Source organism: Sorex araneus, chromosome 2 (assembly GCF_027595985.1).
Source record: "Sorex araneus isolate mSorAra2 chromosome 2, mSorAra2.pri, whole genome shotgun sequence".
NCBI classification, from domain to species: Eukaryota; Metazoa; Chordata; class Mammalia; order Eulipotyphla; family Soricidae; genus Sorex; species Sorex araneus.
The window spans coordinates 359122580-359266758 of record NC_073303.1 but is presented as its reverse complement, the minus strand read 5'-3'; the positions used below and the strand labels follow the sequence as shown (position 1 = coordinate 359266758).

The 144179-nt window shown below is 43.9% G+C and overlaps 2 protein-coding genes and 1 pseudogene across 5 annotated transcripts; all 3 read right to left on the bottom strand.

Annotated features, from left to right (window-relative positions):
- Positions 1–7263: 7263 nt before the first annotated feature.
- LOC101558000 (60S ribosomal protein L32-like) lies at positions 7264–14137 on the bottom strand (annotated as a pseudogene).
- Positions 14138–23906: 9769 nt separating this feature from the next.
- Positions 23907–43744, bottom strand: ELAC1 (elaC ribonuclease Z 1). Of its 3 annotated transcripts, XM_055126074.1 has the most exons (5): positions 43596–43744; positions 42000–42164; positions 34536–35003; positions 27431–32899; positions 23907–25876 (listed from the first exon to the last, which is right to left on the bottom strand). In XM_055126074.1, the coding sequence occupies exons 2-4, from the start codon at positions 42154–42156 to the stop codon at positions 32433–32435; spliced, it is 1092 nt and encodes a 363-aa protein (XP_054982049.1). In that variant the 5' UTR covers positions 42157–42164; positions 43596–43744; the 3' UTR covers positions 23907–25876; positions 27431–32432. The 3 variants fall into 3 exon arrangements, with proteins under 3 accessions (XP_054982049.1, XP_054982050.1, XP_004616194.2); XM_055126075.1 differs by lacking the exon at positions 23907–25876 and having other exon boundaries at positions 27763–32899; positions 34569–35003; XM_004616137.2 differs by lacking the exons at positions 23907–25876; positions 43596–43744 and adding an exon at positions 42521–42660 and having other exon boundaries at positions 27763–32899.
- An 11493-nt stretch (positions 43745–55237) lies between these two features.
- Positions 55238–117356, bottom strand: ME2 (malic enzyme 2). 2 transcript variants are annotated; one of them, XM_055125816.1, is made up of 17 exons: positions 117220–117356; positions 112824–112986; positions 104025–104144; positions 92639–92772; positions 88512–88661; positions 86385–86460; positions 84835–84996; positions 84391–84494; positions 81555–81664; positions 81359–81456; positions 80939–81052; positions 77354–77468; positions 75150–75292; positions 70128–70230; positions 64435–64505; positions 62841–62939; positions 55238–60126 (listed from the first exon to the last, which is right to left on the bottom strand). In XM_055125816.1, the coding sequence occupies exons 3-17, from the start codon at positions 104130–104132 to the stop codon at positions 59959–59961; spliced, it is 1755 nt and encodes a 584-aa protein (XP_054981791.1). In that variant the 5' UTR covers positions 104133–104144; positions 112824–112986; positions 117220–117356; the 3' UTR covers positions 55238–59958. The 2 variants fall into 2 exon arrangements, with proteins under 2 accessions (XP_054981791.1, XP_054981792.1); XM_055125817.1 differs by lacking the exon at positions 112824–112986 and having other exon boundaries at positions 117220–117354.
- Between the last annotated feature and the right edge of the window lie 26823 nt (positions 117357–144179).

Genomic DNA, 144179 nt, shown 5'->3' with positions numbered 1-144179 from the left:
CTGTTTGCCTTCCTCTCAGCCTGGGTTCCCGGGTCCTACCTGTGCCATACCTCTGCTCTTTACGCACAAGGTGCCAGGGCTCAGGAGCCCCTCTGCTGCCCGGGTGCCCTTCCCTAGTGCACAGATAAAGGGCAACGCCGGGCAACCCAGGGGCCTCGCCTGAACTTGCCCGAGGCGCTGCTGATTAGTTAGAATGCCAGTCCCGACTCCCGTCCTCACCACAGCCCACAAAGCCTCCAGGAAAGGGTTCTTTGTTGGCGGGTTTGGCCTGAGGGCTCAGGAATGTGGGCTCCTGCCTCCCTCTCCTCCAGCCTGCCCTCGCTGGAGCAAGTCAGAACTGATGCTCTCTGGGTTTTTTGTTTGTTTGTTTTGTTTTGTTTTGTTGCTTTTTGGGTCACATCCAGCAATGCTCAGGGGTTACTCCTGGCTTTGCACTCAGGAATTACTCCTGGCGGTGCTTGGAGAACCATATGGGATGCCGAGGATCGAACCCGGGTTGGCCGCGTACAAGTCAAACGCCCTACCCGCTGCGCTATCGCTCCGGCCCCAGAACTGATGCTCTCTGGGGAGAGGTTCCCTGGCCCATCCCTCGGCCTCCCAGCTCCCCTCAGCTGTTGTTATCCAACCCCCCCCCCCCCAACACACACACACCAAGCCACCAGCCACCTGCTGGCCCTCGTGCATTGTCCATGGGAAACAGAAGCACAGAGACGGAGATTGGGGGCTGGCTTTGGAGGCAAGGCGGCAAGGGTTCAAAGCCAGTTCTATCCCGTGTATGCCCCTACAAGTTACCAGTTCCTTCTCAGTAGTGACTTACTTCACTCACGGAAGTAGGTTTCCTCAGACTTGTTTAAAGCCCTTTTTATTCACTCCTGAGGGTTACATGAGATAATTAATAATTTCACCCAACAAAAATGCACTGAATATCTGCTGTTTGCCCAGCACTGCTCCAAATGGGGCCATAGACCTATCTCATTTGATTGCACCGAACATGTGTTGTGTTTTTATTTTTTTACAAATCAGCTGTGCGTGGTAGCCCTGCGTTGGGCAAGGCTGTTTGCATCTGTTGCTAAAAACACGCGCTCACCTCAGGTCCTGGGGCCTGACCGAGGCAACTGCCTCCATGTTGCAAACTATATTGGATCTGTTACCACCTGTGATCATGATCATTGGTATTACAAGGTGGTGCTTGTTGGGAGTACCACGAACCATGTACATAGAAGACAGGAAACTTTAATAACCGGCTACTCCCCACCCCTCCTCCAGCCTCCATTCCCTAAGACACAAGCACCTTGATAAAAGGCCAGTTAGTAACTGTAATAGCCTCTAAAAGTTCGAGTGCAGGGCGAGAGACAGCAAGGGGGTCACGGCACTAATCTTGGATGCAGCCAACTTTGGTCTGAGGCACCTGAGATATTACAGGCAGTAAAACATTAGCCTTGTACACAACTGACCTGAGTTCAATTCCTGGCACAACATAGGATCCAATGAACACCACCAGGAGTGATCCCTGAGCACTGAGCCAAGAGTTAAATCCTGATCACCTCCGGGTGTGGTCTAATTTTTTTTTTTTAAATACTGTTGCTTGAAGTTTTTGGTTTTTTTTTAGATTTTTCTTTTTTAAAGAAAAAGTTCCAGTGCAAGGAGGAGTCACACTTTTCTCACTTTGAATCAGAAGTTAGAGATTATCAAGTTTAATGGTAAAGCATGTGTCGAAAGTTGAAACAGGCCTAAAAGCAAAGCAGGAAATGATGGAAGGAAATGAAAAGTGTGACTTCAGAGAGCCCACAGACCCTAAGAACATTAAAGGGTCTGAACTGCTGTGGGGGACGGTTCAACTAGTCTGGCTTAGACAATTTGTAAGCCCAAGCCTAATCCAGAACGAGGCCCTAACGCTGCTCAATGCTGTGATGGCTGAGAGGGAGCAGGAAGTCAAAGAAACATTTGAAGCTAACGGGTTGGTTCTTGAAGCAAAAGGAAAGAAGCATCACCAGAAGGTGCAGGGGGACGCCAGTCCTCACGGGATGCTGCAGCAAGCTCTCCCAAAGACGGAGCTAAGATCCAGAGGTTTTCCCACAGAGATAAAGAGCTTGATGCTGAAAGAAGATGTCATCGAGGCTTTCACGGCTCATGAGAGAAACCAGAGCCCGACTGCAAACCCTCAAAGGACAGGCTGGTACCCCGAAGGTAAAGCGAATGTCTTTATACAATGCAGAATGGGAAATAGGCATTGAGAATGACGCTCCCTCCACTCCGCATGGGATTTATGAACCAAACAACAAAACCCGGTGAGAGCATGGGTATCTACTCCTTAAAATATAGTTTGCTAAACTGTTTACAATAGCCAGAATCTGGAAAAAACCCGAATGCCCCAAAACGGATGACTGGTTGAGGAAACTTTGGTACATCTATACAATGGAATACTATGCAGCTGTTAGAAAAAAGGAAGTCAAGAATTTTGTAGTTAAGTGGATGGGCATGAAAAGTTTCATGCTGAGTGAAATGAGTCAGAAAGAGAGAGACAGACATAGAAAGACTGCACTCATCTATGGTATATAGAATATCAGAGTGGGAGACTAATACCCAAGAACTGTAGAAATAAGTACCAGGAGGTTGACCCCATGGCTTCGAGGCTGGCCTCACGTTCCGGGGAAAGGGCAACTCAGAGAAGCGATCACCAACTACATTGTAGTCGAAGGCCATGTGGGGGAAGGGAGTTGCGGGCTGAATGAGGGCTAGAGACTGAGCACAGCGGCCACTCAACACCTTTATTGCAAACCACAACAGCTAATTAGAGAGAGAGAACAGAAGGGAATGCCCTGCCACAGTGGCAGGGTGGGTTGGGGGGGAGATGGGATTGGGGAGGGTGGGAGGGACACTGGGTTTACGGGTGGTGGAGAATGGGCACTGGTGAAGGGATGGGTTCCCGAACTTTGTATGAGGGAAGTATAAGCACAAAAGTGTATAAATCTGTAACTGTACCCTCACGGTGATTCTCTAATTAAAAATAAATAAATTATTTTTAAAAAAAAGTAAAAAAAAATATAGTTTGCTAAATATTTTCAATTTTCAAGCTCATTTTAAAAATTCCCTTCAAAATATTGCTGCTTGCTGATAATGCACCAGGCTAGCCAAGAGCTTTGACAGAGATTCCCAGGGAATTATTGTTGATTATGCCCCAAACCACAATACCCAGTTTGTAGAAACTAGAGACAGAGCTCAAAGGAATAAGTGAATGCTTTGCATGCAGGAAGCTTGGGTTCAACCTTCAGCAACACATAGTTCCCTGGGCACTTCTAGGAATGACCCAAGTACAGAGCCAAAAGCATCCCCCAGTACCACTGGACATAGTCAAAAATTTAAAAATAACTTTTAATTAAAAAAATCTGGGGTTGGAGTGATAGTAGAGCAGGTAGGGCATTTGCCTTGCACACAGCCGGCCCAGGTTTGATCCCCGGCACCCCCTATGGTCGCCTGAGCACTGTCAGGAGTAATCTCCTTAGTGTGCAGCCAAGAGTGACCCTTGAGCACCACTGGGTGTGACCCTGAAACAAAGCAAACAAAAAGATCCATACCCAAGAATTCAGGAGTCTTTTTGACCATCAAGTCAATACCTATGAAACACGTGTTGGGGCCAGAGCAGTGTTACAGTGGGAAGGATGCTTGCCTTGCACGTGGTCAACTTGGGTTTCATCCCTGCCGCATATATGATCAACCTGCCAGCAGTGAATGAGCCCTGAGCACAGAGTCAGGAGTAAGCCCTGAGTCAACAGGGTGGTGTAAACTCCCCATCAAAAACACAAACACACACACACACACACACACACACACACACACACACCTCACCCTATATATTTTGTCGGGCTAGCGTTGCCGTAGATCGTGAATCCTCTGATGGATCAGTGCAAAATCAATTGAAAGCCTTCTGGAGTGGAATCACTGTTCTCAAAGCCCCTAAGAATATTTTTGATTTGGGGCCTAGGCTGCTGCTCTGCCTTGCAGGCACAAAGCAAAGCCTTGCACTTGATCCCTTGCAACAGTCCCCATCTCTGAGTGTTATTTGGACAGCTCTGCTGTCACACACACGCATGCGCACACACACACACACAAATAGTGTGTTGTCTCTGTCACCCACAACCCTCTGTGACTGAGCACTGCAATCAAATGCGCAACCTCTAGCAAGCAAGTATGAGAGTACCACAACCACGAGCGTGCAGCCCCTGGTCACCACAACAACAAAGGCAGGGGAAGCGGGGAAGAGAGCATCTGAGACGTATGGCAGAGGTTAAAAAGAAAGTGATGGGCTGGAGTAATAGCACAGTGGGTAGGGCGTTTGCCTTGTACGTGGCCGACCCGGATTTGATCCCCAGCATCCCATATGGTCCCCTGAGCACTGCCAGGAGTAATTCCTGAGTACAGAGCCAGGAGTAACCCCTGTGCATCACTGCGTGTGACTCCAAAAAAAAAAAAGTGATGTCAGCAGGAGTTGGAAGAAGAGCATTCCAGGCCTTGTGGAGGGTTTTGAGGGGGTTTAGACATCACTGGAGAAAGGAACGGCAGCTGTGGGAGAAACAGCCAGAGGATTGGAGTTAGAAATGGAATTGCTTCTCAGGAATGACCAAAGCCAGCGAGATGGAATCTCCTCTCGGCTGCGAACCTGCTGAAGTGACAGAGGACTTAGAATGTGAAGAAAAGACTTGGGGAGGCAGCAGCGGGATTTGACCGGATTGATTTTAAATTGGAAAGAGTCTCTGCTGGGGAAAACGCTACTGAACCATCACTGCAGGTTACTGAGAAGTCTTTCATGAAAGAGAAAAATCAACAGATGCAGAAACCTCACTTGCTGTCTGGGGGTAAGAGACTGGTCAGCTCCCCATACCTTCAGGGTCCCCGACTCTGGTCATTCAATGGTTCTGGTGCTGAGACAAGAGCCTCCGCCAGCAAAAGCACTTGTTGAAGGCTCAGTGGGTAATCAGCATTTTCTCTTTGGGGAAGGGGTCCCCCAGGGTCCCTGGGCCACGTGAGTGGTGGTCACGTCCTGAAGTGCTAGGAATCACCAGGACTGTTTGGGGAACCTCTGCACACCAGGTATGTGCTCCAGCCCTTGGAGTCGTTGCTCGGGTCCCACAACACATTGTAAACATAACTTTCCTAAGTATTGTTCACACTCATGCCCACATTCCCATGACCCACCTCATTGCACCATTGGCTCTACCTCTGACGTTTGCTGCGCAGTGGCAAATGATGAGCAGATGAGCAGATCTCGTACCTTCAAAGCATCTACGTTCTTGCGGGTGATACAGACATACACAGAGAGCCAAAGGTACCATATACTAGTAGCTCATGATGACTGGTGTTTTCCCAAAGAGCATAGAGTAATCGGTTACTACTCGGGTGGGCAACAGTGATTAGGAAAGGCTGCCGAGCTGGGGCTTGAATGATGTCAAAGAGGGAGCTAAGTTAGGAACCTGGGAGGAGTTGCTCTAAAGATCTGGAAACAGAAAGGAGCTTGAGTGTTCCCATAGCAACAGTGCAGCTGGGGCAGGGCCAGAGGGAAGGCTGGGGCAGGAGGAAAGATCAGAGACGTGTGGAAAAGACTGAGCGCTTCCAAGTTGGAGGCACTTCATAAACGAAAGTGATTCTTAAGGGTGTGTGCCTTGTAGTGCATTCATGCATTGAACAAATGTTTACCGAGTGTCTGCCAGGTGCCAGGCATGCGCCCTGAGACAAGGCTGTGGCGATGAGCAAGGCAGGCGTGGGCCTGTCTGTGCGGCTTCCTTGTGGGAAGAGGAAGGTGTACAGGGAGCAGAGACAGCTGAAGCCAGTCCCGGGAGCAACTGCGGGAACTGCACATGGACCCAGGGCATCTCACAGAAGCCAGGCCATTGTACGAGACCCCCTCGGAAAGTGGCCAGTGAACCATTATTTGAAAATCAAAAGTTAGGAAAAGATAGAAGTGAAAAGAGTAAAATGATGGGACTGGAGTAATAGCACAGCAGGTAGGGCGTTTGCCTTGCACATGGCTGACGCAGGTTTGATTCCCAGCATCTCATATGGTCCCCTGAGCACCACCAGGAGTAATTCCTGAGCACAGAGCCAGGAGTAACCCCTGTGCATCACCAGGTGTGACCCCAAAAAAAAGAGTAAAGTGAAAATCATCTGCCACACAGGCAGGGCAGGGGGTGGGACAGGAGGTATACTGGGGTTCTTGGTGGTGGAACATGTGCACTGGTGAAGGGATGGGTGTTTAATCATTGTATGACTAAGTCTTAAACCTGAAAGCTTTGTGACTGTTCTCACGGTGATTCAATTTAAAAAAAAAAGATAGAAGTGAAATAAGAACCCCAAAACCTTTCATCTAGGAGCTGGAGAGATAGTACAAGGGGTAGGGCGCTTGCCGACATGCAGCTGACCGGTGTTCAAGCCCCAGCATCCCACATGGCCCTCCGAGCACCACTAGACTAATTTCTGAGTTTAGAATCAAGAGTAACCCTTGAGCATCACTGGATGTGGCCCCAAAACAACACCAAGAAGAGAGAGACAGAGAGAAAAAAAAACTAGCAATGTTTGTTTGGGGGGCTCATACCTGTCAGTGCTCAGGGATTAACCCCAGTTCAGTGATTGGGGCGTGGGGTCACACTTGGGGGGGTGCAAAGCCTGTGCTCCATCCTACTGAGCATCTCCTCAGCTCAGACTAGGAATTTTAATATTCACAAAACTGACCCTCACGGAGAGAACATCATGACAAAGAGAACTTCATATATTCAGCGTAGGTCAAGAAACCATGAAAATTAGGGGCACTGATAAATAAAACTTAAAATATGTAAAACAACAACTGCCAGAAAAATCAGCAACTCTAACAAGAGGCTTTACTGTATCACCTTCGAGGTCAGCTTGGGTAGATGATGGACCTTGGATAGATGAAATACCGATTTCATCTGCCTAAGAGCCAGAATCCGCCTAAGAAACAGACATCTCGAGGCCGGAGCAATAGTAGAGCGGGTAGGGCGTTTTGTCTCGTAAGCCGCCAACCCGGGTTCAATGCCTGGCATCCCATATGGTCCCCCAGGAGTAATTCCTGAGTACAGAACCAGGAGTAACCGCTGAGCATAGCTGGGTGTGACCCTCCCTCCCCCGCCCAAACGTAAAAAAGAAATGGACATCTCTCTTAAGTTAGATGAAACAAAAGTTGTTAGTTGGTTGTTTTTTTTTTCACTTTGACACAATTCATGGACAGAAGGTAAAGTGCCCGATGCCTGCGGATTAGCCGTCTTCACTGCACAGCCGGGCATTGGGATTGGTGACTGTGACGGCCAGCCGGGCTCCTCTTTCCACAGCTGCTTTGCGATTCTTGGCGGAGACACTGTGAGCCATCTCGGCACAGTCAAGTTTGTTGCACCTCGGCAGTACCTCGATCTCCTTCACGTGGTGGACCGGAACTTCCGGAAGCTGCTGGGCAACATACGCTTGGTCTTCTCGTTGCCCCCGTAACTGATGTTGGGCATCAGAATCTGGTCCTTGACTCTCGGCGCACCTGCTCTCAGTGCCTCTGCGCTTCTGCCAGTTCTGCTTAATGGTGACAGTCAGACTAGTGGCTGAGGAACTTCTTGGTCCTCTTTTTTGGCAACCGTGGGCTTCAGAAGAGGTCTGAGGGTGGCTCTGGTGCCTTCTGGCAAGAGATGGCAGCCCCCTCCATGGGAAGCACCAAGGAAGAGAAGGGAAAACTAAAATATGTTTTGTCTACATTTTGCTTTTGCTTTTAGGGTCACACCTGGCAGTGCTCAGGGCTACTCCCAGCTTTGCGCTCTTGCGAGCACGCCGGCCTCTTTGTTATGTCTCCCAGCCGCTAAAACAGTTTTGGTTTTTGTTTTGTTTTGTTTTTTTCCAAATGATGATAAGCCATGTTTGAATTCTTCAATTAGTAAACTCTATCTGGGAACTTTCTGAACGTAAATACATACTTTTTGAGAGTGTACTGAGGGGCTGGAGAGATAGTACAGGGGTTAAGGCATCTGCCATACAGAACTGACCCCTGAGCCAAACCAGGATTACCCCTCAGCAGGTCCTGCTCCCCCCAAAGGCAGTGCTAAGTATAAAGCTCTCAGGCAGAGCTGCTAAGTGAGGAAGATCAGAAAATCAGGCAGTTATTAGTCAGGCACCTCAGTAAATTCCAAAGGGTCAGCATCATACAGCTGTGGACTCTGACCACAAGGCAATAAACCGAGAAACCAATAACAAAAGGGCAGATTGAAATTCCTTAAAGTCTGGGAATGTTGAAAATATTTCTAAATACTAAAAGAAATTATATGGGGAATTAAAACACAATGAAAGTATCATATGTCAAGATGTATACAAAATACTATTCATAGGGGGATTGATCATGTTCTATCATGTATTTAAAAACAGAAAAATTGGACCTGAATGAGCTCAAATCAAAACCCCAAAGGGAAAAACAGAAAACAGTAGAGATAAAAGGTAAGAGGAAATCAACGAGAGGAGATGGTGGGGAGAAGGAAGAAAAGCAGAAATGTGTGACTAACAAATGGTAGCACTGTAGTACCGTTGTTCTGTTGTTCATCGATTTGCTCGAGCGGGCACCAGTAACGTCTCCATTGTGAGATTTGTTGTAATTGTTTTTGGCATATCAAATATGCCATGGGTAGCTTGCTAGGCTCTGCCTTGCAGGCGAGATACTCTCGGTGGCTTGCTGGGCTCTCCAAGAGGGATGGAGGAATCGAACTCGGGCCTTGTGCATGGCAAACGCCCTATCCACTGTGCTATTGCTCCAGTCCATGAGGAACAAAATCAAAATAAAAGATGTTCAAATAACTGTTATCATTGACTAACCCCCCAGTAAGACAAATCAAGAAAAGGTAGGAAGGGCCTGGAGAGATAGTACAGCAGGTAAGGTGCTTGCCTTGCACACAGCCAACCTGGGTTCAATTCCCGGCACCCCACATGGTCCCAGAGCTTAGCCAGAAGTGATCCCTGAGCGCCGAGCCAGGAGTAAACCCTGAGCACAGCTGAGCATGTCCCAAAAATAGGCAGAAGATAACAATAAGGAATGGAAAAGTAGGGAGATAAACCAATAGTGCGGAAGATGAGAAGGAAGGGATAATGTACAGACAAAACAGGACTTTCTTTCTCTTTACGGCCATGCCCCACTCAGTGGTCGGGAGTAGCTCTAGAAGTGCTGGCGGTTGGTGGGTGGGAGCTTAGGACCGAACCCAGGACTCAGCAAGCAAACCCTGCACTCCGGTTTCCTGAGTTCTCCCCCCATCCCCAATAAAGGTGTTTAAAAAGACAGGCAGGGTGGAGAGATCGTGCCACGCTGGTGTGAGTACGCAGCAACTCTTCGAGGAAAAAACAATAATATTGGGCTTTGATTTCCATTTCCCTCATTGTAAGATTGTAAGTTGTATGGATGTGTGTGTGTGTGTGTGTGTGTGAGCCATCTGTGTGCTTTTTTTGTTTTGGAGGAGTGTCTATTCATGCCTTGAGCCCATATTTTTGTTAAATTGCTGGTTTCTGTTTATTGTTGTTGTTGAGTTGTGGGAAGCCAGCATATGCTTAAACTGTGTCCAGTATTTTTAAAAATTTAACTGCATTTATCATTGTTTAGGTATTTACAATGTATTATGTATTTTACAAAGATTATGGTACTGAGGGTCTTAGAGACAGTATAGGAGTCCAGGCATATGTCTTGCACGTAGCCGACCCAGGTTTGATCCCTGGTACCGCCGCATATGGTCCCCTGGGCATCACCAGGAGTGACCCCTGCACGATGCTAGGTGTGGCCCCAAAAAACAAAGCAAAAAACAAAATTTATGGTGTTGATATGCAAACTTACTACCTCTTCCCCAACAAAAGTGCCCACGACCCTCCACCACCATCTTCACATCTCTTCTAGCTTGGTCTCCCTTCCCTTTCTCCCCTCCTCGCTGTTTGGTTTTGTATTCCAGTGTCAAGGATTGTCATTGTTCAGTCAAGTCTATCTTCTTAGTTTGACTCTCTATATTCTACAGATCGAAGATTTCATATAAACACAAAAATGAAAATAACCCATGATCCTGCACTCCACAGCATTTATCCAAGACATGAAAATACTCACTCAAACAGATATTTGCACTCCTGTGTTCACTGTGTTCATAGCAGCATCAGTCACAACAGCTAAAACAAGGACTCACCTCAATGCCTACGATGGAGACAGACGAGATTAGGAAGCTGGGATGTATCCACTCAAGGGAACACTGCCTTGCCCTTTAAAAAAGATGAAGTCAGGTCCTTGGGGACAAAATGGGGAAATGAATAAAAGGATTGTGAACTAGTGAAAGCTAATACATTTAAAATCTAAATAAAAAGGATACATAGTTGGAAAAAAAACTAATGACGGAAGGAGAAACAACGATTTATTATTATTTTTTATAGTGCCAGGGAGCAAACCCAGGTCATTAGGAGAAACAGGAATTTTAAATAGAATGACTGCCATTGTAATTTCTGAAATGAGAGCGGCCCCCAGTACATCGGATAAATACAAATATACACGTTTGTTTGTATTGAAAAATGATGGGCGGGCCTGAAGAGAGAAGAGAGCTCAGAGAGGAACCTTGCACGCATGCTCGGGCTTCCCTTGCGGGCACGAAGCATCAGACCTTTGCATTGACTCTGTGGTCTGTTAGCCAAGACTTGTCAGTAGGCCCCTTCCCCTAGCCCCTCCCCCACCTCCTTAGCATCTCTTGGGAAGGAGCTGGGGGGTGGGGGTGGGAGAAGGCCTTTAGGACAGAGTGGGAAGGTTATTTACATTGTGGTGGGAATTGTGTGTGTGGGGGGAGGGGTACTGAATAGCATGGCAACTGCTGGAAATCATGACACCTCAAATAAAAAGAAAAAATATGTAAACATAATTTAAAAATAAATTTTACAGTGGGAGGGTAGGACGGAGAGATAGTGTAAGGGTTAAGGTGTTTGCCTGGCATGCAACTGAACCAAGTTTAATCCATGGCAGCCTGCGTGGCCCTCCGAGTCATTCCAAGAATGATCCATCAGCAAAGAGCCAGGGGTGAGCCCTGAGCACCACTGGGTATGACCCTCCCCCAAAAGTAAATTAGTTTAAAAAATAATAAACAAATAAATAAATAAATAAATAAATAAATAATGAATGAATAAATAAATAAATAAAAGGAGGGCCAGGTATGTGACTCAGTGATAGCATAAGGTTTATACTCCCAAACCCCTGGCTGTGACCCCAGGAAAACAACAGAACGATGGGAAACTAAGTCATAAAAACGGGGAGATAGCACAGAGGTTAAAGCACACACTTAACATGCGGCTGATGCAGATTTGATACTGGCACCACTTGGTCCCTAAGCATTGCCAGGGGCTACCCTGGAAGCCCCAAAATACTATTTATGAGGGTGACCCGGTAATCTCCAGAACTGAACAACCCCAAATTCTCGGGTTCTCACATTGAACCTCTGCCTGGTGGACAGAGAAGCACTGAGACAACTCCCCAGGTTCTCTGATGACCAGGAGGGCGTCCTACACTCCCTCATTACCGGATAATACACTAAAGTTTTATTAATAAACTATATTACAAATAAATTGACTTAATTAATTAAAGATGTTTGGGAGGGTTGTTGTTTTGGTGCCATATCCAGCAGTGCTCAGGGCTCACTCCTGGCTCTGCATTCAGGGATCACTCCTCGTAGTCTTGGGGGTCATCTGGGGTGCCTGGGATCAAACCTGGATCTGCCAAGCAAGAGCCCTACCTGCTATTCTTTCTCTCCAGTCCCTGAAAGAAAAATGTAAGAGCTGTTTATATGAAGGGAAGATACAAAAATAAAGAAGCTAGAATTCTTTAAGTGTAGCTTGTTCCGTGAGTTTTATGTAGAGCAAGGTAAATATTTAATATCATTATGAAACAAAAATCAAACTTAAAAGGCAACACATAAAAACAGAAACTAAAAAACCTAACTCTGTGTCATGCTGGCAGCACACAGAGAGGGTCTATTTCAAGTGACTTTAAAACCAACCACCGAACTCTTTGTCATAAAAGGGTTTTCCTAGGGGAAAAAAAAGCAACACCCATACATACAAAAACCTCAAAAATGGATTCTGAAAGCCACTTTGTCTTTATTATGATTATTTCAAGACTGGTGGTATTTACTGCAGGATTAAGCAAACGATGCTGGTATTATTAAGTTCTCGGTGATAGCCAATTATATAGGTATTACTGACAATTAGTCTCTTGGAAAGGCTGAATGAAGTCCAGTGAATGAGGTTATGTGGTCTTCATTCGAATTCGAAGTCTGTAGCAGTCAGATTTCCAAATCGATCCCCTCATGAGTCATGATTGCCTCGTGAGTGTGATCTAGAAGGTGGGCAGAACTATGAGTAGGAGGAGAGGGTATAGGTGACATGTCGGGCCACGGAGCTGGGGGGCTTTGCAGATACAACTAAACTGCCTCATTGGTTGGTTTTGCAATAATCCAACCTGACAGGCCATTTTTTTCCCGACAGGCCTTTAAGAGAAGTTCTGGGAGTCAAAGACTCCAGGTGGTGGGTCCTTCAATGTGATTTATTTTCATTTCAAAACAACGGAGTGATCTGCGCCCACAACTGCTGTTCAAGATTCAAGTGAAAGCCAGCAGAGGGAAGGCCAGGAGAGAAGCCAAGGGAAAGAGACCGACTTGCGTTGTCATTTTCATGGCAAACCTGAGAATTAGTACATTGTTTGGTCTAACTCAAATTCAGGAAGGTTGCCAGAAAGAAGAGCAACATAGAAATGCCAAATAACATCTCTCTACATCTTCGAAACCTAGTAACTGCCATTTGTAACCGTCATTAAAGCATAAAATAGATAGATATTAATGATCAAAGATAGTACAGAATCTGGATAAAAGTGTAAAAAACCAATGAAAGGGCATGAAAAAAATGTACGAAAAGATGAGAACATTGTTTATGTTCACTGAAAGAAGAGTTTGATATTGATGAAAATAGCGATTTAACATTTGTCTATAAGTTAAATGTAAATACATCAAAATCCAAGATAAAGGGAGATTGACTTGAAACTATACATGAAAGTATGCAGAGCTGCCAACAGTCAAGGGAATTCTCAAAAAAGAGTAAAGGCGGGAATGAGTGCTCTAGGTAATGGCTGTGCTGTAGCCAGACAGGTGGGGCGAATAGAGCAGTGAATCCCGGGTGCAGAATTCATGTTTCACCGGCCTGGGGAACTGAGAGAGAAAGGCGTCGCCCTGCAACAGAGGAACTACTATTTTATAAAGGACCAGAGAACTGTTTCCCTCTAAGGAGAAAAACAAAACAAAGCAATCTTCCAAGTTCCAGGCAGACTAAAATCCTAAATTTGCAAAGCAAAATTATAAAGCACAGAAGAAAATGAAGAATATTTTTAACACTTTGGAGTGGGCAATACACCTTTTAAAAAGACCTCTAGCCTCTGGGGGCTGGAGTAATAGTCCAGCGGGTAGGGCGTTTGCCTTGCACATGGCTGACCCGGGTTCAATCCCCGGCATTCCATATGGTCCCCCAAGCACCGCCAAGAGTGATTCCTGAGCACAGAGCCAGGAGTGAGCATCACTGGGTGTGACCCCAAAAAAGCAAAAAATAAATAATTAAAAATAAAATTAAAAGACCCCGATTGGAGGTCTTGGTGATGGCTCAGTGGTAAAAAAGTGCCTACACTGCAGATTACATCACACCACAATGTGATCTCGGGTGCCTCCATATGCACTGAGTGTGGTCCCAGCAACCCTGGCACTGGAGGACTCCTAGCACCCCCACAGTGTGGCCTCTGGCACCCAGCCAGGTGTGTGTCGGCACCACAGTGAAAGATGTGCAGGTACCAAAGTCAGGAGGATGAGCTCTACTGAGCACCGAGGCCAAGAGTGTGAGCACCACAACCAAATTTGTGCTCCCTGGTCATTACAACAGCGGGAAGGAAGAGGAGGCGAACCTCAGAGACACAAAAGAACAGATTTGAATAAAAAATGAAACATTTCTGCCCTTACCAAGGCACCAAAAACATTTGACAGGCAGTCACATGTGAAAAATTACCTGTCATCTCCAAAATCAACACGAAACAAAGGTTTCTGCTATCCCAAGCCTCCTTCGGCATGACTTAAAGGAAAAGGTAGGAAATGTAACAAAAAGCAAAATGAGCATAAGGTAGAGTGAGGCAATTTGCAGAAGAAGAAACCTGAATGCCTAATAAGTCTGCAAAGAGATGTTTAACCTCATTAGTAAGCAGTGAAATGTAAATTAAAACTAAATGCCATTTTGCACCTCTCAGACTGAAAAAAAGAGAAAAAAGAAATCTAGCAGTTCCACTTCTGAGCTTAGCTCAAAAGAAGCATGAAGTTGTGAGAATCAAGTATGTTTTAATCAAGAAGCAAACATTAGTTCTCTGGTCCATCTGGGGGGGGGGAGCAAATTTGGGGTGACCCTCAGAATGCTTCCGAAAGAGCTCGAGAAAATAAATACTGTTCCACAGGCTGAACGGTTGCCCAGGGCAACCTGGTGTCTATCCTTTCCAGATGGACAATTAAGGAACAGGTTTGCACCCCTTGAGACCATTTCAGTTTGCTAATCAGCATTTTTTGCTTATGTGATCTCATTTCAGCTCATGGAGAATTCTGTGAGGAAAGTGCCTCCGCACATTTTCTAGATAAGAGATGTTCAGAAAATTAAAATCCAGGGGCTGGAGAGATAGTACAGTGGGGAGGGCGTTTGCCTTGCAAGTGACCAACCCAGGTTCGATCCCCAGCATCCCATATGGTCTTCTGAGCATGGCCAGGAATAATTCCTAAGTGCAGAGCTAGGAGTAACCCCTAAGCACAGCCAGGTTGGCCCAAAAGCCAAAATAAATAAATAAAAATATATTTTTTTAAATCCAAAGAAGGGGGCTGGAGCAATAGCACAGCAAGTAGGGCGTTTGCCTTGCATGCAGATGACCCAGGTTTGATTCCCAGTATCCCATATGGTCCCCTGAGCACCACCTGGAGTAATTCCTGAATGCACAAGCCAGGAGTAACCTGGCATACAACGCCGGGTGTGACCCAAAAGGCAAAAAAATAAAAATAAAAATCCAAAGAAGTCTCCAGCTCCAACCCAGGATCACCAGCTCGTATTTGACCAGGAGGCTGGCTGGCATAGTCTCCTGTTATGCCACTGTAGTTACTAGTCTAGGCTGCGAGTAGCAAAATGTCAGTAGAAGTAACTAAGGGGGAAGGAAAAGTGGGAGAGTGCCAGGAGCATCTCTCATTGCTTTTGCTTCCCTCTTGGCATTAACCTCACCCACCTTCTCTCCTGTCATGACTTCCCTCCTGGGTCTCACTTAGCAGAAACCATCAGGGAGGAACAAGCTAGCACTCTGCTGCTCCGGGATATCTGCATTCGAAGGGTCTCAAAAATAATAATAAAATAATCAGCAAAAGGGGTTGGAGCAATAGCACAGTGGGTAGGGCATTTGCCTTGCACACAGCCAACCCAGGTTCGATTCCCAGCATCCCATATGGTCCCCTGAGCACCGCCAGGAGTAATTCCTGAGTGCAGAGCCAGGAGTAACCCCTGTGCATCGCCGGGTGTGGCCCAAAAAGAAAAAAAAAATTAGCAAAAGATGATGAAGCAAAATAGCTCAGAGGGAATAAATGTCCACAGAAGTTACACAAAAAGCCAAAATCAGATGAAAAGAGGCTCAAGAATAACAGTCATCAGTGAAGTTCACATAAAAACCCAAATAAAGTCCCTCTTTGTGCCTTCTAGAACTGCTGGGGATTAAAAAACTGCCTATCTGGAGTATTGACTAGAATGTGCAACCTCTAGAGTTTGAGGGGCTACAAAATGGCACAGACACCTGAGAAGCAATTTGGTTGTGCCTCAAAAAAATTCAAGGACACGACCTTCCTACTGTCAGGTATTTATCCCTTTCAAAATAAAAGCGTTTCCAAAGTGAGTTGTATAAAAATGGTCATGGTCGTTTTATTTAAAATAGCCCAGTGGGGGCTGGAGCGATAGCACAGTGGGTAGGGCATTTGCCTTGCACGCGGCCGACCCAGTTCAATTCCCAGCATCCCATATGGCCCCCTGAGCACTGCCAGGGGTAATTCTTGAGTGCAGAGCCAGGAGTAACCCCTGTGCATTGCCGGGTGTGACCCAAAAAGCAAAAATAACAAAAACAAAAACAAAAACAAACAATAAAATAGCCCCGTGGGCTGAAGAGATAGCACAGCTGGTAGGTTGCTTGCCTTGCATGCAGCTGACCCAGGTTTGATTCCCAACACCCCATATGGTTTCCCCAAACCCAGCCAGGAGTAATCCCTGTGACAGAGCCAGAAATAAGCCCCGAGCATGTCCAAGTGTGGCCCCCCAAACAAACAAAAACCCAGAAAAATAAACAGCTCCAAGCAAGAAATAGCCAAATACCCATCCATTGATGAGTATTCCTATAGATTACAATAGAGTCATTCTGCAGTCTGTGATGCAACGATAAAATGAATAGGACTGTTCATACATGCAGAAACATAGTACCCTTGAATTTAGGCCTCTATAAATTGCTTAAGTGATGAATTCCGCTTGTACATGACACCTGTAGTTTGGAGTTGTTTATATTTCAGTTCTGATGTTAACTTATCATTCCTCAAGATGTTTTTGAAATTTGCCTGGTAATTTTAATTATGTGGTACAGAAGGCTTAACCATAGCCTATCTATACATCTCTGGCCTAATCCCTGGAACCTGGGATTGTTCTATGGAAAAGATGTGATTTACAGATATGATTAAAGATTTTGGGAGGAGGGGCAGGGGGAGAGACCAGCCCACATTTGCCAGGTGGGCCTGGTGTAATCATCAGGGGTGTGAATTGAATTTTTCTTCTAGGAAAGCTACTGAGAGCATCTCTCCCACACGGCAGAGTCTGGCAAGCTATCCATGGTGTATTCGATATGCCAAAAATAGTAACAAGTCTCACAATGGAGACGTTACTGGTGCCCGCTCGAACAAATCGATGAACAATGGGAGGACAGTGCCATGCACAGTGCCATGATTTAGGAGCCTGTATTCAGGAATGGCTTGGGCATTTGTGATGGAAGCAAAGGGAAACTATGGCACCCCGGATAGGCGCTAACCATACGACTCTCCAGCCCTCTCCCTTGTGATTCTGAATCCACAGGGTAAGCAGAAAATCTGGTTTTTGGGTTTTTTTTTTGTTTTTTTTTTTTTTTTTTTTTTGCTTTTTGGGTCACACCTGGCGATGCACAGGGGTTACTCCTGGCTCTGCACTCAGGAATTACCCGTGGCCGTGCTCAGGGGACCATATGGGATGCTGGGATTTGAACCCGGGTCGGCCGCGTGCAAGGCAAACGCCCTACCCACTGTCTCCAGCCCCAGAAAATCTGTTTTTTAACCAGAGTTCAGGTCATTTTTTTTTTTATCAGGTACACTTGAGAACTGCTGCTGTGGTGGGTGGCAGGAGCCCGGCCAAATCCCCCATCATGACTTTGCTGGTGACAGGTTCCATCTGCTTTAGCTCTCCCTGTGGACACTGGCCAGCGCGGCACTCACTGGCCCTCGAGCTTGACATGTGTCTGCGAGTGGTCAGGTGGATCCCACTGGTCAGTCACATTCCTCTGCAGGTTTATACATGAATCTCTGCTCTTGCCTTGTGGCCACTACCCAGCCTTGCTGGCCGTCACCCACCCCAGCTCCATGCATGACACCCATTTGCTGCAGAAGAGGAGAGCAAACGCACGGGAAGAGAGTTGCAAGTGGAATGGAAAGATAAGGAGAGAAATCTCGGATGGGGGCTGGAGCGATAGCACAGCAGGTAGGGCATTTGTCTTGCACGCAGCCGACCCGGGTTCGATTCCCAGCATCCCATATGGTCCCCTGAGCACCGCCAGGAGTAATTCCTAAGTGCAGAGCCAGGAGTAACCCCTGTGCATCGCCGGGTGTGACCCAAAAAGCCAAAAAAAAAATCTCAGATGGCCTCTGAGTTCTGAATTCAATTGTATCTGCTGCTACTATCATCTTTGTTCTTCGGATGTACGTGAAATCAAACTATTCTGTTGTTGCTGAACCTAATTCAAATGACTTTCAGTCCCTTGAAATATAAAGATTGGGGCTAGAGAGAGAACTCAAAGGACTAATGTGCAAGCTTTACAACCAAGACAGTGGGTGAGCTCTTCAGCACCCGGTGGTTCTCTGAAAACCTCCAGGAGAGACCCCCAAGCACTGTGCCACGTGTAGTCTGAACACCCTTCCCCTCACCCCCCTCCAAAAAAGATACATAGCGACCCTCAACTATCACACCAAGGGGCTGTGTGGAATACATCATTCTCTTTTCTCACCTCTGTGTAAACATCAAATGCCTCATACTTGCGGGTGCGAGTTTGTACTAGTTTAGCCCTAATGTATACACTAGTTACACAGAGGTTTGATCATTCTATCTCACCACCATGCTACAGTGGGAACACTTGTGTCTCAGCCATGCAGAGCCTGTCCTCATCTGCTTTGTTATCAAGCTACTTCTCTTTCTACTTTTAATCCTACTCATGCTGATGACAAGAAATTCTGCCAAGGGGTGTGTGTGTGTGTATGTGTGTGTGTGTATGTGTGTGTGTGTGTGTGTGTGTGTGCGTGCACTCGCGTGTTGGGGTGTGTGTTTGTGCGTGTGTATGTGTGGACTGTGTATGTTGGAGAGTTGGGAGGCCATGGTGGTGGGGATGGTGGCTTGCTTTCTGTGTTAACAAACTACGCTGTTTCCACTGAAACAAAGCTATTGAAACACTCCTAGTTGCTTGCCGAAAAGTCCTGTTCGGGAAACAGCTCTATAGCAGATACCATAGGCACCCTTTGGCTGGATGGAAATAGCAAAGAAGTTTAGTGTTGACGGGAGGATTCCACTCCACCACCTACCCCCATTATTGAAGCATTTCATTGATACTGTTTCTGCTCTTTTTTTCCCTATAGCATCTAGCCCTTTCTGCAACAGTTAAACACTGCTCTCCACAACATCTGGTATAAGTTCTTGCTGTCTTGGGGTCGAGTCTATTTAATCTTCATAGTGGGACTGGCCGAAGGAGGAGACCAGATATGACCGAAGGCTTACACCAAGAAGACCACTGCTGGCAGGCACGCCAGGTCCTCACTAGAGTCAAAGGCCAAAATTTGGTGGAAGGAAACAGATATTCCTAACTTTTCCCTCTGTCAGCAGGGTGGAAAGGGCATTGGCCAGCAATCTGTGTACTTGAGTATATGGCACTACCATCTGTTGCTTTTCAGCATATTTAAGCAAATAAGGTTATGCCTTTTGGTTCAGATTTTTTTGAACTATGAAATGGGTTCATGGTACCTTCTGTCATTTGAGCGACTATAATCATTAAACAAAGAACATACATAAACAAGATTTATTACTATGTTACACAAAATGAAGGTATATTTATGATGTCCTATTTAAACCAGTGACTGTGGGATTGTGTCTATTTTAACTACCAAGGTTCAAAAAGTGAATTGCTCATAAATCAGTGTATCTGACATCCATGCAGTATGAGGTAGGAATTACGCAGGCTCATATATAGAGCAGGATAAAACTTGGAGCATCAGGTAGGATGTTACTATATGCAAATGGTTGATGATTCAAAGTACAGACTCACACAGCAATGTGAGTTAGGTGCTACAAATTTTAGCAAAAATATGCCTGAAAATGGTGTTCAGCAGATGCTTCTAAACTCTGGGTTACAGTTTTGAAACAAAACAAAAAAATTCTAAGAATTTGGACTAGAGAGCTCTGAGACCTTCCCCACCCCCACAACTGTCTTTCTTTAGTACTACATTTAGAGCAGATGGAGAAGCCAGTGAGCCCGGCAATGCCTGCATCTGCTAATGAATCAATACTGCTGAGCCAAGCAAGGAGCAAGATTGGCTCCTCCAGCAGCCTCTGCATATTAGCTGAGCTACAAAGAAAGCAGGAGCTCCTGCGCCTGTGGAGCTTATGATGGCCACCATTTAGAAATACTAGTGTTTGCCAGGATTTCCAGGGCACGTGCTGATGAGTTGGACACGTTTCTAAATGGTTACTACTTCCCAGTGGCACTGTAAGATATTAATACCTAGTGCACAGGGAGGGGTGCTGAGTCACCCGGGCACTGGCTACCCAAGGTGACAATGCTGAGACTCTGAAGCTCAGGCTCTTAGCTCTCTTAGAAGATTCAGGAAGGATGGAATCAAAAGCCCTGGGACTTCATTTCCTACTTAACATAGAGATATCGGTATTACTTTTGAGTAGTGCACACCTGTCCCTCGAATGCTCTAAAATTCTGTGTTCCGAGTATTGCACACAGTAAGGTGCTGATGACGTTTTTGGGGGGCATGTGCGGTCCTACTATGGACATCTAGCTTCTCAGAACCTTGGATTTTCAGAAGAACTTGAAGGTGATCAAGCTCACAAGAGATGTCAGAGCGGTGACTTCTGGTGAGACTGTTCTCACTGCATGTTCCTAAAGTAAGTCAAAATCTCTTCCCTCCTGATCTCTCCCTGGAGGCAAGGAGAGCATCCATGCCATCCTTGCATTCTCTGCAAAGACCAGCCCAGCATGTCCAAGGCTTAATTGCAAATGATGAGCCCAACTTGCATTGCTGAAGCAGAAAGACATTGTTGGAAGGATGATAGAGAAGCCTTGGATTGAAGGAAGAGAATGGGAAAGAGGAAGAGTTACCAGAAGCGGAAGTATCAGGAGACTTGATCCACAGCTCGGACCCCACAGCTTTCACTTGATGTCCTCCCTGCCCCCGGCCCTGAATTGCAGCCTTCTCGCGGAACAAAGTGACACAGCAGCCAGTGGGGATCCTTTCTCCTCCAAAAGCCCCAGTGAGAGAAATCTCAGGAAGTCTCGGATTGGCAGAGGTAAGGTCACGAGCTCATCTCTGCTCAATCCCTCTGGAGCTCAGACACTGGCCAAGCCTGGAAAGGGCGCTTCTTCCTCATCAGCAGATGCTCATGTGCGGACTGAGGGAGAGAAGGATCCGGATGCCAGGAACCCACAAACAACAGCCGCCACACACCCGGTGGGCCCTGAGAAATCATGGTGGAGGACATGAGTTCTGGGTGTGGAGAGGATTAGTTCTTGGAAGCATTGATTCTGTTTCACAGAAAAGAGATAGAACTTACCTTCCATTTTACATTCCCTTCCCATTCCTTTCATATCATTTATTTATTCAATCATCATCATTGACAAATGAATCCAGATCCAGCTCTAGGTGCTGGCACTTAATTATCAGAAATAAAATGAAGTCCCTCTCTTCCAGAATTTTCTTTTCTGAGAGACAGTCAGCAAATGAATGTCTCCTCTGTCCACTGGTGACAGGCACCTAGAGATAAGTAAAGTCAGGGGTAGAGGCCAGGAAGAGTGAGGTAGTGGGCCGCGGGTTTTACAAGGTCAAGTCGGGTTGCTCTGAGATGACAACTGAGCAGAAACCTGCTGGGAAAGAGCGAGTGAACTGAGGGGAAAGTCTCTGGTCCAGAAAGAGAGACTGGAGATGTCCTGGTGGGGAGCGCCGTGTAGGAGGAAGTGGCGAGAGACACAGTGGGAGAGGTGAGGAAATGAGGCTGTGGAGAGAGGTTTCCTGAGAGGCCGGGCCCTTCTTCCTGAGGACAACTGTGGGAGCCGGGGCAGCTAAGAGGGGTGGAGGAGCCAGGCGTCCATCAGGAATAAATATCTGAAGAAAGGCAGCTGAGTTAAGAATGTTGTAATTTATTTTCTCATCCTAAATTAACATTTAATTCTGAGCCGCCTTCATCATAATTAATATAATTATAATCTATAATTAATTTTATAGCATATAAGTTATACTATGGGCTGGAGCGATAGAACAACTGTAGGGCATTTGCCTTGCAAGCGGCCGACCCGGGTTTGATTCCACCGCCCCCTCATAGAGCCCGGCAAGCTACCGAGAGTATCTCGCCTGCAAGGTAGAGCCTGGCAAGCTCCCCGTGGCGTATTCAATATGCCAAAAACAGTAACAACAAGTCTCAAAATGGAGATGTTACTGGTGCCCGCTCAAGCAAATCGATGAGCAACGGGATGACAGTGATATAAAGTTTCAGGCATCTGAGATGCAATTTTTTAAAGATGTACAATAATGTGTATATTTTGCATGCATTTTGTTTTTATTTTGGGGCCGTACTGCATCTTTTATCAAAGTATTACCATATATATGTATATATATACATATACCCCATATATATGTATGTGTGTATATACATATATATACATATACATGTACATTGGACTGGAGCGATAGCATAACAGATAGGGTGTTTGCCTTGCAAACAGCCGACCCAGGTTCAATTCATCCATCCCTCTCAGAGAGCCTGGCAAGCTACCAAGAGCATCTCGCCCACACAGCAGAGCCTGGCAAGCTACCAAGAGCATCTCGCCCACACAGCAGAGCCTGGCAAGCTACCTGTGGCATATTCGATATGCCAAAAACAACGGAGACATTACTGCACCCCACTCAAGCAAATCAATGAACAATGGGACAACAGTGCTACAATGCTACAGTGCAGTGGTCATGATATATATATGACTATATATATATATTTGTGTGTATATATATGCATATATACATACATATATACACATATATGTGTATGTATATACATATATATACATATATATATATATCTGGCAGAAGAACCCAGGTGTGCAGGACCCGAGGCTGAGATCTCCAAGCCTGCTCGGATCGGGACTGGGCCTCCCCACCCAGATCCCCCATTTTCCAGTAACTAGGCAGTCAAACCCACAAACTGCCCCCGGCACCGTGTAACCCCATCAACAGCCAAGATCCAGAGACTATAAAGCAAAGCTCCCAGAAGTGCCCGGCAGCATTTGTGGCTGTGCAACCTCTTGCAGTCTAGTTCTTTCTCTCGGAGAACTTGGCAAGCTACTGAGAGTATCCTGCCTGCACGGCAGAACCTGGCAAGCTCCTGTGCTGTATTTAATATGCCAAAAACAGTAACAATGATGGGTCTCATTCCCCTGGCCCTGAAAGAGCCTGCAATGCAGCACCATTGGGAAGGGCGAGTAAAAAGAGGCTGCTAAAATCTCAGGGCTAGGACGAATGGAGACGTTATTGGGCCTGCTTGAGCAAATCGATGAACAACAGGATGACAGTGATACAGTGATACTGGGCGGTGCTCAGGGCTTACTCCCAGCTCTGCACTTAGAGGTTACTCCTGGCTCTGCATTCAAGTATTACTCCTGGCAGTGCTTGGGGGACCACCATGCCAGGGATCGAACCTTGGTCACTGCATCCAAGGCAAGCAACTTACCTGCTGTACTATCTCTTCAGCCCCAATACCACACATATTGTTAACACTTCAATGTACGTTTCAAAAACAGTTAAGGGTAAATTTATATTATGTACTTTCTGTTTTTGGCAGGAAGGTCAAACCCAGTAGTGTTCAGGGCTTACTCCTGGCTCTGTGTTATCCCTATACTATCACTCCAGTCCCAGTTGCAGGGATTTATTTAGTTTTGGGGGCATTATAAGGGATGCATATTCAATGGTGCTCAAGGTCTACTTTTGGCTCTGTGCTCAGGGTTCACTACTGACAGGGGTTCTAGGGACCATATGTGATGCCAAGGATTGGGCCTGGGTCAGCAGTATGCAAGGCAAGTGCCTTACTCCTGTACTATCTTTCTGGCCCCTTGACTCAATTTATGTGAAATGTTTAGAATATGTTAAGTGTAGAAACAAAAGTAGGTAAGTGTTTAGAAAGTAAATTAGTGGTAGAAAATAGCTCAGAATCAAAGAGCTGAGGAGAAAAGTGAAGTGGCTGACAAAGAATTATGAGACTTGATAGCAATGATCATTATACAACTTTGCAAATATATGAAAATGACAATTTTATGGAGTCTGAATGATATCACGATTATTTTAATATCTATCACTGAACAGATTAGAGGCTCCCTGATCTGAATTTCTGAAGATCCTCCTCCAATTCTGTTCAAAGCAAGTACAAATTTGAAACAACCTAATTTGTTACAAATGAATCCCCCAAATCCTGTCTCTGGTGCTAGTTTTTCCATCTTGAAACATCTTGAGTGGGGCCAGCAAGACATATTGTTGGCACTAGTTCTCAAGATCAGTTTAAAGAAGTATTTTGTTTGTTAGTATGTAACCTTAAGGTCCCTGCAGGTCTCTGGGGCTACAGAAGCTACTGTGTCTGCTAGTAGGAGCCTGTCCAGCACTTGTGTTTCACCATCTGTGGCTGGAGGAAGATCTGTTCCATAGCAAGGCCCTCTGTCAGAGCATGGGGGTCAGCGTGTGGTCTGCGGGCTTTCCTATAAGGTCCAAGCCCGGGTAACTGACAAAGCTAGGGTCTCACCGTGACCGGCCTGGATCCCTAGAAGCCACAACAAAGTAGGGAACAATCTAGATACCCTGACCTGGGTTTCACTCGGCGACACTGAGTTAAGCGTTGCTGAGCTCTTCCCTGAGGCTGCCTGTGCAGTCCTGGCAGTTTCTGGGCGATTTAGATTGTTGGGAAACTTGATCCCTCGCCTTTCCCTTTACTTTTTCATGGGTGAATTTAATCTTTGTACCTGCCATGTCTGCTGGGTGTATAATTAGCAAGCTGACATCTGAGCAACATTGTTTATCTCTCTGCCAGGTTTATTTAGGAGTGGAAATACTTTTTTTTTTTTTAACTTTAGTTAACCTTAGGCGCTCTACTTCCTTATGAGTTTGGATATGTCAGCTTCTGATGATCAGAATAAGCCGACATGGACATCAACACCCATGTCCAGGCAGCTACCGGCTCTCCATTCCACGGGCGGTATAAAGGTCGAGACTGCCTTGGCTTTCTGGAAATCAACCTTGGAGACAGGCTGCCAAGGCCGCTCAAGACTACATGTCCTGCGAGTGGCAATCACTTTTCATTCCTGTTCCTTTTTCCCACCAGATCAGCTGAGTCATGGAAATCAGAACTTGTTCTCATTTTGCCATGTGCTAGGCTGGCGAGATTCCCAAATCCGGTGTCAACCTTTCCGAGAAAGTTGGGGGGAAATTTTCAAGCAAAGAAGCTCCCACCAAATTACCAGCTGACATCAGTTGTTCTTAAGTCGCCCATCTCCTACCTGCGTGGGGTTCTGGGCTTCCCAGCTCATTCTTGACAACCTTTGTTAAGACTTCCTAGCCCGGCAAAACACCCTCATTTCTCAGTCACTCCCTTTCCCCAGCCCAGTGCCAACTCCGTGCCTCCTAAGGATTTGCCTCGTTAAGCTCACAGGCAGCCAGGCGCTTCCTGCCCAGTTCAGAGTTCAAGGGTGGGGATTTTATTTGCCTGTAATACTAACCAGGAAAACTCCCTAGAAGAACAGAGTACTGAATCTTAATAGAACAGGCTTGCGAGGAAAACTGACTCCATTCCCGCTATTTATTGAGTGCCTTATAGGTTGCAGGCACCTAGCGAGGAACTAGGGCATAAAGAAACACAAAAGCAGACACAGTTCTGACAATGTGCTAGCCAGGGAGAGAGATGCATCAGCAAAGGTCACACGAGCCACGGGAGAAGGTCAAGGAAGGTGATCAGGAAGGTGGGCACGGGCTGTGAGGAAGAGGCTCCCGGGGCTGCTGAAGGTCCAGGCAAGGTTCCTGAGAGGGAGGAGAACGCACGGTCCAGGCAGAGGAAGCGGTTCAGGTGCGGCAGTAGAGACCTCCCACCCCGGACTCCAGAAGGTCCAGCAAGCCGGGCTGCAGGGATGTGTGGCACCGTGGGGTAACAGTAGTTTGGAAAGATGGGCCGGGCAAGGGCCTTCACAAGTGTCAGGTAGGGGCCTATTTAAGGCTTTGATGGACTGTTTGGGGGAAAACAAAAATCACAGAACGAATCAGAGAGCCTTCAAAGCGGAGACTGCTCCACATCTGCTGCCTCTCTGGCGCCATCTCCCAGGCTCCCCTGGCGTGAGGGGGCCTCGGGAGGGAGCTCCCCACACGCCCAAGAGGGAGGCCCCCCACCCACGCAGCTTCCCCTCTTATAAAGGAAGAGGAGTGTCCTGGGGCAAGCCGGGAGCTGAAGAGGGTAGAGGGGAAAGGAGAGGGAGGAGTGCCTCCTGTGACGGGAGCTCCAGCTGGCACAAAGAAGTCAATGTTGGGTCACTTTGGGGGAGGGGGGGAGCCTGAGAGGAAGCAACCACAAGCTCCCCGGGGCAGTGGAGTAAAGGCCAGCATTTGGGGTATTCAGAGCAGCGGCTTATCCACCTGTTTTATTTTATTTTATTTTATTTTATTTTATTTTGCTTTTTGGGTCATACCCAGAGATGCTCAGGGGTTACTCCTGGCTCTGCACTCAGGAATTACTCCTGGCGGTGCTTGGGGGACCATATGGGATGCCGGGGATCAAACCTGGGTCGGCCGCATGCAAGGCAAACGCCCTACCCACTGTGCTATCGCTCCGGCCCCTATTTTATTTTATTTTTTAAAAAATAACTCAATACCTCTATTGCAAACTACAATACCCAAAAGAAGAGAGAACAAAAGGGAATGCCCTGCGGCAGAGGCGGGGTGGGGTGGTGGGGATGGTGGGAGGGATACTGGGAACATTGGTGGAGGAGAATGGGCACCGGTGGAGGGGTGGGTAAACAATCACTGGATCACTGTATGGCTGAAATGCAAACATGAAAGTTCCTAAGTTTATAACTGTACCTCGCGGTGATTCACTAATAACAAATTTAAAAATAAAAAAATAAAAAATAAACTTTATTTATTTTTTGTTTTTTGGGGGGCATACCCAGCGGTGCTCAAGGGTCACTCCTGGCTCTGCTCTCAGGAATCACTCCTGGCAGTGCTCTAGGGATCATATAGGATGCCGAGACTCGAACCCAGGTCCACTGCGTGCAAGGCAAACACCCTCCCCGCTATACTATCGCTCCAGTCCCCCATCAGTGTTTTGGATGACTTTTGTCATCTAAAAGACTAAGTGCATACATACGCATATTATTAAAAATAACCAAATAGTCCTAATGGGGAATAAAGAATAATGTCCTGCCTCTTCCCTCTTGTGTTCCTCGCTTCCTGCTGGCGCACTGCAAACTAGCCATCTGGGATCGGCTAACCCCTGCCCCCCTCCCCCTTTAAATCACAACATGCTGAAAGTACTCTTTATCTTTCCATTTTAAAACACTACTTCCTACTGTGAAAGGAAATAATTTCTTGATTTTTACCTCCCATCCTACCCCACCCCATTAAACTCTATTCTTATCCTGCCAAGAGCGAACATTAAAAGCATTCCCAGCCCTTCTGTTTTTATTCTTTCCATCTGAGAAAAAAAAAAATACTCTGACTCATTCAGTACCTGAAAAATCCATCAATCAACAAGGACAGAACCGGCACATTTCACTATAAATTCATACCTTGGGAAGACAAAAGTGCCTTCATTATACATCTTGTCATGGACAGGGTTGAGCAGTAGGTATTTTTATCCTTTTAAAAGCAAAAGTTTCCAAGTTTTTAAGTTAGCAGAATTGAATCATGAGTGCTCACTGAAAGAAAAAAATTATTTGTGCTAGGAGGCAAAAATTATATGTAAATGTTTTGGAAGGGAAGTATTAAAGAGGTCACTCACTGATGATACTCAGTTATCACTTATCTGTGCGATTTATGGTACAAAACAGGTTTTCCTATGTTGCCGTGAAAAGCATAACCTTGAAAACAGTGGGCAATTCCCAATTGGAGTAAAAAAATAAACTCTTTTTTTTTTTTAATCAGAGGTTTTGACCTTCACAGAAATCAAGCCTAAGAAAATACTCAGAGAAAAACTTACATCCAATAATATTTATAACAGTATCATTTCAAATAATGGAAAACAATGTCAATGCCCTACAAAAATAGAAAAAGTTACATTTGCATTACCTTTCTAGGGTGAGACAATATAAAAGCATTAAATTCATGCTTTTAATGAATATTTAATACCATGGGAAAATAATCAATGTTAAATGAGGAAAAACAGTTGAGAACCTACAGGTAAAAATATGGATGCATGTAACAAAAACATTCTATTTTTAAATCATGTCAAATAGTTATACACACCCCAATTATCTTAAGCACTGTAACACTGTCACACTGTCTTCCCATTGTTCATCAATTTGCTCCAGCCGGGCACCAGTAACATCTCCATTGTGAGACTTGTTACTGTTTTTTGGCATATCAAATACACCACAGGTAGCTTGCCAGGCTCTGCCATGGGGGCGGGATACTCTTAGTTGCTTGTGGGGCTCTCCAAGAGGGATGGAGGAATTGATTGAACCCAGTCGGCTACATGCAAGGCAAACTCCCCACCCGCTGTGCTACTGCTTCAGTCCACATCAAGTTTTTTTTTTCCCCATTGCAGTTTACTGCATTCATATTTGAGAACCATCTAGGGTGGGAAACCTGTTAATGATGAAGGTTCTTGGCTTCTGCACCGTCCTGCTGAATTAGGTTTTGTAAGGATATTTTACCTGTGCATACCTATCCAATTATGTGCTATCTTGAGTAATTCTGAATCTTATCTAAGACTGAAGACCACTGGACCAGAAATAGTAGCTCTCTGAGTGATAAATTCTGAGTAATCATCTTTTCTTGATTCTTAAAAAATTATCTACAAGTAGGCACTGCTTTTATGACTAAACATTGAAAGTATTAGGATGGGTATTAGAAGACAGCTGATTTAGGGTCTATTGGGCAAATCTACTTGCTTATATTTTTATTTTTTTAATTTTTATTGAATCACCATGTGGAAAGTTACAAAGTTCTCAGGTTTATGTCTCAGTTATACAATATTCAAACACCCATCCCTTCACCAGTGTATTGGGCAAATCTAAATATCTTTTAAGAACTACAAAGAGCTATTTTTATCTAAAATAAGGAGGTATTTTTGTCTATGTACACTTGACACTGGGAAGTATAGGGCAAAGAAAAACACAATATATTTTAAATACAGATGTGGAAATATATATTCATAAATAAATATTATATAAATATGTTTTTGGACCACACCCAGTGATGCTCAAGGATTATTCCTGGCTCTGCACTCAGGAATTATTCCTGGTGGTGCTTAGGAAACTATATGGGATGCTGGGGACTAAATCCAGGTCCGCTGCAAGCAAGGCAAATACCCTCCTTGCTGTACTATTTTGCTCCAGCCCAAGCCCACCCCACTGAAAACACAATCAATCAATCAATCAATCACAACATCCCGTTAATCACCGATTTCTCGGGCGGGCTCAGTAACATCTCATTTTGTCCTTTCCCTGAGATCTCAGAAGTCTATCTCAACTCGGCCCTCCTAAGGATGTTACACTGGGGGCTCTCCAGGGTCAGGGGAATGAGATCCAGCTTGTTACTGGATTTAGCATATGAATACACCATGGGAAGCTTGCAAGGCTGTCCCATGTGGGCAGGAAACTCTCAGAGGATTGGCAGTTTCTCCTAGAGGGAGAAGTAGGCCAAAGATATTGTGCCGAAAACACACATACTTTTGAAAAGAATGCAGAAACAGTATTTTTCAGTGTTCCAAAGATGTTTCACGGTTAAAGAGAATTCAGTAATAAATTTTGGGGACAGTAATATCTAATCCTCCATGGGTCACACAAAAAAAGCAGATTATGGGTTCTGGGAAATCCAGAATAAGCTTCCTTCTTCTAGTTCTATTAAGAACACTATCTAGGTCAGAAAGCCCAAGAATGTGGCCGTAGACTGATAAAGTACACTTGATCCAACCTTTCAATCCACTCTGACATTCCCATCATATCTGAAGGCTTAGTCTACCTATATTAATAGAGTCTGATGCTAAGGACACAGCTTAAATGAGCTACCAAAGAATGTGCCAGAATAGGGAAATTGAGCACCTGCTACAAGATTAGAACATTTGAAGGAACTGTTTACTTTTATTTCTCCCTCTCTGCCACTGAAACTATGAGCCCAGCCTGGAATTTTGTCTTATATTCATTTATACACTTTTAACTGGCACTCAGTTGGTGCTTGAGAATGGGGCAGGAATAACTAGGGGTTTTTTTTTTGGCCATCTATACTAATAAATTGGGTTTTACATGAGTCCTAAACTAAGTTTTCCAGATTGGACTCACATCAAAACCTCACTTCATTTAGCATCTGAATTTCTGAGACTTGTGTGTGAGAGGTACGCAGATCCAAGACACGGCCTCACAGGGCCATGCAAGGCTCGAAAGCTGAGCTGTATCCCTGGCCCACTTAGCATTTCTGAGCTCTGAGTAGGCATTTCTAAGAATGTAGAGGTGATAACATGAATTTCCTACCCTCAAGAGCACCATGTAGTACAGGATCTAACACTAACCATGACCTCTTGCACAGTTTGGGCACAGAGTAGGTGATTAATAAATTCTTGTTTAAACTGAATTCAGAAACCAAGATATACTTTACGACTGGCTAAACTTTGGGACTGCGGGGAATGAGAGCATCAAGTAGCGCAAAATCAGATGACAGTGGAGACTGGTTCAGAAAGATCTTGAGAAACTAGACCCATCCTGACTGCTGCTACTCGAAAGCCTTCGAGCCACCCAGAAGTCAACAATTTTAGCAGATAAGCCTGGAACCCAAAGGACTTTAACACTATACTCATGTCAGTATTTCTAAACATGCATCCTTTTAAGCTCTCTAAGTTCTTAAGCTGTTGGCAGATACCAAATGGAAAAACAGAACTCAGAATGGGGTTCAGTGGAGTCGTACCTGGAGTCCTCTATGGCTCTCAATGTTGGCCTTTAAGCAAACATAAATCCTTCAGTGTGCTGGGGCTGGAGCGATAGCATAGCGGGTAGGGCGTTTGCCTTGCACGTGGCTGACCCAAGTTCGAATCCCAGCATCCCATATGGTCCCCTGAGCACCGCCAGGAGTAATTCCTGAGTGTAGAACCAGGAGTAACCCCTGTGCATCGCCAGGTGTGACCCAAAAAGCAAAAAAAAAAAAAAAATCCTTCAGTGTGCTGTCATATTTCACCAGACAATGATCCTAAGAGGTGTATTTTCTTGTTTTTTATCATCTTAGAGAAGAGAGGAAGAAGCTCAAAGTCAGCAAATTGCTCAGCTGGTACCACAGAGATACTGCCTTCTGGTGGAGAACGGGGTTCTGAGGGCAGGTCAACCCAGGGCCCAGGTGCCCAAATGGTAACTCCATTACTTTTAATATGATGATGGACAGAAGCATGATCCCAAAGAAGTACCACACCAAGAGCTTCCCAAACGGACCTGCCTAGGAAACCCTTTTGATTGAACTGATATTTGGGATGTTTTTCAGGAACGCATTTTGAGAAATGCTTTGTGGCAAATGAGTCAGATGTTAGATAGACAGGAGGTGGAAGATAATCCAGAAGGAAACATATTCTATGAAGAACACTTAATCAAAATTTTCCCAGAGAATTATTAATAAACATATACATTATACCTCAGTTTAGCTGACATTTGTTTCTAATAAGTTCCAGCTCATTTCTGTCAAATAATATTTGCTACGACATTCCGACTATTCACTACTATTCACTTAGTTAGTAATTCAACAATATGTCACTAATTTTGATAAGCGTATTCATATTGGGAGTGTAAGTCTTAATTTATGTTAATTTATGTGCATGTTAATAGGCCCGAAATTTACATTTTGGGGTGAAACAATTCTCCATTGCATAGGGCTGACCCAAACTTTGCAGGACATAGTATCCCTGGCCCCTGCTAAGTTCAGTAGTAAACCAGTAGTACTCCCCACCCTCCACTATAGTGACAAGGAAACAGCCCTACTATTACAAATCTTACTTCAAGAGAGCTGTGTTAATCCCAGCCAAGAATCACAGATCCAGAGCAAATGTGAAATCTCAATAAAATATCACTTGAAAGACAAATCCCTATTCAACTCTGTACTCAGTATTCTAGCAAAAAGATCCAAAATGGAACAAGCCAGCTTCAACCCTATATGCCTGATGTCCCATTATGTTTCTTTCTATTCTGGTCTGTACTAATTTAAACAGATTCAGCGCAAACCGCCAAGTCGCCCTTCTCAGCCGGGAGGACTGAGCGCTGTGGGCTTTGCCCAGCAGTACTGCCGCACGGAAGCAAAGGCCAAGACGGCACCAGGTACTGGCTTCAATCTGAGGCAGCGGCCAAAAGGACACGCACACCCGAGGCGCTTCATCAGATCTGCGTCTGACGAAGCATGCTGTGTTTTTCTTTTTAAAATAATTTATTATAAAAAAATCCTGCTCCCTCGCACTGCGGAGTCGGTTCCACAATTGCAGCACCATCACGGTTCTGAGGACTCAGATCATTTTAGACCAAAAACAACAGGTACTACAACAACAACAACAACAACACGTTGAACTGTGGGGTCAAAAACAGTCACAGATGTGACAGTTCGGTCTCACTTCTTGATGGGAATGCCAATCACCATGAAATCTTCCGCGAGAGTCACTTCCTGGAGATCCAACACGGATTCGGCTTGCTTTTTCAGTTCTGCAGTCCCATCTGTTTCTCCCTCCCGGGCCAAGGCGACGGGCTTGTACCGCTGACTGAAGTGAGTCAGAACCAGCCTTTTTGCTTGGCAGAGCTTTGCAAACGCAGCTGCCATCTGCGGGGTGCTGTGGCCATGCTCCTTGGCTTTGTCCATCTGGGAGTCGTCCAGGGTCGCCTCATGGATCAGCAGGTCTGCTTCGAAGCACAGCCTCACTCCGCCGTCACCCACAACCCCGGAACAGTCACCCAGAATGCAGATCTTCCTTCCGACGACTGGCTTCTTTAAGACATCCTGGGGGGAAATCGTAACTCCATTTTCCAGGACAACAGAAATTCCATTTTTCAGCTTCCCATAGGCAGGACCGGGCGGGACACCTAGTGACAGAGGCAGAAGACATTGCGTCAAGGCCGTGGGATTGATGGCTTTATAAAGAGAGTGCGTTTTATAGCACAGCAAATGAAAAAGGCATACAATTCTTGTCAAAATCGCTATGGATAATTTTACTACTTTTGGAAAACCGAAATATTTATACAGCTTTAAAAGTCCAGTACCAAGTATTGATATTAGCATTTCTACCACTTTCAACATTTCCTGAAAATACGGGTCAGATAACATCTAAGCTCTCACTCTCACGGAGACCTTAATACAGCCAAGGCTAACATCAGAGGGCTTTATTTAATAAGTGCAGCTTTCGGGAAAATTAGAGCCCACTTAAATTAGCAATGTGGAGACAAGGTACCCATAAATTGACTAACTTAAAAATTGTTCACGGGGACTGCTTCAGTCACAGGATCAGGGAAAATCTCAGGTAATCATAGATAGTCAATCTTCACAGACAGGAGCAGTCCCAGGTTTACCAAACTGGAATTAAACCTGGTCCAAGTCTAGAGTAATATCTGATCACCGTTCTGGAAAATACTACAGATACAGGGTGATCACTAATTCCAACAAAAATCAGACTTGAAGTTTTCAACGAAAATATTGGCATGGGGGTGTAGTGTAGCAGTATAGTTTGATCTCTGACACACACACCCCAAACCCCCATCAGTGTGTGTGTGTGTGTGTGTGTGCACAAAACAGCATTTTTTTCTTTTTCTTTTTTTTGGGTCACACCCGGTGATGCTCAGGGATTACTCCTGGCTTTGCACTCAGGAATTACTCCTGGCGGTGCTCAGGGGACCATATGGGATGCTGGGAATCGAACCCGGGTCGGCCGCGTACAAGGCAAACACCCTACCCGCTGTGCGATCGCTCCAGCCCCCTAAAACAGCATTTTCACAATTTTAGAAAACAAAGTATCGTTGGCCTGAGTCAGTATTCCTAGCTATCAGCACCTTGTTTCAGTTGCAGAAGAGACTGTGAAAATAAAGACAGAAACACGCAAACCATCATCCCGCTTCTCACAGGCACTGCCACAGCCATGCCCAGACCGACGATGGTGCTGGCGGGCCATGGGCCTGTACTCCCAGAGCTGTGCCAAGATCCCCCGGGCATGATGCCCTGCACAGTGGCGGGGGCGGCCTTGGACAGGCCCGGTGGGCGGGCAGCACGGGTGAGAAGGCGTGTTCTGAACACCGACGTAATGCACGTAGGCCAGGCGGACAGAGAAGGACTATCTTGGAAGGAGTCATAACTGCAATGTTAAAAACTGTGGCAAAAAGAATGCAGGCCGATACCAATAAACCCAGGTTTCTAACGACAGACAGATGGGTTAAGCGGGGGGAGGGGAAGCCTACGACTTCTCAAGGGATCGCCACCCTGGTCACCCACGACAGGTCAGCGGACCAAGAATGTGCACACAGGAAGCTAAAGAGAGGCCAGAAAACCAAACCCAAACTTTGCATTGAAACGGCCTCTTTGGGGCCCCCAGTACTTCTCTGATGCAAATTTGGGCAAAGGACATAAAGTGAGAAAGCATCTGGTTTCTGGCCGGCAAGACCACGACAAAGAACACCACAGCACCTCTTACAACTGCCCCGAGTGGGCCTGCTGGGAAGGCGAAACACTCACCGAGGTCCCTCAGCTTCTGTGCATTGAGTTTACCTGCGCGTTTCTTCTCCACGACTGAAAACCCAAAGGAGGGGATTCGGTGAAAGAGGCGGAATGCCTTTACCACGAACTGCTCGTCGTCCACCAGAAGGTAGGCGTTTTCCTCCTCATCTAAGAGGATCGTTCTCCCTTGCCCCTCTGTGGGGGGACTGTCTGCCCCCGACTCCGGAGCCCAGTGCTTCAGTTCTTCCGCGGGGCACTGGTCAGCTGTGGGCACCAGCTCATGGACCACGTACGGGAAGACCAGCTCCGTGTGCGAGAGCGCCATGGTCTTCCGGATGAAGTCGCGGAGCCCTGCGGGGCCGTAGATCTCGATGGGCTGCTTGGCGCCGGCAGAGCCGCTCTGCAGGCTGATGGTGCACAGGAGGCCCGGCAGGCCGAAGAAGTGGTCGCCGTGAAGGTGTGTGATGAAGATCTTGGTGATTCTCCCTTCGGGTTAAGGCAGAGAAATAAAAACCCGCAAGTGACACTTGAAATATACAGAGCAACTTGCATAAAGTAAAAAAAAAATAATAATAAAAATAATGAGCAGTAAAGGGGCTGGAACAAGAGTACGGCAGGGAGGGCGCTGTTCCGTACCCGGCCAACCCGGGTTTGGTCCCTGGCATCCCATATGGTCCCCGAGCCCCACCAGTGGTGTTTCCTGAGTGCAGAGCAGGAGGAAGCCCTGAGCACAGCCAGGCGTGGGCCAACACCCTGGCCCCGCTACCCAAAAAAAAGCCGTAAGGTAAAATTTGGAAGTTTTACTTATCACCAAAAACTTCTTTACATCTCCCCCAATTCCAGAAGAGACACTTTTTTTTTAATGCCACATGCTTCCCCTCCCTCCTATAAAACATGTTCCAAGCATACAGTATTGCACTCCTAAGAGATTTCCTCACTCCTAAAGTGTCAAAAGCATCTAGCCGTTACACTGCCCCCTACTGCTCCCACTGAGAACAGCACATACAGGCTTCCACAAAAGTAACGCTGCCCTGGCCCCTCTGGGCTGACGCGTCTGAATCAGAAACTGCCTGAATGTTAAGGACTCTCTATAGGGAAGAGATTAACTAACCAAACAGAACTGACCTCTCTCCACAGGGTTAAACGAAGAGAAGAGCGGGGTGAGGGAAGAAGCAAGGCAGGTGCCGCTGGCCCTCTGCTCTGGGGGCCCTGCCCTTGGCCCTTCTTGCCGCTGGCACGACTCAGCAAGCCTTTCATGCATTGCTGGGTGAGGCTGTTCCTGGACTCAGCTAAGGGTAAACTGAAGCTACAGCCGGTATGTGAAAAGATGTCACACGGCATTGTCCCCAGGTGCACCACAGAGCATTTAACAACCATAGTTAACATGTCTTAGTCTAACAGCGGCTGCCCGCCGAGCTCATGACTAACCTATTTCAAACGCTTGACAGAAGAGCAGGAAGAGCCTACTAGTGTCAGAAAGGAACAGTCCTGCCTTAGTAGGATGTGACTGATCCCAAATATCAAAGCAAAAGTGTCCCTCGGGTGAGTCCCGTCGGAATTCCTACACTGAGTAGGTCTTGTGACAGACCACAGCAGATTGGACAAAGGCTATTTTTCAACTGTGATAGCTCCCCGGAGGCTCTCTGGAAATGCCTTCAATATGTACTTCATTTTTATTTTCCCTCTTCTCGGTCTTTATTTTTGCTGTTTCTTCCCTCCTCCTGCCCCTCCCACTTCCCTCTCTCTCTGCTGTCCAGAGCGCACAGGCCCTCCCCGAGACCTCGTCAGATAGAGAACAACAAGGTTATGGAGGTACTGATCTCGCATCACCTCAAAACTGTCCCGCCAGACTCTCGGGGCCCTCTTCCTATCTACTGCAAAACAAAGTCAAGACCAAATACCAAGACAATCTGTGAACTCAAAGCAAGGGAGATAAAGTAAGTAAGTAAAAAAATGCTTCCCACAGTTATCACAGTTTCAGGAAAAACAAGCCTTTCGTTTTTAAGAAATTTGATGTAGTGGGAGAAGAAATGGTAACCACAAAGATCAAAGGGAGGAGGAGGCAGCAAACGGAGAAAAGATGCACGCGGGCCTGGCCACCTGAGAACAAGAAGCCTCGCCAGGAACCTGTCGTGCAGGGAGGAGGGAAAACCAAGCACCTTTGAAACCAAAGATTCTCACCCCAGAGCCACAGGGCCCTTGTGGGATCCCAGGACATTATTTCAAGGGAGCCATAGGTGAAAATCATATAAATGATTTTTATGTGGTTTTATGAGCCTGGGGGGGGGGGAAGGGGAAGGTAGGGTGAGGGGCCACATGAAGAAAACAAAGTTGGAAAAAGGCTGAGAAACACGGCTCTACGCGAGGCTGCAGCTGCACTTACGGTCAGAGGAAAGGTTTGCAATATATTGTGCATAAATAATGTTGGGATAAAACGAGCATTTACACCACGCATAGTGGCTCCATTTACACTGTCCACATGTGCGTGCATGTGCACAGACAAACATACCTACACAACTATTCTATATCCAAAGATGGGAAAGTTAAATATGAAGGATATTTAGACTTTCTTACACTCTTTTCTCCTGTTACAATGTTTCCAAGAAGCATGTATGATTTTTTATATTTTGGTTGTTTTAGCTTCTGAGTCCTACCCAGTGATGCTCAGGGATCACTCCTGGCTCTGCACTCAAGACTCACTCCTGGCAGTGCTTGGGGGACCCCAGGGGGTGCCGGGGATTGAGCCTGGGTTGGGCCCGGGCCAGGCAAGCGGCTTACCCACTACACTATCTCTCCAGCCCCTAAGCATGTGTGATTTTTATTTTTTATTTATTTATTTATTTTTGAAATTACAGTTTTTATTCGAGGTTTTGAAGAAGGAGGGATAGAAAGTGGAAGAGAAGTGGAGAGAAACATGCTCAAGAGAGAACCCGGGCTTCTCCAAGGGCAGAGAGAGCCCCTACACACATCCCAGCATTAGACACGAAAGCATGAAAGTACACATCTCAAGAGGGGAGATTCGGGCAACACATGTGCTTGGCCACATGGGCACAAGTAGCACACGGGCTCGGGCAGCATATGCCATGTGTGATTTTTAAAATCGTTTGTTTCCTTTCTGGTTTTCCGGCCACACTGAGGGGTGCCTAGTGGCTCAGTTCTCCAGTAATACCGGGGATCAGGCCTGGTACTCCCACATCACAGCATGTGCTTTAAGCTATCTCCCTGGCTCAATTTTCATCATCACTGAACAAACATCCTCGTATTTGAAAATGTTTTAGGGGGAAAGGCTAAGCGTAGCTGCGCAAAGCCCTGAACCGCATGCCGCCCATGCCTGTCCCCACCCCGCCCCACTGCCAAATCACTGCATGGAAAGCCATCGTGGCCCCAAACCCTGAAGGGCCTAAGCACTTCGGGGAGTGGCCTCTATTTTTTTTTTTTTTTTTGCTTTTTGGGTCACACCCAGCGATGCTCAGGGGTTACCCCTGGCTTTGCACTCAGGAATTACTCCTGGCAGTGCTTGGGGGACCATATGGGATGCCAGGGATCGAACCCGGGTCGGCCACGTGCAAGGCAAACGCCCTACCCGCTGTGCTATCGCTCCGGCCCCCATTTTTTTTTTTTTTAAGGCAGGCTTAAGCTCACTCTTTAAAGTCATGGACAAACTGCTACGGCAAACTTACACCAGGAGATCAGATGCTGACCTTGAGAGCCCATGGGAACTTCAAAGAAGATAACAGAGACTTCAAAGTCTGATAAGAGAAAGCATTTCCCTGGGAAAGTCACAGAACACTGTGACCCAGAAGGGAATCGGTACAGGTGAACCCCAGCCGGCCCCCGAGCGAGCAGCCGCTGAGCACGCTGCTGCTTCCCATCGGAGCCTCACGGCCCTCTGGAGGGTCCGTCTCACCCTCCTTTACGAGGCCAGGGCTTCCTCTGCTTGTTACACACTCAACAAGTGGTTTCCTTAGGTTTTCTCTTATTTCCGTATTTATTCCCAGGTGTAGCTTTATCATCTACTTAAATACACCTCGCTTTATCTGCAACAGGCCTGAGGCATGTGCCCTGCTTGTGTTGAGGCCCTGGTTCCGTCACCGGCACCAGATGTCCCCACTCGCCTCCTGCCGGCTTCGGGCCCTGGGCAGTCAGGCCTGTGGATGGGTGAGCCCGCGCCAGGGCCGAGGGGTCTGGGCCCTACAGAAAGTAGGACACAAAGCAGTTATAAAAGGAGAACCTCTGGGGGCTGGAAAGATAGCACAGCGGGTAGGGCGTTTGCCTTGCACGCGGCTGACCCGGGTTCGATTCCCAGCATCCCATATGGTCCCCTGAGCACCGCCAGGAGTAATTCCTGAGTGCAGAGCCAGGAGTGGCCCCTGTGCATTGCCAGGTGTGACCCAAAAAAGCCAAAAAAAAAAAGGAGAACCTCTGGTAGAGAAACGGGCGTGGCAGGAAGACTCTGGGTGAGAGCCAGGCTCAGCTCCTCCCGGGCTCCGCTCCCCTCACCCCTTGTGGGGACCTGTGACTTGCTTCGGGCCGGGGCGCTGATGCGCAGGGGTGAGGGAGCCTGTGTCGCCGTAAGGCTCCCTCCTGCCAGCAGCCTGGTGCTGCCGCCACCCGCAGCAGAAGAAACTGTCGGCCTCTCAGAGGATCCGCCACATCCAGCGCGAGCTCCGGAGTCAACTCTTCCCCAAGCTGGTCCTCGGCGGAGACATCGGGAACAGGGACTGCAGCCGACTGACAAGGGCCAAGCAGAGAAGCCCCAGCCAGGCCCGGGCTCCCCGACCCCGAGGAACCAAGAGACACCCGGGTTAGAAAGGGTCACTCTGATGCCGTTCTTGTTCCCTACACACTTGCATTAGAGTATTTTGTCCCCAAGCACAAGCACACACGACAAAAGGATCCAGTGTTAAGAATCGGCATGAGCTCCAAAGACGGAACTATCCTCACACCTTGTCTCTGGGACAGAATCCAGGGCACATTTTTTTTTTTTTTTTTTGCTTTTTGGGTCACAACTGGCAATGCACAGGGCTTACTCCTGGCTCTGCACTCAGGAATCACCCCTAGCGGTGCTCAGAGGACCATATGGGATGCTGGGAATCGAACCCGGGTCAGCCGCGTGCAAGGCAAACACCCTACCCGCTGTACTATTGCTCCAGCCCCCCAGGGCACTTTTTTTTTTCTTTTTGGGTCACACCCAGCGATGCTCAGGGGTTACTCCTGGCTTTGCACTCAGGAATTACTCCTGGCAGTGCTTGGGGAACCATATGGGATGCCTGGGATTGAACCCGGGTCGGCCGCATGCAAGGCAAACGCCCTACCCGCTGTACTATTGCTCCAGCCCCCCAGGGCACATTTCTAATAAAAGGGGCTGCCGCTGGAGCCCCGGCTCCCTGAAGCGCTCAGCAGCGGAACTGTCTCCCCAGGCTGCAGCCTCTGCAGTTCTCGGGGAAGGAAACCCCAGCGGGCCCTGGCGAAGTACAGCCAAAGACCTGCCCTGCTCCTGCAGGTCAAGGCAGAGCCAAGTTAAAGCTGAACCGTGTAACCTCCAAACCACGAGTCCCCGGGGGGACACACGCTCCACCGTCCAAGGGCTCTTTGCCGACATCACCATCTCTGACTGGAATGTAACACGGGAGTCTTCACTGCTTCACACCCTGGCGTTCATGTCTCGCCACCTGCTGCTGATTCACTAAGTCTCTCTTGTCCTGACCCCTGTTCCTGGTCCCTGCTTCCACACCCTCACCACCCCCGCACGCTAAGGTCTGTGTTAGAACACGTCTGTGTTAGAACAGCTCTCTCTGATGCCGTTCCTGTTCCCTAGATATTTGCCATTAGAATATTCCGTTCGGAAATAAAAACAGACAAAAAAGTCATGCCCCTGCTTTAAAGTTCTTATGGTTTCTTTTTGCTAGTAGGATTTCTTAAAAAAAAAAAAAGTCCAAGTACCCACAGAGACTTTTCTATCTGCCACTTTTACATTTCAGCATTCTTATCTCCCAGCTGAGAGTTTACTGTTTCTCAAACATGTTGTCGTTCTCCTGGAAATATCATTACTCTGATGTCTGTACCTTATACATCTACTCCATTCTCTCCCAAAGAACGTCAAGTCACCCCTTGGGCCCTAACACAACTGTTCCCACACCTGGGATGCTCTCTCTGGACACACAACTCCAGTCAGCCTCCCTCCCCTGCATGCTCCAGAAGCACTTCAAAAACACCTCCATTATTCCACTTAATATACTACAACTGCTAACAAATCACTTTCTTCTACTAGACAAGAGATCTTTGAACACAAAATTATCTTTCCTTTCATCATCGAATGCCATGCCCTGTGCTGAGTCAAAGGAATAATAACCTCACAGACATTTTTCAAGAAGTAAGGAGTGAAAGGTACTGGGTGAGGTGCTGACAGTCTTAGTCATGAATTAACTGAGCAAGTATTTACCAGGTATATACCAGGTACATAAGTGATCAGTGCTTACTCTTTAAGTAAGGCGCACACAGAAAGAACTCTTTTAAAGCACATCATTTTAGAAAATGATGATAAAATCAGTAACAGGACAGAGCAGAAGGCCTGGATGGAGAAGGGTACCCCAGAGGCTCAGGGAAAGCCTCTGAGGAAACAGCATCTGAGCTAAGATTTAACCAATGAGGAGACTGATTATCACATATAATTCTCACAGTATTCCTGCTAAGTGGCATTTCTTTCTTTGTCTTTTTTTTTCTCCCCCCCTCCCCCTTTTTTGGCCTCAACCAGCTGTGCTCAGGGTTTACTCCTGGCTCCACCCTCAGGGATCAGGTGGGGGACCATATGGGATGCTGGGGATGGAACCTGGGTCGGTCGTATGTAAGACAAGTGCCCTCCTGCTGTACTAGCTCTCTGGCCCCAAACATGGCATTTCTATCCGCATCTTTGAGGTGAGAAGGCAAAACTTCCATTTAAAGATCTGTGAAGGTGCCAAGCCTGTGACACAGGTGGGACTGGGAGACAGGTCTGGCTGAACCTAGGTCAGATTCCCAGTTTCCGGGCCTCTTCTTGGGTCAGCTCTCTGCCTAGAACACCCTTCTCCCCAGCCCAAGAGGTCAGAGGTCAGCATCTTTGGGAGGCTAACTCTGTGTACCTCAAACAGGAAAGAGCTGGGTTCCTCTGAACATCACCTGCTCATGGAACCCAGATGTGCCTCTTAGTAGAATTGAGGGTGCAGACTGCTCCCTTGCCTGGCAGTCTTCCTCTAACATGCCTGGCGTCTTCCCTCCATACACCGCCCAAGCCCATACAAATCCTTGCTCTGAACAGAGCATGAATGAAGTCAAGTGGGTGTGACCAGACACCCAATAACTCCAAGATAACTGCCCACCTTGCCGTGGTGCTAGCACGGAAGTGGGATCAACTCTCAGGGCTGGTTTTACTCAAAGGCCTAAGGAGAACAAAGGAAAAAAAGGCAGAAGGAACCGTCTGAATCAGATCGCTGAAGGCACGCTCACCTGCTTTCAGCTGGCTTTTCATAAGCTGTGTCTGAGTGCCCTCTCCGCAGTCAAAAAGCCAGCACTCGCCCTCACACCGGAGGACCAGCGCTGAGGCACCCCGGGTGGGGGATGGGTACGCTGCACCAGTGCCCAGAAAGGTCACGTCCATCGCCATTGTCCACCCTGCAATGAAAGATCACCAGCGATTACACATGACTGCCCGTATCACCGAGCACAGGTTCTTATGAGATGTACTGGTATATTCTTGGTCATTCTGAATAGTCTAGATTCCTACCCGCTACTAGCTTTCCCCAGAAATCTAAAGTAAGATATTAATAACTCCTGATCTGAGGTACAGGTCAAATCACTGCAGCACATCTCTGCATGCAGGAGGCCTGGGTTCAATCCCTGACCCCGCACAGATCCCCAAACACTGCCAGGAGTCACTCCAAGCACTGAGATGGGAGTACCCCTAAACTGCCAACTGAGCTTCAAAACCAAAAATGAAACAGTGATAGTACATCGAGTCTAGCACTTGCCTTGCACAGGACCAAGGTTTGATCCTTGGCATCCCAGGTGTTCCCCGGGGCCCCGCCAGGAGTGATTCCTGAACGCAGAGCCAGGAGTAAGCCCTGATCATTTTCTTGGGCAGATGTTTCCCCCTAACCACTGCCCCCCCCCAAAAAAAAATCACTGTCTTATAAACAGAAACAAGTATCTAATGGCTAAAACTACACTTTGAAAATGCAGTGTGTGGGGAGGGGAGGAACAGAAGGTCACAGCTGAGGCTGGAGGAATAGCACAGCAGGTAGGGCGTTTGCCTTGCAGGAGATGGACCCAGGTTCCATCCTCGGCATCCCGGCATCCTGTACGGTCCCGGGAGCACTGGCAGGAGTAAGGCCCTGAGTCGTGCGCTCGGTATACGATCCTACGTTACCTTTGAAACTTGGCATAATTATAAATTCTGAGACACGTCCCCTGTCATCAAAACCCTCTCATGAGCTGGCCCACTAGGTGACCAGCCACTGCTCTGCTCTACCCGGGCGCGCGCTGCGGGACGGGCCCCCTTGGAGGCATTGGGGAGCTGGAAGTGACTCGCGCTGTGGTTCGCTTTCTGGGACGGGACCCGGGACAAAGCACGCGGTGCACAACACAGGCCGCGGGCGCAGCACCGTCACTGGGCACGGGGGGAGCTGGGGTGCAGACCACCAGTCAAGGGGAGGGAGCCCGGGGTCTCCGCAGGTGCAAGATTCCTGCAAGCTCTTTGCAGCTGCGCCCGGACGCCGATCGCCAAAAGCGGGGGTTGGGGTGGGGGGCGTGCCCGTCCACCTTCCTACCCCCGCGGGGGAAGCCCACTGTCCCAGGCGACGCCGGGGGATGCCCGGGGAGGGGCGCCCCGGGCTGGCCCTGCCCCTCTCCATTCCAGCACGGTCCAGCGCTCCGGCCGGCCGTGAGCCCAGGCTCGCGTCCAAGTCGGTGTCCGTCCCCCTCGGGCCGGCCGGCCTCACCGTCCCCTCGCCCCCCCGCAGCCGGGGGGGGGGGTGGCTTCCCGCGCGTGCGCCCCACGGGGCACACCCCGGCCCGCCCCCCGCCGGCGGGCCCGGCCCCACTCACCCACTCCCGAGGCCCGCGGCACGCGCCGGGGCAGGAGCAGGCTGCAGCCAGGCCCCGCCGCCCGCACCGCGGCGACCCGGGCGGGCGGAAGTGCGCCGTCGGCTGGGGCCGCGCGCGGCCGCTCTAGGACGAGCCGGAGGTCCCCACTCAGTGGTAGTGCCCGCCGGCCCGCTGCAAGGCTCTGGGAGGACGGGCTTCACCCGGAGACCCTTTTCCATCTTTCCGTCTGCTTTTCGCGATGGAGAGTCGTTGCTTAAAAAAATAAAAATAATAGGCATAATCAGAAGGCTTGGAGCATGGGATGGAAGGCCCAGGCAGGCTGCAGAACCAGGCATGGAATGAAGCAACCCTTTTGCATTCCAGCTTAAAAAAAAAAGTGTGTCAGGCTCCTTAGCCACGTGCCCTGATTGTTTCTTTAACATACTGGAGGTGGTCAAAGCACCAGCTGCTTCATTACATTTTGCAGCCTCCCTGCCACCACCAACTGCCCGGAGACCCTCATGAGACCCAGAATCCTGGAGGATTCTGGGCCAGTCCAGCTGGTGGTTCCAGAGAGAGGCCCAGGAAGCATCTTGAGATAGATGCTCGGAGAACCAGATGGATCCAACCAGAGTCCTGTGCCTTAAGCCCTGTAGCATCTGTCCAGCCACTGTGGTCCCAGGAGGGTAAGATCAAGAACCCTTTCAACTCCACTCTATCCCAACCATTCAATGTTCTGCCTTTTGCCCTTTTCAAAGCCTTTATTTATTCAGGCATCCGTTGAATCAGTGGCTATTGTTGTTGTTTTGGGTTCATACCCACAGTCCTCAGGACTCACCATGTTGCTGGGGATCTTCCCTGAAGGTTGGGGGGGGTGGTGGGGGGGGTGGATCATGTGTGTGGTGCTGGAGCCAAAACAAGGGCCACCTGCGTGCAAAGCATGTACTCCTGTCCTTTAGGCCATCTCCCTGACTCAGTGGCTAGTATTGTTCTTTTTTTTTTTTTAAATGAATCACGGTGAGAACATTTACAAAGCTTTGAGGATTAAGTCTCAGTCATACAATGATCAAACACCCATCCCTTCACCAGTGCACATGTTCCACCACCAAGAACCCCAGTAGGCCACCCTCCCACTCCCCACCCTGCCTGTGTGGCAGGTGATTTTCACTTTACTCTCTCTTTACTTTGATTACATTCTATTTTTGACAGAAAATCCACTATTATTATTTGGGATTTCCCTCTCCCCCCAACAATCAGACTTGCTGAAAAGGCATCATTAAATCATTTGTTTTCTATTGCTGATAGTGAAGAGCATATGATGTTGCATGGCCGAGACAGTAGCTGCGCAGTTTTGGAATTCTGGTATTTTAGTAATTAAGTCCAGAGGTATTTCTGCCAGCAGCTGCTGCGTTCCAAGATTGGTTTGTGTGCCTCTGGGATCATGGTTGTTCCAGGAGCTCAAGAAGTGTTTGTGGGCAGCCGCTCGGGGTCTCATTTGGGCGAGGATCGGGCCGGTTCTGCCCCCACCCATTGCGAGATTTCCCACGCACCCCCCCACTGCAAGCTCCTACCTCTCTGTCCAATTGGCTGTGAAAGGTGGCAGTCGCCATGCTGCCGCAAAGGGGAAAAGGCCGAGGGACAAAAAACCTTCCCTTCCCCGGGCTGCACAGGGCCGTAGCTTAGTTCACAGCCCAGGAGTAGATCTACTAGCAGCCGCTGTGTTCCGAGATTGGTTTGTGTGCCTTTGGGATCATGGCCGATCAGGGGAGGAAGAGCCGTTCCTGAGCAGTTTTTTTGTATATCAGGAAAGGGTGCACGGTTTGGAGAAATAGTCCAGGTCCCACATACGGAGCCTTGTTAGTAGAAGCTCAGTGTTGCTGGGATTTCATCTGGAGCAGGCGGGGAGGCTGCACCTTCTCCATCTGGGGCACCTCGGTGTTGTTGGCCCAGTTTGGGGTCTAGAGCATTCTCTGGCTTGCGGTGCCCACCCGCCAGGATTCTTCTCTCTAGTATTGTTCTTTACGCTGAAGCAATTTTTAAAACATTACATGGTTGATGTCTATAAGAAGCTTATCGACACCCAGAATGGGAAACGATGTGTCTGGAAACAATCACCAAACACTGTGAGAGAACAAGTGAGAAGGCAAAATGAGTGCTGAAAATATGGAAAAGGGAGATCCCTAGCACAGAGACTAAGAAAAGTCTAGTTGACATTATCATAAATCCAGCTGCCTCAATAAAAATGAAAAAAATTAAGAAGGGGATTGGACTAATGTTGAAATAGAAAAAAAAATTCAGCTGAGTTTGGTCAAAGTCTAATTTATTTAAAGGCGTTTGAGCTTTATTATCCTTTCCTCACTTAGAAGTGCCCAAGAAGCGACCTGGCTGTCTTGGCCACCCTTGGCTAGGAGCCCCTCAGAAACAGGCCCATTCCACAGACTCCTTCTTGTCCACTGTCCACGTGTCCTACAGTTCCCTTCCCAGGGGGTCTTCATACCATTAGGGAAGAGTGTCTGGAACTTTTTGCTTTTCTAAAATTTTTCTTCATGGTGCGAAATTTCTTTGGTTTCATTTTTGTTTTTTGGGTCATAACCGACTGGGCTGGATTGATAACACTGCCGGTAGGGTGTTTGCCTTGCATGTGGCCAACCCGGGTTCGATTCCTCTGCCCCTCTCGGAAAGTCCGGCAAGCTACCGAGAGTATCCTGCCCATAGGGAAGAGCCTGGCAAGCTACCCGTGCCGTATTCGATATGCCAAAAACAGTAACAACAAGTCTCACAATGGAGATGTTACTGGTGCCCGCTCGAGCAATTCGATGAGCAACAGGATGACAGGGTCACATCCAGCTGAGCTCAGGGCTTTCTCCTGGCTCTGCACTCAAGCAGGGATCACGCGTGTGCAAGGCAGGAGCCCTGACTGCTGTACTATCTCTCTGGCCCCTGGAGCCTTTATTTATTCTTAATAGCACTAACATATTTTATTTATCCTTCAATTGACCTATAATAACTTAAAACACACAATTCCAGTACTACTACTAGCAGACTACTAAATACAGTACTTTTATCTTATGCAATTTCTTTTTGTGTTTAGAATATCGTCAGCGATATGATGACAGATGTTCAGCAATCAGCTCTCTGGAAAAAAATGCATTCATGAATATTTATAAAAGATATCTTATGCATTTTACTGATATAAAATATGTGTAGCACAGCAATATGTAAAATGATGAAATACACAGTACCTTTGGTTGTGAATTCCACATAGCTAGTTGATTCTTACAGACCACTTTGACTTTTATGGAATTCTATCTATAGTCATCTCAGCTGCAACTGGCTACCAAACAAATGCATTTGTTGGCATTCAACCTGAATGTTGGTTAGCATTCTAATTAATTGTATTTGTCTGACAACATTTTGTAGAGTCTTTATGGGTTGGTAGTCTTTTCCTATTCTTTTCTTTTTTTATTTGTTTTTGGACTACACCCAGTGATGCTTAGTAGTTACTCCTGTCTCTGCACTCATGAATCTCTCCTGGCGGTATTCAGGGGACCCTCTGGGATGTCGGAGATTGAACTTGGGTCTGCTACGTGCAAGGCAAATACATACCTGTTGTATTATTACTCTAGGATTACTCTATTTGGCAATCTTTTTCTTCTCAAGTGTTATATGCTTTATAATATCAGGGATAAATTTTTTAACTATGACAAAAATTGCAATTATTTTTCCAACTCTCATTTGTTTTTTTCTCACTGAGTCAAAATACAGATTGAATCTTGCTTTTGCCCTTTGAATCTCACAACCTTGGCCAGGTTATTTACTTTTCTGAATCTCTGTTTTTCCATCTGTGAAATGAAGATATTAATTGCTCTTCTTGACTGAAACTTTTGTTGTAAGGACTAAATGGTGTTTGTTGAAAATGCTTTGTAAAGTGTTATTCAAATGTAGCACTTCAAAGTGATACCTAGCACATCTAATAATATAATTCATACAAGAGAAAACTGCTTTTTATTTTCTTTCTGGTTTTCTGCTTAGAGATAACCTACATGTAGTATACTAGTGGTGGAATGCAGTATAATTGACAGATGAATTTAGCTAGTACCCTCTATACAGGTGTAACTGACCTGGAATTAGGGGGGAAGGATGATACTCCTGGTTACCAATAAGTAAAAGGCAATGGACAAACTTCAGAAGCAACAATGTGCTAATATGGCCCACTGAAGGTCTTTCTTCTCCTTATATAACTCCTCATGTTATATTCAGAATTAATTTTATTATTTGGTTATGCAAAATTAAGTACAGCTTAAACCTGTATGGAAGGATTCTTGAGCTGGGTAAGCAAGTGATTTTGATACTATACAAAATAAATGAGAGATACCACTGCAGCCCTCAGTTTGCTTAAAGTCAACTAGAATGGACTAATGCATGCACAACTGTAAATGGTCGACATCTCCACTGGACGCCAGACAGAATTAGTGTTCAGACATAGACATCAACGTGGGCTCATGTAAGCAAATTGAAAGGAGATTGGAGAGCCAGAATTGACAGGAATCAGGAACTACTGGCTGAGGCAAGAGCCACAGTCGAAGCTGCATCTTTGCATTTGTTAGGGTACTGCCATTGACACCCCACCCCCAGATGCTTGCCCTGTTTCTTGGCTGCCATGCAGTAGGGAGCAGGAAGATCTTCCTCACTTGCACACATTTTGTCTGTAGCACTCTGTAGAGGAGATTTACTCCGCAGTGTAAAGGTCAGGCGCAGTGTCATTGAGGAGGGCTAAGATCCACCTCTGACTTAATTGACTTAACTGCATAACTGTTTTATTTTTGTTTGGGAGCCACACTGAGCAGTGCTCAAGGCTTACTCCTGGCTCTGAGCTGAGGGATCACTCTCGGTGGTGCTGGGGGATGGTAAGGGGGTGCTGAGGATTGTACCGAGACCGGCTGGTACAAGGCTGGCACCTTACCCAGTGTTCTATGTCTCCAGCCACTGCGCAACTTTGGTTTCCTTCATCCAAACCTGCTTCTCCCTCAAGTCACTTGACATTGTTTTCTTTTGAAATAGCAGCTATTGGGTTGAGCTCAACATGGTTTCTTTATCCCCCTTCAGAGGGATAAAGAAACCATTCTTTTCAATTTGTGGCGACCATTTTCTAAGTCAAATTTGGAGATGATCTCTTCCAATGGTTGAAATTTGCTATTAAATGTTTTGATCCTTATTTGTCAGTTCATTTAGGCTTCAGTTTCAGGTTTAAACTTCACCTTTAGTTTTTTTGTGAAATGTAGCTACCTTTCTGCTGTCATCATTTTGATTCTTTAAAAAAAAAAAATCCGGTTTAGTTGATTAGCCTATTGAATGTCAAAATCACTGACCTTGTGTGTGTGTGTGTGTGTGTGTGTGTGTGTGTGTGTGATTCTAATGACTTTTTAGTGTGATGAATGTTAGAAAAGGCTCCATCCTTAGCTGAAATATTTTCAGTATACATATATTGGTTAAAACAATTCAGAGATCCTTTTCCGACCGCAGAGAACCATGCTAGAGAATTCAGTGCAACCGTAGTCTTTCCCCGTGGGTGGCAGCTGAGAATGGAGTCCTTATCAGTGAAGCAATTTTTAGTTTCATGGGGCCAACTAGTGGTTATTAACTCTGGCCTCTGGAATGCTGCTCACCTTGAGGGGACCTTTCCTGTATCAGCTGTGGTCAGCGCCTGGACTGGACGGAGAGCAGCTTGTCACCCAGTGCTGCTACAGCAGAGCGGGCTGTTTCATGTCTGTGAGTGCATGCCTGCCAATCATGTCTGCAGACAGCAGAATTTTTGTCTGAGACCTTTTTTCTTTAAAGCTGGGTAAAGTTTTAGTGTTACCCCTAAATTCCACTAATGCATTTTGGATACTTTTGACTCCAATAGGTCTACTTAAGGGGGCACACGTCCAGTTTGACTTAGGTTAATTCACAAGAAGGTCGGGTGCTGGGGCACTAACCTAGAAAGAAATGGTTATCAGAAAATCGTGTTACTTTACTTAAAATCGTGTTACTTTACTAAAAACTTTAATAGTTTCAATGTTTCTAACCTACAAATCTACATCCTGAATCACCTGCTCCTTTAATTTGTATCTTTCCAGAGTCAGGCACTGAGGCAGGGTTAAACATGCCTGTGATTTTCTTCAGTGATTTACAATACTGGTAATTAGATAGTTGCATGCATGCATTGTTGCAAAGCCCACCAGAGTGCCTGCGTCCCTCCCCCCTGCCCCAGGGGCCCCTTCCATACTCGCTTCACCATCCCCACCAGGTGAGCTTGTTCCAAGGACCAAGTTCTACCCTTTGGCCATTTTGTTGCTGCCTTACTATGCTTTCCTTCCTTCCTTCCTTCCTTCCTTCCTTCCTTCCTTCCTTCCTTCCTTCCTTCCTTCCTTCCTTCCTTCCTTCCTTCCTTCCTTCCTTCCTTCCTTCCTTCCTTCCTTCCTTCCTTCCTTCCTTCCTTCCTTCCTTCCTTCCTTCCTTCCTTCCTTCCTCTTTCTCTCTCTCTTACTCTCTCTATTTCTTTCTCTCTCTCTTTCTCTCTCTCTTTCTCTCTCTTTCTTTCTTTCTTTCTTTCTTTCTTTCTTTCTTTCTTTCTTTCTTTCTTTCTTTCTTTCTTTCTTTCTTTCTTCCTTCCTTCCTTCCTTCCTTCCTTCCTTCCTTCCTTTCTTCCTTCCTCTTTTTCTCCCTTTCCTTCTTTTGTTCTTTCTTTCCTTCCTTCATTTATTTTTAATATCGCACATCAGAGAAATCATTCTTCCTTTGTCCTCTTTTTCTGACGCATTTCAGTCAGCATGAGACACTATTTCCATCTATGTAGTGACAGAGTGCATAATTTCATCTTTTTCTAATGAATTAAGTGGTATTCCAGCATATATACACCTTTCCTTTTTTTTTTCTTCTGACAAAACTTAATGGTGTTCAGAGCTTACTCCTAGCTTTGTGCTCAGGGATCACTCCTGGTGGGGGCTCAGAGGACAATACTGAGTGCCTAACCTGGACCGAACCCGGTCAGCCACATTCAAAGCAGGCACCCTGCTCACTAGCCTATGGGCTTGGCCCTTAAACCACAAATTCTTTATCAACTCATCTGTTCTTGGACACTTAGGTTGTTTCCAGATCTTGGTTATTGTGGATAGTCTTGCATAGAGCATGGGGCACACATATATTTTTGAAATAGTATTTTTGGACTTTGGGGTGGATGACAAGAAATGTAACTGCTGGATCTTAAGGATGCTCAGTCCTTAGGTTCTTTGTTGTTGTTGTTGTTTCTGGGTCACACCCAGTGGTGCTCAGGTCTTGCTCCTGGCTCTGTGCTCAAGGATCACTCCTGGTGGATTCAGAGGACAAGAAGGGGTACCAGGGATTGAACCTGGGTCAGCCAGATGCAGGCAAACATCCAACCTGCTGTACTATCGCTTTAATCTTTAGCTTTTTGAGAAGTGTCATTTTTGTTTTCCAAAAAGTTGACATTTCCAGAGTGGATGAGGGTGCCTTTATCCTCACATTCACGCCAGCTCTGGTTGCTTTGATTTTTCTTTTTCTTTTTTCTTTTTTTTGCTTTTTGGGTCACACCCAGTGATGCACAGGGGTTACTCTTAGCTCTGTGCTCAGGAATTACTCCTGGTGGTGCTCAGGGGGTGCTCAGGGGACCATATGGGATGCTGGGAATCGAACCTGGGTCAGCCGCATCCAAGGCAAACGCCCTACCTGCTGTGCTATTGCTCCAGCCCCTGATTTGATTTTTTTATGTGTACCAATCTCACGGTGTGAGGTGATACCTCATTGTTGTTTCGGTTTGCATTTTCTTGATAAATGATGAAGAGCACTTTCTAATGTACCTACCGGCCATCCATATGTCTTCTTTAATCAACGAAGAATCTGTTAACCTCTTCTTCCTATCTGTTGATAGTTTTTCTGTTGGGAAGTTTTACAAGTTCTTTATATATCTTGGATAGTAACCTTTTGTCAGATGAATGGTGAGCGAATATTTTCTCCCAGTCTGTGTGGTATCTTTTCAATTGAGTCAACATTGCTTTTGAAGTGCAGAAATGTCTTAATTTGATGTAGTCTTACTTATTATTTGACTTTTTAAAGGCAATGCCTATGGAAGTGGAGAGGGAATCGGGCAGAATTTCAGACCATGATGCCAGTCTGGTTCCAGGTGAAGGAGATGGGGAAGGAGGGAAAGGCATGTGGAGAAGGCACCTTAGATCAAGTACAGAGACCAGGACTCCGAGACAGCACAGGACTGCCTTTCTGCAGCAGGTTCTGTTACAGTTCTCTGCTCAGAGAAGGCAGAATCAGATGGGAACAGAAGCAGGTTGTTGTCAAAATTATGATGTAAGAGATCCTTTGTTGGCCTTTTGGAAAACAGTATGGACGATCCTCAAAAAAAAATAGAAATTGAGCTCCCATTTGACCCGGCAGTACCAGTTCTGGGAATATATCCCGGAGATACAAAAAAAAATATGGTAGAAATGACATCTGTGCTTGTATGTTCATTGCAGCAGTTTTCAATAGCCAGAAATTGGAAAAAAACTGAGTGCCCTAAAACAGATCACTGGTTAAAAAAACTTTGGTACATCTACACAATGGAATACTATGCAGCTGTTAGAAAGGATGAAGACATGAAATTTGCGTATAAGTGGATCTACGTGGAGAGCATCATGTTAAGTGAAATGAGCCAGAAAGAGGGACAGGTATAGAAATATTGCACTCATTTGTGGAGTATAAAGAAACAGAATGGGAGACTTACACCCAAGAATAGTAGAGGTGAATACCAGGAGGATTGCTCCACAGCTTGGAAGCTGGCCTTACAAGCAGGGGAGAAAAGGCAGCTCAGATGTAGAAGGGACCACCAAGTATGGAGTGCTTGGAGGGCCCGCTCGGGAAGGGAGATGTGTGTGCTGAAAGTAGACTACAGACCGAATGATAGCAATTCAATACCTCTATTGCAAACCACAACACCCATAAGGAGAGACAGCAAGAAGGGAATGCCCTGCCACAGAGGTGGGGTGGGGTAGGGGGGATGGGGTGGGAGTGGCGAGAGGGATACCGGGATAATTGGTGGTGGAGAATGGGAACTGGTGAAGGAATGGGTACTTGATCATTGTCTGACTGAAACGTAAGCATGAAAGTTTGTAAGTCTGTAACTGTACCCCATGGTGGTTCATCAAAAAAAAATTAAAATTAATTAAAAAAAAAACAGAGATCCTTTGTTGGGCGACCACATCCAACGATGCTCAGTGGTTATTCCTGGGTCTGTGCCAGTATTACTCACGGCAGTGCTCAGGGTCCTACATGGGATGTCAGGGATCAAAACCAGGCAAGCACCTGACCTGCTGCACTATCGCTCTGGCTCCTACATGGGAGAGGGTCTTAGTCCTCACTTTGACACTTTAGTAGCTGTATAATCTTAATGGCTCTCTGCCGACAATACACCTAAAAAATAAAGACCTTATTAGTACCTGTAGTTCATCAGGTTGTTAAGTTTAGATGAGTAACTAGTTATCAAGAACTTGCAACAGACAACCACTCATACCGAAAGTGATGGTGGCAATGGAATGGGAGCATAGTTGGAAGTGGAACTTAGCACGCATTAGCTGTCCTATGACCATCCCCAAATCACAACACACAACCTTTCTTGATTTAGTATTTGAGCAGTAGAGTCTAAGAGTGTGCATTGGGTGATGGGAGAAGTGGAAAATAATTCCTTTACTGCTACGATGAAGCTAAAGGACAGAAATGAGTTGTAAGTTGAACAAAGGAAATGAAAAAAGAAGCTTAACTATTGCTCTAGATATGAATTTAAGTTTAACAGTATGTTCTCAAGGCACTAGGTGTTCTGGAATGTGTGTATTTTAAATAATACAAAGTTTTAATACTGCCCTAAATATAGCAAGCTTTAAAAACCAGGGTTCACAACATGTTTTTTATGCATAGAAAAAGTTTACTAAGAAAATACATCTCATTATAATTCATGTATCACAAAAGAGGAAGAACAGTTCACATCATTAGAAAGTTTTTAGACTGACTTTTTTAACCACCTTTAATAAGTCGATCAGGCAAAATATACTTTACACAAGGCATTCCCCTTAAGCTAGTACTTCCCGTCAATATTTATCACATGGCTATGAATTTCATCTGTCAAATACAAAAATGAGAAAGGTAAGCAATGACTTTTGCAACATGTGGTTCCCCTGAAGTCAATAATAAATGCTTGGATGTTACTAAAGGAAACACAGAATTTATCAATAACAAAAATGCATCCTTTAAGTTAAGTGGAGAGGGACTGGGCCACATCCAGCAGTGTCAGGGGTTGTTCCCCTGAGTAATAGTTGCTAGTGTCTGGGGAACCATATGTGATGTCAGTGATCGAACCAGGGTCAGCTGCTTTCAAGGCAAGCGCCTAACTGCCTGTACTATCTCTCTGACCCCTTAAGTTCTGTTAATTTTTAAGGTCTTTAAGCAATGTATAATAAAACATTTGGCCGGAATCTGATCAAATACTAAACTAAAAATCCCATATTCCACATATAGTATTACTGTTTCCTAGTAGTCCTTACCTTTTGATAGAATTATCTATGTATAATAGATATAATTAAAATATATCTTACAATTGAAGTTCTCATCGACATTTGTAGTTTCCCAAATACTTAGAAGCACTATTAAAACTGATCTGCACTGAAGTTAGTGGGTTTGCAAAAATGTATTGAATCAAAGTTAGTGAGCTGGCTATTGGTCTTTGGTGTAGTTTAAAATTTCTAATGCTTACATCCAATACTTAAGATGCTGAAGACTAAAGAATAAAATATATTTATATCTATATCTTTTTTTTTTTTTTTTGCTTTTTGGGTCACACCCAGCAATGCTCAGGGGTTACTCCTGGCTTTGCACTCAGAAATTACTCCTGGCGGTGCTTGGGGGACCATATGGGATGCCGGGGATCGAACCTGGGTCGGCCGTGTGCAAGGCAAATGCCCTACCTGCTGTGCTATCGCTCCGGCCCCTATATCTATATCTTAACTATAAGTGGGAACCATATAATCAGGTGAACTGATAAACTGTTAAAAAGAACTTGACTAATTTTGTGAGAAGAGGTGAAGAATTTTCACCCAAGATAATGATGCTTGAAGTAAGGTATTTATGATCCAAACAAAAACCTGCCTATCGGAGAGGTGTCCCCCAAGATGCTGAGGACTGAGAGCTGTAGCTCTGACACTCACCAGCTGAGCTCTGGGGCGGAGCATTTCACCACTGTGTGGCTCCAACCCTCAATTTGGCAGGCTCTTGGGCAGACGGTGACTTTGAGATTTCAGGGTGCTAATGCTTCCTACAATGACCGATATAGATTTGCTGCTTTCTCTTCTTACCTTCATTCACGGACTTAGAGAATGTATATAGAATGTATATACCATCCAGAATGTATTGGTGATAATTCAATGATTTGCTAGAATAGGCCTCAATGATTTGGTAGAATAGTTAGGAAAAATGATTTTTTTTCTCATGAAGGACAGTTAAAGCTGGGGAATAAACACCAATGCATTTTCCCTCTGTCCAAAGGCTTTGCAAAGCATGAGGAATGTACAGATAACTTCCTTAAATGCAAAATGTTTTCACTAGAAAAAAAAATTAAATAGCCGTATGGTCAAGAATCAGTTTATTAGCAAAAAGCAGTTGCAGAAAGATACAAAGCATTTGCAAGTTTGATTTAGTTTGCATATTAATGCATCCTGACTGTGAAAATATTACAACTTCATACTCTTCTCTTTGAGTGGCACAATTTTCTTGTCAAAGGAAGTTCATTGTTTCAAAACCTAATCAAAAATTTATCTGAGTAACTCCTGGCAAGAATCAAGGGAATTATGCAGTATCATATCTTAATTAGGCCCAGTTGCATTTATTAGAATTTGAAATGAAACCCCACACTTTCCTCCACTGATGTTAATACACATAATTCTAATTTCATGTTATTGGTTGTCAAAATTATTTAAAATATTTAAACTGTTAATTTTAAAATTACTTAAAATATTTAAACAGTACAAATTTCAGTTAAATTTTGTTACTTTAAGTTTGTTGAAAATTTCATTTTAACCTGTAGAGGCAGAGTGAAGTGCCAATCACAAATAGCTCAAAAGTCCAAGAAAGTGTACTGGTGCCATATCCTATTGGTGCAGATTTCATCCTTAACGCCCGGAGCATCATTGCTGGATGTGCCTCCCCCGCCCCACCTTCCAAAAAAAAGTCCTTTTCGAGGGATCCCAGCAGGGAAGTTTGGAGTTTACAATAATGCTCTCAAATAAGTATGTTTGCTCAACAGAGCTGATTCCTTCTGGTGAATTCTACGGCACCCTGGAGCTGTGTGAAAGTGTGAAGTTCTCTGTGAGGGATACTGAAGATGCTGGTGGAAGCTACAGTATCCTGGGCTGGAGCATTTTCGCCTTTGCCCCCGAGGCCTTTCTCAGCAGAGAACAGTAAATCTTGCTCTCAACCTCTTATTGGCACGCTTTGGTCTTCATTCGTGAGCAACTTCCTGGCAAAGGAGAATACAGAACTGAACTTCCCCAGTGGCAGAAAGGCAACGTCACAGGAGAGGAGAGGTTAAGTCTTATCATAAGATGACAATGAGAGTAGAAACAAACTTGATTGCTAATCTTGTACAAATAAAAATTGGTTGTTAGATTTTACCGAGTGCATTAAAAATCGTATTTAGGTGTGAGTGATAGAGTTTTTGCCTTGCACGCAACCGACTGGACTTGGATTCCAACATCTCATACAGTCTCCTGAGCACTGCCAGGAAGGATCTCTGAGCAGAGAGCCAGGTTAGGAAACCCTGAGCACAGCTGGGTGTGGCCCCCAAACAAACACAAAAAATGAAAACCTAATTTAGAATGCTATGTAGTCTCATGAAAATCTTTCTGAAAGTTTTTTATTGGCTTTGTTCTTAGAAACATCCTTTAAAAATTACAAGTAGAATGGTGGGAAATGTACACTGGTTAAGGGGCGGATGTTGGAACACTGTAAGACTGTAGCCCATCACAAACAACTTTGTAACAACTGTGATTGTTACACAAATGAATCACAGTGGTTCCGTTAAAAATATATTACATTTAATAGGTGAAACCTTGTAACTCTCTATAGTAATAGATGTTAAAATGGCCCTCACTTTGCAATCTTTGTATTTTAACCTATGTAAGGATTTACTCCTGTTTATCTGAAACTAAGTATCAGCTGTATTTCAATTGAAAAAAAAAATATTTCCACGTAAGGACATGACTGGCTGGAAAAGACTGTGGGGACTCTATGGAACAGCACACTACACCCCAGTCCAGAGTTCATGCCACTCACGCCCTTCTCTCGCCCAGCGGCGGGGGGTGGGGTGGGAGCTTGTCAGAAATGAGGACCCCAGGCCCCAGCCCGGACTCACTCTATCAGCGGCACAGCAGGTTAAGTCTGGCTGGAAGCAGCCCAACGTGTGCTTTAAGGCAACGGACTGGGAGGGCAGGGAAGTGAGGGGCGAGTCACCCAGGCCCGTGCAGCTCAGACACTGCCCAGGGGCCCTGCAAGGGACAGGGGCACGGCCTCTGCAATTTCAAGGCGCTTCAGGGTGACCTGAGGTAACTTCCTAGTTAAGAATCTGTCCCTTAACTGCTTTGCAGGGAGGGGCCCGTACCTGACTATGTTCAGGGCTTACTCCTGCCTGGCTCTATGCTTAGGGATCACTCCTGGGGGGCTCTGGGGACCATACAGGATGCGAGGAACTGAACCCAGGTCAGACACTTGCAAGGCAAGTGCCTTTGCCTTTGTACTATCTCTCTGGCCCTCTTAAAAATATTTTAACCAAAACCCTTGCAGCTTGAGGCCGGAGAGATAGTACAGGGGTAGGGCGCTTGCCTTGCACGCAGTCAACCTGGGTTCAATCACTGGCATCCTGTATCTTTTCCTGAGCCCGCCAGGAGTGATTCCTGAGTGCAGAGTCAGATGTTACTCCTTAGCATCAGCAGGTGTGGCCCCAAAACAAAACAAAACAGCAGGGCAGCTTTGCAACTAAGATTTCCATCACAATGAGTCTTACCTGCATTCTCTAATTAGTTCCTTCTCTAATTTAGTTCTCTTAGTTCACAAGTAATGGTGCAAGGTCAGATAAAAAGGTATTACTATTTTTTTTTTTTTTTTGGCCACATCCAGCTGTACTTAGGGATTACTTTTGGCAGGACTCAGGGGACCATATAAGGTATTGGGGTGTACATACCAGCCTACACACCAGGTAGGCTGTGTGCAAGTAAAACTCCCTACCCGTTGTATTGCTCTCTCCAGCTCGGGTACACATACATCCGGTTGTTACTCTTCAATACACTGATTGGTAATTACACATCTGAGAATTTTTATCCTATGTAAATGTGTATTCGGCCTTTTTTAAAAGTATAATTTCAATGATAACGGTACTAAACTTAAACAAACCTATTAGTAAATTTATTTCAATTCAACATATATTTCTGCCTAGTAAGCTTTAAGTCAACAGTAGGTTTATAGTGACTAGACTTGTAATGTCAAGAGAAAATCGAGGTTGCAGCGTAGTGGGGCTGGGGAGACAGCACAGCGCGCAGGGCTCTTGCACAGCTTGCAGCCAACCTGGCTCAGTCTCCGGCATCCCATCTGGTCCCCAGAGCACCGCAGGAATCATTCCTGAGTGCAGAGCTATGAGTAAGACCGGAGCATAAGCAGGTGTGGCCCCAAGCAAGAATAAACAAAACAAAAAGCCGAGGTTTTAGAGTAATTTGGGGATTATTTTGTTCAGACAAAGGTAACAAACACACAAATCTTTCATATTTAATTACAACAAACTGACCTTGTTGCTCACTTTACAAAATAAATTTAGATGAAAGCACACGTTACTGCCTAATGAGTAAACTACCAATTGTCTGTTGCCATACTCCAAGCGGCAATGCGATTTCAAGCATTCGCGAAACACTGAATTATAATCAAAACTCTTATGAAGCGATCTCTCACAGGTAGAAAACTTGAACAATATAAAGACAGACCCCCCTCCCCTCTTTCACCTAGAGATGGTCACATGTAACGTAGCCATGATGTTGGAGATCTGGATAAGTAGCATGAATAATTTTTTGTAGTTAATATTTTAAATAAACATTCCAAAGTTATGTTGCCTCAAGATAGCTATGTTCGATAAATATATAACAATACTTTTTGAATTGTTTTTGGATTTGCCTCTAGACATCTCCAATATGTGAGCTACACAAGAAAACTGCTCTAGCAATTCTTTCCCATCTTGGTGCAATTAAAAATGGAATTGCCTATCTGAACACCTACCGTACTCTAATACTTAGCTTAAAACTAATTTTGGCGGTTTAAAAAACAAAAAATCCACCTTCAATGTAGAAAGATATGTCACTAATAACAACATGCAAAGGAAGTATCCTAGGGGCGTCCCAAAATCCCTTCCGTAATAAAGAGCACTGTTATGGAACAGTGGCATAGCCTCTCCAGTTAAAGGGCTCATGGAGATGTGAACTGTGACTAATTTATTAAATGTCACATATCAGTCATCATTTGTTAAATGGTATCATGTGCTCCCACACCTCAGATCATCTATAAATAAACCAAATAATACACTTTCATAAGAGCAAACCTAAATTTCTAGTTGGGCAATAAAATAGCATAATTGAAGCAATTAAATTTAAGATACTTTCTTTATTAAATACACTATGATTTTTATACACCATTGAAAACAATGTCTATTTCATTTGTCTAAATGCAGCAGTAGTACCCATTTTTTTCCCAAAATGTTATAGTTAAACCTCAATTTATTACTGGAAAATAAATAGGCTAGGTTTTTGATATTTCTCTAGGTTTATCTACTATAGAGGAATTTCAGAGCATGAAGATAAAATGAAGCAGAAGTAAAGACTATTTTCAGATACTGATAATTTATCTTTAGAATTTGGTGACTTGGGCTTCTCATAATCCTGTACTTATATCACAGAAGTAACTCCCTGTTTTAGTAGCCCTAAAGGAGAAAATTATCACCTATATAGTAAATAGCAAATACTTTGGCAAGTGTGAACAAAAGTACAGGTAAAGATATTCACAAATACATTTTAACATCTCTTTCTTGTGACAAGGGCTACAAATCAGAATAAAGGAGTTATGATTGTAGAGTACTGGTAGGCATCAACAACACAGCCAATACATTTACTCCACATAGACATGAGAGCCATGGAGAAGTCAAGCAAACTGTGGGAATAAAACAAAGGGAAAAATAAAATTTGATAACATTATCTCTTTTTGTCTGGGGGGGGAAGTATTCCCTGAAGTGTGGAAAGTATTTTTAATTGTGATTTTTCTATTCCGTTATCTGGGGAGGGGTCGACGCAGATTCTGGCCATTCATACACATCTGGGAGCAGGGAATCATATTCACTTCGCCATATTCTCTCTCTGACAAACTTGGCCTTGTCCTCAGGTTCTGGGTATCGGAAAGCCATTTTATTTGCATACAGGTATTCCGTAACCTGAAAGATAAAGCAAGATTATGCTATAGGTTCTGAGTGTTAACTTATTTGAGAGGGAAAAAGCATCATTAAAGTAGAGAAAAATAAATTTGAAAGAATGGCATTTTTCTTCCAAATGAAGAAACCTGAACACCTGAAAGCTATGAAGTCTGAAAGGGCAGATCATCTCCTACCTCTCAATAAGCGTATTACTCGCCTTTAACGCTGCGGACCAACAATTTGCAACCTGACCATGTGCTAGTTAGGCAGAGCCCATGTCATTCCCCAGTGCTCTGCTGAGAGAGTCCATACAGGCTGATGGGACGGGGGTAAAAACCCAAGCCAAGGCAGGCCAGATGTGTTGGCTCTCGATTTTGGAGGCGTGAGGTCAGGTACAGATAGGGTGAGACTTTGCGAGCAAGGCACTTCACCACCCTCACTGAGTGCCAAGCATGTCCTGTGTTCTCATGCTATTTGATTTACATTTCAAAAAAACCCTGTGAGGTAAGAAATTCTTTTCATTTGATGTTCGAGGACGCCAAGGTGTGAGGAATTAAAGGAACACTGTCCGAGAGAGACGAGCAGGACCCTATGCCACTTGGATCGGAAATTCATGCCCCTCAACAGTTAGCCCAGCTTATGGCTTCCCACCCCAGCTGCCCTGACTGGCGTTCTGCTCTTGGTAGTTTACACCGATGAAGAGATTGTGAGTGAGGATAAACCTTGCGAGCCTCAGTTGTGATGTAAAATCAGGTGGAATGAAAAGTTTTCACACGGGTCAGCTTAGTCTCTACCACTGAATCTAAACTTACGGTTTATTTTATCTTTAAAAATCTTTAAAGTGTCGGGGCTGGAGTGATAGCACAGCGGGTAGGGCATTTGCCTTGCACGAGGCCGACCCGGGTTCGAATCCCAGCATCCCATATTGTCCCCTGAGCACCGTCAGGAGTAATTCCTGAGTGCATGAGCCAGGAATGACCCCTGTGCATTGCCGGGTGTGACCCAAAGAGCAAAAAAAAAAAATCTTTAAAGTGTCATATGGTTCCCAAATTCAAAGAATTATACTTTTCTTCTCCAAGTTCTATTACAAGTGGTGACTAGTATTAAAGGGTTAAATTAAAAACAATTACTTGAAGAAAGTTTTTAGCTCACACCGGCAGCACTCAGGGTTTACTCCTGGCTCTGAGCTCAGGGATGACTCCTGGTGGGCTCCGGGAGCCATCTGGGGAGCTCTGGGTGGACCCTGGGTGGACCACGTGCAAGGGCAAGCGCCCTACTTGCTTAAACATCATTCCAGTCCCTAAACGTTTCAATTTTAATGGGCTGGAGTAAGAGTACAGCAAGAAGGGCGCTTGCCTTGCACATACATGGCTGACTGGGTTCAATCCTCAGTATTTCAGGTGGTGCCCGAGCCCTGCCAGGAGTAATCCTTAAGTGCATAGCCAGGAGTAAGCCTGGCATTGACCACTGCCAGGCATGGCCCCGAAACAAAACAAAGCAGCCACAACAAAAACATTTTTAAATTTTAGAATTCTAAAAGGATAAATTTAAAATGGCTGTTATTAAAAAGAATCCTTGGTCCTAGATATTCAATCTCCTCTATTTTGTGATAGAAAATATTTTTCAATTTTCTAGACTATTATGGAAATATTTTATTAATACATTAGTAAAGCTGAAGGACTGCATTCTCAGTGGCAAGTAATAGCATTTAAGACCTGAGACACAACATGTTCTTAGTATAGTATGCTGACCAACGGCTATTCTCAGTTTTGCACTAAATTATATAAAAAGCAGAATTTTCTACTTCCTAGTGGCTGGAGTAAACACACTTTTTACACTCAATATAACTAAAGCCCCTGCACATCAATTATGTAAAAGATTCGTAAAGAATGGGAGGACAAGAATGACAGAGGCTCTGAGACGTGGGGAACAATTCAACAGAATCCTCTGGGCTTTCTTTTATTTTCACATTTCTCGGTTAACAGCCCTGAAACACCGTCAGGCATACACCACGGAAGGGCAACAACAGCCTTTTCTCTCGCCAAAGAATCTGATCAGTCTAGTGAGAGAGAAATTCTTTAGACAGGATCTGCTCTGCTCTAGCCAAACAGCACCACAAACACTAGCTTCCTCCCCCCCCCCCCCCGCCCACTGTAGCAGTGGCACATGACGAGACCGTATTTCCACCAGGCAGCAGGGAGGCAGACCAACACCCATACTAGGGTGGTACCATTCACCCAAGGAGCCAGCAGCTGCATCTCTGCTAGCAGGTACACAAGAATTGTATGCCAGCGCCACCTAGTTGGCAGAGACGTCCTGGGGTGATGGGCCAGATGTAAATGTGAGCTAGTGTTTCAGTCTGAAAGAGCTTCAAGGACCGCCCACCTCCCCAAAAGGCCAGGGAGACTGCTCAAAGGGCTGGAACAGGCCTGTCTGAGGGAGGCCCAGGTTCCAACCCTGGCAGCACATGGCCTCTGGACACTTCTGGAAGCCACCCCTGTGCACCAATCCCGATGCAACCCCCAGCACCACCAGGTGTGTCCGCAAACAAAGGTTTATAGAGCCGCACGTGCAAAACTGTGTGATGAGAAACCATTAAAAACCGTGTGTGGTGACTGCATGCAGACACACCCGCAGGCCTGGCGGTGAACTGCCCCAGGCCCAGTGAATACCACTAAGGTGCCCTTCACCCTCAAAAAAGAAATGTATGTGTAGAGTTATAAATTATCACTTACTTTAATAGCAATGTTAATTGACACTTCTTGAATATTGGAAAGTGGTGGGTAAAGTCTTCCTTGAGCTAGTTCCTGGTCCGTCAACTGACTCGTGAGGGCCTGAAGAGTAAAACAGCTTTCGTTTTTGTTTGAACACACAGAAAATAAGGAGCTACCAAAAGGAAAATGTGTGGAGGGAGCAGACGCTGATAGCGGTAACATAATTCTCTTTATTTCTAGCAGGAATACACTTATAGCATAATAGAAGTTACAACAGTTTATCCCAAAACAACAAAAATAAAATAACCAGATTTTAACACTAAGTCTGAATGTATACAGGTTTATCTGCCACGATTACTATGAAAATTGTATGTCATGTAAATATGAAACTATCAATTTGAGTCCTTCAAAACTCATGCCGCAAAGTCTGGAGCTCGGGTATGCCAGCACTCCAAACCAGTACCTGTCCACTAAGAAAAAAGCAAGGAACAGCTGCCGAACCATCCCAGGGAGATGGATTTCGTCTGGGAACTCTTGGGGGCAGGTGGATTCCTCGTCTTGTGAGAAGCCTCGCTGGCAGTCCCTCCCCACACCCAACACCCTCCGGAACACAACGGCCCAGTTCCACACTGAACCTCCCCAAGCCGCCTGGTCTCCTAGCTCCACGGCTCCTGGAGAAGAGGCGGCATATGTAGCTGCGAGACACCACCAAATTTCACAGCACTGACAGCCCAGGAGGAGCACAGCAAATTTGAAGGGAAAGTTGTACAAAAGGCCTCCAGGCTCAGTGAGCAAAAACAGTAACAGAGACGGCTTAACCGGCACTAAGCAACTTAGTAAATCCTTGAATAATGACTTAGTGACATCGTTGTGAGATACAATAATAACTACAAATCAACTTTTATTGATGTATTTTTTGTAGTTCCATTTGCCATTTAGTTGTAACAAGCAATAGAAAATTAAAAAAATTAATTTGTTTGTGCCTGCTGACAGGGCAGGCTTGAGGGGTGGATGAGAAACTGGGGACATTAGTGGAGGTATCGTCACACTGGTGGCAGGATTGTTGCTGGAACACTGAATGCCTGATAACTGAACAACTTTGTGAATCATGGTGTTTAAATAAAAAATAATAATAAATGCAAGAAGTCTTACCCTGTCACACATATGACTTTAGAAATATGATACAATTATAGTGTATAAATTATAAGTAGGAAAAGATTTGTAGTGGGTAAACAACATTGTAATTTATGACAAAAATTTTATATAAAAATCTACAGGCAAGATAATAAATGAGTCTTTTTTTCCATTCATAAGGCACTTAGCCCGTTCTCTTGATATCCCTGCTTTTAATTAAGATATACTTATTATCAAAATTCATCATTTGGGGCTGGAGCAATAGCACAGTGGGTAGGGCATTTGCCTTGCATGCGGCCAACCTGGGTTCAATTCCCAGTATGCCATATGGTCCCCTGAGCACCACCAGCTGTAATTCCTGAGTGCAGAGCCAGGAGTAACCCCTGTGCATTGCCGGGTATGACCCCCAAAACAAAGCAAAACAAACAAAAAAACAAAATTCATCATTTTTAAAATATCCAAACAGTATTAAAACATTTACCTTTGCAGCTTCTAGGAAAACATGGTCACTAATATGCCGGGTATTACAGAGAATAACAGCTAAAGCCACACCTAGAAGACATTTCAAATAGTTAAATACTAGGTTACTTTTCATAAAACAAAAGGTGGCAAATAAATTCTTAGATTTAAGAAAAGAACAGTGATCCATTCCTACCTCTAAAATACCAGAAAGAAGCCAAGGTAAAACAGAAATTCAGAATTAAAGTCAAAGTTTATTTCTCACTGCTACAACGGTTACTATCAAATAGCATTTAATCAAATTTAGTTTTCTTTTTCTTTTTCCCCCTTGGTTTTGGGGCCACATCCCACAGTGCTCAGGACTTACTTCCGGCTCTGTGCTCAGGGATCACGCCTGGTACTTGGCGGGAGCTGCTGGGGATTCAACCCACGTTGGCTGCGTGCAAGGCAAGCGCCCTATCTGCTACACTATCACTGGACCCCCCTCAATTGAGCTTTTTTATTTATCAAATCATGTAGCACTGTAGCACTGTCCTCCTGTTGTTCATCAATTTGCTCAAGCAGGCACCAGTAACGTCTCCATTGTGAGACTTGTTACTGTTTTTGCATGTTGAATACGCCACAGGTAGCTTGCCAGGCTCTGCCGTGCGGGTGGGATACTCTTGGTAGCCTGTTGGGCTCTCCAAGAGGGACGGAGGAATCAAACCCGGGTTGGCCACGTGCAAGGCAAATGCCCTACATGCTGTGCTATCACTCTACCTCAATTCATATAATTTATCACCATTTGCTATAAAAATATCCATTACCAGCCCACCTCTAAATTTCCATCTTTTGCTATAGAGATGATAATTTTTAATTCTTTGGGGGGATCCACACCTGGCATTGCTCAGAGCCCAGCAGGACCATGTCTGAGGCGGCGAGGGGTCAGCAGTGTCAGACTGAACCCAGCACCCCGTGTAAATCAGGCATTTCCCCTGGAGCCTGTTCCTGGCCCCAAGATGATCATTTTCTTTTTTTCTTCCTTTCTGGGAAATGGCAGTAGAGCCACACCTGGCAGTGCCCAGGGGCTATTCCCGATGGTGTGTTCAGGGATGGTGCTCGGGGATGGTGCTGGGGATCAAACCACGATCAGTTGTATCCTAAGCAAGAGCCTTAACCTCTGAACTCTCTGGACCCTCAAAATGATTTTTATTTAACTTTCTTTTCAAACAACCTGCTCATGGTTCCTTCTCAGTAATTCTTGTATTTTATGGATCACTGACTCTTGTGACAAAGAGAAAGTTAGATGTGGTAAATGTGAAAGTCTTTTGCTTCTTTCACATTTCCAGTCTTATCCCTCCTTCTCAACATAGTCAGAGCATACTCTTGGCTCAGTTAATAATCATGCTTACAACTGATTATTATTTCATAAACACCAGTCACGGTTGAGTCATATGTTAACATAACATCATGGTAACTTTCCTACTATATAACCTTTTCCCACTGAAATTATTGTTCTTTTCCTTTCCTTGTGTTTTTCAGCACTGAAAATTACTTCACCTTGAATCTCCCATTCAGTTGTGTAATCTAGAATTTTGCTTCCTCAGACATTGTCTAATACCCAACATCAACAATACATCAACAAAACTCCAATCTGACCTGGCTGTGCTTCATTTGCAATACACTATGGTATTCTGGAAAAATCTTTCATTATCATGGGAATATGCTTCTTTCTAATACGAGTCCATTTCTTAAATCCTAACTCTTTTCGTTACTCCCTCTTTTTTTTTTCCCTCTTTTTGGGCCATACCTAGCAGTGCTCAGGGTTACTCTTGGCTCTGCACTCAGGGGCCATACTGGGTACTGGGTGTCAAACCTGGGTCAGCTGAGTGCAAGACAAGCACCTCACCTGCCGTACTACCACTCTGGCCCCAGGAAAGACTTATTTGAAAAGATTTCTGGGGACCCCATTTTTTTTTTAATATCTCCCAGTCTGTCTGGGTTTAGAATTCTAGGCTGGAAATAATTTTCCTTCCTTTAGGGTTGCCAGACATTGTTTCAATCCTTTCCAGCTTCCAGCACTATTGGTAAGAAGTCTGATCCCAATTTACTTCCTCATCTTTCTGGTGGCTGTGCGCGCCTCTCCTCCAGAAGCATGCAGGAATGTCTGTTTCATACATGATGCTCCACATTCCCACACTGCTGTGTCTTGAGATGTTATTTTTACCCACCACACTTAGCACTCAGTGAGTAGGTGGACCTCTTCTATCTAGAAAAATAGTCTAAGGAACACATTTTAGAATTTTCTTTCCTTCTTTAAGAGTCTAGCAGTTTAAGGAAATCTAGCAATTGCTCCTTCTTGAAGGAATATATTTTTGCTCTGGCTATATTAACAGTTTACATTTTATTGCCCCTTTCTGATGTCTCACAAGCATATTCCTAGACACGGATTCTTTTTTCCTATTTATCCTGTAAAGGTTTCATTGATCTTCGGCCCAGCCCTAACCCCAGGAAACTGAGGAGGCTCAGTGGCACCAGGGGCTCTGCTTTTTCACTCTGGACTGCCATTTGCCCCAATGGGTCAGGACCCAACCCCCACCTGCAAGGATGCTTTGCTCTGTGTCCATGACTCACTGTAAACATACAAAGGCATCCTAACTGTAGGCACTTAACCACATAATAATACACAAGAAACAACCCCAGACTGCAAAGGTCACAATGGTGAAGCAATGCAGAATGTCACTAGGCTTAGTGAGTGAAGACGCTAGCTCAGATGACCCAACCAGCAATAATGAGCTAAATAACTTCCTGAAAGAGGAATTTAGAGAGGAATCGCTGAAGATGTAGAAGGAGCTAAAAAAAAAAAAAAAAAAAACACCACCAAAAGACAAAAACAATGGAACAGACTGCCAATGAAACACAAGAGGATTTGAGAGCAGAAATGAGGAAACTACAAACAGAAATGACAAATCTGAAACACTTGGTAGATGAAATAAAAAAAAAAACTCACTGTAAGGCCTAAGCAGCAGAAAAACAGCTGCTGAGGACAAAATCAGTCAGCTCCAAGATAACATCCAAAAAATCTCCATACAAGAGCAGAAGATGGAAAAGCCTCAAAATAAACTGAAGAGGACAAGAGAATTATTGGATGAAGTCGAGAGGAACAACATAGGACTCCTCGGGGTCCCAGAAGGCTGGAAAGACAACCCCGATGAAGAAGCAACAGTTAAAGCCGCCGTTGCTGAGAAGTTCCCAGAGCTGACGCGTGCATGCATCCAGATCCACGAGGCCCCAAGAATACCAGCTCAAACCAACCCAAATAAAAATACTCCAAAACACTTGCCAATCCGAATGACGAAAACCAGAGATAGAGAGAGTGAAAGCAGCAAGAACAAAAAAGGAAACCATATACAAAGGAGTATCCTTACTATAGTTTACGGCAGATTTATCAGATGAAGTCCTCTGGGCCCGAGGACAGATATAGTGAAAAAACTCAGTGAAATGAATTCCTTACCAAGAATACTTCCCCCAGCCAGATTCTCACCCTCAATTATTTCCTGAAACTTCAGTTACAAATATGGCTTATCATTTTTTTCTTGCCCTTTCCTCTCTGTGCTTCATTCTGGATTATTTATTATATTTTGGGTTTATCTTCTTTAATCTGCTAAGTCATTCACTGCATTGGTAACTTTCTGTATTTTTCAATTCTAGAATTTAGCAAATATAGTTGTACTTTTTCAAATTGTTTTTTTCTTTAGGCTTTTAACCTAGTGATGCTCAGGGGTTACTCCTGCTTCTGCACTCAGGAATTCCCCTGAGTTCCTGGCTGTGCTCAGGGGACCATATGGAATACTGGGGATTGAACCCAGGTCAGCTGTGTGCCAGGCAAATGCCCTCCCCATAGTACTATCACTTCAGCCCCTCAAATGTGGTTTTCAGCTCTATAATTACTATACTTTTTTTTTAAAAAAAATCTAGGACTTGTATGAGATCTAGAATTCCTTGTTTCTGTACTCTGCTTTGTGCTGGTTTTTTATGTGCCTCATTATAGGACATGGAGGGTGTTAACGGATTCCTGAGAATATCTGTTTGCTTCTGCCACCTTCTTGTGGCTACTGGTGGTGGGGGGTGGAGGGGGAAGGACAGAGGGAAGCTGTGGTTTTTCAGACAATACAACTGATTCTGCAAATCCTATCAACACTCCAAGTTCCCACCGTTTACAGTATCAGCCGGGAACAGCAGGTGGCTCACTGGGCGCCCTACTGAGGGAGAATCCGCTTCCAGTCCTCCTAATCAGCAATACCGGCCACGAACACTGAATGAAGAAATGTTTTCAAAGATTCTAGGAAAGTGATTTTGAATCTACAGATCCATACCCGGCCAAACCATCAAGAAAAAAGACAAAATAAAAACATTTTGATGTGTAAAATATTCAGAAAGTTTTCATCTGTGCTTTATAATAAAATTTCAAAGATGTATTTCAGAAAAATGAGACAGAGAGGAAGAGCACCCTTATGCACAAAAGAAGAGTAAGAACAGCACGCGGCACAAGAAACGGTGAGGAACAGGATCAAGAAGCAAACTGGCAGGACATAGAGCATTCATTTTACTTGATCCTTGGAAGACTCTGAGTGTCTAAAATTTTGTGATGTAGAATTATACAGTCTACTGTATTTATAAAATTGCACTCCTGTCTAGTCTGAATAGCATTTGTACAATCAATGTAGCTTAGAATCACTCCACAATCAAAAGACGAAAGGCAACATAAAGAGCATGGCACTAATGTCAAAGATAAACCCTACAACCTCTTCATGAAACAATTTTTTCAATTTTTATCTTGAAAATATTGAAAAATGGTGGGCTAGAGCAACAGCAGAGCAGGTAAGGCATTTGCCTTGTATGCAGCTGAACCGGGTTCAATCCTCAGCATCCCATATGGTCCCCTGAGCACCATCAAGAGTAATTCTTGAGTCCAGAGTCAGGAGTAACCCCTGAACATCACTGGGTGTGACTCAAAAAAGCAAAATAAAATAAAATAAATTGAAAAATTGAATAATGGAAAACTAAGAACGCTAAACATCAGATTTTTTTCATGGTGGTAAACTACTAAAATGTAACTTAAGGTTGATAGTTAAAGCTCAGTAAGTATGTTACATAATTACATGAAAGTAACTCTTTTTGCTAGGAAAACAAAAAAATTGCAACATAAATTGAGTGGTAGAGAGATGGAAGGAATCTGACAGATGCATGCACTAATATTTGTATTTTCCAGTACAGAGCTCACAATACAGTCTAGAGTTGGATGACTGTAAAGGAAGATAATAAAGGAAGATAATCTGATTAGTCATAATCTTAACCATCAGAAAAACTCAAAGCAGACTAATGAAAGTGGTTACAGCTGAGAAACAGGGCTAGGAAGAGCCAAGAGGAGATAAGGGGCTAAATGAGTCTGATTCTTTTGCTTTTACATTTTTAAGAACCATATAGCATTTCCATAAAGAAAAGTAGTTTTACTTGTTTCTAGAATAGAATCATTTCTATAATAAAAACAAGGTCAATTACCAATATCAAAGAATAAATAAATTTAAAAGTGAGAAAGAATAAGTTGTATATACTGAATTCCTTTAATTTCCTCCTGCAATCATATCAAAGTCATGTAATGATTAATGTACAGACTTCCATGAAATATTTATCAATTAAGTATTATGCTATCACACAAACAATGGTGGCATTTACCTGGAAAAATATATACATTGTTTCCTTGGCCTGGAGTGAAGAGCTGCCCATCATTGAGTTTCACTGGCCCGAATGGACTACCACTGGCAAATAAGCACTTGCCCTGTGAAGAAAAGGGGTAAATTCAGGGTCAGACCAGTTATACAGCGGGCAGGGTAGCTGCCTTGCTTGCATCTGATGGGGGTCTGATCCCCACCGTCCCAGATGGTCTCCTGAGCTCCCCAGCAGTGATTCCTGAGCACAGAGCCAGGAGTAAGTCCTGGGCACCACTGGGTATGGCTCAAAAACAAAATTCAATTTTGTTGAGCACTAGCAAAAGTAAAATTGAACTAAAAACGTGAATCCTAAATGAAGCATACATGACTTTTCATACATGACACAATTCCCTTTAATATTAAAGACCTTACTAGATTTGTTTTATGTAAGTACACATCCAAATGAAGCTGATATATATATACCAAATATATATATACATACACACACACACATATATATATATCATATATACCAAATAGCTATCGGTAAATAAACTGACTCTTCTATTTCTTTTATTTTTAAATGTGAATGGCCAATAAATACCACCTAAATCTCAAATAAGGATTAGGGCCAGAGATGCAGTACAGTGGGTAGGGCATCTGGGGTCCCGGGTCCTATCCCGGCCTCCTGTATGGTCCCCCGTGCACCACAAGGAGTAATTTGAGTGCAGAGCCAAGGGTAACCCTGAGCAGAGCTGGGTATGGCGACCAAACAAAACAAAAACAAAACCTCAAATAAAGACTGATGAACACCTTTAAATAAAAGGAGGAAATAAAAGTTAAATTGCTGTCATACACAGTACCTCTGCTAAACTGTCCCTATGTCAGACGCTTTATTTTGTTGTTGTTGCTGTTTTTCTTGGCATTAGTATATTTAACCTCAGGGATTTGACCCTCTGAACAATTGAGAGGCCCACAATGTACAGTAATTATTACTACGGGAGGCACATTTTCAATTTCAAAATACTACTAAGGTTTAAGTGTGGAAGGCAGCTGGCAGTACTAGTTGTTCAAGAACTAGATGGTTGTCCTGGCATTGCAGCTCAAGACAGCTACATAATTTACTTTTTTTTTTTCTTTTTGGGGTCGCACCTGGCGATGCACAGGGATTACTCCTGGCTCTGCACTCAGGAATTACCCCTGGCGGTGCTCAGGGGACCATATGGGATGCTGGGATTCAAACCCGGGTCGGCTGCGTGCAAGGCAAACGCCTTGCCCGCTGTGCTATCACTCCAGCCCCAGCTACATAATTTTCTTCAGGTAACTATTATTTCTGTCCATTATACGTCACAAAAAATTGATTCTTTGACGATCAAGTCGAGTTCATGGCTAACACCATGCTATCTCAACTACAACATAAATAATCATATTGATTACTATTGTGGCACTGTTCATTTTAATGGCTTTATAAAGATATATAACATAACACTTTATGAAAAAACGTTATGTTCTCAGGATATTAGTGGACCTGGAAACTTAGAATCTCCTCTAGAATGGCAAGATCCAAAAGCAATTCACATAGATGACCTTCTCCAGGTCATCTTTCCTTCCTCCTACTTTTCTCCCCCGGGCTGTGCTCAGGGGCAGTGCCTGGAAACCACGTGGGATGCCGCGTGCAGGGCAAATGCCCCACCTGTTGGACTAGGGCTCTGGACCTCCAGGTCATGTTTTTCTCCTCCACCCCCGCCCCATAATAAACATATAACTTAAATGTGACCCAATCTTAATAACTGTTTTGAAGACCAAGCTAACCTATTCTTTGTTCCATGAGGAAACAGTCATTAAAATTTAAAAGCAACTAAAAACTAAATATTAAATTTTTTTTTCAGAAGAAAATACTTTTTCTCACTAAACAGTAGAGGGGGTTAGAGTAACATCAAAACACCTCTTTCCTAAAATCAAGATTATAATAAACATTTAAGAGGTTACTACAAATATATAAACATGCCATTATTTTATATGACACAAAAAACTTAATGTGAAATCTACCCATGACATACTTTTTAATAATTTTAAACAAGAGAGCACAGGAGCTAGAAGAAAAAGCAGGGTGTGTAAGGTTGGCCTTACGCAGCCAACCCAGATTTGAATCCCTAGCACCACATACGGCCCCCAAGCCTGAGTGCAGTGCCAGGAGTAAACCCTGAGCACTGTCAGATGAGGCCCCAAGCCCATAAGCAAAATTAATAAAGATAAAAAGAAGACAAAAGACAGCAACTTTCAAGATCACAAACTGGGGCTGGAGCAATAGCACAGCGGGTAGGGTGTTTGCCTTGCATGCGGCCGACCCGGGTTCGATTCCCAGCATCCCATATGGTCCCCTGAGTACCGCCAGGAGTGATTCCTCAGTGCAGAGCCAGGAGTAACCCCTGTGCATTGCTGGGTGTGACCCGAAAAGAAAAAAAAATCATACAAACTATGAAAGTTTATAGTCTTTTTAGAGGTGCAACTCTAAACTTATTAAACAGTATATATATAAAAAAACTTATAAAACTATATCAAATGAGTCTTCTTAGGGACTTTTTAATCCAAAACTATATATTCAACTAAAAAGATACATTTGAATAAAAATGACTAAATTTACTAAAAAAATTACTAAATAAAATTACTAAATATTTGAGCAGCCTTCTTATTGGAGGTATATACACTACTACTCAAACATTTTTTCTGAAATACCAAAGTCCATGATACACTGAATATACTTCATTAATTATCATAACTGTCAAACACCAATAATCACATTTGGCGCCAGGGAGACGGTAAGACGGGTAGTGCACTTGCCTCGCACATGGCTGACCCAGGTTCGCTCCCTGGCAGCCCACCTGGTCCCCCAGCCTGTCAGGAGTGATTCCTGTGTGCAGAGCCAGGGGTAACCCCTGGACACTGACAAATATGGCCCCAAACAAAAAGCAAAACCAAACTAATAGTCAAATTAAAAAAACGTATTTAGTTATTTCCAGTTTGAGGGCTGCACCCAACAGTTCTCAGGACTCACTCCTGGCTCTGTGCTTAGGGGGCTACTTCTGGCAGGGTTTGGCGGATCATATGTGTTGCTGGGGATCGAGCCTGGTCAGCCATGGAGAGCAAGTGCCCTACCTGTACTCGCACTCTGTCAACAGTCATTTTTTGGGGTTTGGTTTTGTTTTGGGCTACACCTGGTAGTACTCAGGAGTTACTCCTGGCTCTACTCACAGGCATCACTCCTGGTGGCGCTCAGGAGACCTAATAGGATGCTGGGGATCAAATCTGGGTTGGCGGCATTTAAGTCAAGTGTAACCAATTAAAAGATTAAATTGTACTACCAGCTGTACTATCTCTCTGGCTCCAACAGTCAATTTTTTTGCTCAGAGTGGAGATGCAGAAGCAAAAGAAATCGTTAGAGAATGTTTATATATAATTTTAATAATGTATATATACAAATATATTTTAATAAAGAGGAGAAAAGAATGCTAAGCATTCTTGCTGAATGCTCAACTCTCATCGAGAGAGCATGAGGCCTGGAGTCAGACAGTTCCGAGAGTGACCTCTGCTCTGGCAGTGGTCTTCCAGCTGTTTCATGCTGATTCTTCCTCAATTGTTATAAAACTCCGTAGAATATGTAAAAATATTTTTAAGGAAGCAGAACTGCTCCCTCAAAAATGATTGGTAATTTCAAAGGCAAATGGCTGAGAGCCTGAGGAGTAAACCTGTCACGAGTCCCGTGACGATAGTAGAGATAGTAGAGAAAAGAAGTATTGAAGTTCGGGCACATTCAGGTGAGATGAGCCGATCCATACACCAGGCCTTCTGACTCATAACCAAGCAGGAACCTTTGAGCAAGGGAAGAGCGTGGAAAGAGGGCAAGCTCAGAGCCGTGTCCTGACTGGACTCTGGTGTGCTACTCTAGACCAAGCCTCCAGACTTCAAAAACCATGTGGAGGCACTAGAGAAGTAGTTCAGTGGGGAGGGTACTTGCCTGGCACACGGCCCACCTGGCTTTGATCCCTGGAATTCCAGATGGCCCCAGAAGATCACAGGCATCCCAGGAGCATCACTCCGGATGGCCCAAAACCAAAACCAAACGTATGGCGAAAGTAAACTTCATCTCGAGTTTCAAACTACTGATACAATTTCTAATCCATACTATTGAAACTCAAGTAATTAAAAAACAAAACCCAAAGAAAACCTAGGGATGGAGTGATAGTGCAGTGCAGTGGGTAGGCACTTACCTTGCACACACAGCTGACCAGGGTCCAACCCTAGTATCCCATATGGTTCCCCAGCACTGCCAGGAGTAATTTCTGAGCACTGAGCTAGGAATAAGTCTTGAACACTGCTGGGTGTGGCCCCAAACCAAAAACAGACCAAAAAAACATGCATCCCAAACCACCCAGTAATATTCTCCGGGGTTTGAAACAGCTAGGAGATGCTTCCCACTTTTGGAGTCACCCATGCCTCCTTACTCCGAATGTGCAACTTCCTCTTCCATTTTCAAAATGAGTACTCCATTTCCAGGGTCATCTGCAACCTATACTGGAGTGTAGAACTCCTTTTCTTTCCTTTTAAAAAAATCCTTGGGGGCCATCCTCTGCAGTGCTCGGGGCTACTCCTGCCTCTGCACTCAGGGTCACACCTGGTGAGGCTCTGGGGACCACACGGAATGTCAGAATCAAACCCAAGTCGGCCGCTGCAAGGCAAGCATCCTACCTGCTGTCGTTTGGCTCCAGCCACTCCTGCTATTTCTTTATAGAGTTCTCTTCCTCTACTCCCTTCTCATATTTTCTAAAGAAAACTATTCTTCTTCATTCTCAAATAAAGGAGGGGATTAAAATGTACAGAAAATGTTAAATAGTAAGGTAACTATTCCACCAATTTATATCAGAAGTGACGATCCACGGATGTGTGCTGTAATCTCTAGGGTTACCATGAAAAGAATTATCTAGAAGGTTTAACAGGTTTATGGGAGAAAAATATCAGAATAACCAAATAATACAATTATTATTATTACCTCTGTAAGAGTATATGCTTCTTCGGCTGTGCATTCAGCCTTTGCTGTGGGATTACTTAATGCAAATATTATCGGCCGTTCATTGATACTAGCCATGGCTTTGATCACTCCAGGAGTGAAAAGGGGGCCAGCTCCTGCTACTCCTATAATAAATTGAGAAAAAACCAACCTCGTTAGGAATAAACACAGGAATTCTTATTAGCAGCATTTCGACAAGAGGTATACCTTGTCGAAAACACAGGAAAACAAACTCTAGTGACAAAAGGAGGTTTCATCCTGCTAATACAAAGCTATGGGAACACAGGTTTAAGACTATTGGAAACAAATTCTACTCCGGGCACCCTCTGGAGCAGGGTGGGCCAAGCCCCCGCCTGCCAAAGCCCCAGCAGCCCCCTCACATGCCCACAGCTACGCCTGCAGCTGCCCACTCCACTGCCTCAGGGCTATCTCTGTAGAGAAGCCAAACCAAAGAAAAGTCTAAGCACACTGGTCTTCCGGCTGAGAACTCTGGGGTCTTCTCGGAGTGCGGGAGGGTGGCCTCCTCCCACCCCCCCACCCCCCAAATTCCAGAAGCCCTGACAGCCACACCTACATCCCGTAACTGCCGCCGTGCAAACTCATGGCCCAATTAAAAATCCTGTTATCTCTGGATATTGTACTTAAAAGCCCCCCAAAATCATTGTACTAAATAAAATAATAAATTTTAGTACAATGTAGACTTTTCCATAGTTGAGAGAAAAACAAAAATAATTCAGAAAGCCTGTGAAAAGGAACATGATTACTTAGCCATGCTGGGAATTCATGAAGACCAAGTCATGCCTCAGCTGGGTACCTTCTCGGCACATTCTCTGAGGTTCCTTATATCTAATAATCAAAATAACTTAATTTTACAGCTATTTTATAGACTGATATGTAATGAAGAATAACATGGATTCAAAGACCAGAGCTTTAGTGCTTTCTCTATCACTTCTGGCTCTACTCAAAATTCTTGGGCAATTTGCTAACCATGTTTTCTCTTTATATGTAAAAAAAAAAAAAGGAATTTAATGAAGAGCGTCACTATCTAGTATGTAAATGTACACAGTATAGAATATGTATAAGTACATATGTAGAAGCCCAGGAGTTCTGTTTGTTTGTTGTTTGTTTTGGGGCCACATCAGCGAAGCTCAGGGATTACTCCCACTCCTGGTTCTGCATTCAGGAATTACAATGCTCAAGAGACCATACAGGGGGCTGGAGCGACAGCACAGCGGGTAGGGTGTTTGCCTTGAACGCGGCTGACCCGGGTTCGATTCCCAGCATCCCATATGGTCCCCCGAGCACTGTGAAGAGTAATTCCTGAGTGCACGAGCACCTGTGCATTGCCGGGTGTGACCCCAAAACAAAGAAAACAAAACATCAAGAGACCATATTGAGCCCAGGTCAGCTGTGTGCAAGGCAAACATCCTACCCTCTGTACTATATGGCACCGGGAGTCCATGAATTCTAAAGTATTAAAATGCTTCCAACTTTTTTTTTTTTACTTCAGACTCTATTGGAATACTCAATAAATGAGATGATCTTTGTTTGGGGGCCACGCTTGGAGCTTACTCATGGCTCCACTCAAGGAGGACCATACAGGGCGCCAGGGATCGAACCCAGGGTAGCACTGTGCAAGGCAAGTGCCCTACCTACTGTACGTACTATTTCCCTAGGCCCAGAAACTGTTTCTCGCTGTTCAACATTCAGTAGAGATCCTATCTAAGACTGATAAATTTATAAGAGGAATGGTTCAAATTACACAACTGTGTTTCATATAACATAGTTCCTCTTTTAAAGACTTTTACATTTTTGCCTATGAGCTTATTAATCCATGTAGTTGGCATTAGCTATGTTAGGTAATGACTCTGAAAATACACCAAAAGCTTTCTGATTTTGTTGTTAATAAAAATCTTTTACTGCAGAGAATTTTCTAGTTCCATCTGTCATATTACATTGGTCTTATTCAGATTATAAATGCCAAGTTTAAAAGCAGGTGTTGGGATTCTAACACTTAATGCATACAAGCAACACGGGCTAGCTGAACTTCATACACTGTATGCAAAAGGCTGTCACACAGAAAACATAGATGTGAAAAACTGGGAAAACCAGTCATTTCATTTCAAGATAGAATGAATGGACATATACAATTAAGTAACAGAATTATTTGTCGTAACTTTACTTACCAATTATAGCTGAAGGCTTAAGTGTATTTACTGCCTCTTCAAAAGATTCAGGTATGTTTGGGGGTGGTGAGTGTGCAAATGCTTCCTGGTGACTCTCTATTTTAGCTTTCCGTCCCTGAAATTTTGGGTTAAATACAGTTATTTCTCAGTAAATACTTATTGAGCAGTAATGAAAAGGCCATCATTAATAGTTATATACTGGTTCTACATTAAGAATATATTAATTTAGTTTTTACTATAACATATACTTTACAATTTTATCTTCATAGTGTCTATGTCTCAAATCCTAATATGAAACAAAAAACCAAATCCCATTATAACCCGTTAGAAACTTTCTAATCCCTCCTACTCTAGTAAAATCCTAAATCCAATATGGATAAAAAACCCCATGTATTCTTATCAGGGATTTATGCACTTTTTGCATTCAGAAATTTTTCTCATTTCTTTTTTAAATTCTTATTTCTATTTTTGTCATTAAAATTATAATATATCAAGTATAAAAAAGATTTTCTTCTTCCACAACTAAACAAAACCTATATATTCTCTTTGGTTTTGCTGCCAAACAGATTTAGGTCCATCAGATTTGTTAGTGAATGAATTTCAGAAAAAAAAAAAAATGGGATCTTAGAGTTTTGGAGATTTCTAAATTTGCAAATGGACACCATAAACTTGTGTCACTAAGAGGTCAGAAACAAGAAGAAACACAGGGAATTCTGGTTCAAAACTGGCTGAAAGAAGTAACATGCTTTCCTCCCCCAATCCTAGGTCAAAAACTAAGAATTAATGAAAAGTCAAGAGAGAGTCTTTTTTTTTTTTTTATGTGAAAATTTTTATCTTTATTTTTTTTGCTTTTTTGGGTCACACCCATTGATGCTCAGGGGTTACTCCTGGCTTTGCACTCAGGAATTACTCCTGGCGTGCTTGGGGGACCACATGGGATGCCGGGGATTGAACCCGGGTCGGCCGCGTGCAAGGCAAACGCCCTACCCGCTGTGCTATCACTCCGGCCCCAAGAGAGTCTTCTGACAAACTAGAATAAAAAATTTCTCAGCAAACACTTTGTGACAATGGAAGAGGGAGGGGAGTTGGTGCTGAAGGTGGTGGAGTGTCATGCATGAAACCCCACCACCAACAGTACTGTAAATCACAGTGCCTAAAATTAAAAACAAGCAAATAAACACCTGTTACACAAGCAAAATGGGCAGTGGAAGGGACACTGGGGACACTGGTGGAGGGGAGTGGACAGCGGTGATGGGGTTGGTGTTGGAACACTGTGTGCCTGAAACCCTCACTTAGCAATTTAAAACAGTACCAGAAATATTAAATGTAAAAGTAAACTGGCTGAGAAATCCAGGTCTAGATTCTGAAAAAGAGAGAATAATCCTTTTTCCCCCTAGCAAAGCTAACTTTTTTTTTTTTAATCAGATCTCCAAAAAAAAGCTCAGTAAGAACCAGGAGGGGTGATAAAAGCAGAATGACCATCATGAATTGGCTGGGAAGTGAATTAAGGCTAGAAATACAGCCCTAACAGATGCCGTTTTCAGAACAGAAGATTCTTATATTTGCTCCAGAAAGATCACCGCTCTTCCCTATGGTGCTTCAACAAGAAACCAAAAAGGCAGCCAACTGGTTTTGGATCACCTGGAAGAATGAAGTCTAAAACCAGTAAGTTAAGCTACTTACACAAAAGAAAAATAAAGTCTGAATCTGCAGAGGAGCAGGGAATTCACGTGTGCTGAAATCAGATTCATCCTGGAGCTGACTAGTTAAAAATGCATACCCCTAAACCACCACCACCAAAGCAGCAGCAAACTGTATTCCGGCATTAAGGCCCCCCCCCCCCAATACACTGCCTCTATAGGCACAGTGTCCTCTAAACTGGAAAGCAGGACACAGTGCACTCGGGAGGCACTGCAGTTGGATCACCACCAGTTCAGGTTTTCCAGCTAAGCTATCTGAGTGGGAAACCTACTTCCATCACTTACAAACTGATGACTGTGTAAAAAGTCACCAAAATTAATTACTTTTTGCATCTTTGGGCCATATCTGGCGGTGCTCAGGGCTTACACAATGGTTCGTGGTCAGGGATGATTCCTGGTGGGGCCCAAAGACTATAGTGGGTGCTGGGAATCAAGCCCAGGCCCGCTGCTGCTTCAAAGATGCGAATGACAATCATTACTGTACATTATGTAGGGGAAAACACAACAGTACTGTGTATTTTTATACACAATGAACCTAACAGTCCAGTAGGCTAATTATGAAACTTTTTACCTATACTTGATGTGTTACACAGTTTATGAAATAAGGAACTCTTAAACTAATAAAAAAAATGGCAATCGGTGCTAAATAAACAAGTAGGTCCCAAGGATACCCAGTTAATTTGAGACCTTATTATCTATTTACTTTGGTAATATGTTTTGATTCTACGGAATTGTTTTCTTTTTTTTAAACTGCTGCAGGGAATTATCTCCAAAGGGGTAGAGAATTTATGCTCAAAAAGCCAGGAGTAGCTCCCGAGCACAACTGGGTTTGTCTCCAAAACCAAACCACAAAAAACAAAAACAAAAACAAAAAAAAAACCCCGCTCATTTCTGTCCAAAGAGTAGATAGATGTACTGTTAAGAATGTAATGAAATACTTCTGAGAAACCAGTAATAACTTAGTTTTTTTTTTTTCCTTTTTGGGTCACACCAGGCAATGCACAGGGGTTACTCCTGGCTCTGCACTCAGGAATCACCCCTGGCGATGCTCAGGGGACCATATGGGATGCTGGGAATCGAACCCGGGTCGGCCGTGTGCAAGGCAAATGCCCTACCCGCTGTGCTATCGCTCCAGCCCATAACTTAGTTTTATAAGGGTAAAACGCAATCTTATCTCTAAGCTGATCTGACTTCTCTTCCCCGCCACTGCCTTTGTGGCTGTATAGCCTGGGAATCATGCCCATGGCTTGGCTGTGTGCCCGCCAGGAGGTGCGCACTTTTGTTGCAGTATTTGCACACACCTTGCAATTACTGCACGTTGAGACCACGCACTCTGCTCCAGTGCTGGGAACCCCACACGTCACAGCCTCTGTGACCATGCTCAGCACATGAGGGCAGCCCTTGGGCTCAAACTCAGGGTCTCATGCTTACAAGGCATGTGTTTGTGCCACTGAGCAGTTTCCCAAGCTCCAGGCTCCAGATTTGATCTTTTTTTTTTTTTTTTTAAAGAGTCAACAAACAAAGGAAGCAAGAACACAACTAGAGCCAACACAGACCCTATCATTGGTCTATCAAGTGAGTCTTTATAAAAACCAAAAGTAAAAGCATGAAGGGCCAGGGACGTGGTGCAAGTGGGAATGCCGTAGCTTTCTACATGTAAGGCTCCAGCTTAGCTCTCTGGCACCATCTGGTCCCTCAGGCATTCTCCTCCCTGACCTTGCACCCCAAATAGAGGCTGGATATTTCTGTTGAGAATATAATAAATAATCCACTATGGGTAAATGAGTAAGATACAGGCATTTAAAATGATTGTCTTTTTTTAAAAAACAAAGCTAAAATATCTTTAGCAATATTCTTTTACTTCTCCAAGTTTTATAATGCTTACCTTATATAATAAACCAAACTTATCAACCATCCAAATTTTCTTCTGTGCTTCTTCTTCTGAGAGGCCATTTTCTACCATAGCCATGACTATAAGATTTGCAATTCCAAGAGCAGCCTGTCCAACAAACATACATTTAAACAATAAAGACTCGAATACGATACAATGCTTGAATTAAGTTTCAAGATTATACATTATGAAAAACATTTGGTACATTTCTTCCCTTACAAAACAAACTTTTGATTCTTTGTGATTTTTTTCTCTGGACATATTTTAATGATTTTATAAGAGAACTTGAATTAATATTCTCTATCTCCAAATCATAAGCATATTATGTTCTCTTATGTAGTGTCAACATTTTGCCCTTTTTTTAGTTCTAAAGGAAAGCACTGATTTTAAACTCAAACATTTCCAGAAACATACCTCTCCTGCTCCAAGAAATAAGACTTTGTGCTGTGAGATTGGTTTACCAATAACTTTTTCTGCTGCAAGAAGACCTGCTAGAGCAACTGATGCTGTCCCTGTGAGAAAAATAGAGATTTTTAAAAATAAAAAATGGGCACATTAAAAACATTTAAAAATTAAGAATAAAAAACCTGAAGTTTTCTTCTTGCTTCACCTTGAATATCATCATTGAAGGTACAATATTTTTCTCGATATTTTCTCAAGAACCTGAATGCATTATGATTTCCAAAGTCTTCAAACTGAATAAGTGTGTTCTGTCCATATCTAAAAACAGCAAAACCCATAATGGTTGTGTTGAAAATACCACCATTAAACAGTTTTCCTGTATAATATTCCTCATGACAACATTTAAAAATAATTTAGAGTACATTTAGTTCACTTAAGGCCTTGTGTAAATTTTTCAGAGTCTATGAATGAATGAGTTGACTCAAAATGAGATCTCTTACTCATTCAAAAATAAAAATCTATGTGATACCTAAATGCTTAAAAAACAAATGAGATGCTCAATGAATGTAGCATCATGACGGGCCTATGGGATATCAGTCTGCATAAACTTTTCCCAGACATCTTAGAAGGGCAGCTGGCACGAGAAGTTTAATTTACAACTATTTAAAAATATATTTAGAGCCTCAGAGAGTCTATATTTGATATACATATTAGCATTAATCAGCAGTTAAAATAACAACACAAGTATATATTAAATATTAAATAAGAGGTAAAAAATAATTAATGCATGTTTATTGGCATTCTGGAAGACATCAACAATTGTTTGCTAAGCGCATGCAATAGATAGGGAAAGTTTTGAAAAGGAGATGATTTTTTATTTGGGAAAAGAACGAAGAACAAAAAGAAGAGCTAGGAAGGCAAAGAAAGGCGGGAAGGTCACACTGGTGCTGGAATTGGTGGAACACTGAGTGCCCCAAACAGCTGGACATGATCAACTTTGAAAACCACGGTGTTTAAATGAAGTCAGAAAAAAAAATTAAGAAGACAGAAGCAAACAAAACAAAACAGAACAGTCCAGGAAGTTTGTTTCATGACCCTGAACTTTCAATAGTCTGGTCATGTATTTCAGGGCATATATAAGAGGAAAAGGAAGAAATTGGCTGAAGCAGGTTGGAAAGAGAAGGAAAACTCTTGCATCTAATTAGAGAATGGGGGCTCTATTCTGTATTCAGTGTGAATTCACTGAAAGGTCCAGAGACAAATTCATGTAAGTAAACCTCCGCTAGAGAATAACTTGTCAGTGATGTGCAGAGTGCAGTGGCGTGGACGGAGAAGAGAAAGGCAGAGGCAGTAAGGGGGCTGCTATGATGACAGGACAAGAAGACCTGCAGTTGCAGCTGTGGAAAGTGAAAGGGACTATCACGAGACTCACTAGATTATTGGTTTCAATGTCAGATACACAGTAGGTACATATCAGGCCATATTCCTGCACTGTCTGTATACAAAGTTTCCAATTTTTTCAGACCCAGAATTCTGTTACAATAGCCTTAATTACAACTCTTCTATAATGAATCTTAATTGTTACAGAATGAACAACAGAACCGGAAGGTGAGGACCTATTACAAAGAAGTTGTTAAAATGTCAAGGTGGGCTAGATGACTAAAATGCTGCTATTGGATTATCCAGAGTAAGAAATTGAGGAGAAAGTAAGGAGACAGGAATTTCTGGGAAGATGAAAAAGTTTGTATTAAAATTCTGACTTGGAAAGAGAGGTCTTATTTTTAGCATATTCTGTATACCAATAATTTGAAGAGCAGAATAAGAATACACCAGAGATAATGAGTTAGATGATGGCAACTGAGAACCACTGAGGCTTGGAGCAAAAGAATGACAATGAGTTATTTTGAACAACAGAAATATCTGAAATTCATAGCAAAAGGATGGTAAACTGACATTTTAAGAAAAGATTAATCCAAGGGTACGAGGGAGGAGAACTGGAGAGGAAACAAATTGAAGAAGGTGTAGAGGAGAAATGGAGGAGATCTGAGCATCTGCATAAAGGCATAGGAAGGGAAGATACATCTCCTGAGGCATTTAGGGGAGGGTCCCAGATGGAAAAGTGTGCTAATAGAGTGTATGCTGCCATTCGTAAAAAATGGTATGAAAAAGGCAGTTTGAAAAGAAGGAAGTCACCTTGGACATGAATATGCAAAAGCAGCAACAGACTATATAGACAGAGGATTCTGGCTACTTGAAAAGCAGCCCTGGTGGGCTGGAGTGAGAGGAGAGCAGTAAGGCCAGCCTTGCATGTGGCCAGCCCAGGCTCAATCCCTGACACCCCATATGGTCCCTCAAGCACTGCTAGGAATGATCTCTGAGCACAGAGCCAGGAGTAAGGCCTGAGCATCACTGGACAGGGCCTACCTCCCCAACCCGCCTCCCCCGACAGCTGCACCCCAGAGGAAAGCAGCTCTGAGACGGGAGGTATATCTGGACACGAGCCATACGGAGAAAGATCATATCTATATGAGCCAAAGTACTATGTACTACCCACATTCAATTAAAAAAAAATCAAGAAAGAACCACTGAAAATAACCAAATAAAAAAAATAAGTTTTGGGAAAAACCAAGTAGGAAAGCTTTTTTCTCAAGAAAAGAGAATTTCAAGAAGGGCAGAGTAGAAAACTCAGATGCTGCAGAGAGAGCTACATCAAACGGTCAGTGAGTTTAAAACACGAAAGCAGCGTGAGAACTTCATTGTAGTGATGGGTACGAGCCTGGCGGGCAGGGGCTGAAGAGCTGGATGAAGTGAGCACTAGAGAAGCAGAGAACGCAGGCTCCCTCAAGAGAACAGGGGGCTCAGGGCAGAGGAGAGAAGGTGAGATCACTATGTATCAGCACATCTAATCAGGCAGGTCAGAAGCAAAGGCTTAAAAATATTTAACCTTCTCCTTATCTTCATAAGAAATATAGTAAAAAGAGAAAAAAGTTCATGGCTTCTTTTTCTCAGAGACATGCTTTCATAGACTCGATTTTATAAAATACCTGTCAGTAATGGCTTTCATAAACTCATCAATCAGGTCATCATAACGCTGTGAGCGATCTCTTTTCTGATATAAACCCATATAAAAGGGATCTTTTAAGAGTGCCTATAAATAGATAAAATGTAAAAATAATTTTTGTTATATAATCAAACCATATTCTCTAAAACAAAAGTGCAAAATTAAAAATGAATGTAATTGTTTTATTTTCCCTTCACCCCCAACCTAATGTAATAATTTTTTTTCAACTTTATCACCCTTCTTCAAGGAACTTTTGTAAGCTTAATTTGCCCTTGTTCACATCAATACTGAAGTTGAAGTGTGAGACAAAGACTAACATCTAATTTCACAATGTTCCCTTCTTATTTCATCTTCCAAAGAGAAATGTACCAAAAAAATTATTTTTAAATACAGGACAGAATCAAAGAAGGAAAAGGATTTTACTCACCGGATTATCTGTTCCCACGTCAATGCACACGGGCAAGCATCTATCGGGTCGTATCCCTGCACAGGCTGTGTACAAACAGAGTTTGCCTACTGGGATGCCCATTCCATAGACACCCAGGTCTCCAAGACCCAGAATTCTTTCTCCGTCAGTCACCACAACAGCCTTAGTTACAAAAAAAAAAAAAAAACAAAAAAAAAAACAAAGAAAAAAAATTATATAAGTTGTAAGTCATCCAAAATGGGGCACTAAAAGAAAAACATTTTAAAGCGTCATATATTAAAATATTTTATAATATATATGCTTATATATATTATATATATGAGTCATATATTTTCACTTTGACTTCTGAAAGTAATTTTTTTTTTTAACTAACTTCCAAGTAATCCAAACAAGCATACTTAAATTCCACGGTTTCTAGAATCTAAATGATTTTCCTTTGGGGGCGGGGCTATTCCTGGTGAAGCTCAGGGGTTACCACGGCCTCTGCATTCAGGAATCTCTCCTGGTGGTAATTGGGGGACCACTTGGTATGCTGGGGTCCAACCTGGGTTGGCTATGTGCAAGGCCAACATCCTACCCACTGGCCATCTTTCTGGCCCTAGAATGTAGACGTTGAAAAGAGAATTAAAACTAAGTTTAATTTCCCAGTTTTAGCGATAGAATCATGTTACGACTAACAGATCAACTTAAATATCTTCAGAAAGACTAAACAGAGATGTAAAAAACTTCTTATGAAAGAGACTACTATATGAGAAAAAAAGTTCAGAAAATAAAGTCTTAAGAACCTGAGGCAAACAGGAATATACTTAGTGATGGTGAAAAAGGAAAAGATCTACAATGGAAAATATACCTACCTACAAGTTTTTAATATGGTGATTTAATTGTAAAAACTTCATTTCTAGGTTACTAGATAAGACTAATGATTATACAAAGATTAATTTGGTAACAAAGGCATATGTAACAAAGTAAGCAAGATTATATTTTAAGATACTAGCAAAACACTAACGTCTACTATGTATTTTAAATAAGTCATTTCTTCTTTTTTCCCCAGTAAAGGTAGACTGAGCAAGGCTTGTATTTATTAAATTTGAAACTCTTACGAGTTTTACCTTTGTGTAAGGATTTAAATTTAGCAAAAAACATTTCTAAGAAATCCATTCCATACCCACCAGAATAAAAGTATAATTTTATATCTTGTGTGATATTTTACTGTATTTTCTCTGTTTAGAGTACTAGTAATTTAAAGAGAAAGAGAACATAATTAGTTAGGAGACAGCAATATTATAGACAGTTATGCTATTATACGTTATATATTACAGGCTCACCCAGCATACGAGCTCCAATTTCTTTCCTAGAGTCAAACTCTCATACCAATAACCCATTTTATATTTATTACTATCATGATTTCCTCAGAGTACTAAATCTGTATCTAATTTAAAATCAACAAGAGTAATAACAAAACAAAACAAAACATCTATAACTATTCTTGGAGTTTAGAACTTACAAGGAAAGAAAAAAACATTGTGAAAAGGAAGGTTTGCTATTAGTACCTTAACATGATTTTCTGGCCAGTTATCCACAATTGATCTAACATGACCTCTGTCTGAGATTGAAATAAATAATCCCCTGCAACAGAACAAAAACACCTTTGCATTTCACAATAATTTTTTCTATTTTTTAGTAATTGGAATATTTAGGTATTTTAGTAAACATCATGACAGTATAATTTCCAAGCAAATTTTAGCTAGGTTAATACTAGTTTACTTTCAAACACATCATTACTTCAAACTGTAATTGCATTGCTCACACAGTAGCTGCAACAAAGATTACTTAGAGATATGATTAATTTTACCCAAGATAAAAAAAGATGTATCCATACCTCATGTTCAAATGAACACAACACACCACCAGCGAAAAGCAATTAAAAAAGAAGCCATGAGTGCTGGCAAGCACGGGAAAGGCTGAACTGTTCAAACTAACTGAAACCGAAAATTTGAAGTAGTAAGGAGAAAATAAAAAGTGTAGTAATTTTATATAAAAGATGACATCCCTGAACTGTTACATAAATGAGGTTATTTAAAATACATATTATTGAGATACCTAATCCAGATTTCAAAAAAGAAAGAGAGAAGAAAAGGAGGAGGGAGGGGAGAAGCAGTGGCTTGATTCCTTCAGGCAGAGAGGAGAGCCAGCAGGTGGCCAGTGCTTTCACGGTCCCAGAGGCATCACCATCACAGCCTGAGTCAGCTGAGTCCATCAGAGAGGCATGGCAGAATCATCTGATGGGCCTGAAAACAGTGCCAGAGCTCTTCCCCCACCCCCACCCCCACGAGATTCTGATTTGTTTGTAAGGAGTTCGGGTCAAATAACCAACCAAGATTTCCTGGCCAGCCTCTACATAAATAACAAAACATGAAATAACAGTGCATAGTTGACTCTGCCAATGATACGCAGCATCTATCTCCACCAAGGCCTTGCTCTGCACGGCTCACTGTAACGCTCCACTCTGTGGACACATCAGAATGGGGCCAGGAGCTGTTGGGAGACCCCAACACCTGCACTCAACTCCAGACAGACAAAATCAGAACCTCCTCGGCAGGACTTAGACATCAGTATTCTCTGTCTTTATTCCTTTTCCTCTTTACAGGTCAGGATTAATAGGCACTATTCTAAATAAAAAGGGAAACCTTTAACAAGAGTTGAATGGTTGGGTTACAGCATAGAAATGTTTTAGACACGTTAACTGACGGCAGCGCACAGAACAGTGTTCTCCAAGCGTCCTCCAGGGGACACTGGCAGCGCCATCACCAACGTGTTCATTATGATTTAGTCCTTCAGATCTTTTGTTTTCCATCGACCATCAAAGTCTTTGTAATAGGAAGAAGAGGAAGGCTGACAGGCATCAACGTTTGTTCAGGGGCCATGCCCCAGGCAATGCTCAGGGCTTCCTCCTGGCTCTGCACTCAGAGATCACTCCTGGTAGGACTCGGGGGACCATACGGGATGCTGGGTTAGATTTAATCCAGACAATGCATGGCGACGCAAGCACCCTACCCACTGTACAATAACTCTAGCTCCAGGGATAGAACCATGTGAAATGAAAATTTACAAAATAGAGAATAAACAAAAATAAAAACAAATAACAAAAAATACTTATGAAGTAATCAAAAAGTAATTTGGCCAGACCATCAAAAACTTTAAAGGTAATTCTGAAAATTCTGCTACCAGAAATGAGAATCCTTTTTTTTTAATTTTGCTTTTTGGGTCACACCCGGCAATGCACAGGGGTCACTCCTGGCTCTGCACTCAGGAATTAACCCTGGCAGTGCTCAGGGGACCAGATGGGATGCTGGGAATTGAACCTGGGTCAGCCGCGTGCAAGGCAAATGCCCTAGCCGCTATGCTATCGCTCCAGCCCTGAGAATACCTGTTTTTAAGTACAAAATGCACAACCCATAGTAAGCCTAACTTAAAGAGGGTTAAGAATGGAAGACATTATTTCTACAAAAATAAAAGATATGCAGATGTGTTTTATTAATATTTTAAAATTCTTTTGAGGTGTGAAATGAGGTTGGGATACAACTATAACATGTAAAAGAGAAATGTAATAGGTGTTATGGAGTTATTTTTTAAAAATACAATAATCAATTATAAACATTTTAAAAAATAAGCCTTACTTAGGTCTTCTAAAGATGTGTCCATATTGTGAACAGGCAAGACCAACTGTTGGTGTATATACAATTGGCATTAGACTTTCAATATCATCTTGTAGAATTCTGTAAAACAATTTCTCATTTCTTTCCTGTAGTCCCATTATATAGATGTATCTGAAATGAAACAGTAAATAATGTCTGCATCAGCCAGCACTGCATTGAAAAAGATTCACCTTTGAAAATTAAATCCAAACATTTAAAACTGAGCAAGTCCTCGCCCTCTGAAAATAAAGCTCCAAATAACCATTATTTAACACTCAGGAATAAAAATTCACAAAAAATAAATACATACTTAAATACTAGATAAAGATGATGATGATAGTAACAGAATAGCTAACATTAAACCCTTATGAGAGTCGGGCTCCCTGGAAATGAAGACTGTGCTATCCTTAAGTGTCTAAGATTCAAGGAGTTAACACATAAATAAGAAAAATTAATGTGATATTCAATTCCAATATTTACTAGTACTATGTGAACAGGCACTGTTCTGAATGAGGAGTGTAAGAAGTGACCCTTTGTCCTCATGGAATTTATAATCTAGTGTATTTACAGACATTGCAATATCTATAAAAGAGGAAAATTTCTACATATATGTACACATGTGCATATGTACATATTAAATACTTTAAAAGTTAGAGTTTGGGAAACAGGAAAATGCTGGCTTAAAAATTAATCTTCAATTAAATGGACTCATCTTTCCACAAACTTATTTTTCTTCCTGTTTTCTGATCAAATTGGAATAAAAAAATATATTTTTTATTCCTTCCCATCCTACATACTCATGTTCTATCTAATAAGTCACCGTGTCCTAAAGAGTATGCCTACTAAATATCTTTTAAATACATCTTTTGTCCCAGCCCCTCCACTCAGCCCAAGCCACCATCACCTGCCACTTGGAGACTACCTCAGAGATTTTCTGACCAGTCTTTCCATGCACAGATCTGCTTCCCTATTCCAGCAGAATCTCTGGAAAACATAACTGATCATCTCTGTTCTTACATGCTTCCATATGCCAATATAACATGGTAAAGTTCCTAAAATAGAGCAAAGACCTATTTTCCAGACTCATCTCCATACTGAACTGAGTTCCTCAAATGCATCATAACTCTTACTTAGAATTACTCCTACGACGTCCCTGCTGCCTGGAACACTGATCTAGGTGCAAGTCCTTGCTCAGTCCTTCAGACAGCATGCTCTCCGGGGGCCCTTCACTGCTGTTCCCCTTCCCCACTGCATTTACACGCAGTAGGTCCCCACTCCACTTCTCGACTCCGTGTCTTCCCTCTGGCCTAGGCGATACATGCGTTAGGGTTTACTGCCCCACAGGCTTCTACACGTCCAGGAGCTAGAAGAGACCATGGACTAAAACTGGTGTGCAAACGTTCTGCAATCCTTTAAGTAAACAAAAAGAAGGGATTTCATTTAGAAGAGGACTATTTTCTATAGTGCTGCTGTGGGCAAAATGCCAATAGGTAGAAATGAAAGGTAAGACACCTTTTAACAAAATGAAACACCTGGGCTTTAAGCTAGCATAGCTTTGTCAAACAGAAGCAGAAATATTAAGAAAAAGAAAGGAACTATGGGGCCAGAGTGACTGTACAATGGGTAGGGCATCTGCCCTGCACGAACCTGACTGGGTTCAATCCCCGGCATCCTATAGGGTTCCTCCTACACCACCAGAAGTGATTCCTGAGTGCAAAGCCTGAAGTAACCCCTGAGCACCACCAGGAAAGAAAAGAATTAATTACCTATCAAGCATGTGATAGCAAGAAGTTGTGCAAGTTCTGAGCCTCTTTATTGTCCTCATTTTCATTTCACTTTGGTCACTGAGTGCCTCAGATTCTTGTTCAACTTAGGGTTGTTACAGGTTAGAAATCTTAAATACAGTATTTCACTCTCTGCCACAGCCCTCTGACCCTTGATTAGCTGTATAATACTCTTGCTTCATTGTTCTTTAAAGAATCTGTAGAGCTTCCTGGTGGCTCAGTTTTCTCCTATTCTATTAGCTCTATTTCGGCTTCTCTTCTTTTCTCAAACCCATTCTGCACAGAAGTTTCACAACTGTTAAGAATTCTCACAAAGCATTAGAGTTGTAAGAAATCTCTTGGCATTCAGGAACCCCTGGATTCTTCATCTCTTTCTCACAGTTTTGGGGATAACTTCGAGAGGGCTCAGGGGGCTACATGGGGTACCAATGATCAGCCCTGGAGGAGACACATGCCAGGCAAGCAGCCTACTTGCTATACAATCTCTCCAGTTCCCTGTGCATTCTCTCAAGGCAAGGGATGAATAATTTTCATTTTAACAATTGGAGAGCTTAGAACAAAACCTACCAAATAGCTGCAAGTGGACAGTAGTTGAATGACTTAAGTTAGCATCTTTGTCAGACCAGCAAATCCCAAAACATGATTCACTGTTATGTACCTTTCAACTTTTCTGTTGAAAAAGCATGTTGCTGGGCAGAAAGGCATCAAAATAAACAAGATCATGCACGAGGCTTTCAGTGTCTACTTGTCCTTTTAACCTGGTCAGTATCAGCATCACTTCACGGCTAAATGCCTCTTTCAAAAATTTACACTCTCTTCACAAACTCTATTCAACCTTGATGCTTTTAAATCTGAACCAGACCTTCATATTCTATATCATAAAGAAAATCAAGGTTATGGGGCCAAAGAGATATTACAGCAGGTAAGCTCTTGAATGTAGATAACCTGGGTTTGATCCCCGACACCCCGTATGTTTTCCCCAAACAATATCAGGAGTGATTCCTAAATGTAGAGCCAAAAGTAACCCCTGAGCATCACTAGGTACGGGCTGACCACCCCCCACCCTCCCCAAAGGAAAAAAGGAAGTCACGGTCACGGTCATAACAGGTATGATGAAATCCCACACTCTCTGCTCCAGCATCTACATTATCTTTGGTCTTGTTCAAAGCCAGCCTCTTTTTCCTTTTTTTAGTGAAGCAAAATAGTTTTAAAGAAATTTACTTAAGAGAAGTATGAAGGAAGAGAGACTGCTATACAAATTCAAACGAGAACATGGGATTCTTCAGAGTGGAAAACATCCGACCCTATCCTCTACCCTCCCCCGCCCACTCCTCCCAGTGTCTGAGATCTTGTTCTGTCAATGACCTTTCTGCTAGACCCATTCCTCACAACTATTAGTGTTGGCTCAACTTCTTACCAGGTGGAAATGTACGCCCCTATATACAAATCCTGCTTCACTTTGTTGATGTCTTTCTCCTCATCTCTACTCCTTCAGAGAATTAACATTTACTCCCCTCTCATTTCTCAACGTATCGAAATCTTCCTTTTGTTCCATCACATCAAGGAAACTCCTCTTACCGGTCAACAACTAATAATCCATACCAAATAAACCTAAAGTGTTTCTAATCCTGTCTTCAGACTGATGACTTTACCCAGGACATTTTACACTGCTATTTCATCCCGCCTGCTGCCTCTACCATACTGTTTTACAGTTCAGTCCAGACATCACTTCTCCCCTAGGCCCCTAAGTTGGACTAGACATCCACTCCTATTCATGCTTTAAATGTTCTGCATGTACCTTTTTCTCCGTATTGAGCAGTATGGTCACAGAGTATAATTATCTATTTGTGAGCTCTTAGAAGGCAGAACTCCATTTCTGGGTCCTGGTGTGGCTCATTATTTTCAGCTTTCCCCAGGCAGCTTCAGTTACTCCTGTGTCACTTCCCCAAGTGTACAGGGATGGATGATACCTGACACAGTCATCCCATCTACTACTCTTTTATGTCTGCAGTATCTAGGACATTGGCATAAAGTACAAATATCATCTAAAAGCATTGAGTGAAATGGCTGCAAGTAAAAATATTTGTTTAAAACTTCATTCGAACCTAAAATGTTGATTTTAAGCATAAAACAACTGATCTCTGCTAACTTTTACAACAGTGAACACAAATAAAGTATTCACTAAATGAAACATAATTATAAAAATTGTTAACTAAAGCACAACCCTGTTGTAACTATATTATTTCTAAAGCCATAATAACCTTGATACTTCAATTTTCTGATCAGAACATCAATTAAAAAACTACACATCTAATCAACTCTTACTTTTCCAAAGGCCCATTCAATTTTTTCACGTTTCTGTGAAATCGTAAGGCTTGAATATCTTGTGTCTCTATTTTGGGAGGTAGAAGTCCTTGAAGACCAAGCATTTGTCGTTCCTGTAAAGTAAATGCCATTCCCTAAAAAGGACAAATGAGAGGATTAAAATTACACTGACTGGGGTAGTAAAGGTGTTAGGCTGTAAGGTGTAATTTAGCTGTCAATTCAGAAAAATCAGCAAGATATTATTTTTGTCCACTTGTCAAAAAAATTCTAAGATATATCATACCTAGTAACGCTGAGTGTAGTAAAAGAATATTCATAGAATATTACTAAGATTATAAATTGAGGATTTTAGGAAGACCATTTTAAAGAATTCTTAAATTTTTTAATATAAATACATTACATAACAGCAATTTTACTTTGATAGCCATCCTAGAGAAATAGTTATTCCACACAGCAAAAATGATAGATGATTAGTATTCTTAATAGTGCTCTGGGAAATTACTGAAAAAAGAAAAAAAAAGCACCAATTAAGGAACTATTAAAAAATCTATGGTACCTTCTTGTCAAGAATGCCATTGCACTAAACCAGTATCTTTAAGTGTGTAGTAGAAGCGTCTCCCAGAGGCACAGTTAAGGAAGAAAGGCAAGTGGCACAGGCTGGAGCGATAGCACAGCGGGTAGGGCGTTTGCCTTGTACGTGGCCGACCCGGGTTCAATCCCCAGCATCCCATATGGTCCCTGAGCACCGCCAGGAATAACTCCTGAGTGCAAAGCCAGGAGTAACCCCTGTGCATTGCTGGGTGAGACCCCAAAAAGCAAAAAAAAAAAAAAAGAAAGGCAAGTGACAGGGCAGAGGGAGAGCTCACCGGGCTAAGCAAGGGCAAAGCTCTGCACTCAAGCACCAAGAGGTCTTCGGGGGCACCCATCACTCTGGCTGTGGCCCCCGAGACAAACACGCAGACAAAAAGGGGCAAACTGCAAGTCACAACACACTCTCATTGCTAACTATTTTGCTTATAGATCTCCACAGGGCACATGTTATCCGCAGATGCAGGCACACATGGGAAAGAAAGCAGCAGGTCAGACTTTGAAAGAATAATCACACTGCTAACGGGCTACCCGGTGAAAACGGAGTGCAGACGAATAGAAAAAGGGGGACAGAAGAAATGATACCTAAGAAAAGGTTAACAACTCACAGAAGGCCAAACATGACATGATTTTATTTGTGTATGTATGGAACACACAAAATAAAGCGAAGGGAGAGTAGTGGTAGTGGGGTGCAATGGATAAAAGGAGTCAACTGTAAGGTGATGGATTAAACACTACATTTTGGTAGTGATCAGGAAGTGATGTATATACTGACACCAGATTCTAAAGGAGCACAATTGAGACATGATATACTGTAAGCTAGCATTACAACAAAAATTTGAAAAAATAAAAGTCAAAAAAAAAGTCAGAGAGATAATACAAGGATGAAAGTGCCTGCCTTGCATGCAGCAATCCTGGTCTGAATCCTGGCACCACATATGATGTCCCTAGCACCATCAGGAGTGACCCCTGAGCACAGAGCCAGGAATACTGAGCTAAGCTGAAGTAACCTGAACATTGTCAGGTGTGGTCCCCAAATGAAAACCAAAGAAAAAAATTACAAAACCCGCTATGTCCAAACAATAGAAAATAAAATTACTGAAAGATTTTACACACCAAACCTTTTTGTCATAAATTCCAGAATAAGAAACTCCAAAAACCTTTTCCTCTACTGGGGTAATAAGAACAACTCGTTAAATAACCAGAATTCATTTTTCAGAATTTCGAGATTAGACAAGGGCACTGGGAATCAGGGACTATTTTATTCAAGAAAAATGGCTGACCCATGGTAGGAACAGCAGCCACCTTCGGAGGGTTTTAGCTTGTGTCCTTCCATTTTCCACTCCCCAGGGCTACAGCAGCCTGTGAGAATGGCTTTCACTGTGAACGCCTGTTCCCATGACTGTGAAATGACTCTTAACACTAGAGGCTGGCATCCACCAGAGAGCAGAGGTACTGTCTCAATTAGGTCCAAACCAAGGAACTGTCACTAATTTACCTGTCTGACACTGAGCTCAGTCACAAAGCTGCTTCTGACAGGCCTTAAGGTCCAACAGTCTTCTCCAGAAGAGCATTTTGAAACAATCAGAGGCAATGATTTAATATGGCGACTCCCCAAGGATGTGATAAAGGTTGAGGAAACAATATGCTAACCCAAGCTGAGAAAACCCAAGTGAAAGGAGATGTTCAGGGGCTGGAGCGATAGCACAGCGGGTAGGGCATTTGCCTTGCTCGCAGCTGACCGGGGTTCAATTCCCAGCATCCTATATGGTCCCCTGAGCAGTACCAGGAGTGATTCCTGAGTGCAAAGCCAGGAGTAACCCCTGTGCATTGCTGGGTGTGACCCAAAAAGCAAAAAAAAAAAGAGAGATGTTCATGGAAAGGGGAGGCCGGAGAGCCTGGAAAGCCTGTACACGCTTCTAAGATCTAGGGCACATGCATGAGCCGTGGACAGGCCTGGGGAAGCCCTGAGGTCTTTCCCATATCTGGGAGGCCTTCAGCCTCGGTGCAAGCAGAAATGCAGGTTGAGGCAATCTGCTGAGGGCCTGGCTGAATGCGCCAACACAGACACGGCCCCTGGAAGGAGAACTGATTCCAGGTACTTGGGGCTCTGTCTAAATTATCAGCGGACGTACAGAACAGAAACTTGACATAAGAAAAAGGCTCTAAAGAATTAGCTTAGAAATGTCTACACAGAGCAATTAAAAATGCAGGTTTAACATACAGAGGTAAGCAAAAGAGACAGAAAAAAATGCACATTTGTTTGCTTCTCCTTTTTTCCCCCTTATACAGACAACTACTTAAGGCAGTAATTATATATCTGTGTTGATAGTCAGACAATGTATGAAGATGTAATTTGTTTGATACAGTAGCACAAAAAGGTGTGTGGGGAAATAAAACTATACAGGGCGAAGTTTTGGTGTCTCGCTGAAATTAAGTTGGTATTACTCCAACTAGGCTATTAGAAATATGGTAAAAATGGTCACTGTAATTCCTAGGGGAAACTACTTAAGAAAATCACTTAGAAAGGTGTAGTTAAGAGAGGGCTGGAGTGATAGTACAGCAGGTAGGGCATTTGCCTTGCATGTGCCAACTTGGTACCCCATTCAGTCCCCTGAGCATCACCAGGAGTAACCCCTGAGCACAGTGTCAGGAGTAAGCCTTGAGCACCACTGGCTGTGGCCCAAAAACAGAGGGGTAGGTGCAAGGATCTATATATAATTCTATATTGAAATTTTCTATCACAAAGAAAGGTCAAAAAAGAAAAGGCCAAAAAAAGAAAAGGCATTTAGAAAATAAACAGCACAATGGCAGACACACAAATCATACCTTATTAGTTATTACATTAATGTAAATGGCTAACTACAATTAAAGGCAGGTCTTGGCAGAATGCATAAAACAAGGATACAATTATTTCCATTTTTCAAAGACACATTTTGGTAAAAGAGAGGAAAAGATACATCAGTCAAACAGGAACCAAGAGAGAGCTGAAGGAGTTAAATTATTCACACATAACTGAATCTGAAACATTATGATTAAAGAGGAATATCTATAATAATGAAATGAGGCAATTCATTCAGAAAATTTAACAATTATGAATATACCCACATCTAATAAATTAAGCCTAGGACACACAAAACAAAATCTGACAAAAATAAAGAGAAAGGTTTAAGACTTTAATAGCTCACTTTCGCTAAAAGAGAAAACTAGACAGAAAATCAACGAGGAAGCAGGAGAGTCACTATACGGCGCCAGACCCAACAGGTGCTATGGAACACTACACTGTCGCGGAAGGATACACGTTCCTCCCACACACACACACACAATATTCCCCGGGACAGACCATATGCTAAACTATAAAACAAGTCTCAATAAATTTAAATGGAATTAAATCATCCAAATATATTGTCCTATTCAAACTACACACAAGGAAATGGCATTAAAATTAAATAAGAGAGATGGCTGGAGTGTATGCTTTGAATATAGGAGGCAGGTCTGATCCTGGCACCACATGGTCCCTGAGCACAAGACTGGGAGCAGCCACTCAGTACCTCTGGTGTGGTCCAAAAATAAAAACAAAAATAAGAGGCTAGGGCTGGAGCGACAGCACAGTGGGTTGGGTGTTTGCCTTACACACGGCCAACCCGGGTTCGATTTCCAGCATCCCATATGGTCCCCTGAGCACTGCCAGGGGATAGTTCCTGAGTGTAGAGCCAGGAATAACCCCTGTGCATCATCGGGTGTGACCCCCCCCAAAAAAAAAGCCAAAAAAAAAAAAAAGAGGCTAAGGACTAGAGCGATACTACAAGAGGGCGGGTGTTCGCCTTCTATGCGGCCAATCCCAGTTTATTCCCCAGCACTCCCTATGGCTCCCCGAGCACTGCCAGGATTGATGGCTGAGAGCCAGGAGTAAACCCTGAGCACTTCGGGGTGTAGCCCCAAAACAACAAAAAAGAGGCTACGGAGATGGTTCAAAGGGCTGGAGCCCGTGCTAGGAATTAAAAATATCTGAATATCATACCCCGAATAACCACTCAGTGAAAAAGGAAAGCATAAAAGCAACAGAGGGTACTTTGAGATAAAGTAAAACTTATACAGGGCCAGGAGCGATAGCAGAGCGGGTTGGGCGTTTGCCTTGCACGTGGCCAACCTGAGTTCAATTCCTGCATCCCTCTCAGAGAGCCTGGCAAGCTACTAAGAATATCCCACTCGCATGGCAGAGCCTGGCAAGCTACCCATGGTGTATTTGATGTGCCAAAAACAGTAACAAGTCTCACAATGGAGACGTTACTGAGGCCCGCTCAAGCAAATCAATGAACAACAGGACGACAGCGCTACAGTGCCAGGGAGACAGCTCAAAGGACCAGAGAACATACTGCAAAGAGGAGCCCAGGGTTAATCCCAGGCACCGCATGATCCTCCAAGCACCATCAGGGAGAACTCCTGAGCACTGCCAGGGGAATGCCAAAAAGAAAACACATCTGCCAAAACTTAAGAAGATACAGTATAAAGGCAATGCTTAGAGGAAAGACTGTATTAAAAATACCTGTTTTCAAAATCTGGACGATCCGGGGCTGGAGCAGTCATACGGGGGCGGGGGGCAGGGGTTGTATTTGCCCTGCAAGAAGCCAACTTGGGTTCGATCCCCAGCTTCCCAGATGGTCCCCTGAGCTGTGCCAGAGGGAATTCCTGAGTGCAGGAATAACCCCTGAGTATCACTGGATATGGATGGCCCCAAAAGGCACAATAAAATAAATACATGAATAAAATAAAAATCTGGATGATCTCCAATCACCTAAGTTTCCACTTTTGGAACCCTGAGGTGGGAGCGGGGAGGTGCTCAGTGGCAGCATACCAAGGCTCTGACTCCTGGAACCACCACATGTAAGCAAGACGCTGCACGAGGTCAGAGAGAGAGTACAGTGAGGAAGGCACCTGCCCTGCACGTGGCCAACCCAGATTTGATCCCTGGGATTCCATATGATCCCCCAAGGATATCAGGAATGATTCCTGAGTGCAGCGCCAAAAGTAAGCCCTGAGCACTGCCAGATGCAGCCCCCCAGTCAAACAAAACAAAATCTCAAAGACACTGCTTTAAAACACTTTTGAGGGGCTGGAGCGATAACACAGCGGGTAGGGCGTTTGCCTTGCACACGGCCAACCTGGGTTCGATTCCCAGCATCCCATCTGGTCCCTCGAGCACCGCCAGGAGTAATTCCTGAGTGCATGAGCCAGGAGTAACCCCTGTGCATCGCTGGGTGTGACCCCCCAAAAAAAACAACCAAATAAAAAACCTTTTGAGATTTAAAAATGCCACTCACTTACACAAGCCTAGGAGGGATTTATCTAGAAGATATGAAAACATTAATTCAACACTGGGGGGAGGGTATGGCAGACCCAGTGTGCTTTGGGACCTTGCAGTGGTTAAATGTGCTTGAACCGGGGGCTCCAGTCTGCAGAGCATTCGCTCAAGTCCTCTGAGTCATTTCCCCGGGCCAAAAACATTAGTTCTAAAGGGGATTATGTGCGTCCTATGTTCAGAGCAGCTCTATTCATGACAGGAAGACAACCTAAGTTCCTACTAGCGGGTGAGTGGGTATAGAAACGAGTTATTTATGTTGGTGATAAATAACTGGTAAATGAAACACAGTATTTTATTAAATTCTTAAATAGAATCGCCTTATAGGAGAAGTAATAATACCTTAATAAAATCAATTAGAAAAATGCAGCGATGCCACCGTGCAAGTCACTGCCTTTAAATGAAGGACTAGGCTGTGAACAGTCAGCAGAGCACTCTCACTCCCCTGCCCTCCTCCCGTCTCCCTGCACCTCCCAGCGCCAGCTGTCCCATCAGACCTGCCTTTCTCCTTATCTGTGCAAAAGCAGTGCCCTTCAATTTACACAGGAGGGCATTTCCCTTAGCCGATCCTGGAAGATTTCAGCTATTTCCTTCAGATGCATGCTGTTTCTGACACCAGTTAAGAGATTAAAAAAAAAAAATCTTTTAGCCAGACTCCTGAGTGTATAAGTAAGCATACTTCAGAATGAAACAAACAAACAAAAAACCCGTCCTCTATTACTTTCTCTCCATGTAATTAAAACAATCTGTCATGGATTAGGAAATTAATTACTTTAAAAGTAATAATGTGATTAATAGCAAATAGTTTGCCTTAAAACTGAAAACAATAAGTCATGGTCAACTAAATTATAAGCTATTACCTAAAAAGAAAACCAATTTTATGCAGTATTTAACAGTGCTTCAAATAGCTTTGCACACTTTCTTTTTCCTCTTCAGCAGTCTGCTTAAGGAATTAGGATCCAAAGAGGTTATATATATGCTGAAGACTACAAAGGGCTCACTCCATTTGGGACGTCCATCCATTTTGTGATTCCAGTGCTGTCTACAAAGCTACAGGGCAGCTATTAGATTGGAAAGATTCTTTATGAATAAACTTTTCTGAATAACAGCAAATAAAATTGTATAATACAATCTTAAAAGTAAATATAGTAGTAAGGGCATCAACAGCAAAATAAAAAGACATTGCGGAGGGTAAGGTGTCTGCCTTGAACGCAGCCGACCAGGGTCTGACCCCAGGCACTACGTACAGTCCCCAAGTTCACTAAGAGCCATCCCTGCGTGCAGAGCCAGGAGTGATCCCTGAGCACCACCAGGTGGGGCCCCCAAGCCATACCAAAACAAAATATCTTGAGCTAATAATGAAAACTGTAAGAAAAATGAGTTAGTGTATAATTAGAGAACAAGTCAGAAGAAATTTAAATAAATATATACAAAACTCTCACAGAAACTAGAGCTCATACAACTGAGTTCAAAAAAAAAAAAAACAAAACAAACAAACCTGAGTAAAGCATGAAATCTCTTGGGGCTTCAATGCACTAAACCACAAAGAGATGAGATTAATTATCAGTGGATCCAGCCAACAAGTATTGGGGCTGTGTGTGTGCTAAGTACAGTATACAGTGCTAAGAGACATTTTTAGGGTATTGAAATGAAAAATGGGCCTTATGCTCAAGGCAGTCATTGTCTCAAGGAATAGCCAGATAATTCTAACAGTGATAAAGGTAATAACTGAGGTAGGCACAATGATGCCCGATAGGCAGATGGGAGTAAGTTAAGCAATGTGGTGGGAAAGCAAAGAAAAAGGACAGTGGAACGTCCTAGAGGTATAGAACTGAATTTTAAAAATTAGGACGGGTGGGCTGGAGATGTGACCAAAGGGTTTGTCACATGTGTGAAGTCCTGGGTTTGACCCAGGGTACCAGATGTGGCCCTGAGGACCAACAGGAATTGCCCTTATAACAAGAGAAAAAAAAAATTAGAAAAGTTAGCCAAATAGACATGGAAAGGAGGAATTTAACCTTACACTATATAGCTCTTTGAATGCTTTTAAGTGTTCTGTTATCTAAACTATTTAATCAGAAAACTGCTCTCCAGAGAAGTTAAATGATTTCTCAAAGATTCACTGCTGGCAAACGGAAGCGCTCCGATAAATCCTTAAACTCCTTCTCATAATCTAATGATGCTTTTCTTTTAATCAGTGATCCCCAAGCAGCACTCCTAGGTCCAAGATGTTCACAGGGGCCACAGGCAGATGACAACATGGCACAAAACTAGGTGGCCAGCCAGCAGAATGAGGACCACAGGAAGAGAACAAGACTGGGAGGAGGCCAGGGTCGGAAAAAGGCTGAGCAACACTGCTTTAAAGAATAGAGCCTTTTAGAAGAAACGTGTCTGCCAGAGAGGCAGACCGGGGATGGGGTGGCAGGAGGGACACTGGGGTGGGGAATGTAAAATGGTGAAGGAACAAGTGTTGGAACATGGTATGGCTAAAATCCAATCACGAACAACTTTGTAACTGAGTACCTCACAGTAATTCAATTAGAAGAAAAAAAATAACATTTTTAGGGGCTGGAGTGACAGCACAGCGGGTAGGGCGTTTGCCTTGCACGCGGCCAACCCGGGTTCGATTCCCAGCTTCCCATATGGTCCCCCGAGCACCACCAGGGGTAATTCCTGAGTGCAGAGCCAGGAGTAACCCCTGAGCATCACCAGGTGTGATCCAAAAGGGCAAAAAAAAAAAAATTTAAAAAACAAGAAAAAAAAAAGCCTTTCAAAAATACTCATCAAGAGTTTCATATCCATACCAGAATAGCAATTCCATAGGAACAGAAAATACAGACAAGGGTACAGGGTGGGGGCTGTGGAGATGGTGGAAATGTTAAGGTCATGGGATCTCCAATCCAGGTAAGGAAAAGGTACTGAGCAGTGAGAGACCCCAACACTCGAGGTATACACTCGAGGTATACCTTTATTCAGTGGCTAAAATTGTGAACTATTACATTTACTAGACCACATTAAATTTCACAGACATAACAATGACAGGTACTCAGTAGACAGGAATCAGTAGACAGGAATTACACAGACATATACTTTAAAATATTAAGAATTTAGTACTTCAGGGGGCTGGAGCAATAGCACAGCAGGTAGGGCGTTTGCCTTGCATGCGGCCGACCCGGGTTCGATTCCCAGCATCCCATATGGTCCCCTGAGCACCGCCAGGAGTAATTCCTGAGTGCAGAGCCAGGAGTAACCCCTGTGCATTGCCGGGTGTGACCCAAAAAGCAAAAAAAAAAAAAAAAAAAAAAAAAAAAAAAAAAAGAATTTAGTACTTCATTTAATTACTATTTATTTATTTCCGGGGTTTTGGGTCACACCCAGCGATGCTCAGGGGTTACTCCTGGCTCTGTACTCAGGAATTAACCCTCGCAGTGCTTGGGGACTATATGGGATACCAGAGATCGAACCCGAGTCAGTCATGTGCAAGGCAAATGTTCTATCCTATCTCTTCAGTCTCTAATTATTATTTATTAATCATAGCAACAATCCTCTTAAAACTGTATACGGTCCCCTGAATACCACCAGGAGTGAGTCTGAGAACAAATCTAAGAGTAAGCTCTGGCCACAGGAACAGGAAAATTAGTTTCAAAAGAAAACAATACCCAGGCCACTGTGGTGTGAAAGACTCTAGAGGAAACAGGATTTTTCATGAGTTGCGTCCAGGTAAGCAAGCTGTGACGAGGTGAGGCCAAAAAAAGCAAATCAGAATATCTCCTTAAACTGTGTTTAATGCACTGTTTCTGAATTCTGATTATGTACAGGGTGCTGAAATGTATCTGTATGGCTCTTGGCCTCTCAAAGCCATCAAAGTAATAAAATATTTTTCCTCTAGAGTGGTAAACAAATGGAATGGGAAAACTTTTGATGACTGATGTTTCAAAGGTCATTTAATTGAATGCACCTTTCTCAAAAGATAAATTTTATTTTATTTTATTTATTTTATTTTTTGCTTTTTGGGTCAGACCCAGCGATGCACAGGGGTTACTCCTGGCTCTTCACTCAGGAATTACCCCTGGGCAGTGCTCAGGGGACCATATGGGATGCTGGGAATCGAACACAGGTCAGCCGCATGAAAGGCAAATGCCCTACCCACTGTGCTATTGCTCCAGCCCCACAAAAGATAAATTTTAAATTTTTTACATTCACATAATTTTCTTTTTTAAAAAAAATTAAATTTTTTTTATCGAATCACCGTGAGACACAGAGTTACAAAGCTGTTCGTAGTCAAGTTTCACTTATACAGTGTTCTCACATATATACCTTGATTAAAAAATTTTAACTACAGGGAAGTTTCAAGAATAATACAATGAATTATCAAACACCCTTTGAAACCTAGATTAACATTTTGCCTAAACTTTCTAAACCATTTAACAGTTAGTTGCATGCATCAAAAATGTTTACATTAAAATGTTAAAGTGCAAATCTCAATAAGCCTACTCTCCTAACCACAGCACCATTGAAGAAGCTTAACATTCATTATTTTATTGTCGTAGGGGCCATACCTACTGCCACTAGAGATCGATGAAATGCTGGGGATCAAACAATATCTAGGGTCTGGATATTTGTGTCACATCCTAATTAAGCTTCATATTTAAATGGTACTATTATTCAATATGTAATCCATACTCAAATTTCAATAATTGTTCTGAAAATGTTCTCTTAAAAATTTGTTATGATAGTACTAAAGGTAAGTTTTACATATTTTAATAAACCCAATGCATCATTTTTGCAAGCCTCCTATAAGAAATCTAAAGAATTATTTTATCAACTACTTATCACTGCCACTGAAAAAGAAGACTGTGCTTTCCAAGTAAACCCAGTAGGAGTCCTTATCACTGGGAAGAAAAGCCTCCATCTTAATCATGTCCATCACTTCTACCCCTAGAGATCAGAGGCCTCTCTCCTTTGAAGCAATAGTGTGATTAACGTGCAAAAACACTTGTGTAAAATAATTTGTGTCCATAAAATCTGGGTAGATGCAAGATGGGGTAGACATTAGATATCACTTTATTTTACAATCCACTTTTCAAGAGTCCTGCTGATTGTTACAGGACGAGCACCTAACTGAACTGAGTTTGGCTCAAGGTCCCACACCCGGCAAAGTCCTCTCCAGACCGCTCTTCTGGGGAGTTTTTGGTGGAGAACAAGAAAATCAAGTCCAACATTTTCTGGTGACAGAAGTTGGGAGAGGTGACATTTTGCAGGGTAAACAGCTGCCAAGAATCTTGCCACCTGGATAAAGTTCATGCAGAAAAAGCAAATGCTTCTGAATATTTTTTAATGTCTAGCTACAGAACAGAAAATATTTTGTGCTTGTGTGTAACATAGCTCAAACGTTCATCACGAAGAAGGAAAACGTATGTTCATGTTACCATGACTGACCTTGTTTGTTCTTGGGTTCAGCATTAGCGGCTTGCCTTTCTCTTTTGTACTTAGATGCCGACATGCCAGAGAACAAGGAGGGGCAACTACTCTTAACCGGGACAGCATCTTTCCTTTTACCTAGGAAATACAAAGGGAAAACACAAAAAACCATTGTGTGAAACAGTATAGAAATACATGTACAACAAGCAAACAGGCAATCAAAACCAGATTTAGAAACTTAACTTTCACGGGAAAGTATTTTTCAAATTATACTTATATTTTTACAGGTTGTAATGGTTTTAAGGGTAATAACAGGTAAACTTTTCCCTACAATACTAAAAATCCTTGCATAATCATCAGTGCTATTTTTTCTTAAGACATTTAGGCACTATGATTTACAATACTGTCAATATGAAGTTTTAAGTATACAATGTTTCAACTCCTAACAACCAGTGTCAGACTTCCTCTACCAATGTCATTGATGTTTTTAATATATTAAGTACTAAACATTTAGCCAATTTCTAAACCACACTAATATTACAAGGTATCTACCTCCCATTTAAGAGAGAAAGAAACTTAGAGGTTAAAAACAAAGCTAAACTTCACGGTGATCTACTATTATGATTATTATTATTAATAATAATAATAATAATAAACAAATAAAAAAACAAGCAAAAAAGGAAGATGGAGAGAGAGTACAGTGGGTGGGTGCTGACCTTACACCCCAACCTGGGTCAATTCCCAATATTCCATATAATCATCTGAGTCCTGCCGGAATGATCCCAGAGCACAGCGCAAGGAGTAAGTCCTGAGCACCACTGGGTATTGCCCCAAAACAAACAAAAAACAAGGCAATCAAATGAACGCATCTTAGATGAGTGTGAGACTCCAGCTATAGAGGTGGAAAAGAATCACAGGAAAGCCTGGAGCATACACATTCGGCGACAGAGAAGCTCCCCAGATGCCTAATCAAGATTTAGAATATTAATGTATTTTCATCTATTATAGTCAATGTTTAAGTGTAACAGATTATTTCTTTTTGTCATTGGAAAATTTATTTAATACTTAAAAACTGGCCAGAGGGTCTGGAGTGATAGAACAGTGGGTTGGGCATTTGCCTTGCATGGGGCTGACCCAGGTTCAATACCCAGGATCCCATACGGTTCCCGGGGCACTGTCAAGAGTAATCCCTGAGTGCAGAGCCAGGAGTGACCCCTGGGCATCACCGGGTGTGGCCTACCCCACCAGAAAAACTGGCTAGAAAACATGTTTTTGTTCTTTTACATCTATCATAAACACATGGGAATTTTTCCTAACAGAATTCTTATGTGTATTAAATCTTAAACATTCACTGCTGGAAATAGCAGTGATTCTTTGCATCAATTTTCCCACCAAAAGTGAATCTGTACTACTTGTTTATTTCTTTAATCATTACAAATCAGTGCAAATATCAAGCAGTAAGTGTTTTTTTTTTTTAGTGGAGATTATATTTGCAGAGAAATCCATGATCGTATAAAAGGGTGGAGCAAAATCATTTAAACTTGTTTTGGGGGGCAGGGGTCGGGTGGGAGCACACCTGGCAGTGCTCGGGGCTTACTCCTGGCTCTGCATTGAGAAATCACTCCTGTGGACTCAGGGGACCACAAGGAGTGCGGGGATCTACCCCTGGTGAGCTACATGTAAGACAAACTGCCTACCTGCCGCACTATCCCTCCAGTCACTTACACTGGAATTTTTTAAGTTAATATTCATGGAGATAAAATCAAACACAAAAACAACAATTTTAAAGTCAGCAGTAAAAAGGATTTATAAAAACCATAATGTACAATCCATCACCTCTATCCATTTCCAAAATAATGCTCATCCTCCCGGGAGAAATACCATACCCACTGTGAGCAGTGAACCCTTATTTCTCCCTCCCCTAACCCCCGCAGTCTGCTGTCTTTGTGGATGTAACTATTCTGAGTAGTTCCTACAACATGGATGTTTCATATGAAAAAGGTCACAGAATCCTATAAGCACCATCGAGAATGATGAGACAATCCGCCCTTGAGCCACCCACCAGCGCTGCTCGGGTTTTCTCCCTTTCCCAGGTCAGTAATCAAACCCAGGAAGCCACTTTCCCTGTGCCCACGCCTCGGGCGTCTCCCTTTCCTCGGACCCTGAGCCGCCGCACCTCCCAGAGCACCATCCCACCATCCCATCCGCCTCTGAGCCAATCTCAGCACGGCTCCCGGTTTTCTCCCTTTCCCAGGTCACCCGCCCCCACCCCCCCATCGCGGTTGTGGGTGTGGCCTCCGCAGAAGCGGGATGCCGCTTATTATTTTCCCCTTTCCTGGCACTTGGAAATCACATCTTCATTTCCATCACCCAATTCTGCAGAGATTATCCCGGTCATATCAAACACATTAGGACAATAGTCCAGTAGCGTATTCCAATTGCACTAAAAGCTCTACAAGCCCAATATAAAAGAACACATCCTCCGAAGCTTCACTAGAGACCTCGCCTAAGCCGCTGAGGAGCCCCTGAGAGGAAGAGGGCTATACTGATAGTGAACTGGAAGGTTCCACCACCACACTACTACAAAAACATGAAGAAACAACGAAAATCCCCACCACAAGGAGAAGATGATGAAAAGGGTCCAGGCAGCTCAACAAGCATTACCCACAAATACGACCTCTCCGATACAGAATTCAGAGATGAAATATTGAGATGTTCAATGAACTCAAAGAAATGGCTCAGCAAAGATCCAGGAAATTAAAGGAGGACATGAAAGAAACAATGGAATGGACAGTCGAGAATATACAGGAAGAAATGAGAGCAGAAATGAAAAAGCTACAAAGTGTCACGAATTAATAATTCTGTAGATGAAATTAAAAACTCAGTGGGTGCTGTCAATAGTAGAAATGGCCACAGCCGAAGACAGAATCAGTGAGCTTGAAGATGAGCTGCAGGAAGTTTACAGGCAACAATGGGAAAAGACCTCAAAATAGCTCTTAGGTGAATCAGAGACCTAGGGGATGATTTCAAGAGGAACAACATTAGAATCATCAGAGGACCAGAAGGACAGGGAGACAACCTCAGTGAAAAAGCCACAGTTAAAAATATCATTGCTGCAAAGTTCCCAAAGCTGGAGAAGGCAGGCATCCAGATCCAAGGAGCCCGAAGAGTGCCAGCTAAAAGAGACCCTAGTAAAGACTCCTAGACATATCATAGTCAGAATAATGGATGTAACACACAGAGACACAATACTGCAAGCAATAAGATCAAAGAAGGAAATCACATACAAAGGAGCACCCCTTAGATTTATAGCAGACCTATCAAAGGAAACCCTCCAAACCCGAAGACAATGGGGGGATATAGTGAAAAACCTCAATGAAATGAACGCCTTACCAAGAATACTTTATCTGGCTAAACTCTCACTCAAACTTGAAGGAACAATAGACTATTTCATGGATAAACAGCTCAGGAACTTCACAGACTCAAAACCAAACTTAAAAAGACTAAATGGGCTACTGTAAGACATGAAAAAACCCTACAAGCCCAACAAACCCCTACAGAAAGATGGCACAAAACCCATAACAATAATCTCCTTCAATGTCAATGATCTAAATGCACTAATTAAGAGACACAGAGTGGCAAAATGGATTTGGAAACTAAACCCAACATTCTGCTGCCTAAAAAAAAAAACACATCTGAACAGGCAAAGCAAACAACTCCCTCAAAAAAGCTGGGGTTACCATACTAGCATTCAACAACATAGATTTCAGGTTGAAAAAGATTAGAAGGGACAGTGAAGGCCAATTTTTACTAGTCAAGGATATGTACAGCATAGGAAGAAATCACACTCCTAAACATGTACGTACCTGATGAGGGACCAGCTAAATATTTAAAACAACTGCTAACAGATTTTAACAAGGACATTACTGACAAAACAATAGTAGCTGGAGACTTCAACACTGCCCTATTAGATCTACAAGATTAAAACTCAGCAAGGAAATCCTGGCTTTGAAGGAAGAGATAGAAGAAAGGGCTAATAGATCTATACAGCAGATAGATCTGCTTTGCATCCCAAAAAGAAAGAATACACTTTTTTTCCCCAATGCACAAGGAACATTTTCCAAAATAGACCATGTGCTGGGTCACATAACATACCACAATAGAATCAGGAAGATAGAAATTGTATCAACTGCCTTTGCAGACCACGATGCACTGAAGATAGAAATCAACCACGCAGAGACTGCTGGTGGGATGCCGAATGGCTCAGCCCTTTTGGAAAATAGTATGGATGCTTCTCAAAAAATTAGAAATCGAGCTTCCATTTGACCCAGCAATACCACTTCTGGGAATATATCCCGGAGATGCAAAAAAGTATAGTAGAAATAACATCTGCAGAAATAACAGTTCACTGCAGCACTGTTTACAATAGACAGAATCTGGATAAAACCTGAGTGCCCAAGAACAAATGACTAGTTAAAGAAACTTTGGTAAATCTACACAACGGAACACTATGCAGCTGTTAGAAAAGATGAAGTAATGAAATTTGTATATAGGTGGAACAACATGGAAAATATCATGTTAAGTGAAAGGAGTCACAAAGAGAGGGACACACAGAAATATTGCACTCATTTGTGGCATGTAAAGTAACAGAATGGGACACTAACAGCCCAAAACAGCAGAGGTAAGTACCAGGAGGATTACTCCAAAGCTTAGAAGTCAGTCTCACGTGCTGGGGGGAAAGGCAGCTCAGATAGAGAAGGGACCACCAAGTAAAGGGTGCTAGGAGGGCCTGCTCCGGATGGGAGAGGCAGGCTGAAAGTAGATTATAGACCAAACATGATGGCCACTTAATACCTCTACTGCAAACCACAACACCCAAAAGGAGGGGGGAGAGGGGAGAGAGAGGAGAGAGAGAGAGGAGAGAGAGAGAGAGAGGAGAGAGAGAGAGAGAGAGAGAGAGAGAGAGAGAGAGAGAGAGAGAGAGAGAGAGAGAGAGAGAGAGAGAGAGAAAGGGAATGCCCTGCCACAGAGGGGGGGAACAGGGTGGGGGTGGTGGGAGAGATGCAGGGACCACTGGTGGTGGAAATGGGCACTGGTAGAGGGATAGGTACTTGATCATTGTATGACTGAAACGCAAACATGAAAGTCTGTAACGGTACCCCTAGTGGTTCACTAATAGAAAAAAGAATGATGAGACATACCACCGCAACATAACTAATAGGTTCTTTAAAATATGTTAATGATATTCAAGACAGTAACTCAGGAGTCATAGCTTTGTTGTTTCACTGCTGCAGGGATAGAACAGGTGACCTATGCCCCTGAGCTCAATTACTGCAAATTTAAGCCCAAACCAAAAATCTGCCAAAGTCTGTACTACACAGTAAAAAATACTACTATAAAGGACATTACTGGGATAACTGCAAAACTGAAAGATTTAATACAGTTCAAACAGATTTGCTATACAATTTCAAGCTCCTGAATTTGACAACTTATATAAGAGATAGTCTTGTCCTTGAAGTATTAAGGGTCAAATATGATGTATGACGCAACCAAATGTCTGAGGTGATTTCCAAAACAATATTTCAAAAGACAAACAGAAATATCAAATATGCTAATAAATGCTAGAGTAGCATTCTAATTGTGTAAGATCTCAGGGAAGATGGACAGAGCAGTAGATTAAAGGTTTGGGCGATATGATCCAACCTTTACCTATGTACCTAATGACATTCCAAGAAAAGACTCTTAGCTTATCTTCTCTCTCCATTCGCCGGAAGCATTCCCTTCTGAGAAGAAATTCAAAGCTATTAAAAGACATTTTAGAAGTTGATATAAATTTCTAAACTTTGTAAATGGGTAGCAAGGTCTCATTTTATAAGACCTGCTAGCTAAAAATGGTTTTTACTTTTCATAAATTTTAAAAGAACAGAACATAACAAAGATGCACAAAGTCCACAAAACCTAAACGTCTCACACACACACACACACACACACACACACAAATTGAGGGGTGGAGTGGCAGTGGCTGAACTATTTCTGGTTTATATCTATAATTTTCAATTCAGGGATCAAGAGTTTGAATAAGTATGTCATCATGAACATTTATTCTTGGACCCTGAAACACTAAGCTTGTAGGAAATGGATGAAGCTGTTTTCTGCCTCCCGTATTAACCATTACTTCATCCACCAATTTCTAAAGAACTGATGTCCTGTTTCAAGACCATCTGCAGGAGGGTTAGCCTCCCAACAACACACATTGGTATGGATGATGATTCTGAGATTAAACGTGCAGTACTGGAAGTCTGTCAACACAATATTTCACTCGGGGCCAGAGTGACAGCACAGCAGGTAGGGTGCTTGCCAGGCATGCAGCAACCTGGGTTTGATTCCTGCATATCATTCGGTTCTACAAGCACCACAAACAGTAATTCCTGAGTACAGAGCCAGGAGTAATTCCTGAGCACTGCCAGGAACAACCCAAACCTAAAAAACAAACAAATAAAAAACAACAACAAAACCCAAACAACCTAAGAAAGAAATTATTCACATGGCAGGGAAGATGGCTTGGGTGGGGTCGAGGGTGCATGCTCTGTATATGCGGAGACCCTTGCGGGTTCCCAGCCCACCACCGACACAGAGCTCTAGAAGCCCAGAGCACTGCTGAGCCCTAGTAGCACTGAACTGTCCTGCTGAATTGGCCAGAGTCTCCATAAGTGGCCCCTGGCTCCCTGGGGCTGCTTGGAAAGCTTCCACCCGCCTCCTGGGAATGGCGGGTGCGTGTGTGTCTGTGTGTGTGTGTGTGTGTGTGTGTGTGTGTGTGTGTGTGTGTGTGTGATAATATTTCACTGTTATAGTCCTAGAATTTAGTTTAACATTCTCAGGCACACAGGAAAATGAATGGAGGAATATGTCCATGATTTGGAAGGTTTTTCTAGTTTAAGACAAAGAGAAAAGCACTGCAGAAGGCAGCCAGGGGAGACAGTAGTAGCTACTTTAGTCACATCTGTGCAGAAGAAACTTCAGAATCAAGAATGACCTTTAAAGAAACACTGACAAAGAATGTAGAGCACCAGGGAAATGGTAAAAAGAGAAAGAAATCGGCAACTGGCACTGCACTGTAGCACTGTCATCCTGTTGTTCATGGATTTGCTCGAGCGGGCACCGGTAACGTCTCCATGGTGAGACTTGTTACTGTTTTTGGCATATCGAATACGCACGGGGAGCTTGCCAGGCTCTGTCTTGTGGGTGGGATACTCTCAGTAGCTTGCCAGGCTGAGAGGGGCGGAGGAATTGTACCAGGTCGGTTGCGTGCAAGGCAAATGCCCTACCCGCTGTGCTATCGCTTCGCATCAACTTTAAATCTCTAAATTTAAATGAGAAAACTAAAGTTCGACAGTGACTGACACGCCCAATATCACATGGCTAGTTAGAGGCAGTGGAATATTCTAAATCTTGTTTTCACTTCATAGTCCAAATTTTTCAGTCCCTGAGCCTCTGGTTATGCTTTAAATCTTTAAAGTTCTATTTCCCTTATAAATTCTACATTTTTAATTAAAAACTTCATTTCTATAATTGAAAGATTTCTTCAATATTTTCTAAAAATTATTATTTTTTTTTGTTTTGGGGACACCCCCAGCAGTGCTCCTGGTTGTGCTCAGGGATCACTCCTGGTGGGCTTGGGAGACCAGGAGGTACCAGGACTGAACCCAGATTGGCTCCGTATAAGGCAAATGCCTCACCACTGTACTATGGATCCAGCCACATCTAATATTTAAAAATCTCATCATTCTCTTCACTATTTCTGATAAGCCTTCCCCCCCCCGCCCCATATTATGTCTATTTGGGTTTTTTTTTTAATATTCACCTTTTTCTGCCTGTTTCTTTAAATACTTTTAAAACATCTGCCTTTAGTGGTGGGTATAAAATTTTTAATTCTTTGATAGCATAATTTCTGTCTGTAAACTCAGATTTTTTAAAAATTAGATCTTTGGTGATGTTTCCATATGTATTGTATGTTCAGAAACCAACCCAGTGGAGATATTTTCAAGTTTAGCACTGTAGCACTATCGTCCTGTTGTTCATCGACTTTCAAGTTTATGTCTAAATAATATGTAAAGAGCTTACTGCCTACAACTACTTTCTACATTAGTTTCTGTGCTAGTGTTTCTGCACCTCAGAAACAGAACATTACACCAAACTCAGCTGAGAGGCAACCCATGAATTAGCTCTGTGATGTGGAGTAGGATGGATGGCCTCACCCAGTCAGGATATAGATTCCCTTACCAGCTATGGAGAGAACAGGCGTTTCCTATCCTCTGCCTCTGCATCGCTAATTTGGCTCTTACAACTGCAGAAGGCCTGAGAATTCAGTTTCCAATACCCAGTAAATCTACCTCATAGATAACTGTGATGAACCAAACAGCAGAACAGTAAATGCAAAATGATATTACAATTAAAGAATAAGGATAGTGCATTATATCAGGGTACTACTTTATTACTAACAGAAATTAAAACATAAAGGTACTTTTAATAGTTTTTGAAATAAGCAAGAAAAAAAAAAACAAGGAATAAAATTTCTGCCAAAATCAAAATAAAGACTGAGAGACAGACAAGACAGGCAAGACAGACAAACAGACAAGTTGGCATTGTAACAGCTGGAGGCAGTAAGATGAAGTGGAAAAAACACTACATCTAACTCAGTATGTTCCACAGAATGACGGAAGAACAGGAAGGAGGAGCTGGGTAAAAACAGAAACAAAAAAAAAAAAAAAGAGTTGGGGCTACTAATTTTGAATAAACATGTAAAATCAAGCTGCTTACTAGAGCGTTTCTTGGATACTGAGATTATCTGTGGTTTCTTCCCTGGTGTGCCATTCACACTGCCTAGGCCTTGCAGGCAGTGGAACTCACTCTCTGGTGGTGTTTATAAACTGAAAACTGCCAGGCCATTGGCTGCTGGAGATTACTCTCCTTGGCCCCATACCTGGGGATAGAAAGGAGAAGGTCAATGCATTAATTAGAGACCAAATTACAGAGAGGTCACGACTTAGTGAGCACAATCTTTACAGTCAGACAGCCTTGAGTTTGAATCTGGACTCCACTAATTGCTAGTTTAGAATCAGTTGTGTTACCTAGGCATTCTCCAAAGGCCCCTGGAATCGGTGTGGTTGGCATTGGCATACATTTTTCACTACTCTATGACTAAATGAGAACAATTCAAACAATGTGACTTTTTTCACTATCAAGATTTTATTTTTAGTTTCTAATCATGATCATCCTACCTTCTGGTGGCAAAATACCTTTCTTTCCAGAAAGTATGGGCGTGGTCATTTGGAGACCTTTTAACAAGCTCTTTAACCTCGAGAGATTAAAACTTAGAGATCTTCTGTTTGGTCTCAGCGACGCCCTAATTACACATACACACACTATATATCTACATTTTTGCAGACAGTATTTTGCTAAATGCAGTATCATAAAATCACAAATACTTTTACTATAATTCATGTAAAATGGCCACTATATATTTTAATGGACCACGAAGTCCAAAAGTCTGAGTACCAACCCATTTCATTCGCAGGAACAATGATTCAGAAGTCTCACTTTTTCCATCAATTAAGACAGAGGAAGGGAATTATTTTTCACAGAGCTATGTGTTAAAATGGTGCTATATAAAGTATCAAGGCCTAGAGCAGTAGCAGTGGCTCAAAGGCTGGAGCACTTGCTTCGCATGCGGTAGGGGAGGCTCTGTTCAATCTAGCACTGAATGGTGCCTTGAGACCCCCCAGGAGAGACCCTTAGGCGCTAAGTCTAGAATGGTTCTTGAGCTTCACCCACCCCCAAAGTATGAAGATTCCAGAATCGTATCATCATAAAGAAACTGAGTAACTTGACTTGAAGCTTTATCCAACAGAGCCCCAAGCAAGGCAGTCTAGCTGAAAGGTGAAACACAACTCTAGAATTAAACAGCAGGGTTTTTAAATTCTGGCTGTGCCACGACCAGCTCTGCTACCTAGAATAAATTAAAGCCTCAGTCTCCCCGAGTTACTGTTTCCTCATCACTCAGGTGAGGATGATAAACATCAGGACCTAGAAAGTAGGCTGGTTCCAGATCTGAATGAGATAATCCACGCAAGATGCTTATCACGGTGCCAACAGCTCGACTCCTGTCAGCTATCTCCACATTACTGTTATTAGCAGTCACAGGCCAAGCAGTCAGAACTAAATGCCTGTTAGTTCCTGCATCAACATCTTCTACTTCAAAACCCATGGTGGGTCTGTGAGGAGAATCATTATTAAAATTTATTTAAACTATTTCAAATCAGATACCTGGATCAAAGTGAGACTTTGGATGGCATACGGATCCAGGGAACAATCAAATGTCATCTTAAAATAAAAATATATTTCATTTCCACTGAACTATCAGAGGCGGTATAATATGCAGCTATATAATCAAAATGGTGATTTTCAGTTCACTTTTATTTTTAGGTCCCACCTGGTAGGGCTCAGGGGACCATGCCGTGCTGGGGATCAGACAGGACCTCCAGCATACAAAGCACATGCTCGGCCCATTGAGCCATCTCCCTGGCCACTACAAAAACTTATAATAATTACTTCTTTTTTATAAAACAAAATCATTATAATTCTGGTTATTTAATATAAATTCTGTCCTTTGAAACTGATCTTTAGTAAGTAAGGGTAGGTTTTTGGTTTCAGTTTTAAAATATGGCTATTAAATTTGTCTGAAACTCACCAACATAAATTATTTTTCTTTTAATAAAAATTATTTTTAAATAGCTTATTTTTAAATAAAATTAAAGACAGGTTATGCATAAACAGCACCCGAGGAGGAATCAATTTACTAAAAGATTTACAAAAGAAATTCTCAAATGCTAACAGTTTTTCCTTAGAAATTTTAAAATGTATGTTCTTTAAACAAACTTACTGAGACCAAAAGAGACTACACAAACACCGTCTGAGGATATATAACCCTAAAGCATTTCATTCACAGAAAAAGATACTTCTTTGTTAAGTATACTTTAAAAATTAGTTTATTTTACTCATTTTTATTGAAGTAATACTGATTTACTGTATTTGCTTTAGAGGAGCACTTCACAGCTCTCAAAAATACATATTACCACCATACTTATTTTCAAAGTGTCCAAATCCTCCCCAATCTGAGAGACCACTAGACTTCCTCACCACCCTCCAACAGTAAGTTTCAATTCTAAAGAGAATGCAAAACTACAAAAAGAGCAGCCCACCCTTTCCCAGTGATTTCTGAGGAAGGCTAACTCTTTGCTGAGGACATGGCTCACAGCAGAACACTTCCTTGCATGTTTAAGACCCTAAACTCAACTCCCAGCACTCAATAAACAAACAGAAAATAAGTGAGACACACAAGTCAGTGCTCAAAGTTAATTATGTAAAGGTCCAACAGCGTAAAACAGGTTAAACTGTTTTTCCTGTATTTCTCCAGACCACATAATAGAGCAACACATAACTCAACCACAGTAATTACACAAAGGATAAATGTATATATAAAAATAGATTATGGATTTATATTTTGTGCAGCTACATAATCTATACATTATATGTACATAGATCTGTAGACAGAATAGAGTACAGGCAGAACAGGCAGGCTATGTAACTTCTGTGTGACTACTATTATACGCATCTATGCCCAGGTATCAGGTAGGACTTCTTTAACTTCCAGAATATTTGGAAACTAAAGAACAAAACTTAAGAGCTAAAGAGGAAAATTTTTGTCATCAGAATGACAAAATAGCCTCATAACAATTCGCTTCATAACATGACTAATGTTTAAGGTGCATGAAGAGATATGGGCTTAAGAGATATGGGTTCTTTTCGTTGGTGGTGGTGGTGGTTAATTAAATTGCCTGAGTTTGAATACAGCCAGGCAGTGCCACTTAAAAACTTTGATTGTTGACAAGTTACTTTACCTTCCTAGGCCTCAATTTCTTCATCTGTAAACTGGAGATGATGAAAAGTACCAACCTTAAGAGAGTTATATGCAGACTATTCACAGAGAAAACAGTGCCCAGCCCATACTTAACAACACATGCTTCTTCCATGGAAACGAAAAGAAATGGCAATTAGCTTCCTTGTTTAAAAGTAGTGGCCACAAATATTAGGAAGGTAAATCAGGGGCCGGAGGGATAAGTACAGCAGCGGGTAGCGCGCCTGCCTTGCACCCGGCCAACGTTCAGTGCCCTCGTTCCATGCGGTCCCCGGAGCCCCACCGGCACTAATTAATTCCTGAGTCAGGAGTAAGCCCCGAGCACAGCCGGGTATGACCCCCAAACCAAACACAAGTGAGGTCAATCACGCAGACAGAAGATGCATTTTACAGGGAAGCCCTCTGGTTTTAAATAAATAAATAAATAAATAAATAAATGAATAAAAAACAAAAGAGTTTGTTCTGATTGCACCTCTTGCCGAGGCAACCACCCGATTTTGGAGGACAGGTCGGCAAACCCACGAAAAGTCAAAGTCCCGGACCGCGCACGGGTAGGTGGCAGGCACCTCGCGGGCGGGCGATGGTCATCGCCGGCGCCAAACACCTGCCGATCCCGGGGTTGCCACCGATGCCATTTCGGACTGAAGGGACCGAACCGTTCCAATCTTGGAACTTTCTAGCCTGCAACAACAACTTCCTTCCAAGCGCGGCACGGGGCGACAAACCGGCGAGCGGACGCACGGACACGCGCCGCCGCGCGCCGCCCGCCCCGGAATCGGTGCGTGCAGAAAGCGAGACCCGTGGGCTCCGCTCGTGCCTTGGAGCCACCAAACCGGCCGGCCAGGGGCGCGAGGGGGCGGGGAGGAGGGAGAGATGCTCGCGTCGGGGAGGCCCCAGGGCCTCACGCCGGGCGGCAGGAGGGCGCCGGGGCCCCCAGGGACCCGGGAAGTTGCGCGCCCCCAAACCCGTGCGCCGGGGGACAGCCGCGGACGGTTGGGCTGGGGGTGGGGGCGGGGGTAGGTGAGGGGCAAGCGGGGCGGTCACCGCGACCTGACCGCTTTCCGCGCTTCCAGCCTGGAGGACGAGCCAGCGCCTCCCGCCTCCCGCCTCCCGCACCCCGCACCCCGCCGCCGCCGCCGCCCGGCGAGGACCCGGCCGGCCGCGGGGCTCCCCCGGCGCTGCCCGCTGCCCGCTGCCCCGGCCGGGGGCCCCGCCGCGCCAGGCCGCCCCGCGCCTTACCCGACGTCCCGGCCCCGCGACAGGTGGTGCTGCCGAGCACAGAGGCCGCGGCCCTGCCGCCCACGCAGGCGATGCTCAGCTGCCGCCCGGGCCCGCCGTCCCCTCGCCCGAGCTCCGCGCGAGCCGGCGCCAGCTCCGCCCGGGACTGGCGTGGGCAGCCGGACACCAGCCCAAGAGGCAGCAGCCCGAGAGCGGCCGAGTGAGGAGCCCGAGCCGGGAGAAGAGCCGGCCGAGCCCCATGGGCGGAGACGGACAGGCGCGCGGGCCAATGGGGAGGCGGGACCCCGGCCCCGGGGGGCGGGGCTCCGCCTGGCCGCCCCGCGGCCCGCGCGTTCGGGTTCCTGTCCTGCGGGGCCGCCTTCTCCGGGCGCGCGGCTCGAGGTGACTGTTTGGAGGCCGGGCGCGCGCCCGCGTGCACGCGATCCCGAGCTGGGCCGAGGAGGAGGAGGAGGAGGAGGAGCAGCCCGGACGGACAGCGGAGGCCGGGCGCTGCACCCAGGAGGGCGCCCGGGCTGGGTCACCGCGGACCTCGCATCCCCGGCTTCGGGCGCGGGGTTGTCAGGGGGTGATGGCAGCGCGTTCGCGCGAGAGGAGGTTCTGCGCAGGCGCGCCGCGGCCCCCGGAGGGGGGGAGGGCATGTCGGAGGGTACCAGTCTCCAGGCGGCCCGAGACCCGGGAGAGTGGGGAGTTTGCAGCGCCCCTAGGCAGCAAGGCGGAGCCTGGGAGAGAAGATGGAGCCGCGCCTGCAGCCCTGGGCCTGGGGAAGGGGAAGCAGGAGAGCAAGGCCCCAGGAAACGCTGGGCCCTCCACTTGCAGCAAGCCTTCTTCATGCCCTGTGTTTGCGCGTGTAGAACTCGCTCTTCTGCAACCTGCGTGGCCTCTCCGCCCGGGCTGGCACCGTTATTGACCCGCCGGGAATTGGCCAATTATCCCTACTGTCACGATTGCCATAAATAGACTTCTAATGTTTTCTGTCTCAGTAAAGTACTGGGACACTGAATTGTCATCTTGGAAGCAACAGAAACCGCATCTTGGTACGCCTGTCCTTACCCGGCGTTAGTTTGTGGTGGTGTGTTTCTGCACTTGACTGGTAGGAGAGATCACAAAAAATTTCTTTACCGCAGTTGGGCCTTGTGTACTCTGAAAGCCCCGTGATAATACTTCGCAAAAAAAATGTGTAAAGGATGAAGAGGCAAGGCAGAGGGAATAAGAAAAACAGGATGTGAACAGAAGTTAAGAAAAGGGACTTTGAGGCTGGAGTGATAGCACAGTGGGTAGGGTGTTTGCCTTGCACAAAGCCGACCCTGGTTTGATTTCCAGCATCCCATATGGTCCCCTGGGCACCGACCAGGAGTAATTCTTGAGTGCATGAGTCAGGAGTGACCCAAAAAGCAGAAAAAAAAGGGGGGGGCGTTTGTTCCCCCCTCAAGGTTTTGACAGCTGTGTAGAATCCGGAGCCACTCAGAGCAGCGAAGGGTGGGGCATGTTGAGCTCTGTAGTTAGATGATAAATGATAGGTATGGCTGCTCCAGTAACTACCACAGTCAAAGAGGGCCCATGAAAGATGACCTCAAATAACCCTGCTCACCAGAAACGGGCAAGATCCAGCAAGCTCAATGAGAGAAACTTGGAAAACCATCATCATCATCATATACATGCTTAAATTCCAGGAGGAGTTAAGGATGTGACTCGGTGGTTAAGCAGATGCCTTGAATGTCTGAGACTGTGTTCCCACTACACTCTCTCTCTCTCTCTCTCTCTCTCTCTCTCTCTCTCTCTCTCTCTCTCTCTCTCACGCACACACACACAAGTAATGATAGAAGAGACAAAATTTTGTCTTTGGTAATTTCCCTTATGTTAACATAACTCCAGTTGAAAGATTGTGAAACCATCATAGATGTTATCAGTTCATCCCCTGCTATATGAAACATCTGTCAGTGTGTTGGAGCAGCCTTGCTGTTGGGCTGTCCCCCACCTCACGGCACTTCTCCTCAGTCTCTTCACTGATTGCTCTGAGACTTCCGGTCTAAGATAGTGGCCTACAACTGTTAAACCCTTCTAGTGTGGCTAGTCTAAGTTGTGATACATAACAAGTTTGAAAACCAAGCCAAAAAAAGTCTTCATTTAAAAATACACCAATATGGTTCCTGAGTGCAGAGCCAGGAGCAACCCCTGTGCATCGCCAGGTGTGACCCAAAAAGCAAAAAAAAAAAAAAAAAATCCAACCCTACCAAAAAATAAGGAGAAGAAATGAACATCTACATGATGGAATACTATGCAGCTGTTAGGAAAAATGAAGTCATGAAATTTGCTTAAAAGTAGGTGAACATAGAGAGTATCATGCTGAGTGAAATGAGTTTGAAGGAGAGGGACAGACATAGAATGATTACACTCATTTGTGGTACAAAAAACCCCACATACTATTAAACTAATACCCAAGGACAGTAGAAACAAGAACCAGGAGGATAGGTCCACAGTTGGAAGTCGGCTTCAGGTACTTGGGCAGAAGGCAGTTGGGATAGAGAAGGAACCACTATGGCAATAATAATTGGAAATAGTAAGAACTGTGGGCTGTAGGGAAAGGAACAAACATGATAACCTCTCAGTGTTTGTATTGCAAACCACAATGGGAGAGAGAGAGACAGAGACACAGAGAGAGAGACAGAGAGACAGACACAGAGACAGACAGACAGAGAGACAGAGAGAGGGAAAGAAGAAAAGTACTTGTCACCTAGGCAGGCAGAGGATGAAGGAGGGAAACTGGAGACACTGGTGGTGGGAAATGTACACTGGTGAAGGAATGGGTGTTAGAACACTATTTAACTTAAATCCAATCATGACCAACCTTGTAATGTATCTCACTGTGATTCAATAAAAAATAAAATAAATAATAAAATTTTAAAAAAAAAATTAAAAATAAAAATACACCAATAGTACACTGAAATAATTGTGATCGTTTAGGTCAAGTGAAATATACTAAAACCAATTCAGTTTCTCTTTTGTCTTTCTATAATGTGGCTGCCAGACAAAAATTAAAATTACTCATATTGTTCCTATGTGTGTGTGTGTTTTTGATGTGTCTGTGGGACAGAGCAGACCGAGGGGTCCCAACTAGAGACATAGAAGACTCTCACGCTGAAGGGTAAATCCCATGGGAAGCCTTTTTCCAAAGAGCGGACTCAAATGACACTTGCCTTTGACTTTGTTTAGTTTCCTAGTCATCCCTTCTTTTTGTCAGTCGTGTTTGGGGGCATGGCACCCCTCACTGGGCCATAAGATGACAATAGGCAAGAATTTGGATGCCTTTCCTCTAAGAGTATTGGTAGGACAGAATAACCAGAACTCCAGCAGTATTGAGTCACATTCAGCCCAGATTGTTTTGTGAAATAGGTCTCTATGTGAAAAAAGCAACTCAAGTAGGGGCTTTTGTTGTTGGGGCTAACAGTACTTTTAAAAGCTATCATTAACTGCACAGCAGCCTCTGGCATTGTCCACATACCAGCTCAAAAGTATGCTTGCTTCTCTCTCTCTCTCTCTCTCTCTCTCTCTCTCTCTCTCTCTCTCTTTCTGTGTCTCTCTCTCTCAAAACTATTTACATATGAATAATCGTGTTTCCTGTCATGAGACTTAATTTCTCCCACGTTGCTTTTGAGTCTCAATAGTTATTGAGGATATCAGGCCCAAAGTGATAGTATTATTACTATATTCGTTTGCATGCCCTTCAACCAGTCCTATTAGATATCAGACTTTAAATTTGTATAGGCCACACCCAGCAGTTCACAAGAGTGATCCCTGAGCACATAGCCACAAATAAACTCTGAGCACTGCAAGATGAGACCCCCAAACAAAGAAAAAAGCAAAGAGCAACCTCCCAAAGCATGCTCTTGCCTATAGTGAAAATAAGCAAGAAAACAAACCATTAGATGCAAAAAAAAAAAAAAAGTAAACCCCTCACCATCACCACCACCCAAGGTTGTTGTCTGGAGAATATACAAGCACACATCCCTCACGCCCTCCATATACTTCTTCTGGATTTTCAAAAATCTTCCTTTGATCATCCCCAGATTATCCATCAATGAGGGCCAGAGTGCTAGTACAGTGGGTAGGGTGCTTGCCTTGCACACAGCTGATCCAAATTCAATCTCTAGGATTTCAGATGGTCCCTCAACCCACCATCAGAAGTGATTCCTGAGAGCAGGGCCAGGAGTAACCCATGAATATTGGTCAGTATGGCCCCACCCAAAATTATCCTTCCATGGAATGGCTGAACAGCACATACTTTGCTTATTATATTTCTTGTTAGTTATATTTCTAATCAAGCTCTCTCAGATTCCAGCTCCATTTGCTAAAGAGAACCCTGTCTCTAAGCATCGGTTCTTTCATTCTCCCCACGAACATCCAGAAAGTAGAAAAATCTAAAACAACACAAGTTTGAACAGGAAAGTCCTCTTATCCAAGATATACATCAGTACCGGGAAAGGTGATAGGGCAAGTAACATGTTCCTTTGGTGTTCCAGGTACTTGGTGCCTTATCACATGTACTATTTACTGAATCTGAGCAATGACGAGAAAAATAGAAAAGTAATTGGAAAATATGGAGAGTAAAAACCAGAAACCGGAAACCTTGCAGTTTCTGCTAGATTTGTGGAGAACTCCACTCAAGGAAACAAGTCCCGGGATAAATAAAGTGGGCAGAATTCTGCAACTGGTAGTTTTCTGTATGATTGAAAACAGATGTGTGGGAGGTCATTTGCATATGCTAGACATAATAATTACCTTGAGTTTTGAAATGTACTGTATTCTTTTCTTTTATCCTTTTAGCTACTACCCACCCAGAATTTTTTTGTTTTGTTTTTTGGGGCCACACCTGGCAGTTCTTCACGTTTACTCCTGGCTCTGGTCTCAGGGATTATTCCTGGTAGGGCTTGGGGAACCATATGGGGTGCCAGATTCAAAACTGAGCTGACCATGTGCCAGGCAAATGCTCCATCTCTCCGGCCCTGCCCAGCATTCTTGCTTAAATTGAGCTATTTCATCTATTATTTTGATTAAATAGTTCATGCTATTTTGATTCAATAAGCTGTCTTAATAGCAAACCTTTAAAAGGTTAAAAAGTGGGGGCTGGATGAAGCCTAAGAGATAGTATAGTGGGTAGAGTATATGCTTTGCATGTGGCAGACCCCAGTTCAATTCCCAGCACTCCATATGAGCCCCTGCAAGTCAGCCAGGAGAGATTCCTGAGTGCAGAACCAGGAGTAAGCCCTGAGCACTGCCAGCTGTGGCCCCAACAAAAAATAAAACTAATACCTGGTTTATTTGATCAGGCGTAGTAATAGCAATGTTTTCCTTGTCCTGATGGAGGTGTTCTCAAAACATGCTCCGAATTCACCATCCTCATTATCATCCCCATCAGCATCACCTAAGATAGAGATAGAAATGAAATATCTCAAGATCACATCCAAGATCCACTGAACCAAAAACTTGGTTGTTTATTTCCTTCACCTGTGTTTTCACAAGCCCTCCAGTGATTTGGCTACATGGTCATTTAGGAATCACTGTCAAATACCGTGTAAGTCTTAGAGTACAATTTATTTTGTGTTTATAACTTTCCTTGTTGAGAAAATCATGAATAAAAGAAACACAGTATTTACCCTCAAGAGTTTATATTACAATACAGAGACAAAGCATTTACTCATGGATGTATAACTTTAAAGCAATATGCTATGAAGTGTTTACAGGGGAAGTGATATGTATTGGGTTTGCTTTAATTATTCTAGAGGGAAAAATGTGACAAAAAGCAAGATGGTCAAAATGTCAGCATTTTTGAATGCTGAATGGTGTCTTTAAGGAGAATTATACTATATTCTCTACTTGTGTATAATTGGGCATCTTATTATTAAAAAAAATTAAACATAGTAGTGAAGACTAAACTCAAAATACTATAGCAGTTGATAAGAAATGACTCTTAGATATCTTAGATTACTTAGTTTTATAGAGGATATGATGTGAAAGTGAGCTTTGACTTAAGCCAAAAAAGGTCTTTGTTTTTGTTTTTGAGCCACATTCAGCATTGCTCAGGGTTTATTCCTGACTCTGTATTCAGTCGTCACTCTTGGCAGAGCTCAGGGGACCAAAGGAGAGGTGTCAGGGGATGAACCCGATTGGCCGCATGCAAGACAAGTGCCCAATCTGCTGTACTACCTCCCCAGCCCCAACAGAAAAAATTCTTTAAGCAACATATTATCTACAGATCCATATACTTTTGGGAGGCTCCCAAGGATTGCCCAGGAGACTTGGGCGCCCTACTGACAAATCTCAGTCAACCAGGCTGGTTGTTCAGTACAAGAAGGCAAGGCTGCCCAGGTTCACACTGCCAGAAATGTTCCCCTGCCCCCCACTCCCCAACAACAGTGGTGGTGGGGGGGCTGGAGTGATAGCACAGCGGGTAGGGCATTTGCCTTGCACACAGCTGACCCGGGTTTGATTCCCAGCATCCCATATGGTCCCCCGAGCACCGCCAGGAGTAGTTCCTGAGTGCGTGAGCCAGGAGTGACCCCTGTGCATTGCCAGGTGTGACCCAAAAACCAAAAAAAAATTACAAAACAAAAATTACAACAGTGGTCGGGACCCCAGGACTGCACCTAGCAATGTTCAGGGACCATGTGGTGCTGGAAATAGAAACCAGCTTGGGGGCATTCCAGGCATGTGCCCTAACCACTATACTATCTCCTGGTCTCCAGGTCCATAAACTTTTATCCATAATTCCAAAATCCACAAGCTTTTTTCCCCCTCACAAGTGGGTGATGTCAGGTTTATTTGCAAATAAAAACGAATTTGTCACAAGGAAATCTAAAGTTTTAATTTTCTTTCCTTTTTTTTTTTTTTTTGGTGTTTGAGCCACACCCAGTGGTGCTCAGGAATCGCTCCTGGCAGGCTATGGGGTTCCAGGGATTGAATTCTGACTGGCTGTGTGTGAGTGAGTAAATGCCTTACCCACTGTACTATCACTCTGGCCTCTAAAGTTATAATTTTCTTAACGTAATGTAACTGCTCCTGTGTTTCTCTAGATACATGTGTATCTGCTAGTTTTGGTGTCTGAGATAAAATCCAGTGCCTCACAGATGACGAGAAGTAGGGCTCAGCTGAGCTACTGAGTCCCAGCCTACCCCAGCCCAGTACATAGATATTTTTATGAAGCATTCCCCCATAACCACAAAGCCAATTATGTAACATGCAGTAAATGCTCCTTACAATGTGTTTTCGCATCCTCAAATTTCTGAATTCAGAAACCCAGCTGGCTCCAAGGGCTTCATCCTTTTGTGTAATCAAAGAGCACAACCCTTAGGGTTCAAGAGCTTAGGGGAAGGCTACATATAGTTCTTAATTCCACTAATGCTTGGGTGTACGCAGATGATTTATTACTTAAATAATACTTCTCTTAATACTTAAGTTCATTGAATGAAAAATATTCCTGCTGACTTTTTCCTTGGTAGCATGAACACAGAAATGACTTGGGAAATGAGTATGAAAAATAGAAAGGTTTTAATAACATTGGCTTGAAAGAAGAAAAATGTATGCTAGAAGTCAATAAAGTCATTAAATTTAAGGAGGTGTTGACTGAGATGGAAGAGAACATTCTATAGCTTCATCTGGACATTGGTATGGATGTAAGTAAAGATTCTTCAAGCTCGAAATTAGGTACCTTGCATACCTCCCTGCATCCTTTTCTCCCTGCAAAACCAATAAGCATATAAAAATAAGGTACGTGCACTGTGTGTTGTTTTTTCATTGAGAGTAAAAGCTCCCTGAACCCAAAGCCCTGTCATGAACCTAGTGGCTTCCCTTGGAGTCCTTCACTGACCCTCCCATCTTTTACCCCCTTTTATTTGATTTACAAAGTCATTTACCATATGTTTTCGGACCTACACTGTCCCCTCATCTAATCCTCATTACTCCACCACTTAACCCAGATCTCTCCCACCCCTTATCCTTATTCGTTGTAGTTTGGGTCCCTTGCTTTCCGTGATGTTGGATCTAGTGGAAACAAATACTTCGCCCAGGGCCCCTGACCCTTACCCCTATGTTACTTCCGTTGTTTTCTCCCTCCATTTCTCTCCTTCCTTGGTATTGTTGTTCCTGAAATCTAGAGCCAGTGTTTTTCATCTTTGCTACCTATCGTTCCCTACATATGTTATTCCTCATACCACATATTAGTGAGAACTTTCACTAATCTGTTTGGCCGCATCTAGGTCAGAGACAGAGAACTAGTACAGCAGGCAGGGTATGTGCCTTGCACAGGAGCAAGCCCTGAGCACTACCGGATATGGCTCCCAAACAAAGCAAAACGCCCTGCACATTGAGGGCTTGAGTGGTAGTACAGTGGCTAGGGCACTTGCTATGCATGCTGTGGACCTGGTTTGATTCCCTACCCTTCTCCCCACCCCCTTGTGACCCCTTGAGCCCACCAAGAGTGATCCCTGAGTGTAGAGCCAGGAATAAGCCCTGAGCACAGCTGCGGATGGCCCAAGACAAACAAACAAACAAACAAAATCCTCCAGGTCCATCCATGATGCAGCAATTGCATGGTTTCCTCATTCCTTGTGGCCAAGTTGGATTCCACTGTGTGTATATATCACAGTTTCCGTACACTCTTCTGTCACCTGGTAGCTGAACTATTTCCTGTCTAGTACACTCAGTGCCACAGTGAATATAGGCAGGTACACGTCTTCTCAGATGAATGTTTTTGTGTTTTGTGGGCAGCTACATAACTGTGATTCACATTTCTGTCCTGTCCCCTTTTGGGGGCTATACCTGGTGATGCTCAGAGGTTAGTCCTGGCTCTGCACTCAAGAATCACTCCCAGTGGTGCTTGGGAGACCATCTGGGATGCTGGGGATCGAACCTGTATTGGCCATGTGCAAGGCAAATGCCCTACCCTTGTACTATCACTACAGCCCCCACCAAAAAAAAATTTTATTTTAGCACAGTACTGTATCATAGCACAGCAGGTAGGGCGTTCGCCTTGCACGCGGCCCACCTGGGTTAGATTCCCCCATCCCTCTCGGAGAGCCCGGCAAACTACCGAGAGTATCTCGCCTGCATGGCAGAGCCTGGCAAGCTACCCGTGGCGTATTTGACATGCCAAGAACAGTAACAACAAGTCTCACAATGGAGACGTTACTGGTGCCCGCTCGAGCAAATCGATGAGCAACAGGATGACAGTGACAGTGACTGTATCATTGTTAATCACATGTGGTGCTGCTACGCCATGTTCACCACTAGAGTGCCAGGTTCTCTCGACCATTATGCCAAGGCCAAAGAGATCATTCTTTTTATTTTTGCCACACCCAATGATGCACAGGAATTACTCCTGGCTATGCACTCGGAAAGTACTCCCGACAGTGCTTGGGGACCATCTGGGAAGCCAGGGATTAAACCCAGGCTGCATGCAAGATGAGTGCCCTACTCACTGCTCTCTCTCCAGCCCCATCGGAGATACCATTCTTGACTGCCCCGATGGAGTGCACCAGGCCTGCAGAGGTGTCAAACAGACCCAACAGAAATGCAAACAATGCTGACCCGGGAGGAAGACAGACTTTACCAGGAAACATGGATTCCCGGGAGACGATCCAGTGAAACAAAGTACCAGGCTCAATTCAACAGGAAACTGGGAGAAAGATAGAGGCTTGGGTCGGGCCACTAAACAAACAGCAGGAGGTAGGTGTAAGTTAGTTTTGGTGATCCTGTGCTGTGGAGAGTTGAGAGTGTTATCTTGGGCTCTGTGTGGGTTTAGCTGGATTACCTGTGAAACAGGATGAGCCTTAAAGGAACAAGAGCCACTACATACCTGGCCCAGTGTCCGGTGTACTCTTGAACGGGCAGAGTGAAGCGGCATGGATGCCAGTTATCTGAAGATGGGCACACATTCCTCATCTTTCTCAAACTTTTCCTAATATCTTAGGAGAAACTTTCATATCATTACTATGAAAATACTGTTACTGTTACTGTTTTTGGCATATTGAATACGTCACACCACGGGTAGCTTGCCAGGCTCTGCCGTGCGGGTGGTATACTCTCGGTAGCTTGCTGGGCTCTCCAAGAGGGACGAAGGAATTAAACCCGGGTCAGCCACGTGCAAGGCAAATGCTCACAACAAGTCTCACAATGGAGATGTTAGTGGTGCCCACTTGAGCAAATCGATGAACAACGGGACGACAGTGCTACAGTGCTACTATGAAAATAGAGTAACTTGACTTCATGCAAAAGTCCCAGTGTGTTTTCTTAAGAAAGATATGTGTTGTTGAGGGTTTAGCGACTTAAGGAGTGGTTGTTCTCAATGTACTAAGAGTGTAGGGAAGTATGATCATTACTTCATCTAATGGGAAACCAACAGATGTACTAACAGCATTTTAGATTCACACTGCTGCATCTGCCTTAGACTGGAAAGCATTAATAATGGATGCTGGCTGTACCACTGGAAACCATCCTCCAATAGATTAGGGTCATTAAAAATGCAAACTCTTTAAAAATACAAGAGAAAGTAAACTATATATCTAAGGACATTTGTACCAGGATCTCTGAGATACAAACATGCCAGCCTCCCCTGAAAGAGAGCTGTAAAAGCATTTGGTGAGGGAAGTACAATGATTGTACTATCATTAAGAAAAAAATAATGTTTTGATGAAAATGCAATAAGTTAATAATAGTGGTAATTATCTCCAATAAAACCACTAACAATTTTTTAATTGTTAACAATTTTTAATTAAAAATAAACGCAATCTTTGGGGGCCAGAGAGATAGCACAGTAGGTAGGGCATTTGTCTTGCTTGCAGCTGACTGGGCTCTTTGATCCCCGACATCCCATATGGTCCCCCCAACGACTGCCAGGTTTAACTCCAGGAGTAATCCATGAGCATCACCAGGCATGGCCCAAAACCCAAAAGAGTAACTTAAACAAATGTATCTATTAAGGCTATTTTTTCTTTTTTGGGTCACACTCGGCGATGTACAGGGGTTGCTCCTGGCTCATGCGCTCAGGAATCACTCCTGGTGGTGCTCAGGGGACCATAAGAGATGCTGGGAATCGAACCTGGGTCAGCCACATGCAAGGCAAACGCCCTACCTGCTATGCTATCGCTCCAGCCCCTCAATTAAGGCTTTAATAAAAATTATATAATAAAAACAAACTAATAAAATAAAAACAAACTAATACCCCAAAAGCAGTATCTTCATCACCAAAAGATTTTGTGGAAAGTTCTAACAATGTGTGTGAAAACAAAGGTTAGAGGCCAGGAGACAGGGCACTCGCCTAGCTTGTGTGAGATCTGAGATCGATTCACAGCACCCCATGGTCCCCATGAGCACTGCTGGGGCAGCTCTGAAGGCCACCACGCACTGTGGAAAGTAGCCTCAGGGGCTGTCAGGACCTGTTTAGCCCCCAAACCACAGGGCCCAAGAAGCACACAGCCTTGGGTCCTTGTATTGGGAAGCTGGCTGGCTGGCCTGGAATCACTGGAGCAACACCTAGGCCTCCTGGGTGGGGGTGGGGGGCACCCACAAACTCCTAAAAGTTAATGTTGAAGGATTATTAGTAATATGAGATGACAATGACTCCATAAGGAAAATAAAAGCACTTACTCTGACCCCAGCCTTTGCTAAAACTACCAATTAGCCTAAATTTAATGCATGCCCCACACTTCTATTTCATTTTAACTTTAAATGAAGACATACTTAACACCTGCACAAACCTAACCCTAACTCTATACTAACCCTGACATAACCCAGATCTAAACCTACCAATTAGTCAAAGTTTAACAATTGTCCAATACTTAACTTCCATTTTTAACTTCGCACACAGCAAAACCTAACACGCAATCTCTATACAAACCCTAACCCTAGCCCTAATCCTAATCCTAACCTTAACATATACTAACCCTGACCCTAGCCGATGCCTAAAACCACCAGTTAGCCTAAATTTAGAAATTGCCCTATACTTAAGTTTCATTTTTAACTTTAAACAGAGTCAAATCTAGTACCTAACCCGTACAAAATTCCTAACTCTAATTCTAACCTTAAGGTATACTCACTCTGACCCTAGTCTAGGCCTAAACCTACCAATTAGCCTAATTTTACAATTGACTTATACTTAACTTTTATTTTATTCTTTTGGTTTTTGGGTGTCACCTGGCAGTGCTCAAAATCCCTAACCCTAGGAGTCTATACTAACTCCAGCAATTGATTGAAATCATTCTGTTTTAGCAGGCACCTACAGGGAACTACAATATCGTCTCTCCTTATAGTTAAACTAAAATTAAATTGCAAGGAAAAAAAAACATAAGATAAACAATTATTCCTAAAAACCATAATCTTGCAAAAGTCATATCTAGGTATCAGCTTATTAAAGGCACCAATTACAAACAGAATCTGTAGTTAATATCTCTGAGTGCAATCAGATGCAACGGAACATCTGTTTTTTTTTCATACATTACACGATCAAGTTTCTTTATCTATTTTGTGCAATGGGCACCAAGGTTTATGTGCGGAAGTCTATAGTTGCCTTACATTATTATTTTATATTGTTATTTTAAATGCAAAAGGCAAAATAGAAAGAATAGTCAGCTATAATTAAGCCTAGTTACCAAAATGTATTTTAATTTTTCAATTTTTAGTATAATAATGCATGTACTTCTTTAGAATGCATTAACTAATTATCGAATGGTAGATAACTTCAGTAACTAGTAATGATGCATATGAATAATTTTTCAAAGTGTCTGCATCAACTGGTAACTCAAAAAAATTGTGGTTTTGTGGTTTGTTCTCTATATCAACCATTGATAATAATGCTGCATTCCAGTTAGAGATTGGTAAAAATAAATTAATTTTTCTAAATCCAAGTTCATGATCTTCACGTAGTAAAGAACCTCTGTGCTTGGCTTTCTGAATTTCAGTTTTGTTATGTTTGGGGGCCACACACCTTGTGATGCCCAGGGGTTACTCCAAGCTCTGCATTCAGCAATCGCTCCTGGCCATGCTCGGGGGACCCTATGGGGTGCCGGATTGAACCTGGGTTGGCTGTGTGCAAGGCAAGTGCTTGACTTGCTGTATTATCTCTGCAGCCCAGTCTAACACTCTCCCAATTGAGTTTTTTCCGATCTGCTATCTGGATTTAATCTAAATTCAACAAGAGCCCTAAATTTACCTGTCAGCAGTTTGTTTCTCTTGCCAAACTGGAAAATAGTTTCCTGCAGCAATTTCTTTAGTCGGGACTCCAGTTGCAAGATAATGTGGAGCTCTCTGCCAACAGATCTTTCGTAACTTTCATTAAGTTTTGTTTCATGTTTTTTTTCGGTGTCTTGAGCTCTGCTTTGACAAGGTTACAGAAATGCTTTCCTGTTGTGGGATCAATCAGCCTCGTGATACACTTGCTAGGTTAGCTGATTAGCGTTGCACTTTGCTTTTAAGTTGAAGATCAGCCAACATTTTCAGCCTCTAAGGTTTAAAATTTAGGAAACTTCTCTTAGTCATCTTCTGTACCTTGTTGCGTGGTATTTGTACATGTCTCTCCCTATGCCAGGGGCAAATCCTTGCTACCCATATTAAGAAAATAATTTATCACTAACATTCTTCCTCTCGGTGTAATTACTCCAGAATACATTTCTGAGATCCTGTCATGAACATTCTTTTTCTTAAATAATACTTTAAAAAAAGGGGCCAGAGCAATAGCACAGCGGGTAGGGCGTTTGCCTTGCACGCGGCCGACCCGGGTTCGATCCCCGGCATCCCATATGGTCCCCCAAGCACTGCCAGGAGTAATTCCTGAGTGCAAAGCTGTAGGAAGCCAGATGTTGGAGGCCATATTTCAATCCTGGCTCTTATCTTCAAGTAAGGCAGAGCCTGGCACTTCTCCAACAGGGGCCTAATTAAAACTTCTCTAACAAGGTCGCCATTACTGACCTGACTGACCTTACCATCCCACTAGCCGACACCTGTGCCTGACATGATAGACGGGGTCCGGGCACGCATACCACTACCTGCCTCCCAGCAGGCAAGTATAAAATGCTGTAGCTGCCAGTGAATAAAGCCTTCTCTCTTTTTCTCCTCCTCCTTCTGTCTCTGCGTCTATTCATTCGGCTGCGTCCCCTCCTCAGCCCCACAAAGGGTCCTACCTGCTGGACAGGGTGGGGCCCTCACACCTGGCGCCCAACGTGGGGCAATAGGGGATCACCGAACACCCGGTCAAGTTCACGTCGGCCGACGGACTCACGAAGAGGTGAGTATCTCTGAGGGTGCCTCTCTCTTGGCGCACACCCTGGTTTGGGACCGGGCTCGAATACAGTCTCGTCACACCCTGGCATGAGACCAGACTTGACAGTATAGTGTTAAGGACGAGACGGTCACTGGCGGAAAGTCTTGAATTCCCTTGTCTTGTGTGTGTGTGTGTGTGTGTGTGTGTGTGTGTGTGTGTGTGTGTGTGTGAGTGATTGTGCAGTCTTGGACGTCCTCGTCCTTGTACTGAGTCTGTGGCTCCACGACTTGGCATCCTTAAGATCCCTTTAAGGTTACGGAGTCCGAGTGGGCTGTCTGCGATTCCACGAGGAACATATGGTCTAGGGTGGTGCTGGTTTAGACACCGGCCGCAAGTCACCTCTCAGGCTGATCCACTATGGCTAAGTTCCTCACTGGCCAGACATGCATCTGAGTGGTTTGTTATGAGTGCCCCCATCCCCCCCACCCTTCTTGTGCCTTTTGTGCTTTCATTTCTGCCGAGTTAGAGAAACAGCCTGCCAGTGACCATTTCTTTCTGTACTTTAATTTCCGTCGAGTTAGCTCAGAAACAGCCTACCAGTGAAGATAGCCACTGGTGGAAGCTTGAATCTCTTTGTCCTATGTTTTCATTTCTGTCTAGTTGGCAGAAACAGCCTCCCAGTGAAGACAGTCACTGGTGGAAGCTTGAATCCCTTTCTCCTGTGTACTCATTTCTGTCTAGTTGGCAGAAACAGCCTACCAGTGCCCCTTTCTTTTTTCTCTTCTTTTTTTATGGCCTGCTTATCTTCTGTTTCCTTTGTCTGTGTTCACCCCAGGGAAATCCCCGTTATTTGCATCGTTTTTCTCACTATCCTTATTTTTATTACTATTTGCATTTTCGAAAGGTGCTTTTCCCGCTGATAAAGATAAATTCCACTCCCTTACTTCCTAAAATTATGGGACAAACACTCTCTAAAAAGGAGCCCTTTGTCAAAGCCCTGAAAAACTTCCTTAAAGACCGTGGAGTAAAAGTAAAGAAAAAAGACCTAGTGCAATTTTTTCTCTTTATAGAAGATATTTGCCCCTGGTTCCCTCAGGAGGGGATTATTAGTGAAAAGAACTGGGCCAGAGTAGGTGATTGTATGGAAAATTATTATGAACAGTATGGTCCTGAAAAAATCCCTACTTCTGCCTTTTCTTATTGGAACTTAATAAATGAGACTCTTAAGAGGCAACAAAGACAGCCAGAGACTCAGCACCTTGTTTCCGAATGTGAGACTATTTTGAGGAAAAGGTATAAGAGTTCTAAGGCTCCCTCAGTCTGTAGGAATGAGGCCCCCCCCTTGCAGGAGGCTGACTCCTCAAATTCTGCCACTATAGACTCTGACCATCCTGCTCCCCTATCTGAGCCCTCCCGAGCAAAGGCGCCTCCAAGACTTTATCCTGTGATTTCTGGCATCTCTGATCCCCCCCCTCCGGAACCCGAATCCCTGCCCCCAGAGGACGGGGCTATCCTGGAAAATGAGGTGGCGAGGTATCAGCCCTCAGCCCCTCGGCCCCCGTCAGGAAAACAGCCACCCCCTTATCTGTCCCACGCCACTGCCTTTTTTAATTCCTCCTATGACACCAGTGAGACAGTCCGCCAGCTTGCCCGGGACACTGCCGCTTTACGCGCAGTTCTCCAACAGAAGCAGGAATATGTCCAACTTTTGACTCAAATAAGGCAGCTGGATAAGGAACTCGTGAGTGCCCTGCAGCCTTCTACCCTCTCTCGAGGACCTAGCCTCTCTCAAGGGCCTAGTAAGAAAAGCTCAGTCTCTCCTTCACCCCGCCACACTCTAGTTTTAAAACCCGTGGCTGCCTTTCCAGTTACCAGGTCCCATTCTCGGGCTCCACCCGATGATGATTCCTCAGATAGAGAAGCTGAGGAGGTCTATCAGCCTGAGGAAGGGGCACATCCTAAAGAGGTAAATCACCCTCAGGACGTAACTCCTCAAGCACCAATCCGCCAAAGCTACAATAGATTAAAATTCGGGGACCTGAAAGATTTAAAGGCTGCTGTCTCTTCTTGCGGCCCCACTGCTCCTTTTACACTTGGCCTCTTGGACTCCCTTAGTGAGGGATGGCTCACGCCAAATGACTGGTTCTCAGTCGCTAAGGCTGTCCTGAGTAGAGGAGACTATCTCTTGTGTAAAACAGATTATTCTGATCAATGCCAAGACATGGCACGCAGCAATGTCTCGGCAGGAGGCTCTTCTTCATCCTGGGTCTTTGCTAAATTTCAGGGCCAAGCACCATTCTATTCTAATGAGGTGCAGGCTCAATTTCCCCCAGGGCTGCTTGCCCAGATACAAACGGCTGCCCTCCGGGCCTGGAGGAGGCTTCCCTCTAAAGGGTCAGTAGTAACATCCCTAGCTAAGGTTCGTCAGGGAGCTAATGAGCCCTATAGTGATTTCATTGGGCGCCTCACGGAGGCAGCTGAAAAACTTATGGGAAGCGAAGAGACAGATAATGAGCTGATCCGCCACCTGGCCTATGAGAATGCTAACTCCACCTGCCAGGCCGCACTCCGCCCCCATAAGCGTGGGAAGACTCTTTCAGAATACATCCGGCTATGCTCTGATGTTGATCCCACCACCCAAAAAATAGGGCTTGCTATAGGGGCTGTTTTCAAACAACTTGCCATTCAACCAGCGAACAGCCAGAACAAGCTGTGCTTTGGCTGTCAGCAGCCTGGACATTTTTCAAAAAACTGCCCCAATAAAAAACCGCGGCCCAGACCTAAAACTCCTTGTCCTGTGTGTAAACAGGGTTTCCACTGGATGTCAGAGTGCCTCCAGAGGGCCGGGCCGGGAAACTGGATTCGGGGCCAGCCCCAGGGCCCCCAATCTGCTCCCCCTCCCATGACTGGGGCTCCTCAAAATCATGGGCCGTTCAGCCTATCGGCGTCCAATCCCTTTGCAGAGTCATCCCCTACTCAGCCGGATTGGACCTCTGTGCCACATCCCGCACAATATTAAAGAACAGGGCCCGAGAATCCCTAGTTCTCATAGAAAAGGCGATTGAAAATCATTTCTTTTGCTCTCTAGATTACCAGCAAACCCATTGTCAGGGGGATAAGACCAAAGATAATGTGGACATCTGTAGGGCAGGTTCAGGAATCTCAGTGTGAATGTGGTGAGTGGGGTGTGCTCCCGAGTGAAAGAAGGACCGGTCTGAGCAAGTGCAGGAGTGTGCTTTGTGCGTGTGCCTTTACTGCTTGTATTTGTCTCATTATCTTTCTCTTAGTTCTGCTTATTATTATCAGCAGAGAAGGTAGGAAAATGTAAGATTATGTGGTTAAGTGTTTAATAATATCAGGAATGAAAAAGTATATCACTAAGGTAGCCTATCCCCAAGTTTGATAAGAAGATACTAGTTCCCCGCCTCAGAACTAATCTTGAGCAAGAAAGAAAAATGCTAGCATCTGACCACCTTAGGTTTCAACAATTTTGAAAAGGTTTTGCCGGCTTATATAAACAAAAGCGCCTTCTAGACCCATTTTTAACAGGCAGGGAACTGGCTGGTCAGGCAGGGAAACGGGGAGCAATGTTCCCAATCGGCCGACAGGGCTTAACTTTGCCCTGGGGACTGCTCCTTCCTTTCTCGGTCTGTCAGTTTTCTCCCTGCCATTTCTGAAGGGCCAGATCGAGAGATCAACTGCAGACATGTGCACATGTACATGTGGTGTTTTTAGTGAACTTACTGTCTGTCTGTTTGTCTGTCTGTCTGTGGAACACTCGAGTGCTAGAGCTAGTTTGAAGTCAGTAATTCTTAGACCTGGGCAGACAAAATCAAGGGAGATCAGAGTGATATGAAGCCCAGCAATTTAAAAGATCTAGGTATCTTTGGAACTTGTTAGATCAGGTTAAACAAAGATTTCTAATTAGAATGTGGCGCCTACAACAAAATTGAAATTTTTAGTCTAAATTTCTTATTGGAAGAACATTAATAGTTATTAACAGTTGAAATTCTTTTGAATTCCAGTATCTGTACTATCTAGAAAAAGCTACAGAACTAGAGCCAGAAAACTAAAAAGTGAAATAAGAATTCAGAGAGTGCAAGGCTTTATCTTACAAGCCTCAGTCAATTTTAATGAGGAATTTAGCTGTTTTTCAAGCAACAGAGGTACAGAAACCCTCAAAATAAATAAAGTTTTCTTATGTTTCCATAAACATTGACAGTCCAAATGTTTTTTTTATGCTATTATCAAAGTTTGGTTAAAAAAAAAAATATATATATATACCCAAAGGGCTCTTTCTGTGCTTGAAAGCATGTTTGTATTGTAGAATTGTTAAAGTTAGAAAGCTCATGATTTGAACTAAAGTACAAAAACTATCAAAATTAAGTCAAAGAAGTTTTTACCGTGTTTCACAAAAATTGATGGTCCAAAAGTCTTATGCTATTATACCAATGTATATATTTATATCTGCACTGGGTTAGAATTATTTGACCCAGAGAATCTTGTGAGTTGAAATAATTGTGATCTATGAAAACAGGTTCAAAGAATAATGCTTCAGTTTAAAATATTATTTTCTAGAGTTGCAAAATTGGTTGAAAAACTTATTGTACCTGTGTTTTATTTGATCTCTGAGACTTCTGGTAACTAAAATTTTTAAAGCTACTTAGCTCAGGATTATAAGGGGTAAATCTCAGTTTCACTTTGGGAGTTTTTAAAGATTTTCCCTGGATCCACCCATCCCCCTGCATTCCCAGCTCAGCAAGCTCCGCCTCAGTCAGACTGGATATGCAGACCCTCCCTAACCTCAACAGTGAATTCTAATCACACTTTTGCTCAGCAGATAAGACTTGCTAATTTAGTTTGTTAACTCTTCTAGGTATCTGGCTCTTGCAACTTTGTAAATGAGAAAGGGCTTGGGAAACAACTGATCCTTATATTTGCATTAAAATCTGACGAACACACAAAAAAGAAATGGTGGGAAACCTCCTTGTAGGAGGAAAGGTCTCTGCTTATATTTTAACAGATGACAGACCTACTAATCCATTCTGGATCCTGCTACGGCCTCATCTGGAGTAAAATTCATCCTCCTGGCTCAGTCTCCAGACCACCTGAGACTCCAACACTCCAAACTTCAGCCCAGAGCAGATCTCAGCTGGAAGTCACAAGAAAATCTAAAGAAGACTCAGCAAAACAGAACCCAAATGGGGAAGCACAGGCTGAATTGGCTTGAGGACTTAGTCTGGGATTTACGGTACCAACCTAATCCTGAACTTCAGAGAATTTTGTACACCAGTGTAGAATCCTTACTGTTTCATGGTAATCTATGAGTGTTTTAATCTTAAAAAGTGTTCCTAGAAATCAGAATTCTAAAGATGTCTCCAGGTTAATATATGTTGTAAGAACTTTAGTTGTGAGTATCTTTAAAACTTTTTGAAAATCTATAAGAACCGATATAATGTTTGTGACTGCAGAGTAGTTTTGCCATGTTAAATAAGATGATTGTCAACTTGTGTCCAAACTTGTGAGATCATGTTGTACCAATTTCAGTGAGTTTAAACTTGTGGGATGACTATAGATGTATGTCTTAAGTCAGAAAGATAATGTATGGAGATATCATCAGTGAAAAGTAGAAAAGCAAAGTGTAATTGTTTTTGAAATGGAAAAGTTATAGGATGTAATGGATGTAAAGGAAGTTTGAGGTTGTGTTTTGAGGAAAAGAAACTAATCAATCTATATTGTTGTAAAAACTGTTTAACTATATCTGCAGAATTGTTCTAGTATCCAGACTCCTGTTACAGTGCTCTTAGATCATGGAAAAATCAATGTTTTCAACATGGAACTATGTAAATTTTATGTGATGGTCACTGTACTTCCCTGAATCCTATACTATGAAGGAGATTCTTTATCCCCACAGGTAACCCATCATCCCATTCAGGAGAGGAAGGTGATATCCACTCTAACCATAGCCACGCTGTTTGGAACTGGACTGGCAGGAGCTGGGACTGGTATCAATTCACTCACAACCCAACGGAGCGGATTCTCATCCCTTCGAACAGCTACTGATGAGGACCTGGAGAGGATCGAAACCTCCATCAGTCATCTCGAGACATCCCCCAGTTCCTGTCTGAAGTGGTGTCGCAGAACAGGAGAGGACTAGACTTATTATTGTTGCAACAGGGGAGGATTATGTGCTGCCCTAGGGGAGGAATGCTGTTTTAATGCTGTTTTTTTTTTTTTTTTGCAGATCACACAGGAGTGGTCAGCGATTCCATGACTAGCTTAGAGTAGGATTTAAGGTTACTTACTCCCCTTGTTGGGTCCACTGTCAGCTGTATCATTGTTAGTTACTGTTGGCCCTTACGTTTTTAATCAAATCTTGGCTTTTATTAGACAACAAATTCAGCAACTAGAAGCCAAGCCTATACAGGTTCGTTATCATTGGCTTTGATTTGCAGAACACTGACGCCTCTGTTCAGATTCATACCTCATCTTCCCCCAGTTCTCTACCTTGAAGAATGCCGGGCTCCCAAGGATTTCTTCTAGTGGATCAGGTTGCCAGGCAAAGCACTGCAAGGGAGGGCTGATACCCAGGCCCGGCTCCCTGTGAGGTATTCCGGTATAGCATAGAGGTTACTCCAAGACCAGGGACTGATGGGGCCTGTGAGGAGCCCCCTGCATAGACCCGATCATCCCTTCCCTCCTCTCCCTGCAAAAATGGAGTCTTTTTGTCACAAGGGATACCGGACAATGCCTCCCCTGACCACAGTTAATTTAAAACAAAACAGGGGGAGATGTAGGAAGCCAGATGTAGGAGGCCATATTTCAATCCTGGCTCTTACCTTCAAGTAAGGCAGAGCCTGGCACTTCTCCAACAGGGGCCTAATTAAAACTTCTCTAACAAGGTCGCCATTACTGACCTGACTGACCTTACCATCCCACTAGCCGACACCTGTGCCTGACATGATAGACGGGGTCCGGGCACGCATACCACTACCTGCCTCCCAGCAGGCAAGTATAAAATGCTGTAGCTGCCAGTGAATAAAGCCTTCTCTCTTTTTCTCCTCCTCCTTCTGTCTCTGCGTCTATTCATTCGGCTGCGTCCCCTCCTCAGCCCCACAAAGGGTCCTACCTGCTGGACAGGGCGGGGCCCTCACATGCCAGGAGTAACCCCTGAGCATCGCTGGGTGTGACCCAAAAAGCAAAAAAAAAAAAAAAAAGAAAAGCAGGGCCGACCGGGAGATAGTGAGGGTAGGGTACTTGCCTTGCACGTGGCTGGCCCTGGGTTTGATCCCCAGCACCCAATATGATCCATTGAGCATTGCCAGAAGTAGTTCTTGAGTATAGAGCCAGCAATAAACAAACAAAAGCACCCTACAATTTTAAAAAATACAAAAACATAATTTACCTTCTTCTGTGAAAACTATGGCCTGTTTATATTTTCATACTTCATTCACATTTTCCTAGTAATCATGAAAAGCAATGGTTTTATGTAAGTCTGGGGAAGGAACAGAATTTTATTTCTTGCCACCAGTAAAAATGACATTTAAAACATTAAGCTAAAGCGAGAAAAGAGAAATTGATGATTTTTTTTCTGGGACAAGATTCTCAACACATTTTGTACTTTGGAGAGAAAGAAGTGAGATGAAAATGTAAGGAGGAACATTCTGAATTTCATTTTGCTCTACCCAAGCTGTAGCCTTAACTGCCTCCATGGTGCCAAGCCCTTTCACTCTAACCCACAGCTGTTCCCCTTCTTCCTCCCAGACAATCTGACTTTCAATTCCACAACTTTATCAAAACTGTGCAAAACTTCCTCTTTTGCATTAGGACTCATACACTTTTTTTCCCAGTTCAGCTTCCTTATTTTTCAAAGTAAACTTTGACCTAACTGTTTTGCCCTTTGTTCTCAAAACGCTTTCTTTTATTTTCCTGGTACCATACTCCTTGAGACTAGAGCAATAGCACAGCAGGTAGGGCTGTTTGCCTTGCATGCAGCCCACCCAGGTTCGATTCCTCCGTCCCTCTCGGAGAGCCCGGCACACTAACAAGAGTATCCCGTCTGCATGGCAGAGCCTGGCAAGCTGCTGGTGGAGTATTCGATATGCCAAAAACAGTAACAACAAGTCTCACATGGAGACGTTACTGGTGCCCGCTTGAGCAAATCCATGAACAATGGGACAACAGTGCCACAGTGCTACAGTGCATACTTGGAATCTCTTGCCCTGTCCTCATCAGCCTCTCTTCCTCCTGCATGCAATAAAGAGTAATCTTTAGAGTTTCATCCTAAAAGGAACCCACAAAATTAATCCACAATCTCGTGTGAGTTTTCATCTTGGACCCTATACTTTGCCCCTGAAAGCCTACTTGTATTTTTAAAAAATATTTGATTGGGGCTTGAGCGATAGCACAGGGGATAGGGCATTTGCCTTGCATGTGACCGACCCAGGTTCAATTTCCAGCATCCCATATGGTCTCCTGAGCACTGCCAGGAGTCATTCCTGAGTGCAGAGCAGGAGTAACCCCTGTGCACTGCCAGGTGTGACCCAAAAAGAAAAAAAAATTGATTGTCCCTCCCTAGAAGGCCCTCTCAGGTGGTGGTGGGGCCAGGAGGCAGGTAGGAACTAAAGTGTGAGAGAGGTAGGAAGCGCACGTGATCCGCAGCTGATTCAGTGCATACAAACGAATAAGGCAGTGTATGAGGAGGACACGGAGAAGGGCCATCTCACCCAACTTGAATGGAAATGGGGAAATTCGTTTGAGTTCAATAGACATTAATTAACATTCATTCAACAAACTGGAAGGACCTACTGTGTGCCTATTACCAAGCCAGACTTGAAGACTCCTGAGAGGGAGACGGGGAGGCCTGGCCCTTGATTCCACGAAGCTTACCATCTACTAGGAGGGAGAAGCAGGCTTTAAATGAGTCAGAAACTTCCAAAGTTGTGACAAATGTTACCAAGAGAAGCAAGAAAGCACCTGAGTTGCTTCCATAGGGGTATTTCATGGAAGCTCTAACTTGGCCTAGAACCAGCTGAGGCTCTCCTGAGGAGATGCATGTGAGCTTCGGGCTGGCACCTGAGAAGAAATGAATGAGGCCGCGTGAAGAAAGGGGAGTTGGGATGTCAAGGAAGGAGAATTGGACAAAGGACTTTGCTTGATATTGAGATGGGGAGGAGAGAGGCAGGTTGAATTCACGATTATTGGCAGGGTCTTAGAGTAAAATAATTTAGACTTGATCTCAACTTGATCACATTTTCTCAGAGAAAAGTACGCCACCCAATAGTGCCTGAACAGATGGTTGCAAACAGCAAATTTTAATTCAGAAAAGGTCAGCCTAGCTAATGATAGATTATAGAAGAGCAAGGGCCAACAAGGAAAGAGCTATTTTAACCTATCAACATTAAAGAGGGCTTGGTCTGGGGGTACGTATGTATGGGCTAAGTGCTCAGATTTGAGAAATGAGTCACTGTCACTGTCATCCCGTTGCTCATCAATTTGCTCGAGCGGGCACCAGTAACGTCTCCATTGTGAGGCTTGTTGTTACTGTTTTTGGCATATCGAATACACCACGGGGAGCTTGCCAGGCTCTGCCGTGCGGGCGAGATACTCTTGGTAGCTTGCCGGGCTCTCCGAGAGGGATGGAGGAATCAAACCTGGGTGGGCTGCATGCAAGCCCTACCCGCTGTGCTATCAATCCAGTCCTAATGAGTAGGAAGGAGAAATAGGATCTGGAAGTTGGTGATGAGATGTAGATTTAAAAAAAAAAAAACACCTCATAGGAGAAGCTATTCCTTTACAAGAAAGGACAAGAAAGGAGAGGAAGAGCATCTAGAAGGGCTAGAAATTTGCGGGAAGGAAAGGCGTGTTCAGGCAGCAGGCTTGGACCATCAGGGAATCCAGTGGAGGTTATGGCTAGGGGTGTGGGGGCGGAGCAGCCAAGAGGCCAGAGGCTGGTGGGTTTTGAGAACATTTAGCCAGTCCTTCGAAGCGAGGGTGCTCTCACCTCTTCCTTCATTCTCCAGCCCTGGGGCTATGGGTGGCCTCCTCCGCTATGAGCTGGACTGTCTCTGAGTCTCCTTCAGAGAATTTCAGCTTTCCAGTGTCATATAAATCCCTTCAGCTTGAACCTTCCTCCAGGAGAGGGGGTTTCTGCTTTTCTGTTTGTACCCCAACTGATGCAGACAGTTAGGGCAAGCCAAGGAAGAGTCCCCAAAAGAGATGCAAAAGTAAGGCTACTGAGATAATTGGGGGTGTGGATGAGGTGTCTCATGGACCTGTGCAGACTCAGGAAGGTGATGATAGACTATTAAACAAGAGTATGATATGACCCAGGAATGCTACTTCTTACATATACCCTATGCTACAAAATGAAATCTTTGGGTGGGGGTTGGGGGGCCAAAGGTAGGTACCATTTCTCATGGTTTTCTTGATGGAATATATCATACAGCCTAGGTATGCAGTTGGCCGACCATCCAGGTTTGTGTGAGTGTATCTTATGATATTCACACAACAATGATACTGCCTAATGATACATTTCTCACAATGTATCCTTTTAGCTATGTAATAATAACTGTATGTCCAAATGAATTGAAAGCTGAATTTTGGGGAGAAAATTGCACACCTATCTTTGTAGCAGGATTTTTCACAGTTGTCAAAGATGGAAGCAACGCAAATGGTCATCGACAGATATTTGGATAAAAAAATATGACACATACATAAAATGAAATATCATTCAGTCTCATTTGGAAAGGAAATTGAGGAAATGATTAAAAAGTAAAAACTTCCAGTTAGATGTGCAAAAGATGTGATATGCAACATGCTGTTACAAGTAACACTGCTCACATGCAGGGTGGGGGGCTGGAGAGGTGGGGGGAAGGGGGGAGGTATACCGTGATTCTTGGTTGTGGAATATGTGCACTGGTGAAGGGATGGGTGTTTGAGCATTGTATAACTGAGACTTAAACCTGAAACTTTTGTAACTTTCCACATGGTGATTCAATAAAAAAATAAAATTAAAAAAAAAAAAGAGTAAGCCCTGAGCACTGCTAGGTATGGTTCAACCTCCCCTCCAAATAAAGTGGCTAATAGCTTTAAAAAAAAAAACAAAACAAGTAACACTGCTGTTTGATGCTCAGTCTGTCCAATGGCAGGTCCCTAGAGTTCCCATTACCAAAAAAAATGTTCTCTTTGGTTTTTGTTCTGTCTCTAGTCGATAATAAACTCTAACTAAACTTTACAATATATCTCAAGTAATTAGTTGACTTATAATTTATATAATTTATATAGTGATGCATATCATAAACTATATATATATATATACTTAGACCTCAATAAAACTCAGAAAAAAATAAAGAAACTTTGACACATCCTACAACATAGATGGGCCCTGAGGACCTTGTGCTGAGCACAAAATGCCAGTCACCAAGGGCCACATGACGTTCGTGATTCCACTGCTGTCTGGTGTCCAGAGTGGTCAAACACATTTTGTGGTGAATGAGTGGTGGCCCAGGGCTGAGAGAACTGGGATAGTTTAGTGGTACAGAGCTTCAGCTCTGAAAGGTGGTCACTTAACAATGTGCACTCAGAGTGGGGCCAGAGCAATAGTGCAGCAGGTAGGGCATTTGCCTACATACAGCTGACCTGGGTTCAATACCCCACACCCTCATAAGGTATCCTGAGCTCTGCCAGGAGTGATCCCTGAGCACAGAACCAGGGGTCAGTCCTGAGCACTGCTGGGTGTCCCCAAAAAAAATACAGTGTGAATAAACTTGACACAATCAAACGATAAACTCAGAATGGTGAAGACCGTACATTTTCTGTTCTGTCTTAACACAAAGAGAAAGCACATGTTTCCTATCAGGCCCCAAAGTCAGGGCAGTGAGAAAAGATGGATTTCAAATGAAGAGTCTGGCAAACATTTGATTGCTTGGATTTTGGGTCCTTCATCTTCGGGAATCTGGGAGTCAGTGTCAGCATTAGTGAGGGAAGCCAGGACAAAGTACAGGAGCCAGATGGCTCTCAAGGGGCCCTGGACTCTGTCTCCTATCAAGATTTGTCACCAGGACACTCAGGTTGGATGTCCTGAAAGATTTTAATCACCTGGAGCTGAACCTGCTCGGTGTCCCTGTAACTCCTGCAGTTGTGAGGGTGCGCTGAGGCTCCGTGCGATAATGGAGGCTCTGAATAGGCCCAAGTCCAGAGTCCTCTGCCTTCTTCCCTCCCACTTATCCCTCTCTGATGGCAAGGTCAGGTTTTATAGCCTGACTCTCAGCTCTTCAGGAGTTTGCCTCGTTTTATTCCCTACCTGCACTATTCCCCGAAAGCAGGGACCACAGTGTTAGCTTTGCCCTCTCACCTGGGCGCTGAGATCTTCTATCCTTGCAGGAGTCCTGCCAAGTCACTCACTCAGAATGTCTCTGGCTGAATGATGAACTTCCCCCTGACCTTGCAATTTCTGGTGTTATGCTATAAAGGTTCTTTGAGGCTGGGATAGGAGAGAGCAGGGGTGCCTTGGAGCCCAAAGCAGGAAAGAGTGGGCTGGACCCAGCTCTCTGCCTGTAGGGTGGGCTAGAGTTCACCCTTCCAGAGAACACACCACAGGACAGCCATCTATGGAGGAAACAGCTCCAGGAGAGTCACATGTGAAAGGGGCCTGGCCTAACCCCAGTGTCCATCCCGCAGCCCCTTGGTAGAAGGCAAAACCCACACCTCCAGG

Coding starts and splice junctions, on each gene's coding strand:
- ME2 (XM_055125816.1), bottom strand. CDS start 104,132: ATGCTGTCCCGGTTAAGAGTAGTTGCCCCTCCTTGTTCTCTGGCATGT. Junction 92,773..104,024: donor TGAACCCAAGAACAAACAAG/GTCAGTCATGGT, acceptor TGTCCTTTTTAG/GGAATGGCATTTACTTTACA. Junction 84,997..86,384: donor GGCCAGAAAATCATGTTAAG/GTACTAATAGCA, acceptor TTTGTAACTAAG/GCTGTTGTGGTGACTGACGG.
- ELAC1 (XM_055126074.1), bottom strand. CDS start 42,156: ATGGCGATGGACGTGACCTTTCTGGGCACTGGTGCAGCGTACCCATCC. Junction 35,004..41,999: donor GAAAAGCCAGCTGAAAGCAG/GTGAGCGTGCCT, acceptor CTTAACCCGAAG/GGAGAATCACCAAGATCTTC. Junction 32,900..34,535: donor ACAGAAGCTGAGGGACCTCG/GTGAGTGTTTCG, acceptor CTCTGTCACTAG/GTGTCCCGCCCGGTCCTGCC.